This window comes from Aquarana catesbeiana, linkage group LG01, assembly GCF_042186555.1.
Source record: "Aquarana catesbeiana isolate 2022-GZ linkage group LG01, ASM4218655v1, whole genome shotgun sequence".
Lineage (NCBI taxonomy): Eukaryota > Metazoa > Chordata > Amphibia > Anura > Ranidae > Aquarana > Aquarana catesbeiana.
Window position 1 is genome coordinate 190,354,401 of NC_133324.1, and position 144,179 is coordinate 190,498,579.

Below are 144,179 nucleotides of genomic sequence, written 5' to 3' on the forward strand. Positions count from 1 at the left end.
AAATCAAGCTCTTTGGCATCAACTCAACTTGCCATGTTTGGGAGGAGGAGGAGGAATGCTGCCTATGATCCCAAGAACACCACCCCCACCGTCAAACAGAGGTGGAAACATTATGCTTTGGGGGTGTTTTTCTGCTAAGGGGACAGGACAACTTCACCACATCAAAGGAATGATGGAAGGGGCCATGTACCGTCAAATATTGGGTAAAGAACCTCCTTCCTTCCACCAGGACATTGAAAATGGGTCGTGGATGGGCATTCCAGCATGACAATGACCCAAAATACACGGCCATGACAAAGGAGTGGCTCAAGAAGAAGCACAAAAAAAAAATTAAAAATGTCTGTACATACACATCCCTTGAAAGGGTTTTCTGATACATTAACAAACCTTTTAAGAATTCCAACATCCTGATCAACAAATGCATATATGAATACATATAACACACAGGGTGACAAGGTACTCAGTATGGCCACGTTGTTTATTGAGGTCCATTAAATACAGGACAATAATACATTTAAAAGCTTTTCCCATACTGATATTTATCTTTTTTAAGCTCTGGACACTTGATGCCTCTTAAATAAAAATGCTTACCTTCTCTATTGACAACAACAAAAATAGTACAACTACTGAAACACACAATCTTCATATCAAAAAACTGATTTCAAGGCAACAATATTAATAGCTCTCAGCAGCAGCGAGGGCTGAAACTCTGAGCTCGCCAGTGAATGGTCAGCCAGTGTTCCAGACCCCCTTGCCAGAGGAGTGTAGGCCATAGCTTTGTCCCATGTAACACAGAGGCTTATAGGGAACCACTTCACATATCCAGTTAGGTGCTCTTCTTCTCATCACCAAGCAAGTTCACAGTAGCCCGTTTAGCTGTAAAAATAGAAAAAATATATATATATTTTAGCAATTTAAAAAATAAAAAAATAAATAAAAATCATAAAAGTCCAAAGCATGTGTTACTTACACACTTGAAGAATGTTACCCAAACATTTCATATTCCTGATATGTGCCTGCTGTACCATGTACTAGTGTTAAAAAGTAATCGATTTTCTTTGCATTGCTTTATTTGTGTGAAATACCAGGTGTTCCTGCCACGCTAGGCATGAGAGCATATCCTTCCCAGCGTGGTCAGTTTTCAACCAACACTTTTGCTGTTTTGCTGCCCCCACCATCTCCCCTTTGTCCACAGTTACGAAAGCATCTGTCACTACTCCCAGGTAAGAATGGGTGACCCAAGAAGGAACCCACTACCACCTAAAAAGAATCTTATACGCAGCTTCAAGCACAGCTAACCCTTTTTAAGCAGTTACAGCAACAGTTTGTCACTTTGGGTGGAAAGCTTGGTCTACTAAAGAAAGTTGAAAAACAACACTTACTGGCCGGATCATCAGGTGAAAAAGGAGTCGAATGCAACCACCACATCTAAACATTGGTTAGCTGCAATGTATGACATTTTTGTGAGAGGTTTAGTATGGCCTTGTCTTATGGGATGGATCCCTTTCAATGAAGGAAAAACCTACTAAAAGTGTTGTGCTGCAGAAGCATCTTTGTGGCATCCTTCAGTGACACTGGCATCATTAGATCATTCACAGCCAAAAAGAATTCTCAAACTGGGAATTGCGGTTGTGGCCAGGTTTAGCGATGAGGACTCTAGATGAATCTGCGGGATGCTTACAATGAGAGAAAAAGGGAAGCTCTGCATGATTCCTTCCCCCATCCCGAAAACAGACTGAATAGATTCAATCTACTACATTAAGTATGCACAAACACATGTATGTATTTATTTTAAGGTAATGCTGAGGCGAATGCGAATCAACAACAAAGAATAAATAGAAGTCATGCAGAATCCACATAAAATGGAGGACCCTTAATTACTTTACCACATTACCATGAACAATACTCCAAACATAGGGACGTATGCTGAATGGCCTGAGATCAACAAAAGCAGTGAATTTTTTTTTTTTTTTTTTTCCATAAAGCAAAACACATTTGTCGTCTTCTACAGAGGTAAATGACACAAAACTGGGTAACAAATACAAAAAACTGTGTGTGTGTGTGTGTGTATATGTATTGAATACAAATGCATGTCACACTTTTCACATATTTGTAAAAAAAAATTGAAAACCATTTATAATTTTTCTTCAACTTCACAATTATGTGGCACTTTGTGTTGGTCTATCACAGAAAATCCCCAAAAAATACATTTACGTTTTTGGTTGTAACATGACAAAATGTGGAAAATTTCAAGGGGGTATGAATATTTTTTCAAGGCGCTGTATATTAAAGCCTCATGCCCACTGACATTTTTACAGTTGCTTTTAGGAGCGTTTTTCACAGCTTAAAAACACCTCTCCATGTTAGCCTATGGCCTCATGCCCACCAAGGCGTTTAGGAGCTGTAAATGGCATAGGCGTTTTTAAGCTCCAGAAAAAAAACCCAGGACCAGTGCGTTCTGAGGCTCCAGCGCTAGAGCTGTAAAAACGCCAGATTTATACACAGCGCTAAGCCTCGTCCGGTGTTTCTCTGTTCCCTATGGGAGCCCATTGATTTGAATTGAAGTCGCACCAGAAGTTAGATCAACATGATCCGACTTGTGGTGCGACTTGTGTGATGAGAATCTTGAAGGGGAACCCCACCAAAATTTGGCATGAGGTCGCGCCCCTCAAGATCCATACCAGACCCTTATCCGAGCATGCAGCCCGGCAGGTCAGGAAAGGGGGGGGGGGGGCGCACTTTGGAGCAGGGGGGCCCTGAGCCCCCCACCCCAAAGCACCTTGTCCCCATTTTCATGAGGACAAGGGCCACTTCCCGACAACCCTTGCCCGGTAGTTGTCGGGGTCTGCGGACGGGGACTTATCGGAATCTGGAAGCCCCCTTTAACAAGGGGGCCCCCACTCTAGGTGAATGAGTATGGAGTGCTTTGCGGTGGGGGGTGCTTTGGGCTCAGGGCCCCCCTGCACCAAAGCACCAACTCCCCATGTTGAGGGTATGTGGTATGGTATGGTCCAGGAGGGGTGGGAGCTCACTCGCGCGCCCCCCCCCTTCCTGACCTTGCCAGGCTGCGTGCTCAGATAAGGGTCTGGTACTAATTCCAGGGGGGGGGGACTGCACGCTAAATTTTGGCGGGGTTCCCCATTTAAGATTCTCAGCACACAAGTCGCACCGCAAGTCAGATCATCTTGATCCGACTTCTGGTGTGACTTCTATTCAAATCAATGGGCTCCCATAGGGAACCACTGATTTTGAATAGAGACAGAGCAATGCGGCTAAAAGCTAGCGTGGCTAAACGCACATTGACGCCAATGCAAAACGCGGATAAAATTGCGTTTTTAACGCCGCTTTTTTTCCTGGCGTCAGTACTAGCTTTACAGCTCGTTTTTTAAAATGCCCGTGGGCATGAGTCCTAAAATAAACATGTTATACTTACCTGCTCTGTGTAATGGTTTTGCACAGCACAACCTCGATCTGCCTCTTCTCAAATGCCCTGCCAGCTCTCCTGGCTACTCCCCCCGCCTTCCAGTACCCCCCAGCAAGCAGCTTGCTGGGAATGGGGGGTACTTGTGTGGGCTCACTCCTGCATGTGTGCGCGTCTATTGACACACATAATGTGACTCATCACCTCCCCCTGCTCCCTTGTCACTGGATTTTATTGACAGCAGCAGGACAAAATGGCCCCCCGCTGCTCTCACAGAGAGAGAGAGAGAGAGAGAGAGAGAGAGAGAGAGAGAGAGAGAGAGAGAGAGAGAGAGAGAGAGAGAGAGAGAGAGATGATATGGTATTGCTCCCGTGCACAGTGCTGGACCGAGATCGGCTCAGGTAAGTATTTAGGGGGAAATGGTGGGGGGGGGGGGGGGGGGGGGAGCTGCAGCTAAAACATTTGACCTTAATGCACAGAATACATTAAAGTAAAAACCTTTAGCCTTTACAAACCACTTTAATGCCTTCAAAGTCTCTATTAAAAACAACACTATGATTCCTCTGCAGTTTCAAATGTTTATTTGTTTTAGAGTATTGTAAAGGAAAGCTTTTTTTATCCCTTGCAAGGTAGAGCTCTATAGGCGCACACACACACACACACAATCCATTATAAGAGTCTCTTGTAGTGAGGGAGACTAAAGACATACCATCTAGATCTAAAAAAAGAACTTCTATTACCTTCCTTCCCAATTGTGTCTGCAGTCTCGGAAGCCTTGTCTTTAATGTCCTTCACCAGGCGATCCATTTGACCCTCATGTCTGAGGAAGAATGGACGGATAATTTTTTTGTAAAGCAGGTCAGCACCGTTATGTGGGCTGGGAGACATGCACCACAGCAGGAATCCACTCTGTAAACAGGAAACAACACATCATTCATTGCATTTACATCCATAACATCAATGCAATGCAGACAGATCATGGCTGGTGGGAGGGGCTAGTTGGGTGCTGTCATCACAGCATCCTGCCTCAGTACTCCTCTGTAGAGACCCAAGCCCTGAATCAAGCAGTGAACTGGATTTTGGGAGGTGTTATGCAAAAAAAAAAAAAAAAATTAAAAAAAGTTACATTAAAGCCTTGGGGGTTTTTTTGTTTGTTTTTTATTAAATTTATATTTATTTATATTTATATGCTCTGTGCAATTGTTTTGCACAGAGCAGCCCCAGTCTCTTCTTCTGGGGTCCCCCACTGGCGCTCCAGACCCCTGCCCTCAGGGAAGGCCACTTTCTATGAGGGCACCCTTGCATGGTCGCTCTAGAGCCCTGCTGCTGCATCCATTGACACAGACAACAGGACTTGGCCCCGCTCTCAACTCCTGTATCACAGCATTTGATTGACAGCAGCAAGAACCAATGGCTCCTGCTGCTATCAGTCCGCCCAATGAGGGAGACCGCGGCTGCTGCTCTTGTGCACATTGCTGGATCAGATCGGGCTCAGGTAAGAAATATGGGAGGTCTGGGGGGGAGGGGGAGCTGCAGCACAGAAGGTTTTAGAACAATTTTAATGCTTGGATGTCAGTCTGGAGGGTGCATTTGCAAACAGACTGCCCTGGGCAAAACCCACATGTCATGCTGAGCCTCCTCGATTGAGAGAACCAAAATCTAAATTAATGAAAGGAGCAGGTCAGGGACAAGAAGGCTGGGGAGGAACATGTTGGAGTATGCTGGATGTCCTCCAGCCAGAAAACGAGGCAGGCTCTATCTGACTTAGTGCAGCTTCCAACGCACACTTAGAAGCTCATGGTGTGCAGTGAAATCAATCAATGTCAGTACAGGAGAGTGTCCTCTATAATTGTGCAAGACAGAAGGTAATGCTGGATTTCAGCTATAACTGGATTAGATCTGAAAAAAGTATGGCCAAAGCTATTTTGGCCCTACTTCTCCTATGGATCACAGGAGTGCAGAGCGTTCTGCATTCCTGTGACCTGTTTTCAGCAGACAGTGGTCTGCTAAAGTCCATTGTCCACTGACATCACTCAGCTGGTCCAGGTACTGGATCATTTCCAACTTTGATGTCGGGATCCATCCAGAAGCATGGACATGCAGCTGGCTCAGCCTCCAAGCCTGCCACTGGAGAGACTAAGCCAGCTGCTCCAGCACCCTCCACAGCCCGGCGCTCCAGTGAGCGCTGGAGGGGCAGAGCAAGTGACCGACAGTTACAGCTCTCTGCTCAGAGCGGAGGGGAGAACTGAGGGATTAGTGGTGCTTGATTGCTCAGTTCTCAGTGTAGAGACGTTCGGCAACACATGCAGTACCGGATCAATGCTGCATCCATCTAGGGAAATAGACTTTTTTTTTTGAAAACCCAAACTTTTAACAAAAAAAAAATCCACAAGCTGTGTTTATATTTATGGTGACAACCTGCAAGATTCAATTTAAAGAGGACAGCCATATAATTAAGAAACGATAATACTTTGCAAGGATGGGAGCTGCTCATGACCTTTTGGAGGATAACATTGGGGAGTGTGTCAGTGATGGATAACCTTATCTATTGCATTGCCATGTGATGAATGAGATTAGAAACTGGTAGGTACCCAATTCACAGGAGAGAAGGTGGGTTAGATTAGGGTTTGTATTTTAAGTACAGGTTTGCTATAAAGACCTTTAAAGGGCTACTCCAAGCCTTGCTATATTACCAGACTTCTGGCTTTTCTTTCGACAGCCTTTCCTTCAACTTCCTACCCATTTTACCTCTATCTTTCACACATTGCCTAATTCCTTGTTCAACTAGCACACACCTCTTGGGGCCCAATTGCGTTCAACTACAATTAACAAAACCAATGTTCCAAGCTCATATGTTGTTCATAAAATATGTTTCACTATTCGTTTCATTTTACAGTTCCAATTAAAAATAAAAATTAACAATAAATAAAAACACACTGAAAAATCCAAAGTCGCAAAATGCATGGTTCACAAACATTATGTTCAGGCAAGACATGGAAACCACAGAGGTAAAAGAGGAGTTCGGCACATCACGGATCTTGTGGACAGATTACTGGGAGGGGCTGGGGAAGACCCGGCTGTCATGGTGCACGTTGGCACCAATGACAAAGTCAGAGGCAGATGGAGTGTCCTAAAGAACGATTTTAGGGACTTAGGAGCTAAATTGAGGAAAAGGACCTCCAAGGTAGTGTTCTCAGGAATACTACCGGTACATCGAGCCACACCAGAGAGGCAGAGGGAGATTAGGGAAGTAAACTAGTGGCTCAAGAGCTGGTGTAGTAAGGAGAGGTTTGGGTTCCTGGAGGACTGGGCCGACTTCTCAGTCGGTAACCGGTACTATAGAAGGGACGGACTGCACCTAAATGAGGAGGGTGCAGATCTGCTGGGAATGAAGATGGCCAAAAAGTTAGAGGGGTTTTTAAACTAGGCGATGGGGGGGGAGGGTCCAGAGACAGTGATAGCCAGCACGGAAGATATTCCAGAGGGTAGTATTGGGGGCATTAGTGGTAGGTTAACCAAAGCACAAAAACACAAGGTGAGTATAGTAGCAAGTCCAAGTTGCAATCTTGAAACACCCAATACGAGGACAATATGCGACCGGTCTAAACTATGTGGCATGTTCACCAATGCCAGGAGCCTGGCGGACAAGATGGGTGAACTAGAGATACTGTTGTACAAGGAGGATTTGGATTTTGTGGGAATTTCAGAGACCTGGTTCAACAGCTCTCATGATTGGCTGGCAAACATTCAAGGGTATACCCTATACCGCAAGGACAGAGAGGGTAAAAAAGGGGGAGGGGTATGCCTATATCTCAAGAATAATGTACAAGTGAATGTGAGAGATGACATCACTGAGGGGGCTAGGGAGGAGGTTGAATCTTTATGGGTAGAGCTCCAAAGGGATGAAGCTAAGGGGAAAATAATACTGGGAGTATGCTATAGGCCCCCTAACCTGAGGGAGGAAGTGGAGACGGATCTCCTATCACAAATTGGATTAGCAGCAAGGATGGGAAGTGTTATCATAATGGGGGATTTTAATTATCCAGACATAGATTGGGCGGAGGGAACCGCGCATTCATTTAAGGCTCGCCAGTTCCTTAGTGTCTTGCAGGACAATTTTATGGGTCAGATGGTAGACGCACCAACTAGAAATAAAACATTACTAGATCTACTGATTACCAACAATACAGACCTGATAACAGATGTGGAAATACGGGGCAATTTAGGTAACAGTGATCACAGGTCAATTAGTTTCAGTATAAATCACACAAATAGGAGACATGAAGGGAACACAAAGACACTGAATTTCAAAAGAGCCAACTTCCCTAAACTACAAACCTTGCTAAAAGGCATAAATTGGGATAAAATATTAGGAACAAAGAAAACGGAGGAGAGATGGGTTTGCTTTAAGAGCATATTAAATAAGGGCATTAGCCAATGTATCCCATTGGGTAATAAATTTAAAAGAGCGAACAAACATCCTGGATGGCTTAACTCCAATGTAAAAATGCATATAAAAGCAAAGGAGAAGGCCTTCAAAAAATACAAGGTTGAGGGATCATCCACAGCATTCAGAATTTATAAAGAATGCAATAAGAAATGTAAGGGTGCAATTAGGATGGCTAAGATAGAACATGAAAGACACATAGCGGAGGAGAGCAAAAAAAATCCCAAGAAATTCTTTAAGTATGTAAACAGTAAAAAAGGGAGGACAGACCATATTGGCCCCATAAAGAATGAGGAAGGACATCTGGTTACAAAGGATGGGGAGATGGCAAAGGTATTGAATTTATTCTTCTCCTCAGTCTTCACGAGTGAATCGGGGGCTTCAGTAACCAAAACTGCAGTGTTTATCCTCATGACACAACACAGGAAGCACCTACATGGTTAACAGAGGACGGAATTAAAATTAGACTTGAGAAACTTAACATTAATAAATCACCGGGACCAGATGGCTTGCATCCGAGGGTACTTAGGGAACTCAGTCAGGTGATTGCCAGACCGTTGTTCCTAATTTTTACAGTCTATTGACTGGAATAGTACCAGCTGATTGGAGAAAAGCCAATGTAGCACCAATATTTAAAAAGGGCCCAAAAAACATCCCTGGGAATTACAGACCAGTTAGCCTAACATCAATAGTATGTAAACTCTTGGAGGGGATGATAAGGGACTATATACAAGATTTTAGTAATAAGAACGATATCATTAGCAGTAATCAGCATGGATTCATGAAGAATCGTTCTTGCCAAACCAATCTATTAACCTTCTATGAGGAGGTGAGTTGCCATCTAGATAAAGGAAGGCCCGTAGACGTGGTGTATCTGGATTTTGCAAAAGCATTTGACACAGTTCCCCATAAACGTTTACTGTACAAAATAAGGTGCGTTGGCATGGACCATAGGGTGAGTACATGGATTGAAAACTGGCTACAAGGGCGTGTTCAGAGGGTGGTGATAAATGGGGAGTACTCAGAATGGTCAGGGGTGGGTAGTGGGGTTCCCCAGGGTTCTGTGCTGGGACCAATCCTATTTAATTTGTTCATAAACGACCTGGAGGATGGGATAAACCGTTCAATCTCTGTATTTGCAGACGATACTAAGCTAAGCAGGGCAATAACTTATCCGCAGGATGTGGAAATCTTGCAAAAAGACCTGAACAAATTAATGGGGTGGGCGACTACATGGCAAATGAGGTTCAATGTAGAAAAATGTAAAATAATGCATTTGGGTGGCAAAAATATGAATGCAATCTATACACTGGGGGGAGAACCTCTGGGGGAATCTAGGATGGAAAAGGACCTGGGGGTCCTAGTGGATGATAGGCTCAGCAATGGCATGCAATGCCAAGCTGCTGCTAATAAAGCAAACAGAATATTGGCATGCATTAAAAGGGGGATCAACTGCAGAGATAAAACGATAATTCTCCCGCTCTACAAGACTCTGGTCCGCCCACACCTGGAGTATGCTGTCCAGTTCTGGGCACCAGTCCTCAGGAGGGACGTACTGGAAATGGAGCGAGTACAAAGAAGGGCAACAAAGCTAATAAAGGGTCTGGAGGATCTTAGTTATGAGGAAAGGTTGCGAGCACTGAACTTATTCTCTCTGGAGAAGAGACGCTTGAGAGGGGATATGATTTCAATTTACAAATACTGTACTGGTGACCCCACAATAGGGATAAAACTTTTTCGCAGAAGAGAGTTTAATAAGACTCGTGGCCACTCATTACAATTAGAAGAAAAGAGGTTTAACCTTAAACTACGTAGAGGGTTCTTTACTGTAAGAGCGGCAAGGATGTGGAATTCCCTTCCACAGGCGGTGGTCTCAGCGGGGAGCATTGATAGCTTCAAGAAACTATTAGATAATCACCTGAATGACCGCAATATACAGGGATATGTAATGTAATACTGACACATAATCACACATAGGTTGGACTTGATGGACTTGTGTTTTTTTTCAACCTCACCTACTATGTAACTATATAAATATTCAATACTTTGTATTAGCCTTTTTTTTTTTTTTTTTTTTATGAAAAAACAAAAAAATGGTGCCAAGACAGATTTGCATAAATATATAGTTGCTTTACCAGTCACACCCTGGGTTGGCATACAAGTATACATATTTACCAAGGGTTGTGGGAGTGAGCACATGGTTATGAAGTTCTCAAGCATACTGTCTGTTTCAAACCCAGCAATTAGCAAATAAACCTTTTAGAACCGGAACAAGCTGCAAATACAAACAAACGTAAAAACACTCCTCATTTGACAATTCAAATTTCTTAGTTTCCAAGGAGTCATCAGCTGAAAAAGACCTGAATGAAAAGTAAACCACCGATAGTAAATCATGTAAGTACATATGAAGGGGGGGTGCTCATTTCTTGGAATACATGCAGGCTAAACCAGAGCATCCATCCTGCATGTGTGTTCATCAGCAGTTAGAATAGAAATTCTGTTCACCTGACAAATAGAGACCAATATATGAAGAAGGATTCATACTGGTGGGCACAAACTGTACACATCTGCCAATCGCCAGATCTAAGGGCTAAAGACTGGGACAGTGAGGGGGGTTAGACATCACTACCTTCTAAATAGAACAATGAACACAGAGGAGGAAAAACATTGCATAAGTAGAAGGACTGCCTTCAGTGAGTGGTTAGAATTTACACTATACTATGGACCGACTTACCTTGATCATGTAATAAAAGGGAAACCAGGACAGGAAGATATCAGAGAAGAATTCTATAATGCTGAAGACCCCATACACCACCCAATAGGTCAACCACTGTGTGTCGTCATCTTTATTTGGACTCTCGATGGCTTTAATTCTAAAAAGAGAAACATAAATAAAAAGGATTATATTTTTTTTTTTTCCGGTAGTATTTTACTCCAATAGCTCCTGCATTCCTAGTTATTACTGCAACAATTATCTCAGGAACAGATCGCTTATCTTCACTTTATTGCCCAATGTGCTACTGTACAGGCACATGCCGCAATCACCGCCAATAACAACTGCCTTTTTTTTTTTTTAAACAGGATGATAATTATGAAACATTAGGAAATTTACATTTTACCACGTGAACAACTACTATTTATTTTTGGACCTTTTCACATAGGGCACCTTCCATTCCAATCAGCAGGGAATCTATCCGCTGATCGGGGCAGAGTGAGGCAGATGACAGGTCTGTGTCTGCTCATTTTATGCAGAGCGGACACGGACAGACCCCTCCCTGCTCTATGAGCAGTCAGTAGTGAATGAATTCCGCTGCCCCAGCTGCTTCCGATCTGGTCCGCCCAAAACGGAAGAGGACGCAGTTGTCCTCCATTATTTTTATTTTTTCTAGCATGCCTGATCAGATCCGGAGGTAGGCAGGTATAAACAGACACAAGTCCTTTTACACACGCCAGCACATAGAGATGCATTGATCTTCCAATCCGGTCCGCAGAGAAAACGGACAAGCAAACGTGATTGGATCACCTGTGTAAAAGGGCCCTTTAGCTTTTGGAATATACTGTAAAGCAACAAAGAACTGTAGACATTGAGATGGCACAATAAAAAAAAAAAAAAAAAAAAAAATGAAATATGGTGTAGCTCAATTATGAACAAATATGGCTGTGCATCCTGGAATATACAACTCCAGCTTTGATTAAAAGAAAAACAAAAAAAAAAAAAAAAAAAACTTCGGACATAAAGCTTTTTTTTTTTTTTTTTTTAAAATACACTTGTAAACTAGATCATTTTTGGGGGGGGTAATGTTATCAATGTGTTCTGTCTATACTTTTCTGGTGCTATGTCCCTTTAAAATGGCCTGTGCCAGATTCACAAATCCCTTCTGCCCATTTTAAGAACTTTACCAACATTTGCAGCAGATTCAGGTAGTTCTTAATGGCACCCACTTTTACTAAGTGGTGCTATTAATGCACCAAATTAAAAAATAAATTACCTCTAGTTCATAGATAACAAAACTGGAGGGAATTGAGACCTACTTTAAGTTGGCGTACACAGACAGGCAGAGTGCCCGTCTCTGTATGTAGCAGAGTGGCATATTTGCTGCCGCTAACCCATCCCTCCTGAGAACAGGTGACACTGCAGCGAGTGGAGCCTGATGGGGAAGTGAAGACACTAGTTCCCCATCAGGTCCACGCTCTACTGGACAGCAAGCAATGAGCAGATTCTATAGCCAATAGCAGGCTGTCTACTGGATAAGGATCTACCCACTGCCCGTTGTCAATCACAAGGGGAGCAGACCTGATGGGGAACATTTTGTCTGTGAATCCCCATCTCAGGCTCCACTTTCCTCCCTTCAACCCCCCCCCAGATACAAAATTCCCCACTGCTGCACAGTCTATGTGACAGCTGCAGCAGTAGTAGGGAGGAAGTGCATCTGCACTGAGGGGGGAAGTATCTGTACGGACACTTTGACCTTAGTGTGCGTCCACAGGAGGTGCGTGTTCCAAATTCATGGACAAGTACACAAATCTGTAGACTGCATCAACATTTGTCATATGAGGGCACATCAGAATTGTGAAGAGTGTCCTGGACTCTATGAATTCCCCTGTATGAGTCGGCTAGCCCACAACCTACATAAATATTTTATTTAAATCTATAGTAAAAACGGGGCTGTCTAACTCCAGCAATACTGAGATTCCTCTGGTAGAACAAAAATATAAAGGGGAAATATGGGAGGACTGCTTAGATCTCAGCAGGTTAAAAAAAATGCCCTACAGTATATCTGCAGCAGCATAACAAGATTGTATAATGGTTATATGCTGAATCTGCAGTTCCTTCAAGGCAAAAAAAAAACCAAGCCTATCTTATTGGCCGTTTTCCACAGTCCAGATACTCTCAGCATCATCCATCTCTCTGTCCTACAAAGTCCTGGCTACAGCAGGTCATAAAACGTCTTAGGAGGGAGGTTTTTTCCTTTGTAGACTGGGGCTACTCAAATACATTGGGGGACATTTATCAAAACTGAAACAGACAGAATCTGGAGCAGCTGTGCATAGTAACCAATCAGCTTTTATCTTCAGCTTGTTCAGTTAAACTTTGAAAATGAAAGCTAGAAGCCGATTGGTTGCCATGTACAACTGATCCAAAATTCTGGTTGCTCCAGATTTGATCAATTCCCCTCATACTGATCACATGGAATGCAGACCATATTGTGGACCAGACAATGGCACCCAGCAATATACAGAACTTGTCAAGCTGAAATGGGATGTTTTCAGATGTAGGCAAAATACATTTTCCGTACATGAGTGGCCATAAAACATGGCAGTAAGGCCTCAAATAAAATTACTTTGCTGTCTGAAGCATGATCCATTTTTGGATGACGCTTCAGACAACAAACAGGCAGTGAGGAGGCATTGTATCTCTTCCCCATAGCATATTTTAACCCTCTAATTACCAGACAACCACCTGCAACTACAAGCATTGTGGGCAGATGCAGCGCAGCCTCATTCACCTCAATGGGTCACAGGCTGGGGAGGATCCAGGATAACCTGGGCTCAGAGGAAGTGGATCATAAAACTGAGGACATCTAGTGGCAGAGAAAAGTACTCCATGGGAAATCTCTGGGTTTATAGCGAGTACTGCAGCAAACTCTGGTTTTGTTTTATCTTTTAAATTGGCTCTTCATTCTTAACATTCTCTCACTGCATTCTTTTTAGACCATAGGGTACATCAGATGTTTACAAGCACCAGGGTCTTGTGTACTTAACAGCATGTACACTGAAAAAAAAAAAAAGTCGCCCATGTCCTGGCATCTGCAGGGGCTTTAGTACTTAAACTCTGTTCATGTGGCACATTTAGACTACTAACGTTTTTACTAAAGCCAATTATTAGGACAAAAAAAAAAAGAAGAAACCCCCCCCACATACAGTACTTCTAAAGCCCTAGCAGCACAAGGTAACATTTAACACACATTCTTGAGATGCTCATGCACAAATAGTTCAATATAGACAAGTGTCATTTGTGTTTAAAATGAACTCTGACAGGTGTCTAGACAGAGGCTGACACTGCAATCCCCATTCCTTTGTATGCTCCCCTGGTAGGGTTGACACCTTTTCCTCAAGTCAAACCTGAACACCTTAGCGGTGTACAGCAATTTTTTTATAGTATAAACCAGCATTTCACAACTCCAGTCCTCAAGGCGCCCCAACAGGTCATGTTTTCAGGATTTCCCTCAGATGAAAACGGCTATGGTAATTACTAAGGCAGTGAAACTGATCAAATCACCAAAACAAAAAAAAAATAATGGAAAGCCTGAAAACATGACCTTTTGGGGCACCTTGAGGACAGGAGATGAATCTGAACCAGCAGAGCTCCCCTTTTACATCTGAACTCACAAAGTTCCTTTACACTGTAAGGGAGGGGGAACTCTGCAGACTCTGATGTAAGAGAGAACTTTGGGGACTCTGACATAAGAGATGCTCTGGGAACCCCGATTTAAAGGAGAACACTGAGCACTCTGATGTACGGAGAGGACTCTGATGTAAGGGGGAACACTGTGGCCTCTGGTGTAAAGGAGAACTCTGAGAACCCCGATTTACCTTAGTGTACTCACTCAGACAGGAGAGAGAAGGGGTAGAGGGGGAAAAATATAGTCACAGATAGGGACGGATGGTGAGCTCACTCACCCCTTGGCAGTCAGCACCTCTCATCCAGATGTATCTGAGGCTGCTGGGCTTCAAATTTCCCACCCCCACTTTCCTTTTCTGAGGCACAGCACCAGGGATTGGAGTGTGGGCAGACAGTGGAGTAGGAGCGGGGAGGAAGAGGAGCAGATCGAGCCCTCACTCCTCTCCCAGTTGTTTGGGGGGACGACTGTAAGCATTGGCTTTGGGCAGTGTGAAAGAGTGTAACAGACAATCTCTGCAGCCAGCAACCCTGCTGGGAAGCCATAGTCTGGTCTGAAAAATGTGTCCGGGTTTCAGGCAGTCTGAAACCCGGACACATGATTCAAAACCCAAACTGCCCGGGTGAATCCCAGACAGGTGGCAACCCTATCCCCTAAACAGCCATCACCCAAACCTGGGATGGTGCTGAAGGCAGGTACCAACATAATCATTTTCACAGCACTATGGCCCGTCTTCAGGGCTTGTCTGAACATGCCTCTATATATAAAAGGTGCTTACATTAGACATACAAGAGATGGTGGTATAAAAGACTCACCAGGTTTTAAAGTTCTATCGTTTGCTTCTTTTTTGATCTTTTACCAGTCACAGACCACTGGATACCAGAATACACCATAAAGCTGGCCATGCCCTGTACAGATGTTCCTCATGAACTGGCCAAAATATACTCAGGGGACGGCCCTGTCAGCCACCTCCCACCCAATACTACTCAATTGGAGAAAAAAAAAAGCGAAGGAGCTGGGCAGAAAATTGTTGAAAAGCAGCTGCATCTAATCAGATACAACTGCTGTTTGGGTTTTTAAACAACTGGCCGGCTGTCAACATACAATAGGCATAGCAGGCGATTTGTCCATGTATGTGTGCGGATGAAGGAATCTGTTCGTTTTCGTCAATTTTAGCTGCAGGCTGAACGAGAAGAAAAAAAAAAAAAAAAAATCCATCAGTGTATGGCCAGCTTTAATCTATCTGCACAGGCGCCAAAACATTTCTGCAAACCGAAAGCCGTTGTCTTACAGTTTTAATTTGTCCCTGCAGGCTATTGAGTACCGGATATTTAAAAACCGGCGCCTGCATTATTAAACAAACATATTCTGCTTGTGCTGCCAGCGTGAGGAGCCCTTGAAGTAGAAATCACAATTACACAAAATTTAAAAAATAAAAAATAAAAAATTGGCACATTAGCACATTCTGATCCAAGTCATTGCAAGTGGCCTGCGGGAGATTAAATAATATTAGTGCGGTCCTCAAAACAAACAGTTTAGTGCCAGGTTAACAGTGTACCATAGTACTAAGCGGTATGGGCAAATCTGGCATTACTCAGACAACCAACTGACAATACTGGCACACTAACAACCTTGACACTATGCGGGCATTGGTGACAACACACAGGCAACAATTTTTTAATGGCAGTATATGCAGAGACAACAGAAGTTAGGTTTTCATTACAGTTGGGCGGGAGATGGTGGGTGGTGAGGGGAAAACCTAACTGCAGTTACATTAGTTCATTTTTAAGGGCTTGTTTACACCATACATGCACCAGAACTGAAAAACCGACATCAGTTTCCATGCGTGTCAGTTATGTGCCCTATTCACACCAATGTTGATGTCATGTCAGGTTTTTCCCCATGCAGAAAAAAATCTGTACGCGATACCCGTGTTGTGGGGTGAAAAGGGCACACAGAGAACAATGGTTTTATTTGTGCCCTTGCAGAACATGTGCAAAAAAAAAAAAACCTGACGTCTCTGCACCATGGTGTGAACAAAGCCTAATGTTAAAGTGGTTTTACACCCTGTACAACCAATTTTACCTACAGGTAAGCCTATATGAAGGCTTACCTGTAGGTGCTTGAAATATCTCCTAAACCTCCACGGTTTAGGAGATATTTACTAAAATGACGAGCGGCAATGACATTGGCACATGCGCCCTTTAGAAAGGGCGCATCGTGCCGTTTCTAATAGGGGTCAGGCCGTGACTGGCGGCTCCTGCGAGGGAGTGACATCACGTGACCCCGGCCAGTCAAAGAGCCGGAGTTCACGGCCCCGGAAGGAAGTGGCACGAAGATGGAAGCTCCCTGCTCGTGGGAACAACGGTGACAGCGCTGGCTTTGGTGTCAGGAAAGTGACACATAATGGGCTACTATGCATCTAATAGCCCATTATGTTTTACCTTTGCAGGGAAATAAAGAGGAAGTAAAACCCACCAGGGTTTACTTCCTCTTTAAGCTTTGTAAAAACAAGAAAATAAAAAACAAAACAAACACAAAACACTGAATGATTCTCCATTCACATCTTTCTGGCTGCTATTACTGCATGTCAGCAACTCCCCTGCATAAAGCCCAATTTGTGGCAGTTGCCTTTGTGGAGCTTAATCGGACCTTCATTCATTTTTTTCAACTTTCCATCTATTAAATCTTCTGCCCTTGTTTTAACTTGGATAGTAAAATATTTTTTTTCCTGCCAGTAAATACCTTATACAGCCCACTTCTTGTTTCTTGCCTGGTCATTAGTCTAGGCTTATGACATCATGCACAGCTCTCTCATTCTCCTGAGAATTTGCAAAGAAGGGAGGGGGATGAGTCATAATGCAGTGAGAGCTGGAGGTGTGTGTCTGTGTAAATCCAGGAAGTGAAAAAGGCAGAAGCTTCAGCTGCCCAAAGTTAAAATGGCTGCAGCCAAACTCAGTGGAGGGAGATTTCCTACATAGTTACATAGTAGGTGAGGTTGAAAAAAGACACAAGTCCAACCTATGTGTGTGCGATTATATGTCAGTATTACATTGTATATCCGTGTATGTTGTGGTTGTTCAGGTGATTATCTAATAGTTTTTTTAAACTATCAATGCTCCCTGCTGAAACCACCGCCTGTAAAAGGGAATTCCACATCCTTGCCCCTCTTACAGAACCCTCTACGTAGTTTAAGGTTGAAACCTAATTTCTTCCAATTTTAATGCGTGGCCACGTATCTTATTAAACTCCCTTCCGCGGAAAGGTTTTATCCCCATTGTGGGGTCACCAGTACGGTATTTGTAAATTGAAAATCATATTCCCAAGCGTCTCTTCTCCAGAGAGAATAAGTTCAGTGCTCGTAACGTTTCTTCATAACTTATGTCCTCCAGTCCCTTCATTAGCTTTGTTGCCCTTCTCTGTACTTGCTCCATTTCCAGTACATCCTTCCTGAGGAATGGTACCCAGAACTGGACAGCATACTCCAGGTGAGGCCTGACCAGAGTCTTGTAGAGTGGGAGAATTATTGCTTTAGCTCTTGAGTTAATCCCCTTTTTAATGCATGTCAATATTCTGTTTGCTTTGCTTGCAGCAGCTTGGCATTCATTGCATGCCATTGCTGAGCCAGTCATCTACTAGGACCCCCAGGTCCTTTTCCATCTTTGATTTCCCCAGAGGTTCTCCTCCCAGTGTATACATTGCATTCATATTTTTGCCACCCAAATGCATTATTTTACATTTTTCCACATTAAACCTCATTTGCAATGTAGTTGCCCACCCCATTAATTTGTTCAGATCTTCTTGCAAGGTTTCCACATCCTGCGAAGAAGTTTTTGCCCTGCTTAGCTTAGTATTGTCCCCAAATACAGAGATTGAACTGTTTACCCCATCCTCCAGGTCATTTATGAACAAAATCAAATAGGATTGGTCCCAGCAAATAACCCGGGGGGACCCCACTTTCCACCCCTGACCATTCCGAGTACTCCCTATTTATCACTACCCTCTGAATTCCCCCTTGTAGCCAGTTTTCAATCCATGTACTCACCCTATGGCCCATGCCAACGGACCTTACTTTGTACAGTAAATGTTTAACTGTGTCAAATGCTTTTGCAAAATCCAGATACACCATGTCTACGGGCCTTCCTTTATCTAGATGGCAACTCACCTCCTCATAGAAGGTTAATAGATTGGTTTGGCAAGAATGATTCTTCATGAATCCATGCCGATTACTGCTAATGATACCGTTTTCATTACTAAAATACTGTATATAGTCCCTTATCATCCCCTCCAGGAGCTTGCATACTATTGATGTTAGGCCAACTGGTCTGCAATTCTCAGGGATATATTTTGGCCCTTTAAATATTGGTGCTACATTGGCTTTTCTCCAATCAGCTGGTACCATTCCAGTTAGTAGACCGTCAGTAAAAATTAGGAACAATGGTCTGGCAATTACTTGACTGAGTTCCCTAGAGGACCCTCGGGTGCAAGCCATCTGATCCCGGTGACTTATTAATGTTAACTTTTCCAAGTCTATCTCTAAATCTGTCCTTTGTTAGCCATGAGGGTGCTTCCTGTGATGTATCACGAGGATAAACACTGCAGTTTTGGTTACTGAAGGCCAATCACAGTTGATCATCACGTGAACCAGAAAGTGCCGGTAAACAGCTTTTCTCAGCTCACCCTGTCAGAGGGGGGTCTGTGCTGATAATCAGCACACTGATTATCAGCACAGCCCCCCCATCAAAAGGTGCCCATCAGCTGCCAGTGCCCAACACCTGCCAGCCTGTCCCCATAATAAACGCCTGTCAGTGCCCACAACAGCGCCAATCAGTGCCCCATCAGTAATGCCTGTCAGTGCTCCAACAGTAATGCCAATCAGTGCCACTCAGTAATGCCTGTCAGCTCATCAGTGCTGCCTATCCTGTGCCATCTATCAGCGCCATCTATAAGTGCCCGTCAGTTTTCTTATTCTTATTTTAATTGTTGGTCTTTTTTCGTTTACAGCGCAAAAATTAAAAACCGCAGAGATGATCAACCACCACCAAAAAAAGTTTCGGTACATTGTTGCATGATCACGCAATTGTCAAAGTGCGACAGTGCTGAAAGCTAAAAATTGTCCTGGGCAGGAAGGGGGGGGGGGGGGTGAGTGCCTGGTATGGAAGTGTTTAAAGAATTTGGGATTTTTTATTTCTCCTTTGCTAGATGTCTTTCGTGTTTTATCTTAGCCGCCTAATTGTACCCTTACATTTCTTGTCGCATTTTTTGTAATGTCCGAATGCTGAGGATTCCTCAGCCTTGTATTTTGTTTAAGGCCTTCTCCTTTACTTTTAAATGCATTTTTACAATAGAGTTAACTTATCCAGGACTTTTTTGTTCGCTCTTTTAAATTTATTTCCCAATGGGATACACTGGCTCATGCCCTTATTTAATATGCTCTTAAAGCAAACCCATCTCTCCTCCATGTTCTTTGTTCCTAAGATTCCTAAGATTCTATCCCAAATTATATCTTCTAGCAAGGTTCGTAGTTTAGGGAAGTTGGCTCTTTTGAAATTTAATGTCTTTGTATTCCCCTTACGTTTCCTATTTGTGTGATTTGTTTCTAGTTGGTGAGTCTACCATTTGACCCATGAAATTGTCCTGCAAGACATTTAGGAACTGGCAAGCCTTAGACGAATGCCCGGTTCCTTCCGCCCAGTCTATGTCTGGATAATTAAAATCCTTCATTATGATGACACTTCCCATCCTTGCTGCTAATCCAAATTGTGATAGTAGGTCCATCTCCCCCTCCTTCCTCATGTTAGGGAGCCTATAGCATATTCCCAGTATTATTTTCCCCTTAGTTTTAACCCTTTGGAGCTCTACCCATAAGGATTCCACCTCCTCCCTAGCTCCCTTAGTGATGTCATCCCTCACATTCACTTGCACATTATTCTTGATATACAGGCGTACCCCTCCCCCCTTTTTACCCTCTCTATCCCTGTGATAAAGGGAATACCCTTGAATGGTTGCCAGCCAATCATGAGAGCTGTTGAACCAAGTCTCTGAAATTCCCACAAAATCTAAATCCTACTCATACAACAGTATCTCTAGTTCTCCCATCTTGTCCGCCAGGCTCCTGGCATTGGTGAACATGCCACGTAGTTTAGACCGGTCGCATACTGTCCACTTATTAGGTGTTCCAAGACTGCAAAATAGGACTTGTTACTATACTTAATTTGGGTTTATGTGCTTTAGTCAACCTACCACTAACGACCCCAATACTACGCTCTGGAATATGTTCCGTGCTGACTGTCTCTACCTCTGGAGCCTCCCCCCCCGTCGCCTAGCTTAAAAACCCCTCTAACTTTTTGGTCATCTTTACTCCCAGCTGATCTGCACCCTCCTCATTTAGGTACAGTCCATCCCTTCTATAGGACTGGTATTTGCAGAGAGAAAATTGGTCATGGGACTTTGAATGAGGTGTGTCACAAATAAAAAAGTAACAGTGTAAATCGCATAGAAGGGTACATAAGTAAAAATATTTTACTAGCTGAAACATTTCATTATTTCAAGGTACAAAATACAATTGGTATAAGAACAGATCCCAAAAAGACCATTCTAAGCTGACACATGATAAATAACAAAGCTTGATTCATAGCGATAAATACATAATGATGTTTGCACCATAGATACACGATATGTGTTCCTTATGGAAATCGAAAGATTGAGGGCATGATGTGAACGCTACACACGTTTCATGGATTTGTCCACTCGTCAGGAGTACAATGACACAGATGGATAGATCTAAATGAAAAATAGTGTATTGGTAAAAAGTTACGTAGGTTTAGGCAAAAAAATAAAAAAAAAGGGGCAAGGAATCCCATACTCACATGCCAGCTCAGAAAGCCAGCCCAGCTACTGATTAGGGGAAGGGGAGGATGCCGGATACAATGCTAGGTCCGGGGCGGGGGCCCCCCATCCAAAGCAAGGGTGCAGCCAGGGCCGTCTTTTCTTATGGGCATGCTGGGCATTTGCCCGGGGGCCCCAGTTGCCTGGGGGGCCCCACCTGCCCAGCATCCCCAAAAAAGCCCCGGGTCTCGTATTTCTCATTAGGCCCGAGTGTAAACATCCAGTGATTGGTGGGCAAGCTGGGGGCGTGCGGCTGCAGTGAGAGTGGAGCTGTCAAATCTAAGCACTGATGTCGGGGATGGGTGGGGCCCTGCCCATCCCCGACATCAGTGCTTAGATTTCACAGCTCCAGGGGCGTACCAAGCGGAGGGTGCCACACATTGGGGACGGGGGTGTCAGTGGCCGGGTGGCATTTCTATGGGGGTGCGCTCTGCACCCAGGTCAGATGACACTGTCTGACCGAATCCCGAGGGCATCCCTGGCTCTGGCTGCTCTGTTTAGTATTTTTTTTTGTCAGCTGGAACACCCCCAGCACCGTGGCCAAAATAGTATGGTCTGATTACTGTTTTCCCCTGCTAGCTCCACCCACCACTGCTGAGCAGCCGAGCTGAATGTGTCATCATTCAGCGCAGGGGCGGCTGCTGTTACACACTGTGTCCACACTGTCTTCCGGAGTCCGGACCTCCCCAGCTGAAGCTGAGAGCCCGAGAGTGATAGGGGGTGTGTGTGGGTTGTGAGAAGAGGCTGGAGAAGTGTTTGCGTCTGCCCTGCCACCCTGTGCTGGTCTGACAGAGAAGGGGGGTAATTGCTGTGTCCACCACCACCCAGGCATAGGAAGCTGACCTGATAAGGGGGGGGGGGGGGGTTGCAAAATCCAGGCGTGTGCCATGTACAGGTTGCAAAATCCAGGCGAGTGCCATGTACAGGTTGCAAAATCCAGGCATGTGCCATGTACAGGTTGCAAAATCCACGCATGTGCTACGTACAGGTTGCAGAATCCACAACTGTGCTACGCACAGGTTGCAGAATCCACAACTGTGTAACGTACAGGTTGCAGAATCCACACATGTGCTATGTACAGGTTGCAAAATCCAGTTGTTACTTGTTACAGCGCGGCCGCCGAACACAGACACAGCCAGCCCCGTGATACACAGGAGGAGATGCCCGCTGTGTATGTTACCAGGCGATGGTGAGTTTGTATTAACCATTGCAGCCTGAGGCTGCATTTCACGGGCACAGTGAGGCTGCATTTCACGGGCACAGTGAGGCTGCATTTCACGGGCACAGTGAGGCTGCATTTCACGGGCACAGTGAGGCTGCATTTCACGGGCACAGTGAGGCTGCATTTCACGGGCACAGTGAGGCTGCATTTCACGGGCACAGTGAGGCTGCATTTGATGGCCAATCATGCGTGATTGTGTAGAAAGGGCCCCAGTGCACTGTATTGTCCGGGGGCCTATAATGCTCTTAAGATGGCACTGGGTGCAGCAATGGAACGGACCAGATAACCATTAAGTGATAATGTGAGGGGAAGGTGGGAGGACACACCTGATCCACACTGAATCTGAAAGTATAAATGTACACATATAAAAAGTATAATGAGTACATGTGACAAAGTGCTTGTATCTGAAAATGTGTCCTGCCCCAAGTGAATAAATCCCAAGTCCTCCGTTTCCCCTAATCAGTGGCTTGGCCGTCTTTCTGAGCTGGCATGTGAGTATGGGATTCCTCGCCCCTTTTTTTTTTCTAAACCTAGGTAACTTTTTACCAAAACACTATTTTTCATTTAGATCTATATCCAATTGTGGCATTATACTCCCAACGAGTGGACAAATCCACGAAACGTGTGTAGAGTTTACATCATGCACTAAATCTTTCGATTTTCATAAGGAACACTCATCATGTACCTATGGTTGCAAACATCATTATGTATTTATCTCTATGAATTAAGCTTTATTTATTATTCATCATGTGTCAGCTTAGCATGGCCTTTTTGGGATCTGTTCTTATACCAATTGTATTTTATACCTTGAGATAATGAAATGTTTCAGCTTGTGAAAAATATTTTTACTTATGTACCCTTCTATGCAATTTACATTTTCATTTGTGACATGCCTTGTTCAAAGTCCCATGACCAATTTCTCTCTGCAGAGAGAAGTCGGCCCAGTTGTCCAGGAACCCAAACCCCTCCTTACTACACCAACTCCTCAGTCACTTGTTTACTTCCCTAATCTCCCTCTGCCTTTCTGATGTGGCTCGAGGTACCGGTAGTATTTCTGAGACTACTACCTTGGAGGTCCTTTTCCTCAATTAAGCTCCCAAGTCCCTAAAATCGTCCTTTAGGACACTTCATCTGCCTCTGACTGTCAATGGTGCCAACATGCACCATGACAGCCGGGTCTTCCCCCGTCGCTCCCAGTAATCTGTCCACCAGATCCATGATGTGCGGAACCCCAGTGCCCGGTAGACAGCATACATTTCTGCAGCATATTTGGCAAGTACAGAATCACAATATAGAAGATGGATATCTCTGTAACAGCAGCAGCTGCTGCCATAACCGAGGTATCCATCTTTTCAGTGAGCGGTTCTATGAACGATAATGGTGGTCTCTGTGGCGGCTTTGCCCTGAGATCACCGTTATCGGCGGCGGGAGAGGGGCCACCCCCCTCCCGCTGCTCTCCCGCACCCTCCGGCACTTACCGGAGCCGTCGGAATTGGTGGAGGCGATCGGCACCTGTCCGTAGCTGGGTATGGAGACGAGTGAGGGGAAGATACGTCTCCATACCATAGCAGGGTGGAAGCGACGTTAAAAGCCACATTTTTTTTTGCTGTCATTTTTTCAAATTACATTCCTTGTAATAGGAATAAAAGTGACCCAAATTAAAAAAAAAAAAAAAAAAACAAACAGTGTAAAAATAAATAAGCAAGTAAAAAAAAAAATGTTTTTTTTAAAGCGCCCTGTCCCGACAAGCTTGCAGGCAGAAGCGAACACATATGAAAACGGTGGTCAAACCACACATGTGAGGTATCGCCACGATCGTTCGAGTGAGAGCAATAATTCTAGCTCTAGACTCCTCTGTAACTCAAAACATGCAACCTGTAGAATTTTTTAAATGTCGCCTATGGAGATTTTTAAGGGTAAAAGTTTGATGCCGTTCCAGTAGCGGGCGCAATTTTGAAGCGTGACATGGGTATCAATTTACTCGGCGTAACATTATCTTTCACAATACAAAAAAAAAAAATGTGCCAACTTTACTGTTGTCTTATTTTTTTATTCAAAAAAGTGATTTTTTTTTTTTTCCAAAAAAAGTGTGCTTGTAAGACCGCTGCGCAAATACGGTGTGACAAAGTATTGCAATGACCGCCATTTTATTCTCTAAGGTGTTAGAAAAAAAAATGTAATTTTCTAGCAAAAAAAAAAATTGTTTTTAAACATAGAGTCTGAAAAAGAGACTTGGTCTTTAAGTGGTTAAGGATAGCTGATGCGCAGTTCCTTCTGCAGCTCTTACAGTGGTTGTAAACCCACAAATGAAAAAAAAAAAAAAAACCCTGCAAGACAAAGGCATAATGAGCTAGTATGCATAGCATACTAGCTCATTATGAAATGCTCACCTTAGATCAAAGCCCCCGCAGCGGTCCCAGCACACTGCTCTGCCCGGCGACATGTCTCCCGGAGTTATTTCCAGGTATCGCGGGCTCTGGCGCTGTGATTGGCCGGAGCCGCAATGACGTTACTGCCGCGCATGCGCGCAGGAGCCACCAGTAACGGCACATCAGCTCAAGCAACGGCACGAACGAACAAGCCATTGCTTTAGTGCGCATGTGCCGATATCCCCTGATACAGGAGACATCTCCTAAATCGTGCAGGTTTAGGAGATATCCACGGTAGCTACAGGTAAGCCTTATTATAGGCTTACCTGTAAGCAAAAGTGGTATGTAAGGGTTTACAACCACTTTAATGAGTAGGTGCAGCCGTTGGGCCCATTCACTATTATGAAAGGTTACCAGCAGCTGCACCTATTCTCAGCTCTCCCCAGCAAAGCCACCCACCCAGAGACCCGGCCATGCAGCATTAACTTACCTGGCGCCCCTGAGTCCCGTGCTATAGCAAACATGGCAGCCCCGGCATCCATCCAGGTGTGCATTTGCCTGGCTCGTCAATGTACGCTGCTGTGGCTGCTATATTTGCACGGCATCCCCGGTGTCCCCCCATGCGGGCCCAGAGCGCATGCTAAGCTCTCTGGGGGCACATACAGCCTATGGGTTGCAGGTTGGACACCCCTGCTTTAGACGGATCTATACTATCCATATATTAAGATAGATAGATAGATAGATAGATAGATAGATAGATATAGATATCCATCCATTCTTTTTATGTCAGCATTTTTGTTTATGCTTTTGTCACTTTTGATTGGTTTGTGCAACAAATACAAAAAATAAATAAAATAAAACACATATGCGAAAACACATGTGAACTGAAATGCAAACTGCTGAAAACCGAATCCGCATTCATCCTTTTTTTTTTCTTAGCAGAAAAACGTAACTGAACTTATGATGCCTGTGTGAAAGGCCCTAAGGGTCTTTTCCTGCCAGTCATAATTGGGTTTCCACCCAGTGATGATATTCAAGTGCCACCATCCCTCAGATTCTTTCTACCCTCTGATATCAACAAGTACATGATAGTCTCTCATAGCTACAGCAAAGTCTGCGTATATGACGAGACAACACTCAGCCGGCATTCAATTATCTGAGATATAAAATGGTGGTTGTTTGCCATTGCCGACTGTTCTTTTCAGCACTGAAAGCCAATAAGAGCTGAAAATAACGATCATTATGACAAGCACATACATTAGAGTTTAATGATGACCAAGAAAACCTTTGGAAGAACAAACAGAATTCTGTAGGCAAGTACTGACTAGCAACATAATCAAATATACATTAAAAGAGACTAAAGTATATTATTGCTGCAATTTGCCTTAATATCTCCATAATGGAAATACAAAACGCACAAACACTATTAATGTCATGATCTGACAACTTGTCTTACTCTGCTATGACAAGATATAGGACAGGTTTTTTTTTTTTTTTTTTTTTTGTTATGGTATGATTGACATGCATTGTTCAGACACAGCAATCCTAAAAGAATTCAGATTTTTGTCTAGTTTACAGATTAGTATCGACTGGTTGAAAAACGGGTTTCGCACACACAGGAATAAAAATAACCTGGGCCCACCCTAGTTTAAATACAAATTGCTCAAACACAATATAGAATCAGTTTAAATAGATTTTGACAGCTATCAGCTGCTAAAAACAACACGTATAAGCCATATTCAACTAATAAAAAATATATATATGTACACAAATGAACTAAACAACTTTAGGGCATGAATAAAAACTGTGCAATTTTTCCTGCAAATAAAATGGAGATTCAATCGTTTTAAAAACAGCACATTGTGTATCATCCAGTATAGGACTCAAGCTGTCCTCCAAAAGTATACTGCACTGAACAGTTTGAGTTATAAAGACCTATCACCCAGAACGGAAATGTATATCGAAGCTTGAGAAAAGCGGAGCTACAATGCAGGTTCTGGTCTGTTCAGCCAGTCTGGGCAAGCAGAGAAATGCATATATGGGAGCGGTTTTACTAAGGGTGGGAGTTCACATTTGCATCATGTTACACCCTAGATACAAGTGTAACGTGGTGCATAAAGTTGAGGTAGCCTTTTACAAATGGTGCACCAGGTTGCTGACCTCTGCAGAATCTTCTGTGAAAGTAAAGACGCCGCTGTTGTCAATACCCGCAATGCAGAGCTTGGATCCATCTTTCATGATCCAGAAACGAGATTGGCTCTTTCCTATCACCAGGCCTGTTTTTCAGTGCATCCTGAATCTTTAAGGCTTTGTTCACACTAGTGCGATTTCAGATGCGACTTGAGTGGCTTAGAATTGAATTACAATGGAAACCACATTGTTTTCAATGATGCCCATTCACATCAATGCAACTCAGTACAGTGTGATTGGTGCGATTCCAGTACGATTTTTGGCCCCATGGAACATACAACTTTATCAAAGTCGCATCCAAGTAGCACCACAAAAATTGCACTGAAAATCCGATCAAAATCGTATTGCAGCAGTGTGAACCTAGCCTTATACTGAGGATAGGACAAGTGCCTCCTTTGGATTCCTAAACTTAACAGATTTGAGAAAACATCTTGAAATCTTTTGACTGCACTATATAAAACGCACCGAAAATCTGATCAAAGTTGGATCACAGCAGTGTGAACCTAGCCTAAATGGTTTTGAAACCCTAACCATGAACTTCTCGTTTGATCCCTTTTGGTCTGCTAAATATACCATTTAAATAGGTTTTATGTGTGGTCAATAGGTGAAAAGGAATACCTGTTGATCCTACTAGAAATCTAGTCAGCTGACATCTCCCTGTGCTGAACGGTTATTATTTATATTGTTGCCAGCAACAGGAGCCTCTGTCTTCTGTCCATTCATCTGTAGTGCTTAGAAAGGGATTGGAGAATCTGTCTTCAGTCCCTTTGTCTGTCTCGAAGGGGAGATGTCAGGGTTCCGTTTAGACCCCCAACATCTCACCAAAGCCCCCCAAAAAAATATATAAAAAAAATAAAATAAGAATAATTCTAAAAAATAAAAAAAAAAAGTGTAAAAAATAAAATAAACTACTGACACCACTTTCCCCTGCCCAACCAACACTGTCCACTGCCCCCCCCCCCCCCCCCAAAAAAAGCATTGTGGAAAAAAAAAAATTAAAAACAAATTAAATAGTAAAAAAACAATTATTAAAAATAAAATAACTACTGACACCATCCGCTGCCACATACAACCCACCCCCTTCCCCAAAAGCACTGCGAAAAAATATTGAAAACGTGATTTAAAAAATATTTTGCCACGGGGGGAGAGGAGATAGGGGGTTGGTGTTGGTTGCAGGCGCAAAGCGCCACCTCCCTGACATTAGTTTTGGTTAGGTTGGGATGGCTCAAAAACAATGACAAACTCAGAATAGCCGCGTTTTTCAGTGTTTTTAAGCTTTTAGCAGAGTTAGAGCATTTTTACAGCTGAAAAAACTCCTCTTAAAGCCCACTAGTTCTGTTTTTTTTTCCAGTCTGGAAACGCCCCTGCCAAAAACTAGTGGTTCACCGAAATATCGGCTGCCGAAAATTATTGGCCGAAAACAGTGTTTTTGTCATTCGGCCGAATGACAAAAACAGCCGATACCGAAAATGGGGCGTGGTCCGCCCCGGGTGCGGCCCATTGCGGGAGTGTCCCTCCCTCCTGCTCTCCTTGTGTTAGCAGGGGCACTAGTGTGGGCACACCCGCCCAGGGGCGGGCTGACCGTCGCCTGCTTCATCATAGGAACGCCAGCTTCCCTCCCTGCTCAGAAAAACCCTGTCCTCAGCCCGCCCAATCTACCATCCCAGCGTCTGTGTCCGGCTGCAGGTCCTCCCCCGTGGTTGCCTAGCAAGGGGACGCTGTAGGCGGTGAAGTGGTGGGTGAAGGTACTATGGCGTGACGGCGTCCAAGGAGGAGGGAAAAAAAAAAGAGCGTGGGCGGGAAGAAGGAGAAGGTGGCAGAGGAGAGGATCAGAGGGGAGCCCGTCACCGAGGAGAACAAGGAGTTCTACAAACTCCAGATCTGGGACCTCGAGGGCTGCCTGGAGAGGTGATGGTGGAGGGGGCTACAGGTCTCAGCGTGCCCTGACTGGAAGAGGAGCAACAAGTTTAAGGTAGTACTACATCTCCCAGCATGCCATGGCAGAGTAAAAGTAAATGTTTTCATGAAAGTGCATTTTTTTTTTCAACGCACATGAAAGCGCTGCAGTGGTATAATCAAAGCTGATTGGGATCCTTCTGACTATCTCCTGTACCGTGTCCCCAGTCTCTGGCCATCTCCTGTACCGTGTCCCCAGTCTCTGGCCATCTCCTGTACCGTGTCCCCAGTCTCTGGCCATCTCCTGTACCGTGTCCCCAGTCTCTGGCCATCTCCTGTACCGTGTCCCCAGTCTCTGGCCATCTCCTGTACCGTGTCCCCAGTCTCTGGCCATCTCCTGTACCGTGTCCCCAGTCTCTGGCCATCTCCTGTACCGTGTCCCCAGTCTCTGGCCATCTCCTGTACCGTGTCCCCAGTCTCTGGCCATCTCCTGTACCGTGTCCCCAGTCTCTGGCCATCTCCTGTACCGTGTCCCCAGTCTCTGGCCATCTCCTGTACCGTGTCCCCAGTCTCTGGCCATCTCCTGTACCGTGTCCCCAGTCTCTGGCCATCTCCTGTACCGTGTCCCCAGTCTCTGGCCATCTCCTGTACCGTGTCCCCAGTCTCTGGCCATCTCCTGTACCGTGTCCCCAGTCTCTGGCCATCTCCTGTACCGTGTCCCCAGTCTCTGGCCATCTCCTGTACCGTGTCCCCAGTCTCTGGCCATCTCCTGTACCGTGTCCCCAGTCTCTGGCCATCTCCTGTACCGTGTCCCCAGTCTCTGGCCATCTCCTGTACCGTGTCCCCAGTCTCTGGCCATCTCCTGTACCGTGTCCCCAGTCTCTGGCCATCTCCTGTACCGTGTCCCCAGTCTCTGGCCATCTCCTGTACCGTGTCCCCAGTCTCTGGCCATCTCCTGTACCATGTCCCCAGTCTCTAAGCATCTCCTGTACCATGTCCGCAGTCTCTAAGCATCTCCTGTACCATGTCCGCAGTCTCTAAGCATCTCCTGTACCATGTCCGCAGTCTCTAAGCATCTCCTGTACCATGTCCCCAGTCTCTGGCCATCTCCTGTACCATGTCCCCAGTCTCTGGCCATCTCCTGTACCATGTCCCCAGTCTCTGGCCATCTCCTGTACCATGTCCCCAGTCTCTGGCCATCTCCTGTACCATGTCCCCAGTCTCTGGCCATCTCCTGTACCATGTCCCCAGTCTCTGGCCATCTCCTGTACCATGTCCCCAGTCTCTGGCCATCTCCTGTACCATGTCCCCAGTCTCTGGCCATCTCCTGTACCGTGTCCCCAGTCTCTGGCCATCTCCTGTACCATGTCCGCAGTCTCTAACCATCTCCTGTACCATGTCCGCAGTCTCTAAGCATCTCCTGTACCATGTTCGCAGTCTCTGACGATCACCTGCATCATATCTGCTAGAGGTGCACTGCATGGAAATTTTGCTAATACTATTAGCAATGTGTTATATAAAAATGTATAATCATTTTCGGTATCGGTTTTCGGCCTAGTGTATTTTTCATTTTCGGTTTCGGCACCAAAAAACCCATTCGGTGCACACCTACCAAAAAACGCTGAAAAAAGCTTATGTGTGCATGGACACATAGGAGAACGTGCTGGGGAGTTTATTGGCTGCAGAAAAAAAAAACCCTGAAGCCAAAAACAGCAGAAGTAAAAACGTCCAGTGTGCATGAGGCCTAAGAATGCTGGCTGCAGAAGAAGAATAAAAAAAAAAAAAAAAAAAAAAAGGTAAGAGACAGAATTGTAATCATCAAAAGCTGCAGCAATCTCACATACGTAGCATATAGACTGCTGCACTAGTCTGGGAGTAAAGCTGGGCAGTCAGTACAAAGATGGCCAAAACTTTCCTGCCTATTCCAGCTTTTATGTTTACCTTAGCGCTTCGCAAACTGATGGTGCTATATAAATCCTGTATAATATGAGGGTTGTTCAAAAATATTTCACACTTTTTTTACTTTTTCAAAAACAAAAAATTTACATCCCTTTTTTACATTCCTTCACCTTCCTTTGCAACGCATTTTTCCCCAGCACTGTACCAACTTTTTAATGCCATCAGCAAAACTCCTCCCGCCCTTACTGTTTCCAACAAAAATTTAAAAGTGTAGAAACTTTTCGAAGACCCCTCGTAATATTATTATTATAATAATAATAAAAAATAATAATAATGTCCTGAATAAGTGATGTGTACTGCACAATCACACACACACACACACACACACACACACACACACTATAGGGTTAAAACCTGTGGATACATTTAGCTATACAGCAAACCGTACATGAATCACGAGGAAGCCACTACTTGCTGTACATACATGTTATTTGCTCAGAAAAAACACATCTGCGGCATTGAACGAGGAAGAGGAGGGGTTAATGGAGGAGACCGTCATTCTGCGGTATTCAGGCGAAGGATCACATTTCCTCCCCATGCCCACCATTTCCTGATTAGCCAGTGATATGAGTGTGTAAGAAATACACTGACTCACCCTCTTGTTATATGTGTGGCATGTGTCAGGTAAAAAAAAAAAAAAAAAAAAGAGTGAAAAAAAGAAATTTAAAAAAAATAAATAAATAAAAGGAGAAGTCAGACACACCCGCCCGCCTTCCACACAAAGACTGGCTGTGATTTCACATCTTGCTCATAGGCAATAACTATGACTTGTGGAGCAATGATCTTTGCCATTGCCTTCAGGTCATGTTTTAACGCCTATACAAGTAGAAAAGTCACAATGCAGAAAAGAAGCCGTTTCTGTTGTGCACTGAAATAATGGAATTGGTAGGTTTTTTTTTGGTCTTTTTTCTATATAACAAAGCAAGGCATCAAATACAAAATTTCCTTAGGCCCTGTTCACACCGCCGCGCTCTGTATTGCCGCAAAACACGGAACACGTGGATCGCAAGCGCATCACATGTTTTGCTCCATTTCAGAATCATGAGAATGGCTCCCGCTGCTATCAATCTGTCCAATGAGGAGAAAGACAGCAGCTGGAGCCGCTGCACATCGCTGGATCGGGTTCAGATAAAAAAATAAAAGAAGAAGGACAGGGTCTGGCAGGGGGGGGGGGGGGGTTGGGAGCTGCAGCACAGAAGGTTTTTCACCTTAACCACTTCAATACCGGTCACTTTCAACCCTTTCCCGCCCAGGCCATTTTTTATCGCTGTCGCATGTTGAATGAATTGCGCAGGCATGCAACGCTGTACCCAAATAAATTTTTAATCATTTTCTTCACACAAATAGAGCTTACTTTTGGTGGTATTTAATCACTGCTGGGTTTTTTATTTTTTACAAAAAAAAAAAAAAGGGTTTAGTTTGTCAGTAAATGTTGCAAATAAGTAATTTTTCTCCTTCACTGATGAGGTGGCACCAATATGCCACAATGGATAGGTGGCACTGATGAGTGGCCCTGAAAGGCAGCACTGACTGGCATCACTAATTGGCACCGACTGGTGTCACTGATGGGCTTTACTGTAATCAGGGCACTGATGATCAGTGCCCCTATTACCTGTCCGGGTGTCCCCCAGGAGGAGATGCCGCTGATCGTCTCTCCTCGCCACACACTGTCAGCACTGTCAGTGTGAGGCGATGAGAGCAGATTACCAGCACTTCTATGTGACCAGCTGCGATTGGACACAGCCGATCACATGGTTAAAGAGCCGCGTCAACGGCTCTTTACAGAGATCGGGGTCACACAGTGTCCTAGGAACATAGCGTGGCCGCAATCGCAGCCCACCCCTGCAAGAGCTGCCGTTCTGGGGCGACCTCATTTGAAGTCCACCCAAAACGAGAGCCACGCCGCTTCTACGTCATTTGACGGTGGGCGGGCGGTAAGTGGTTAAAGCGAAGTTCCACGCAAAAGTAGGGGGGGTACCTAGTTTGACAAGTAACCCAGCTCCCACTTCCGCTCATGGCGCCGAGCAAAAGAAGTTCTCCTCTCCCCCCTCCCTCCCTGCAATCTTCTGGGACACATCACAGGTCCCAGAAGATTGCCCAGGCATTCAGAACAAGCAGGGCAACTCGCTCAGTGCGCGCCCGGCTGTGAAACTGCAAGCTGTAATAGCTGGGTGCCCACACTTGCAATGCTGGGCGCCGCGGAGAGAAGCGAGGCTTTGGGCGGCTGCATCGCTGAACCGTGGGACAGGTGAATGTAGCTGCTGACTTGAAATGGGTTGAACTCTGCTTTAAAGGTAAAAAAACCTTAAGGCTTTACAACCACTTTAACAATAGCATGCAATGCTAAGCTGAGGTTTCCAAACAGCGCTAAATCGTTTCTTGTATCATCAAAAGGAGGGAGAGGGAGAATTTTGCACCTGCACAAATCATTAGTAAGGCCTCATCTGGAATATGCAGTTCAGTTTTGGGCACCAGTTCTGAAAAAAGGATATCGGGGAACTGGAGAAAGTGCAGAGAAGGGCAACCAAATCGATTAGAGGTATGGAGGAGCTTGGCTGAACTGAAACTATTCTCTTGAGAAGGAGATTAAGATGGGACATGTTCACCATATATATATATATAAATATATCCTGTATGTGGTCCATATAGAGAACTTGGTGTTGGGCTATTCACTTTCAGGCCATTACAGAGGACAAGGGGACACTCTTTATGTCTAGAGGAAAAGTAAATTAAATCTTCACAGTAAGAGCTGTGAAAATGTGGAACGGACTCCCTCAATAGCTGGTTCTGTCTAGCTCAGTAGACTTTTTTTTTTTTTTTTTTTAAACAAGGAGCTGGATGCATTCCTAAATTCACAAAATATAACTAGATATTAATATTTAGAGTTAATAAAGACAAGGATAGTTGCTCCATGGAATAGCCGATTACCTCATGGGGGTTCAGAAAGGAAATTTTTTGTCACCACTGGGGCGAACTGGTTAATGCTTTAGGCCTCAGGCACACTGATTTATTGTAAACGCAGTTTCTCCTGACAGGAGATCTGCGTTAAAAACTCACCTAAGCTGCACTTCTTCAAACCAGTTTAGGGCTCCATGTATATTAGCATCTTTTAAATTTGAGTTTAGGAGCTTCATGGCTTTTTTTTGCCAAAGCTCCTAAACTCAACTCCATAAAATCCTATGCAACAATGTACACATAGGCTTTTAGGCTAGTTTTAGGAGCTGCTGCGGTTAGGGGAGGTTCAACCTCCCTCTCCTGAACGTGGAAGAATTGTGTTCAGAATAGGAAAGTTTTGACCGCCAGCCGCAAAATGTGCATAATTGCTGTAAAACAGTGGTGTGATTTTCCGTGGCCGGCGGTCAAATTAGTTCAAGTGTACGTGAAGCCTTGATGAGTTTAGCAGAGTTTATAAGCATTTGGTGTTTGGGAGTTTATTTCATTAGCCAGAATTTATTTCTGGCCATTGAAATTAATAAATGCTAAGCGTTAAGGCGCGTTTAGCATCTTAAATGCCCGTAAACTCTTGTCTTGAACATTGTTTTTGTGCTTTCAGAGAAATGCCAGTAAACTCTGCTGCCTATAAACTTCAATCAGCTATGTGTACATGGACACAATGGATAACAGAAGAGAGTTCAGGGGCTTCAGAAAAAAAACAAAAAAAAGCCCATTTGCTCCTAAACATCAGTTTAGCAGCTGAAGTGTACATGAGGCCTTATAGGGATTATTTTGCCTTTCTCTAGAATTCAGGGGTCTCCAAACTATGGCCCTCCAGTTGTTCAGGAACTACAGTTCCCGTCATGTCTGTGAATTTCAGAGTTTTTTTACAATGCCTCATGGGGAGTGTAGTTCTGCAACAGCTGGAGGGCCGTAGTTTGGAGATCCCTGCTCTAGATCAACTATGGGTATAAGATTGTGTATATGGATTAGTGTCTTTTTTGCTATGCGACATAACATGTCCAAGTTTACTAAAGTACCACCAGCTATGGGTAACACACAATGCATTCATACTGCAACAAGTGCTGTAAACAATAGGCAATGCTGTAGCCTTTGCCTCGCACAGCACCCACAACTGGTTATAGCAAAGAATAGGAAGCACCAGCGAGACAACAGCTTGGTTGAAGCCTGAGGGATCCTTTGAATGGTTATTGTGATGAAAAAAAAAATGTAAAAAGTATTAATGTACAGCAAAGGAGGCAGGGAAATCCAGGCGGAATCCCCGAGCAATTGTGATCTCACTTGTCAGAAATGTTAATATTACAGCTACAAGTCTTTTTAATAAGATCTGGGCAAAAGTGGCGAGGAAGAGGAATAACCCATAGCAGTGAGTACAGCGAGTGTACTTGTTTTTCCTCTATTGTGCAGTGTAACATCTCAGTATTTACCTCTTAACATCAGTCACAGCCAATTACGAAAACTGACAAGTGAACATCTGTCATCTGTTTGGAAATATTATATGGGTTAGCTGTGCGACCTACATTTAAAGGGGCCACACACAAATAGGTCTCAGCCTGTTTTACCAAACTCTTATGTGATGATCACAAAGCACCTGAACCCACCACACCTCAAGCAACCCCCATTTTTTTGGTTGTATGCTGAAAAAAAAAAAAAAAAAGACTTCAACTTTTAGCTGTCATGTGGCAACTCCACATGCATTTAAGTTTCAGAACTTGCTTCACACTAGCTAACATAAAAAATATATAACCTCTTCTCTTTTATGGCTCATTCACACATGTCCTATACAGCATGTGGAGCAATTTGTTTACTCTTCTGTCCTGAGCCATGTACAGGTAGCCCATTTATATGAAGGGACATCCATCGGCTGTACAGACTCACCTGCAAAACAGAGTTTGACAAGTACACAGACTCCAGCGCAGAGCGTGTGTGTCCAGGTCCATGAACCTGTCCCTACATAGCTGTCAGACTCGGCTGTGTGGGTGAGTCTATATAGCTAATGCATGTCCATTCACTTACATGGGCTGCCTGCACACAGCTCAGCATTAGGACAGAAAAGTAAACAAAGGGCTCTTCACGTTGTATGGGGCTGAGCTCCCGTGTGAATGAGCTCTTCAAAAGAATTAATACAGTGGATATAAAAAGTCTACACAGCCCTGTTAAAATGTCAGGTTTCTGTGATGTAAAAAAAAAAATTACAAAGATAAATCATTTCAGAACGGTTTCCACCTTTAATGTGACCTATAAACTGTACAACTCAGTTGAAAAACTTTAATCTCCTTCTGGTGAAGCCATTCCTTTGTTGATTTGGATGTATGCTTTGGATCGTTGTCATGCTGAAAGATGAAGTTCCTCTTCATGTTCAGCTTTCTAGCAGAAGCCTGAAGGTTTTGTGCCAATATTGACTGGTGTTTGGAACTGTTCATAATACAGGCTGTCCCCGGGTTACAAACAAGATTGGGTCTGTAGGTTTGTTCACTTCAGCCCCGGAAGGATTTACCCCCTTCCTGACCAGAGGACTTTTTCCAATTTAGCACTGCGTCGCTTTAACTGCTAATTGCGCGGTCATGCAATGCTGTACCCAAACAAAATTTGCGTCCTTTTCTTCCCACAAATAGAGCTTTCTTTTGATGGTATTTGATCACCTCTGCCGTTTTTATTTTTTGCTCTATAAACGGAAAAAGACCGAAAATTTTGAAAAAAAAAAATGATATTTTCTACTTTTTGTTATAAAAAAAATCCAATAAACTCAATTTTAGTCACACATTTAGGCCAAAATGTATTCAGCCACATGTCCTTGGTAAAAAAAATGTCAATAAGTGTATATTTATTGGTTTGCGCAAAAGTTATAGCGTCTACAAACTAGGGTACATTTTCTGGAATTTACACAGCTTTTAGTTTATGACTGCCTATGTCATTTCTTGAGGTGCTAAAATGGCAGGGCAGTACAAAACCCCCCCAAATGACCCCATTTTGGAAAGTAGACACCCCAAGGAAATTGCTGAGAGGCATGTTGAACCCATTGAATATTTATTTTTTTTATCCCAAGTGATTGAATAATGACAAAAAAAAAAAAATTACAAAAAGTTATCACTAAATGATATATTGCTCACACAGGCCATGGGCATATGTGGAATTGCACCCCAAAATACATTGAGCTGCTTCTCCTGAGTACGGGGATACCACATGTGTGGGACTTTTTGGGAACCTAGCTGCGTACGGGGCCCCGAAAACCAATCACTGCCTTCAGGATTTCTAAGGGCATAAATTTTTTATTTCACTCCTCACTACCTATCACAGTTTTGAAGGCCATAAAATGCCAAGATAGCACAAACCCCCCAAATGACCCCATTTTGGAAATTAGACACCCCAAGCTATTTGCTGAGAGGCATGTTGAGTCCATGGAATATTTTATTTTTTGACACAAGTTGCGGGAATGTGACAATTTTTTTTTTTTTTGCACAAAGTTGTCACTAAGGCTCCATTCACACTAGCGCGTTTTTTGATGCATTTTGCATTTTGCAGAAATGCATGGGAATTTTTTAACATGGGATCCTATGGAACATGTTCACATCAATGCCTTTTTGTACCTCTGCGTTTTTGGAAAGGGTCAGGGACTTTTTTTCATGCAAAAAGCAGCGTTTTGCATGTAATGGATTTCAATGGACAAGCATCAAAAACGCAAGTGCACCGTTTTTGCAGCGTTTTTGGTGCGTTTTTGCCGTTTTTTTTTGTTTTTTTTTTTAATTTTTATTTTTTGTAATTTTTTTTTAAGACTGTAAAAAAAAATGAAAAAAAAAAAAAAAAAAAAAAAAAAACGCAAATCGCGGCAAAAAACGCGGCAAAAACGCTACAAAAACGCTGCTCAAAAACGTGGCAAGCATGAAAAAAAAACCTCCAAAAACGCTCAAAAGCAACATGCATAGGTGTGAATCGAGCCTAAATGATATATTGCTCACACAGGCATTGGGCATATGTGGAATTGCACCCCAAAATACATTTAGCTGCTTCTCCTGAGTATGGGGATACCACATGTGTGGGACTTTTTAGGAGCCTAGCCGCGTACGGGACCCAGAAATCCAATCACCGCCTTCAGGATTTCTAAGGGTGTAAATTTTTGATTTTACTCCTCACTGCCTATCACAGTTTCGGAGGCCATGGAATGCCCATTTTGGAAAGTAGACACCCCAAGCTATTTGCTGAGAGGCATGGTGAGTATTTTGCAGCTCTCATTTGTTTTTGAAAGTGAAGAAAGACAAGAAAAAAAAATTTTTTTTTTTTTTTTTTTTCAATTTTCAAAACTTTGTGACAAAAAGTGAGGTCTGCAAAATACTCACTATACCGCTCAGCAAATAGCTTGGGGTGTCTACTTTCCAAAATGGGGTCATTTGGGGGGGGGGGGGTTTTGAACTGTCCTGGCATTTTATGCACAACATTTAGAAGCTTATGTCACACATCACCCACTCTTCTAACCACTTGAAGACAAAGCCCTTTCTGACACTTTTTGATTACATGAAAAAAAATTTTTTTGCAAGAAAATTACTTTGAACCCCCAAACATTATATATTTTTTTAAAGCAAATGCCCTACAGATTAAAATGGTGGGTGTTTCATTTTTTTTTTTTTTTTTACACAGTATTTGCGCAGCGATTTTTCAAACGCATTTTTTGGGGAAAAAAAACACACTTTTTTACATTTTAATGCACTAAAAACACACTATATTGCCCAAATGTTTGAGGAGATAAAAAAGATGATCTTAGGCCGAGTACATGGATACCAAACATGACATGCTTTAAAATTGCGCACAAACGTGCAGTGGCAACAAAATTAATACATTTTTAAAAGCCTTTACAGGTTACCACTTTAGATTTACAGAGGAGGTCTACTGCTAAAATTACTGCCCTTGATCTGACTTTCGTGCTGATACCTCACATGCATGGTGCAATTGCTGTTTACATTTGACGCCAGACCGATACTTGCGTTCGCCTTAGCGCGAGAGCAGGGGGGACAGGGGTGCTTTTTTTTTTTTCTTTTTCTTTTTTTTTTTTTGCTTTTTTATCTTATTTTTAAAAACTGTTCCTTTCATTTTTTTATTTTTTTTTAATCATTTTTATTGTTATCTCAGGGAATGTAAATATCCCCTATGATAGCAATAGGTAGTGACAGGTACTCTTTTTTGAAAAAATTGGGGTCTATTAGACCCTAGATTTCTCCTCTACCTTCAAAGCATCTGACCACACCAAGATCGGTGTGATAAAATGCTTCCCCAATTTCCCAATGGCGCTGCAACTAGTGTATGGTAGCGTTCAAAACATTCACCAATGCAAAGACCAGGATTGTCAGGACAGGAGGGACAATAGCCTGTGTCACGTCTATATCCGCGCTTGCTGCAGACACATCTTTTTTTGGGGGGGGGGGGGGGGGTTCGTTGGGTAGGGGTACTTGGGAGGACAAAGAAAATGCCTTTAATGCAGCCGACTGCGTACGGGGCCCCGAAAACCAATCACCGCCTTCAGGATTTCTAAGGGTGTAAATTTTTGATTTCACTCTTCACTGCCTATCACAGTTTCGGAGGCCATGGAATGCCCAGGTGGCACAAAACCCCCCCCAAATGACCCCATTTTGGAAAGTAGACACCCCAAGCTATTTGCTGAGAGGCATGGTGAGTATTTTGCAGCTCTCATTTGTTTTTGAAAATGAAGACAGACAAGAAAAAAAAAATGTTTTTTTCTTTTTTCAATTTTCAAAACTTTGCGACAAAAAGTGAGGTCTGCAAAATACTCACTATACCTTTCAGCAAATAGCTTGGGGTGTCTACTTTCCACGACATCTTTTTTGGGGGGGGGTTCGTTGGGTAGGGGTACTCGGGAGGACATAAAGAAAATGCCTAATTTTAAATTTTTTTTTGTCAGTCATTGTTCAATCACTTGGGACAAAAAAAAAAAAAAAAAAAAATTAATATTCAATGGGCTCAACATGCCTCTCAGCAATTTCCTTGGGGTGTCTACTTTCCAAAATGGGGTCATTTGGGGGGGTTTTGTACTGCCCTGCTATTTTAGCACCTCAAAAAATGACATAGGCAGTCAAACTAAAAGCTGTGTAAATTCCAGAAAATGTACCCTAGTTTGTAGACGCTATAACTTTTGCGCAAACCAATAAATATACGCTTATTGACATTTTTTTTTACCAAAGACATGTGGCCGAATACATTTTGGCCTAAATGTATGACTAAAATTGAGTTTATTGGATTTTTTTATAACAAAAAGTAGAAAATGTCATTTTTTTTCAAAATTTTCGGTCTTTTTCCGTTTATAGCGCAAAAAATAAAAACCGCAGAGGTGATCAAATAACATCAAAAGAAAGCTCTATTTGTGGGAAGAAAAGGACGTCAATTTTGTTTGGGTACAGTATTGCATTACCGCGCAATTAGCAGTTAAAGCGACGCACTGCCAAATTGTAAAAAGTGCTCTGGTCAGGAAGGGGGTAAATCCTTCCGGGGCTGAAGTGGTTAAGTTGAATCTGTTTGTAAGTCGGAACAGGTACATTTATTAAGTGTAGCTCCAGCCAAAAAAACTTTAAGCTTTTTGGATAACATAGGGAAGGGTTAACACCCCTGTAACGTTTGTTTTCCTGTCTGTGCACCTGTTCAGAAGATTTCACCTCACTTATTGCGCCTGTGATAATTGGATTTTGAAAATTTTGGGTTGTTGTAGAAACAATCCTTGGTGATAAAGCATCAGTAGAGACCCCCTTTTCCCCATGAGAACTCTTACAGGAGAAAATTTCCCTTCCTAGGGGTAGATTTCCTCTCACTTCCTGTTGTCTCCCTCCGTTTGTAAGTTGAATGTTTGTAACTAGGGGACCGCCTGTACCCTCTACCTTGACTAAGGCCCCTGTTCCAGCTGAAGAAAAACAGCCCCAAAGCATGATTCTGCCACCACCATGCTTCATGGTGGGTATGGTGTTCTTTTGGTGATGTGCAGTGTTGTTTTTGCGCCTAACATACTCTTTTGGAATTATGGCTAAAAAAGTTCAACCTTGGTTTCCGTGCTTTTGGGAGGATTCAGATGTGTTTTTGCAAAATTTAGCTGGGCTTGGATGTTTTTCTTCATAAGAAAAGGCTTCCTTCTTGCCACTTTACCCCATAGCCCAGACATATGAAAAATACAGGAGACTGTTGTCACATGTTCCATACAGCCAGTACTTGCCAGATATTCCTGCAGGTTCTTTAATTTTGCTGTAGGCCTCTTGTCAGCCTCCCTGACCAGTTTTGGAGGAACGTCCAGCTCTTGGTAATGTCACTGTTGTACCATATTTTCTCTATTTGATGACTGTCTTCACTGTGTTCCATGGAATATCTAATGACTTGGAAATTCTTTTGTACCCTTCTCCTGACTGATACCTTTTAACAATGAGATCCCTCTGTTGCTTTAGAAGCTCTCTGCGGACCATGGCTTTTGCTGTAAGATGTGACTAAGGAAATGTCAGGAAAGACCTACTAGAAAAGCTGAACTTTATTTGGGGTTTATCGGAGGCACTTTAAATTATGGCATGTGTTTACCAAGCCCTACCTAACATGAGTTTGAATGTGATTACCCAATTCTGAACACAGCTATATCCCCAGTTATAAAAGGGTGTGCACACTTATGCAACCACATTATTTTATTTTTACTTACCATCCCCCCTCCCCCCCCAAAAAAAAAAAAAAAAAAAAAAAAAAAAAAGATAGTTTGTTTTTCAATGGAGTTATACAGTTTATAGGTCACATTAAAAGGTGGAAAAAGTTCTTAAATTATTTATCTTTGTCTCATTTTTTTTACATCACAGAAACCTGAAATTTTAACAGGGGCATGTAGACTTTTTATATCCACTGTAAGCTAGCCAAAGAGTATTTTATATTACGAATTGTATTTAAAAAGTGCAATTATATAATCAAACAAAAAGTATACTTAAAGTGATTGTAAAGTCTTGTTTTTTTCCCTATAAAAATAACAAACATGTTATACTTACCTCCTCTGTTACAGTGGATTTGCACAGAGCAGCCCCGATCCTCCTCTTCTCGAGTCCCTCTTTGGCTCTCCTGGCTCCTCCCTCCTGTTCAGTGCCCCCACAGAAAGCAGCTTGCTATAGGGGCACCCGAGACGAGCCACAGCTCCCTGTGCCCAATCAGACATGGAGCCCTGACCTGCCCCTGCCCCCCTCTCTTGCCTGATTGGCCAGCTGGCTTTGATTAACAGCAACGGGAGCCAATGACGTCGCTGCTGTGTCTCAGCCAATCAGGAAGGAGAATCTCAGACGGCTGAGACACTCGTGTACAACGCTGGACAGAGAGGGACCGCAGGTAAGTGTTAGGGAGGCTGCACACAGAAGGCTTTTTAACTTAATGCATAGAATACATTGATAAAAAAAAAAAAAAAACCTTGACTTTACAATCACTTTTACCCTTTTTGGTTCCTCCTTCCTGATATTACCTGAAACAGCTGGATACTTACCGAGTTATTGACAATCCCGCTGTCAGAACAGAATAGCATAGCAAGGGATATTGCCGCACTAACATCACAACCCGCTGGATTGACAAAAGAAAAAAAAAACTGGAGCATGTGTACCCAGCTTAAGACTACCTGCATTCAGAAATAAGATCTGAAAACAGAACTGTTCATTTACACAGAGCTCATTTAGCTTCTTTCACACAAATATACTGGAATAGGCAAAGTTTTATAACCACACTAATCCGAGCGTTGGAAATCTGAACTTGACCAATATAGTGATCATGCTGTGGAGATGATAAAAGACTAAGGTGTCCGTTTATGAAGCAGTGATCAGCGGTGATCCCGAGGATCACCGCTGATCACAGTCCATAAACAGTTTATGAAACAGTGATAATCGGGGGAGAACATGTTTGAACTTGTTCTCCCGCCGATTATCTCTACACACGGAGAATCCTCATTGAATGACACAGTAACGGCCAGTTTATGAAGTGGTGATCTCACCGCTTCACTGGCGATCTGAGTCAGAATTCACACTCCCAGGTTCACCAGCTCAGAGGTGGTGAATCGGGGAGTGAAGAGGAAATCTGGGGGGATCTGAGGGGGAAGGAGGAAGATTTTTAACTTCCTTATGCCTCGTTCAGACCCCCCAACACTGTAAGCATGTCCCCCTGTCATATTTATGTGTATACATATTTATACATATATACATATAATGTGTATATGTATATATATATATATCATGTGTGTGTGTGTATACATGTATATATAGTGTGTGTGTGTGTATACATATGTGTATAATGTAGGGGGACACATTATTTTATTAACATTAATCCACGCCGTTGAGCAGTGATAATTTATCACTGCTTGATAAACTGACATCTGGTGCTGTAATCTCGTAAAGTCTCACGAGATTCCAGTATCAGGAGCCGTTCTCCACTATTTGAAGCATTTGTAGATCACTTCACTCCTCCAAAGGTGAAGCGATCTACACCGCTTCATAAACTGGCACACAGAGGAGAAGATTCTTCACTGTGAATGCCGGAGAACGAAGCAGTGAATAGATTTCACTGCTTCATAAACGGACACCTATGTCTGCCCAAACAGGTGAGTGATTATATTACAGGAATGACAGACACACTATTGTGATCTATGCAAACTTAATGGAAAAAAAGGGAGAGAGATCTGCCACACCTAACTGAAGCACAAAGAATAGCCTTATGCTCCAGGAGGCTAGAAACATGGATGTATTACCACCATCGTGTTCATAGGAAGAATACATGACTGCAACATCTCTTATTTGTACAAAGAAGCATATGGTAAAGTGCATGACTTGGGAAAAATCATAAAATGAGTAAACAGCATTAACCACATGGAAACAGACACATGATCTCAAAATAAATGTTTAAAAAAAAATATGGGAGGAGAGATTAAACTATTTAATAAAACAAATACCCAATATAGACAGACACTGTACTAAGTTGTTTATCATAGACAGATATATCAGTATGGGCATTGCACAACCCAGGAGACATATGTTCTGTCTGTTGCTGGACTCCCTGCCTCTTGTGTACCTTGAGGAACTCTGTAAACATATATGATACGTCTAGACACTCAGTACCATGATTCAGTAAATATATACAGTATGATAGGTCTAAGACACTCAGTACTAGAAGTCAGCACTTTCCTTTGGTCAAGTCAAATCGGAACGTCACTCTCCCAATTAAGAATTATTATTTTTAATCCTCATTCTGCTAGCATTAGTAAATATATAGGAAAGTATAACATTTACTGGTTTTAAACTTTCTTTTTTACATTTCAAAAATGTTAAAGTGTCAAAAATGTCAGTTAGGTGTCCGATCTGTCCGCCACAATGTCACAGTCCCGCAAAAAAAAAAAAAAAAAAAAAAACCAACATCACTGATCACCACCATTACTAGTAAAAAAAAAATAAAAAAATTTATTATAATAACGCCATGAATCATCATTTGTTTTTTTACATTTTTTTTTTATGTTTTATAGCAGAAAGTAAAAATCTTTTTTTTTTTCAAAGTTGTCGCTCTTTTTTGTTTATAGCACAAAAAATAAAAACCCCAGAGATGATCAAATACCACCGAAAGAAAGCTCTATTTGAGGGGAAAAAACAAGGACATCAATTTTGTTTGGGTACAACGTTGCACGACCGCGCAATTGTCAGTTAAAGTGACGCAGTACCGTATTAAAAAAAAAAAGGCCTGGTGTGGAAGTGGGTAAATCCTTCCGTGGCTGAAGTGGTTAAATAGAGTTTTTGGTTTGTTGTGCTCAGAAGCAGTGAAGATCTGCTTTAAGGCAGATACAGGTTTTAAAAGGCTGGTTTCAAAATGACAAAAAGGAAAAAAAATAAAAAAAAAACAAAAAAAAACACAACAACAACCCACCACACAACACCTCGCACACACTTTACTGAATCAAAGAGATTGTAGCATGCTTTGACACCTGTCGGTAGTATAAATCTGATAGGCAACACTTACGAGATATATGCTGGGTAGGCAAATCCAATCAGGTTGCAGAGAAGAGATGCTCCATATCCGAACACTAAGTACACAGCTATGAGGCCAATGATGCCTGTTAGGAAAAAAAAAAAAAACACATCAAACATCATTAAAGCAACAAAAGATGCAGTCATCTGGATACTCACAATGTGAATAACTTTCTTTGGGACAAGCTGCTTAAAACAAATACAAGAATAGATGACTACCACTGTAGGAAATGTAAACTGCAGTTGTTACCAATTACAGCTGGCGTCCGCTCCCAAATGTAAAAAACTCTTTATTGCAGAAACACACACCAAGCTTCATGGCAATAAAGACCAACCAGATTTTAGAATGGTCTTAATTGCCATTTCCCAAGCCTGAAAACCTCACACACACCATGCCATCTTGCTGCTTACCTGCTGCAAGGAACCGAATCATCTTCCAGACGGTTTGGCTAAAGCTCCCAGTCCCTACACAGTGCACGTCAACCCTTCTACTGCCAACTTCACCTCCCTCTCTCCCCTCCTACACATGCAAATGACACGCATTCCCAAACTTACAGCTTCAGCTTTTGTGCTGTAGCCACATATGCTTTTCACTATGTAATCAGAATGGTGTTTTTAGAAGAAACGTACAGATCATTGTATAAAAATCATAAAAAATAAAACCCAGACCTTTCACATCACTTTCTGAAACAAAAAGAGTTTAGAGAAGAATTCAATGCAAAAAAAAATTCTGGGTTATAAATAATGAAAGCGGAACGATACTCGCCTCCACTCCAGCCATGTGGTGCCCCAGAGCTCCCTGCTGGCCCTCAACATCTTCAGGCTCCATTCACAGTTGGCATTTTGCGAATCGCTGCGCTTTTGCCCGAATTCTCAAAATCGCCTTTTCAATGGCACCTTAGCGCAGTGCGGTTTTGGCACGATAATTCATGCAGCAAACTGTTCCTGCTTGTGGGTGACCAGCTTTGCATGTTGTGGTTTCTGCACCGAGTGTTAGGTGCCATTGAAAATGAAAGGCACCCAAACATGCAAATTTCACAATCGCAGTGCGATTTGAGATCGCGGGCAGAATCGCTGCAATTCTGCTCGAGATCTCAGAATGCCAAAATGTGAACGAAGCTTCAGGGTTCAAATTGTCAGCTGCTTTGGTTTGCCGGACCAAGATGACATCCCTCCACACGAGCAGGCGTTTATTAATCTCACCATATGCCGAAATTGTACACTGGGTTGTGCATGCGCAGTTCAGTGTACAGTGCAAACAGGCAGGTAAGAATACATTAATGCAGAAGAAAGATAGGGGGCGATTTACTAAAACTGGTGCACACCGAATGTGGCGCAGCTGTGCATATTAACCAATCAGCTTCTAACTTTGGCTTGTTCAATAAGGCTGGGTTCACCCTGATGCGAATTGGATGCAGTTTCCCCCCCATCTAATTTGTATGTCAGGAGAGTGTGACCGGCTCTCAACACACCTCTTGGACGGCTGCGATCCACATTTGGAAAGGGTCCTGTGCGTCATCTTTGGCTCCGAATCAGGTGCAAATTCAGGCAGAAATTCAGACCCGATTCTCACCTGAATCTGTGAACATGGATGCACCAGACCCCCTGCTGCTTTAACCCGCGGCATGTGTGAACCCTGCCTTAGCCTTTGAAAATAAAACCTACAAGCTGATTGGTAACATTGTACCAGATTCTGTGTGCACCAGTTTTAGTAAATCTCCCCCACAGTATATCACATCTGTATTAACCGCTTACCGACCAGCCGCAGTCATTATACGATGGCAGGTCGGCTCGATCCCACGAATCACCGTAGCTGTACGTCGGTCCCTTTAACAGTTATAGCAGGCACATGTACAGCAGGGGATCTAATGCACGTGGCCGGCAGCAATGACGTCTGCCAGACACCTGCATTGCTCCACAGAGAGCCAGAACGGGGATCTGTCAATGTAAACAAACAGATCCCCGTTCTCTCAGGGTAATAGAGAGTGATAGTCTGTTCCTAGTGATTAGGAACAGCGATCTCTCTGTACTCTCAGTCAGTCCCCTCCCCCCACAGTTGGAAACACCTCTCAGTGAACACATTTAACACTTGATCACCACTAGTGTTAACCCCTTCCCTGCCAGTGTCATTTATATAGTAATCATATAGCACTGATCCCTGTACAAATGTCACTGGTCCCAAAAAAAAAAAAAAAAAAAAAAAAAAAAGTGTCAAAAGTGTTCGATTTGTCCGCCGCAATGTTGCAGATGCTACAACTTTTGCTCAAACCAATCAATATATGCCTATTTTTTGGGGATATTTATTATAGCAAAAAGTAAAAAAAAATATTGTTTTTTTCTCAAAATTGTTGTCTTTTTTTGTTTATAGTGCAAAAAATAAAAAAACGCAGCGGTGATCAAACAGCACCAAAAGAAATCTCTATTTGTGGGAAATAAAGGACGTCGATTTTGTTTGGGTACAGCACCGCACAATTGTCAGTTAAAGTGATGCAGTGCTGTATCGCAAAAAGAGATATATATATATATATATATATATATATACATACACACAAACACATATATACACACACATACATATACACTGCTTTTTTTCAGCGGGAACGTGGTGGAACGCAGTTCTGGCAAAGGGTGCTGGGGTGTGCTGGAGGCTGGGAGATCTATTGTTGATGGGAAGGGTCTATTGTTGTTGGCTACAGGAGGGTCCATTGATGCTGGCTGATGGGGGATTGATCGTTGCTGGCTGCTGGAGGGTCTATTGATGCTGGCTTCTGGGAGATCTGTTGTTGCTGACAGGGGTCTATTGTTGCTGGGGTGGATCTGTTGTTACTAGGGTGGATCTTTTGTTACTGGAGGGTCATTTTGTTACAGGGGGGTCTATTGTTGAAAGAAGAGTGTATATCTTAATGCTTATTAATAAAATCTATACAAATGACTTAGCACCACAAAATGATACTTGGTTCTGTATTATCTAAAAACGTCCGTACTGGAAGGTGGGTAGAGGATGGAACCAAGAGGCAGTGCTCAGAGGTGGATAGGGGGCAAAGACAAGGGGTGACTTGAAAAGGGGATTTCCTGAACCTATTCTCTAAGAAAAAAAAAAGCCCTGTATTATATTATAGTATATACATACACACACACACACACACATATATATAAATATACACGTTTTTTTAAATTGTGGATCTAAACACAGCTGCATTGTTTTCAATGGAGCCATTCACACAGGTGCATAAGTGCATAAACATGCAAAACACTGCATTCAATCTGTAACACAGAATCTAAAAATCTGCGTCTAATGCCGCGTACACACGAGCGGACTTTCTATCCTACTTGGTCCGGCACACTTTCCGACGGACTTTGTCCGCCAGGTGCGCCGGACTTTAAAACGAACGGACTTGCCCACACACGCCGGGATTTTCCGGCGGGCTAAGTCCGCCCGTCTTTCCGACGGACTTTCGCCGGAGTTCCGGCGGACTTTCAGAATGAACGGACTTGCCCACACACGGACAAGTCCGTTCATTTTGAACGTGACTCAGGTGCGACGGGACTAGAAAAGGATGTCAATCTTGCCGCTTTTATCGGCTAGATTGACACCTTGCGAGCCCCGTCGCGGGGCATACCAGGCCCTTAGGTCTGGTATGGATTATAAAGGGGAACCCCGCTACGCCGAAAAAACGGCGTGGGGTCCCCCCTAAAATCCATACCAGACCCCGATCCGAGCACGCAGCCTGGCCGGTCAGGAAAGGGGGTGGGGACGAGCGAGCGCCCCCCCCCCTCCTGAACCGTACCAGGCCGCATGCCCTCAACATGGGGGGTGGGTGCTTTGGGGGAGGGGGGCGCCCTGCGCCCCCCCCCCCCCAAAGCACCTTGTCCCCATGTTGATGAGGACAAGGGCCTCTTCCCGACAACCCTGGCCGTTGGTTGTCGGGGTCTGCGGGCGGGGGCTTATCGGAATCTGGGAGCCCCCTTTAATAAGGGGGCCCCCAGATCCCGGCCCCCCACCCTATGTAAATGAGTATGGGGTACATGGTACCCCTACCCATTTACCTAGGAAAAAAGTGTAAGTAATAAAACACTACACAGGTTTTTAAAATATTTTATTAAACAGCTCCGGGGGGGGGGATCTTCCTCCGGCTTCGGGGGTCTTCTTCCGGCTTCGGGGGTCCCTCCGCTTCATCTTCTCCCGGCGTCCGGTTGGTTCTTCTCCGCTCTCCGGCCTCTTCTCCCGGTGTCGCAGGTCTTCGGCCGGCCCCTCCGCTCTCTTCATGTAGCTCTATTGCGAGCGGAGGTCCGGACTTCTGGGCTTCTTGGCTTCTTGGCTTGGCTTGGCTTCTCTTCTCTTCCCCCAGATGTTGACACGACGCTCTCTCCGGCTGGACTGGTTTCTGAGGGCTGCGTTGTGACTTATATAGGCGGAGACCCCGCCCCCATATGATGTCACAGTCCCTGGGCATGCTGGGACTGTGACGTTTTAGGGGGCGTGGTCGACCACGCCCCCCGACCACGCCCCCTAAAACGTCACAGTCCCAGCATGCCCAGGGACTGTGACATCATATGGGGGCGGGGTCTCCGCCTATATAAGTCACAACGCAGCCCTCAGAAACCAGTCCAGCCGGAGAGAGCGTCGTGTCAACATCTGGGGGAAGAGAAGAGAAGCCAAGCCAAGCCAAGAAGCCAAGAAGTCCGGACCTCCGCTCGCAATAGAGCTACATGAAGAGAGCGGAGGGGCCGGCCGAAGACCTGCGACACCGGGAGAAGAGGCCGGAGAGCGGAGAAGAACCAACCGGACGCCGGGAGAAGATGAAGCGGAGGGACCCCCGAAGCCGGAAGAAGACCCCCGAAGCCGGAGGAAGATCCCCCCCCCGGAGCTGTTTAATAAAATATTTTAAAAACCTGTGTAGTGTTTTATTACTTACACTTTTTTCCTAGGTAAATGGGTAGGGGTACCATGTACCCCATACTCATTTACATAGGGTGGGGGGCCGGGATCTGGGGGCCCCCTTATTAAAGGGGGCTCCCAGATTCCGATAAGCCCCCGCCCGCAGACCCCGACAACCAACGGCCAGGGTTGTCGGGAAGAGGCCCTTGTCCTCATCAACATGGGGACAAGGTGCTTTGGGGGGGGGGGCGCAGGGCGCCCCCCTCCCCCAAAGCACCCACCCCCCATGTTGAGGGCATGCGGCCTGGTACGGTTCAGGAGGGGGGGGGGGCGCTCGCTCGTCCCCACCCCCTTTCCTGACCGGCCAGGCTGCGTGCTCGGATCGGGGTCTGGTATGGATTTTAGGGGGACCCCACGCCGTTTTTTCGGCGTAGCGGGGTTCCCCTTTATAATCCATACCAGACCTAAGGGCCTGGTATGCCCCGCGCTCGCCGCAATAGGAAGATTTGTTTTTCCTATTGCAGCGAGCGCGAGATGCAATACCATCCCCTCGTGTCGCATTTGGTCTGTCGGACCAGCCTACACACGAGCGGGCTTTCCGTCGGACCAGCACACACACGAGCGGACTTTCCGCCCGAAACTGAGTCCGACGGAAAGATTTCAAACATGTTTGAAATCTAGGTCCGGCGGGCTTTTGGGAAGAAGTCCGCCGGAAAAGTCCGCCGCCGCCCACACATGGGCGGATTGTCCGGCACACTCTGGTCCGCCGGACCAAGTATGCCGGAAAGTCCGACTGTGTGTACGCGGCATTAGAGAACACGCACTTACGCGTATAAATGCATGTATATGCATGTAAATTAGGTTTACACAAAGGGGAAAAAAAAAAATCATTATCTACACATACGCATCTTTATGCGTCCTTGCACATATCTGTATGCAAGTATTTTACTTATTACACAGGAACATTTTTTCCTAGAAAACATAAATAAAAATGTTTACAGCTGTGTGAATGAAGCCTAGTTCTCAGGAGGTGTGTGTCCCCTCCCAGGCAGCTGCCTGTTATTCACAATTTACACCATCACTGAACTTTTGTTATATTTCCAGTGCTCTGACAGGAGACTTGATCTCTTGCAAAGCAGCAAGCCAGTTCGCCTGCCTCTCCTTTTCTATCACAGAATGCTTTATATTTGGTAAACTAATGTTTAAAAGTGATGGACAATCTCGAGGCACCCCATTCTAAAATGGAAAGACTATTCTAAGGCCTCATGCACACTGGACGTTAAAATAACATTATAAAGCTGAGGTGACGGTCATCAGGAAGGTTAGCTTGCGTGACAGCAAGACTAAGGCCCCTTTCACACTGGGGCGGTGGGGGCGGCGGCGGTAAAACAGCGCTATTTTTAGAGCTGTTTTACCGTCGTTTTTGCAGCTGTATTCGGCCGCTAGCGGTGCGGTTTTAACCCCCGCTGGCGGCCGAAAAAGGGTTAAACCCGCTCATACAGCGCGGCTACAGCCGCGTATTGTCGCGCTGTCCCATTGATTTCAATGGGAAGGAGCGGTTTAGGAGCGGTGAACACACCGCTCCTTCACCGCTCCAAAGATGCGGCTCGCAGGACTTTTTTTACCGTCCTGCCAGCGCACCGCTTCAGTGTGAAAGCCCTTGGGCTTTCACACTGAACAAACAGCGGAGGCTGTTTAGGGGCGGTTTGCAGGCGGTATTTTTAGCGCAGTAACACCTGCAAACCGCCCCAGTGTGAAAGGGGCCTTAAGGACTGTTTTCCTAGCATTCAGTAGTGTAGACACCACTGGTCCAGAGATGCCACAATCCTTCAGCACCCTGGCTTCAATAGCCATGCCGTCAAATTTAGAGACTGTAAATTGGGGTGGAATATAGGACCTTGAGACAGTAAATCGGGGCGGCGTGGAATCGTCCATGGCCCGTCTATTGCCAGTCTCTGGGAACCAGGGCCTTCTGGGCCAGGCTGGTGCCACCAGAATGACTGGAACACCCTTTCTCCAAATCCTGTGCAACAAATGTGGAAGGAGTGGGATCGGGGGGGGGGGGGGCTGGGAGCATAAACCAGGGATTATTTACTCCATGGAACTACCAGAGCATCTGCTCTGATTGCCAGGGGTTCCCTTGTTCAGGACACAAACTGATGTAGCTTGTTGTTGAATCTGGATGCCAATAGATCGGCATCTAGCCATCCCCAATGCTAGCAAATTTCCTGGAACTCTCTTGGGTGTAGGGACCATTACACCTGTCAGTCCTGCTGGTGGCTGAGATAATTTGCCTATCAGTTCTCTACTACTGGGATATGAACCGCCACATGTCTCTCTGCCCAGGCTAGTATGTGGTTCACCTCCTTCAGAGCTGAACGACTCCTGGTACCACCCTGGTGGTTTATACAGGCCACTGCAGTGGCATTGTCGGACTGAACCCTGATAGGGCAGTCCTGAAGCTCCACCGTCCAGGACCGTAGGGCCAGATGTACTGTCCTCTAATTCAAGATGTTGATGGGCAGGTTCTGTTCTGTCCTTGACCCATCTTCGCCAAGTTGTGAGCCCCTCTAGGATTGCTCCCCAGGCATCTGTGGTCAGTACTCTCCAAGATACCGGGAGAAAGATCTTCCCTTTCGCAGGTTCTGATCCTGCAACCACCAGCTTAGGCTTAAGCACGCCCGAGGAGATAAGAACATGGTATAATCCAGGGCTTGCCCTCTCCTGTTCCAAGCCAACAAGATGTCTTGTTGTATAGGCCTGGAATGGAACTGGGCATAGGGCACTGCCTCAAAGGAGGACACCATCCTTCCTAGAAGATTCATACAGAGCTGAACGGAGGATTGTCTGGTGCCACTAATCTGACGCACCTGATCCTTCAGGGCACAGATCCTTACGGGTGGCAAAAATACCCTTGCCTGGACCGTATCTAGGATCAGACCTAAATATTTCAGACTTTGAGCTGGTCTTAAGGCTGACTTTTCGGTATTTATGACCCAGCGCAAGCTTTCCAAATACCGCACTGTGCAGGCTATGCTCTGTTCTAGAGCCTGTAGTGAGTGATCTCTGAGCAGGAGGTCGTCCAAGTACCCGAGCACCAAGATTCCCTGGGCCCTTAAAAGACCCAATACTGGTGATAGGATCTTTGTGAACACCCGGGGAGCTGTGGCAAGCCGAAGGGCAGAGCTAAAAAATGAAAATGACGTTCCTCTACTGCAAATCGCAGGAACCTCTGATGAGGTTGAAAGATAGGTACGTGTAAATACGTGTTCTTGATAATCAATGGAGGCTAGAAAGTCCCCGAGGCTACTACTGAGCTGACAGATTAATAGATACTGATTCAGGGATCTTAGATCCAAAAATGGGCCTTCTGTCCCCATTTGATTTTTGAACCGTAAACAGGTTTGAATAAAACCCCATGCCCCTTTCGGATACAAGCACTGTACAAGCACTCCTTGATGCACTATATGATGTAGTGCCTGAAACAATAAGGTTTCTCTTTGGAGGATCCGAGGGAACACTGGATCTTAGAAACCTCTGAGGGGGAAACCCCCGTAATTCCAGCTTGTAACCGCGGGATACTGTCCAGGTGACCCACTCATCCTGAACCATTGTTCTCCAGATGGCCGCAAAGTGCAGCATGCTTCCCCCCACCCAATAGAGTGGGGGTGTCCCGTCAAAAGGAGGGCTTGGTGCCGGGTTTAGAAGAGTTTTGGACCCAGGGTTTCTTCTGGCCATGGGGTTTGCCCCTGGCTCTAGCGCCCTGTTGGTGGAGGAACTGCCTTGGCGCTGAGACACCTGAGAAAGTGGGCCCTGAGGTTTTACGCCTGGTCTTTCTCTTCACAGGAAGTAGAGAACTCTTTCCTCCAGAAATTGTTTGGATATATTTGTCCAAATCATCAAACATTCCCCATAAAAAAGGGGAACCCTGTCAAAAACTTCTTACAAGGAAGCTCGGTTGTCCAGTTCTTAAGCCACAAAAGTCTGCGCATGTGTACAGACAGAAGAGCCAAACGAGAAACCTGCTGTATTGAATCCTTCAAGGCATCAACAGCAAAACACAGAGCTCAAGGTATATCTGCTCTGCTTTCAGCAGGATCATCCTCTTGGTTAGGCCCGTCAGGTCGTCTGACCTGATCCTTTAAAGACTGGCAGACTCCAATTGCTCTGATATCTGGCTAAATAGCTGAACTGGCCAAAGAAAAGGAAGCCTTTAATAGTGACTCCAGTTTGTCAACAGGGCCCTTCAAACCCTGTGCGTTATCCACCAGACAAGTTAAGTTCTTGTTTAATGAAAGACTGCCACATCTACAGCTGGCATGCTCCACTTCTTAAATTAACTTTTCCCCCATGGGATATAGAAGGGAAAACCTCTAAGAAGGAAAGAAAATCCTGTCAGGATGTTCCCAATCAGCATAAACCACCAGTTTCAACAGTGGGTTGAAGGGGAAAGCCTGTGCGGCTTGAGGAGGCCTTAGGTACCCCAAACCTCTGCAGGAGGCAACTTAAAGGCAGAACGAACCATCTCGGTAAGAGTCTTGATCAAAAGCCTCTGCGACTGATAGGCAATACCAACTGGACATCTTCTGGCCGAGATTGCTCAGAAGCAGACTCATCAGCCAGGCCCTCCCCAGAATCCTTGCCATTTAGCTCTTCTCAATCCTCAACCCATTCCTGCTCCAAATTAGGAGGCTCAGGGGAGGGGGATCCGTCACGCTTCTTGCCACCCTGTGGGATGGAGGCAATCATGCCAGCAAACCGGTGCTGTAACCTGGCTAGGGCAGAGGATAGTTCATCCTTGGTGATAAAGGATGAAGCAGCAGTGTTGACTGTAGGCACAATACCAGACAGGCGCAACGGCTCGGTAGCAGATATAACACTAAAAGGATAAAACTTGGCTCCTCAGGAGCTATTGATGACAAAGGTGTGCCTTTCCCTGTAGTGTTAACCCCACTCCTCTTTTTTGATGACATTGCAAGCCACAAAAAAGGAGTACCTGGATTTAGTATTTACATACCCCAGAAGGGATACCCCTTAATAGGGCTCACACAATCCTGCTAAGCACCTTAGCCTGCCAACCAACACCTGGTGACTCACATGACCCGGGTAAGGAGAAATGAACCGCTGAAAATGCCTGGTTCAGAGCCTGCTCTGTGTCCCACAGCTGCCCTCTGGAAGCACTGCATGCTTGGCATACACAGCCTAAATAAGCGGGCTGTGCGCCGGGACATACCGCAGATGCGCGGTCCCGGCGAACGGGCACGACCGCATTTGCAAATCTTTGTGTGCCCAGACTAGGCTACGGTGCATGCTCGTCTCCTTGTGCGCACAATGCCAAACAACCGCAAACTCCTGACCACTTTGGCAAACGCACTTGCGCCATGAGAACCCCCCTTGGTCACCACACACACAGGTGTCCAGCCGCTAGCTAGCTTACCCGTCCAGGCGCAGGGCAGCCTTAGAAACCAAGAGCCCAGTTCTCACCCATCATGGTGGGTTCCTGTCACTTGAGTACCTTCAAGGACTGGGTACCCTTTTCATGTTTTAGGGTCCACTCCCTTGGAACCTTACAGCACCCTGTAGGAATCCTGTGATGTCCAGGATTCCACTACGCAGGGTGCAGTGCCCAAAGGCTGCATTACAGGAAAAACCTCGCAAGTACCTTGCTTCTTTGCGAGGCTTGGCTACCATTTATCTAAGCATATAAGCCTGAGTCAAATGGATCCGGTCAATCCCTTGATTCATTTAGGCTGGATTCACACCTATGCATTTTTAGTGCTTTTTGCTCTAAAGAACGTGTTCCATAGCAAACCATGTTAAATGGCCTGTAGTGCAAATCTGCAAAATGCAAAAAAGCACTATAAATGCATGGGTGTGAATCAAGCCTTAAGAACCGTTTTTGGGACTAAAGACCTGGAGCTCAGAGAGCTCGACAAAACATGCCCATCCACCTTGCAGACACTGGTAAAAAAACTTAAGTGCTTCCTGTATGGAAGGGGTTATAAAGGGGACCACTTCCTGTCTAAGACTTTATCTACCAGTGTCCATTCACCTAGAGATGGCGTATAACCCAGTAAGTAATTAATATAATAGCCTAACTCCCGTGATGTACAATAAAGAAATCCTTGTACAAATAAATGCTTTTATGAAGAAAAGGAAATAAATACATCACTGGATATACACATCAGCAGAGTCTCCGGTCTCTCTAGTTATGTGAGTGAGAGGAAGGTCAGAGGATAAACATCCTAATGAGAACATAGGCTGATCATCCACCGCGGATCTTCCTTCCTCATGGTAAAATAGAACAAAAAAATAAAATAAAAATAAACATACATACTCACCTAGATGGCTGCAGCACCAATCCAAGCTGCAGCTGTCCCCTGCTGGCTCTAAGACAGAGAACGGATCATATGACCGCTGATCACTCAGTGAGCAGAGAACGGTGCCTGTTAGTCACTGTGTTCTGATCTCTCCAGTAGTTACTGGAGTGGCTGACCCAGCTGCCGGTCAGGAATCTGGGCAGATCCTGACATTATTGTTGGGATCCCTTCAGAGCCTAGACTGGCTCTGGGACATCAGCAGACTTTAGCCCGCTGTCGGCTGAAACTGGGTCAAAGGAGTGCAGAACTAAATGCATTCTTGTGACCCGCAGGAGACGTATGATCAAATAAAAAAAAATAAAAGGGAGATTTAGCAATACTTCTCCTGTAACGCTCTGTACTACTGAGCTAGACAACATTCACTTGTGACCCAGGTGAAGAGGGGGTGGCCAGGCAAATTAGGCCTTTCTTCCCATGCTGGTTAATTCTAGCTTTACTTAATGTGGATGTAAACCCAATGTCATCCTTTCTAAACTACTGCCATAGGGGTTATCTATAAGGCTATACATGCCTCCTGCATGTATCTTTACCTGTCAAATGTCTCTCCTCTGTCTGTTATGAGAGCTGAAAAAATGCATATTCTGTGGGTGGGTCTGTTGTCTGGAGCTCGGTGGGTGGAGTCGTGATGTCAGTAGACTCCCCGCCCACCTCTACACTCCCCTTGTCAATATGCATTTTCTCCTGTGTATTTCTTACACTGAACTTCTGCTATGATCTCTAACATCCAGTGATAAGACAGGAAAGTAACCACATGACTTCAGCATGCCAAATCATGGTGAGGTGTGGAACAGCCAATCCTTGCAGATCTGCTGAAGAAAGGAGTGGGGGAGGGAATTAAAAAATACTGCATGTCTTAGGCTAATGCACGAGATGTAAATCACCTGTCACTCACAGCAAGGGGGAGGATTTGACAAAGTTTTTCTCTGTTTGTCAAGTTTTATCTCACTGAACAATAAAAGGGGATCGCTCAGAGCTGGATTAACTCTTTGTGGCAAGACTGGGCTCAAATGATAGGAAATCTTATACTCTACATGACATCAAAAAGAAATTTCGGGTGGGTTTACATCCACTTTAAAGCAGAACTTGACAGGCACCCACTCCCACTTATACCGCCCAGTTCTCCTCCCTGCCCACAGACGTCTGGGACAAGTCACAGGCCCTAGAAGGCTGTGAGCCCTTTCACAAAACGCAGCATGGCTCGTGCATGCTGCGCTTGCACGAGCCAAGAAAAAAAAAAATATATATATATATATATATATATATATATATATATATATATATATATATATATATATATTTTTAATAAAATGCTTTTGGAGTAAAAATCTATCTAAAAGATAGTTTACTATTTAAGATACATTAATAATTTAGTTTATTCAGCAAGAAATGGAGCTTAGTTATGTAGCATGAAGCTGTATAGTCTGCAATATTTCCATTTTTGGTAAACTCATTCAATGAATCCAAGCTCTGCAAGCTGAGATAACATTCACTGCATTGATGCATTCCCACAATTTCACAGTAACCATGAGATAAAACAAAGTTTAGGAATATTCCTTGTATGACCATATTGGCACCTTAAAGAACGAGGAAGGACATCTGGTTACAAAGGATGGGGAGATGGCAAAGGTATTGAATTTATTCTTCTCCTCAGTCTTCACGAGTGAATCGGGGGGCTTCAGTAACCAAAACTGCAGTGTTTATCCTCATGACACAACACAGGAAGCACCTCCATGGTTAACAGATGACAGAATTAAAATTAGACTTGAGAAACTTAACATTAATAAATCACCGGGACCAGATGGCTTGCATCCGAGGGTACTTAGGGAACTCAGTCAGGTGATTGCCAGACCGTTGTTCCTAATTTTTACAGACAGTCTATTGACTGGAATGGTACCAGCTGATTGGAGAAAAGCCAATGTAGCACCAATATTTAAAAAGGGCCCAAAAAACATCCCTGGGAATTACAGACCAGTTAGCCTAACATCAATAGTATGTAAAATCTTGGTGGGGATGATAAGGGACTATATACAAGATTTTAGTAATAAGAACGATATCATTAGCAGTAATCAGCATGGATTCATGAAGAATCGTTCTTGCCAAACCAATCTATTAACCTTCTATGAGGAGGTGAGTTGCCATCTAGATAAAGGAAGGCCCGTAGACGTGGTGTATCTGGATTTTGCAAAAGCATTTGACACAGTTCCCCATAAACGTTTACTGTACAAAATAGGGTCCGTTGGCATGGACCATAGGGTGAGTACCTGGATTGAAAACTGGCTACAAGGGCGTGTTCAGAGGGTGGTGATAAATGGGGAGTACTCAGAATGGTCAGGGGTGGGTAGTGGGGTTCCCCAGGGTTCTGTGCTGGGACCAATCCTATTTAATTTGTTTATAAACGATCTGAAGGATGGGATAAACAGTTCAATCTCTGTATTTGCAGACGATATTAAGCTAAGCAGGGCAATAACTTCTCCGCAGGATGTGGAAACCTTGCAAAAAGACCTGAACAAATTAATGGGGTGGGCGACTACATGGCAAATGAGGTTCAATGTAGAAAAATGTAAAATAATGCATTTGGGTGGCAAAAATATGAATGCAATCTATACACTGGGGGGAGAACCTCTGGGGGAATCTAGGATGGAAAAGGACCTGGGGGTCCTAGTAGATGATAGGCTCAGCAATGGCATGCAATGCCAAGCTGCTGCTAATAAGGCAAACAGAATATTGGCATGTATTAAAAGGGGGATCAACTCCAGAGATAAAACGATAATTCTCCCGCTCTACAAGACTCTGGTCCGGCCGCACCTGGAGTATGCTGTCCAGTTCTGGGCACCAGTCCTCAGGAAGGATGTACTGGAAATGGAGCGAGTACAAAGAAGGGCAACAAAGCTAATAAAGGGTCTGGAGGATCTTGGTTATGAGGAAAGGTTGCGAGCGTTGAACTTATTCTCTCTGGAGAAGAGATGCTTGAGAGGGGATATGATTTCAATTTACAAATACTGTACTGGTGACCCCACAATAAGGATAAAACTTTTTCGCAGAAGAGAGTTTAATAAGACTCGGGGCCACTCATTACAATTAGAAGAAAAGAGGTTTAACCTTAAACTACGTAGAGGGTTCTTTACTGTAAGAGCGGTAAGGATGTGGAATTCCCTTCCACAGGCGGTGGTCTCAGCGGGGAGCATTGATAGCTTCAAGAAACTATTAGATAATCACCTGAATGACCGCAACATACAGGGATATACAAGGTAATACTGACACATAATCACACACATAGGTTGGACTTGATGGACGTGTGTCTTTTTTCAACCTCACCTACTATGTAACTATGTAACTATGATTGTTTGAAGAGGAATGCATATGTACCAGGCTCTAATGCCCGGTACACACGATCCGATTATCGGATGAATGATCGTCCGTTTTTTTGTTTTTTTTTTTCATGCTAATCTCACGTCGAATCTGATGAGTTTACTAAAGTCACAAAAATTCCCGTATGACAGCATAAAAATTCGGAAGTGATGTCATGTGTTGTAATGCATTTTCGAACGATTGGTGTACTGATTAAACGAAAATCGTACGATCTTGCATCGTACGGAAAAAATTTCCGTGCATTAACATTCCAATAATCATATGATCGATTCGAATGCGGCATTTTTCGTACGATTTTCGGATCATGTGTACGGGGCTTAAGTGTGAAGAGGAAGGGCAAGCAGTGAAAGTGAAACCTTAGCAGATTATAAACCTTGTGATCTTTCTGTACATAGCTTGAAGTGCTTTATTCCTCCCTTGAGGAGCAAAATGGCAGCAGGCCGTAAAAGAGACCCAGTTTGGGAATGTTTACTAACCTGACAGCTTATTATTCTCAATATTTTTTGCAAATATTGTTTGCAAATATTAAAGATTCCAACTACCAGCAAGAATAAGTCCTTCCATTTAAACAGCATCTGTCATTTCAGATCCAGCGCCTGTTAGCGGGCATCCACTCACCTGCTGCCGCCACGTCCCTCACCTTGTGTCACTGCCGCATCACCAACCGTCCCATTAAAGTGAAAGCGACTGTTGGTGAGTCAACAGCGGGTCAGAGGAGGAGCCGTTGTGGGACAGAAATTACAGTTGCTCTTTAAAAATTATGATTTAAATTTACTGGTGATTTAAATAGACTTGATTTAAATCAAATCCACCCTGGTTAAGATGCCTGTGCCTGGACCCGAAGACCAGTAAAGAAATCGGTTTAGGCGAGGACAGAGCGGGGTCCCTGGACAGATGAGCGTCCATTTCAGGGGTAGGCGACCCCCGGCACTGGTGCCGCAAGCAGCACACAAAGTCTTTTTTGCCGGCACTCGACTCCCTCCCCATCAGCAGAGCAGCGCAGGGAAGTGTCAGTGAGACACCAATGCATTCCAGTTTCAGAATTCCCCACACCGCACCTGCACTGAGGCACTGTCCCCCCACACATTGTAAAAGATGGGAAACATCGGTTCTCTAACTTTGCTGTAGCTGCGATCATCAGCTTTTGCGATGGGGAAGAGATTGGGTGCAGTTCTGCTAGGGGGTGGTGGTCCCCGTTTCAGGAGGAGGAAGACTGCCATTGTCCACTGCTAAAGCCAATCACAGTCCTGCTAGCCCCGTCCACTAAGGATAAGCTCCGGCGTGTTCGCACACCCCACATGCAGAGCCTGTCAGGAAGTCGGCACTACGCTGCGCTAATCACAGGCAGCGAGACATTGTCCCGATCTCTGCAGCCGCGCATCGGGACAATGTCTCACTGCCTGTGATTAGCACAGCGTAGTGGCAACTTCCTGGTGGGCTCTGCACGTGGGGTGTGCTAACACGCCGGAGCTCATCCTTACCGTCCATCTGGAGGAAGATGACTTGATTGGTTGCCACTACCAATCTCAGAAAGAAGGGATTTCACTGTGATGGAGAAAACCACAATCAGGTGACAGTTTGTGGAATTACTGTTGAGCTTCTGGGAAGTTTGCTGAAATTATTCCTGAACCTTTGTGTCACTTACTACTGAACCCCGGCACTCTGTGTCCTTTGAAGCCAGAGCCAGTAATTAAATCATACCCAATTTTTGCTGCGGTACAGAGCACCGCACTTTTTCTCAGCTGCGGGGGCCCAACTTATGATGCTGCACACAGGCCCACTGCTTTCAGAAAATGCCCCTGACCTGAGCTCATCATTGCGCATCCATTCCAGATGCTTGTATGTGACATCACATAGAAGCACGTGGGCTGGATACGAGAGGTGGATCAGCAGGATGAGTGTGCCAGGACAGGTAGATGGGTCTCATCTCTGCTTCCTTTCACCACTCCGCATATCACGCGCATCATAGATAAGAGGGCTCAGCGGCGGGGCAGAAGAGTAGGAGGGGTACAGCGGCAGGGCAGAAGAGAAAGGGGGTTACAGTGGTGAAACAGATTTGCAGGAGGGACAGTGATCTGAGGTGTGAAGGTGCATGAATTGGGGCTGATCTGAGGAGCGAGTGCAGGATGGTAATTTCTTACTTTATCCACTTCAGCCCCGGAAGGATTTACCCCCTTCCTGACCAGTGCGTTTTTTTTTTTTGTGATTCGGCACTACGTCGCTTTAACTGACAATTGCGCGGTCGTGCGACGTGGCTCCCAAACAAAATTGACGTCCTTTTTTTCCCCCCACAAATAGAGCTTTCTTTTGGTGGTATTTGAGCATCTCTGCGGTTTTTATTTTTTGCGCTTTAAATAAAAGTAGAGCGACAATTTTGAAAAAAAAAAGCTATATTTTTTACTATAATAAATATCCCAAAAACATATATAAAAAACTATTTTTTTCCTCAGTTTAGGCCAATACGTATTTTTCTACATATTTTTGGTAAAAAAAATAAAATAAAATCGCAATAAGCGTTCATTGATTGGTTTCCGCAAAAGCTATAGCGTCTACAAAATAGGGAGTAGCTTTATGGCATTTTTATTAATTTTTTTTTTTTTTTTTTACTAGTAATGGCGGCGATCAGCGATTTTTATCTTGACTGCGACATTATGGCAGACACATCGGACAATTTTGACACATTTTTGGGACCACTGGCAAGAATACAGCGATCAATGCTATAAAATTGCATTGATTACTGTAAAAATGTCACTGGCAGTGAAGGGGTTAACCACTAGGGGGTGGGGAAGGGGTTAAGTGTATCCTAGGGAGTGATTCTAACTGTCTGGGGGATGGGCTAGCAGTGACACGACACTGACCACTGCTCCTGATGAGAGGGAGCAGACGATCAGTGTCCTGTCACGAGGCAGAACAGGGAGATGCTGTGTTTACACTGGCATCCCCCCCCCGTTCTTCAGCTCCGTGACAAGATCGCGGGCACCCGGCGGACATAGAGTCCGCGGGTCCCGCGGACACGGTGCTCGCGGCAGGCTATTAGGGGCATGTGGCCATTTTTTTTTCTGCCTCTAAACACCCCTGCAGGTTAGCCTTAGGCCCCTTTCCTACTTGTGCAACTTGTCCTATGACTTGGGACTGCAAAGTCGCATGACAAGTCGTACCCCATGATTTCCAATGAGTACCGTTCATATCTGTGCAACTTCAAAGTAGTGCCTGCACTACTTTGGTCCAGCTTTGATGCGACTTGAGGTCCATAGACCTCAAAATTACACCACAGGCATTGTTTCAAGTCGTACAAATGTGAAAGGGGCCTAAGTGTCCATGCATACACAGACACTTAGAGGCAGAAAAAAAAAAAAAAAAATGCACTGCTAGCGCATCCAGGAGCAGTGGCGCTTTGCCACAAAATATGCCTGTCATGTGCAAATACGTGTTACCGCTAGGCACACGAATGGTAATTTATTTCAATTACCAAATTAAATTATTACTCTGGCCAATTAAATTAACTAACGCCCAAGTGCTTGACGCGTCTAAATGCGTTCTAAGCATTTATGAACGTCAAAGTGTTTTTTATTTCTGCCAGTAGGAAAGGCATCTAGGAAAGTTTGCAAGACATCCAGTATGCATGAGGCCTTAGGCCCGGTTCACACTGGTGCGACCCGAATTTGAGAGCACAAGTCGCATGATATGGTCCGACTTTGCAAAAGGTTCCTGCACTATTTTGGTCCGACTTCTGTCCGATTTCAGCCCATAGAATTGAATGGAAGTCGCATTCAAAGTTTAATCCTCATCTTAATTGATGTGATTTGGATCCGACAATAGAGGAAGATTACACAAGCATTCCATGAAGTCCTGGCAAAGCCATGCGACTCATGTTGGAGAAGTGCGAATCTGAGAATCGTAGTCTGAACAGATAAACTATCCACTTTGTGGTTGCCTTATCTAGCCATGTTCAGTTGAATGGTAGGCAGACCCATGCCAACCTCTAAGGAAAAAAAAAAAACCCACACCATGTTACACTTTAATTGCTTCCGGACTGCCCACCGCACATTTACTGTGGCAAGGCAGCCCAGTTGCGTGAAACAACGTACCTGCGCGTTGTCTCCTTTCCCGGGTCTGGGGCACGCGCCGCCGGCGACCCGCTCCCACTGCGATTGGACGCGATGTCCGCCGGGACCCGCCCGATCATTGACAGGTGAGGCAGAACAGTGGTCTGCATATGTAAACAAGGCAGACTGCCGTTTTAGCACAGAGGAAAATGGAGATCTTGCGTTTCTCCTAAGCAGAATTACGAATATGTTTTCCTCCAGTTAAGCCACTACCCCCCCCCCCCCCCAACACACACACACCGAAAGCACTCCCTAGGAGCACACTTAACCCCTTGATCGCCTCTGATGTTAACCCCTTTACTGCCAGTGTCAATAGTACAGTGAGAGCATTTTTTTTTTTTTGGCACTGATCACTGTATTGGTGTCACTGGTCCCCAAAAAGTGTCACTTTGTGGTGGACAAATCGGACACTATGTTGCAATTCTGCTAAAAAAATTAAATCACTGATCGTCGCTATTACTAGTAAAAATACCAACATCCCATAGTTTGTAGATGCAATAACTTTTGCGCAAAATCAATATACGATTATTGGGATTTTTTTCCAATGTAGCAGAATACATATTGGCCTAAATTGATGAAGAAATTTGATTTAACTTTTTTTTTCGGATATGTATTATAGCAGAAAGTAAAAAACATTGTTTTTTTCAAAATTGTCCCTCTCTTTCGGTTTATAGCGCAAAAAATAAAAACCGCCAAGGTGATCAAATACCACCAAAAGAAAGCTCTATTTGTGGGAAAAAAAAAAAAAAAAAAGGACATCAATTTTATTTGGGTACAGCGTCGCACGACCGTGCGATTGTCAGTTAAAGCGGCGCAGTGCCAGATAGCGAAAAATGGCCTGGTCATGAAGGGGGTAAAACCTTCCGGGGCTGAAGTGGTAAAGGGTAGGGATTTGTAAATTGGCCTATTTTGAAAAGTTTTAGGAAAGTTTGAGTAAATTTCAAACTTTGCTGCAAACCCTATGGACGTCTGAGAGGAGAATCTTCTTATTCAATTGTGGCCATTTTTAGGGCTAAAGCTTCATGTACACTGCAGCTGGTAAAATGGACATTTAGGAGCAGTTGGGCGTTTTTTTTTTCAGCTGCTCCTGAACTCTCCTCTTAGCAGTACATGTACACAGGGTCGTTTATAGTTATTTCTAGGCAGTTGAGTTTAGAAGCGATTTTTGGAAAGCAAAAAAAAAAAAAGAAATAAATGTGCCCAGGACGGATGTTCAGAGGCATTTGAAGCGCCAAATGCCTGTAACAGCCTGTAAATGCAATAACTCACGTTTAGTTTACAGGCAGTTTTAATGGAGATACATTTTTGACCATTTAAAAAAAAAAAGCCTCTAAACGCAAAACGCAGCTAAATGCAGCAAAACGGACGTTTTTAAATGTCGGTTACTATCTGTCAAGTTAAATCGTTCAGGAGAGGTTTTAAAACGTCCCGTGTACATTAAGCCTTATAAGCAAGCTACTGTCAGTTGAAGATCATAGGAAGAGGGGCACATGTAGCAATGCAAAAAATAAAAATACACACACATTTTTTAAATTCCCCATAAGAGCTCCAACACCCCGACAATATGGCTGCTGTAAGCCCACACTTTTAAAGAATGGGGGCTTGGTTACTCCATCATATATGACTTTGCTGACCAGGGCCACTGATTTGTAGTTGTCCCCTTATTTCCATGGGCAAACCTGTAAACTTTTTGCCCACACATTTGCAATTTGGGAAACCCTGGAAAATGCTGTGAACTCATGGTTGTGGCTTTTTACTGCAGAAGAGACATGCTCTCTGTTCTTCAATAATACAAAGTTGACTGCCTGCTCGCAGCCTTCTCCCTAACACCCCTTTCACACTGGGGCGGTTTGCAGGCGCTATTGCGCTAATAATAGCGCCTGCAAACCGACCCGAAACAGCCGCTGCTGTCTCTCCAGTGTGAAAGCCCGAGTCCTGCTAGCAGCATCTTCGGAGCGGGGAAGGAGCGGTGTATACACTGCTCCTTCCCCGCTCCTGCCCATTGAAATCAATGGGACAGCGCAGCTACACCGCCGGCAAAGCGCTTTGCTGTGGTTTTTAACCCTTTCGCGGACGCTAGCGGGGGTAAAACCGCCCCGCTAGCGGCTGAATACCGATGGTAAAGCGCCGCTTACAATAGCAGCGTTTTACCACCGACGCCGCCCCAGAGTGAAAGGGCCCTAATGCGCAGCTCATTGTGCATATCCAGCTGTGCCGGAATCCCCGACTAATGTGCCTGCATTGGATGATTATGTCATCTCCCACCAGCCAATCAATGGAAAATGCAGCACCTGAGGAGAAGAGGAGATCGGCTGGTGAGAGATGTAACCATCGCATGAAGGTTGAGGTAAGTATCTTTGGGGGTTTATGTCCGCTTTAAGAGAATCAGATTGTGTGTGCAACCAACCACTCTCTAAGGTCTATGACCAGCCCCATCTTAGAATGAGGTCTGTGGACCCTAGAGTCCTGGGGCCCAACACGAGGTGTGCAGGCTATTGGGCACCCAAAAAAATGCAGAGCGGCAGCGGGGAGCTGGGTGCTGGAACGTGCTCTGTGTTCCAGGACCCGGCACTGAATGAGAGAGACTGTACTGTGGGTGGAGTTATCTGACAGGAGTTTCAGGGGTGGAGTCAGTACAGGAATCACTGCTTGCAGACAGTGAGGCACCATGGGATATGTAGTCCTTAGAAATGGAAAGCCTGCAAGGAATCCAAGTTGTGGAAATATATAACCAGCAGAACTCATAACATGAAAGGAGATTTTTTTTCAAGTAAGCCTATATTGGATTGTCAAATATAACTATTGTGTGTGTGGCTATTACAATGCTAATATTCTAAAATGAAAAAGCGTATAAAATGACTATCAACCTACTTTAGCAATTTCACTTCTTGCAGCCACAAATTTTTTTTTTCTTTTAACGGTATACAATATAATGACTGTGCCCCAATACAAACACTGAGTAAACCAGACACCATATTGCTCTAATTGGCAATCAAAAATAATAATTTCTTCAACTTCAAATGCAATTAACATCAGAAGAGCTGTGAAAACCTCAATTTTCACCCTTCTCCTAACCATCCTCATGACTCTGCAAGTGAAGATTATCACACTTCCTCATCTCGGTCTCTCTCCCATATCACATGCCTACATCCGTGCTCAAGCTTTGTGAATAAAATCTTTTCAACTCCAAGAAATGTTCTTGCTTAATCATAAAAAAAGTGTTATCTACAGAAGCAGCACGCTGTTCTTTATGCAAGGTTACTCACATAAAATCACAACAAAGACTTTCATTGCTTATAAGCAGAGTTTACTGGTAAATCCATAAAACACAACATCGTACAATGAAACATGTCAGTATGTGTGAACAGGCCATGGAGACGGTTGGAGAGCCCTAATGATGCGTTTGTGGCTGGTACACGTGAACGCCAAACACGCCTTGTGCTTTTAACATGAAGCTGCAAGCTTGTTTAAAAGGGGGTGCTCCGCTTGTTTGCAACCTCCCCCTCCACTGCCACATTTTACATTTTTTTTTTGGGGGGGGGGGTTGACAGGTACCCGCTCCCACTTCCAGCTCAGATCACCGTGACAAACTGAGCCAGACGTTCAGCCCCCGATCGTTACCCCGCAGTCTTCTGGGGCACATCACAGGTCCACAGCCACAAGGATTCGATTCCCGTTTCCCTCCACTAGAGATGCCAGTACCTGCACCCGAAGCCTACTGAAGAATTGGTTCGGGTGGGGGCATCGTGGGATCCCTGGACAGGTAAGTGTCCTTATAATAAAAGTCAGCAGCTGCAGTATCTAACACCCATGGCCCTACAGCTAGCTAATACCTCTGGCTTTAATGTTTGGAATTTATTTATTTTTTTTCGCCACTTCCGGCCCCTTGTCCCCACGGCCAGGTACATAATCTCTGGTTTCCCGTTGACTCCTGGGATATCAGTGTCATCAATCCCAGGAGTCGACATACATCTACCACTTCTGGGAGCATCGCATTATTTCAAAACCGGAAATGATGCGATAGCAGACAGAGTTAGGCGGAGCACTTGCCTCTGCTCTTTCCAGGTCCTTTGTTGTGAACAGGTTGCTATAACAGGACGGGAATTTCCGCCGCTGCTGCCATTGCTTTAGTAAACCAAGGACTGTGCCTGGGGAATGCAACTGGAGCGCATGCAGGGGATTGGGGAGGTGCATGCCGAGTAATCCAGCTGCACTAAAACCCAGAAATCACTAGCGCCGGCTTCAGATTCCCTCACTTAAGATGGCCGCTGGCTGCATTTCAGCAGGGCAAGGAAACCGCAGATTTGGCAAGTAAGCACTTGATGGACTATATCAAATATACAAATTTTAATAAGTGTTTAAACTCCACGTTTTGATGATGGGATGTTTTTATTTAATTTTTCATTAGGAGATTGTAGCTCAGCAGCGCCTCTGTCTTCTCTCCCCACTCTCATAGGAAAGACGGAGAGCCATTGGAGGTCTTTTTGGCAGCTTTAGCTTTGAACAGCTATTTCCCAGCTGCAGGAAGATTTATCCCATAAAATGCTGACTGTAGCTCCACCCCAGACAGAAGCCCAAATTATGGGCATTCCTATGGGGGGAGGTACAGGCAACAATGAAGCCACAGCCCCCTCTCAAATCTACAGCCCTCCTTTCCATGCGTCCTTGTGTCTTCTCGGCTTCGTTTGTACAAATAAAAAGTCTGAGCCCACAACCTCCCGCAGCTCCCCCTTCATTCTGCAGCCATGCCTTCTATCCTACGATTTAAAAAACTGAGCCCTCAACCTCTTGCACCTGCCAGATAGTCCAAGATAGACTAGTGTAGTAGCTGCCAGCTATTGCTGTTGTCGGCTTGTGCTTTTGTGAAGAAGCGGCGCTGCTCCCCAGTCGCTATCACGCACACAACACAAGCTGCCAGCTACTAATGTAGTCATTGCCTTCAATCTAGCTGGCAGTTCCAGGAAATTGCGGACTTGGCTTTTAGAGGAGGGGGGTTTTGGGCTCAGTCTTTTATTTGTACAAATGAAGCTCATGAGGCAGAAAGTCCAGAGAAGGGCAACAAAACTAATAAAGGGTCTGGAGGATATTAGTTATGAGGAAAGGTTACGAGCACTGAACTTATTCTCTCTGGAGAAGAGACGCTTGAGAGGGGATATGATTTCAAAGTACAAATGCCGTACTGGTGACCCCACAATAGGGATAAAACTTTTCCGCAAAAGGGAATTTAATAAGATAGGCGGCCATTCACTAAAAATAGAAGAAAAGCGGGTTAACCTTAAACTGCGTAGAAGGTTCTTTACTGTAAGAGCGGTAAGGATGTGGAATTCTCTTCCATAGACAGTGGTTTCAGCGAACAGCATAGATAATTTTAAAAAACTATTAGATAAGCACCTGAACGACCACAACATACAGGGATATACAATGTAATACTGACATATAATCACACACATAGGTTGGACTTGATGGACTTGTCTTTTTTCAACCTCACCTACTATGTAACTTTTGGCGAGACTTCTTTAAAACTTTTAAATTACCACCAAAACAAGCAACCCACGATAAGCACAGAAGCTAAGGCACCCTTCAAACAAGAAAACTGTGAGTTTAACACATGCTGCTTACCTGTTAAATTCCACTGTTTTATTCTGATATTTGTTTTGCAACACACCTATAGTTGTCATTTTTCCTTTATCTACCAAGCCTGACAAACTCCATCAATCTCATCTCTTAGAATCTGCAGCCCCTCCCACACACATTAAAGCATGAGTAGGAGGTTGCACAGCACAAGGCTGCAGTCCCACCAAGATGCAGTGTGAGTATCCGGCTGCACTGGATTCTTCTAAAGCTTAGTTTAATTAAAGCTAGGTTCACACATGTCCCGCTGCGGTTTTGTTCAAAGTTTTATGTTGCGAGTCAGGTGCAAATTTTTACTTCAATTCTCACCTAAACTGGATCCCCCCCCCCCAAAAAAAAACAACATTAATTTTAAAAAAAAACCAGTCCGGTTCACATCTTATGCAAATTGGATGCGGTTAAAAACGCATCCAATTCGCATATATGTGAACAGATCCTTAAGGACAACTGAACATTTAAAAAAAAAAAAAATAATAATCTATGCTAGCCGACTCTCTTCAAAGTCCTAAGGGGCATCTCCTGAGGGTATAAATAGTGAAGAAGAATGTGCTATCAAGGTAAGTAGCCGAGTTGGATTTCTTAGGGCCCATTTATTTCCTTGAGATACTTGCATTGTGTTAATATAGTCTAATTAAAAGGAATGGGCCAATGTACCCCAAAATTTGTATGCGACCCCCCCCCCCCCTTTTTTTTTTGTAAAACACCACCATGCATTATAGCACACTATAAACGCAGGTGTACTGCCTTAGTTCATTGAGGTGCCATGTCACGTGTGTTACCACAGTAAATCCAGCCTAGGTGTAGAATCCCTGTGAGATCGTTATTGCTGTCTGTGTCCCCCAAAAGTGAGATTCACTATAAACTCTGATTGTACAATCTGCGTTAGAGCTACCATCAACTATGTAGTGCAAATGCATCAATATATTGATAGAGTATGTCCTCCTATTACACAGTTTTGGTATACCTAAGACCACATTCAGAGAGGTGCTGGCGCCTGTAAAGGAGTGCCTTGTTCTGTAGCTTCAGCCGCCAGATGCTGCATGCAGGCAGCCCATTCATGTCTATTGATCTGGATGAGCTACCTGCATGCAGCACCCAACGGCTGAAACTGCCCAAACAAGGTGCTCCTTCATGGACTACGGGTCTCAGGACCTGTCTGAACAAGCCCTAAAAGGACACTGTACAAAGATTATACAATCTAATTGTACAATGTATGGCTGGCCTAGTAATTCCCTCACTTTGGAGGGATCTCTGCTCACCTCCTGCTGTATCTGCAAGACAGAAAGGCAAAAAGAAAATCTCTTCAATGACTTAAATCACAATATTCAGCATATGCGTTTTTTTTAATCATCACTACTTTTAGCTTATGGGCAAAAAAAATATTTAGCATAGGATTTCCTGGCAATACAACTTTCAGACAAGCCTGGCCTGCAAAATCCAGACTACTGAAGACCAAAGACTGACAACTAATCTGCAAACACTGCTCCAAACACAAATGTTCATAAATACTAAACTTTCCAAAGGCTGGCCATTCTGAGAGGATACACAGAGGAGGGGAAATGGATATGGAAGCTGGGTGTCAGTCACTCCAATCTGGGAGCAAGCAGCTACCAGAGCTTCCACCAACACCACAGGCAAGATGGGGAAAAACGTTATTCCCCAGCTGTGTACAGAAAATTCTATGTGCGGGGGCTGGCTCGTTAGATCTGTATAGTTGTTCCTTTGTCACTTTTCCATAATGGCGTTATATGGGATGGAAAAAACAAACTGCATTTTAGACAAAGTTAGAAACACCACAACTATCTATAGAGACAAGGCATCTCAGTAGAAAAAAAAAAAAAGTACAGATCTGAAGGGGGGGGGGGGGGGGGATCTGGTATAGATCTGAAGGGGAGGGGGGGGATCTGGTATAGATCTGAAGGGGAGGGGGGATCTGGTATAGATCTGAAGGGGAGGGGGGGGATCTGGTATAGATCTGAAGGGGAGGGGGGGGATCTGGTATAGATCTGAAGGGGAGGGGGGGGATCTGGTATAGATCTGAAGGGGAGGGGGGGGATCTGGTATAGATCTGAAGGGGAGGGGGGGGATCTGGTATAGATCTGAAGGGGAGGGGGGGATCTGGTATAGATCTGAAGGGGAGGGGGGGGATCTGGTATAGATCTGAAGGGGAGGGGGGGATCTGGTATAGATCTGAAGGGGAGGGGGGGGATCTGGTATAGATCTGAAGGGGAGGGGGGGGATCTGGTATAGATCTGAAGGGGAGGGGGGGGATCTGGTATAGATCTGAAGGGGAGGGGGGGGATCTGGTATAGATCTGAAGGGGAGGGGGGGGATCTGGTATAGATCTGAAGGGGAGGGGGGGGATCTGGTATAGATCTGAAGGGGAGGGGGGGGATCTGGTATAGATCTGAAGGGGAGGGGGGGGATCTGGTATAGATCTGAAGGGGAGGGGGGGGATCTGGTATAGATCTGAAGGGGAGGGGGGGGATCTGGTATAGATCTGAAGGGGAGGGGGGGGATCTGGTATAGATCTGAAGGGGAGGGGGGGGGATCTGGTATAGATCTGAAGGGGAGGGGGGGGGATCTGGTATAGATCTGAAGGGGAGGGGGGGGATCTGGTATAGATCTGAAGGGGAGGGGGGGGATCTGGTATAGATCTGAAGGGGAGGGGGGGGATCTGGTATAGATCTGAAGGGGAGGGGGGGATCTGGTATAGATCTGAAGGGGAGGGGGGGGATCTGGTATAGATCTGAAGGAGGGGGGGGATCTAGTACAGATCTGAAGGAGGGGGGAATCTAGTACAGATCTGAAGGAGGGGGGGGATCTAGTACAGATCTGAAGGAGGGGGGAATCTAGTACAGATCTGAAGGAGGGGGGGATCTAGTACAGATCTGAAGGAGGGGGGGGATCTAGTACAGATCTGAAGGAGGGGGGATCTAGTACAGATCTGAAGGAGGGGGGGATCTAGTACAGATCTGAAGGAGGGGGGGATCTAGTACAGATCTGAAGGAGGGGGGGATCTAGTACAGATCTGAAGGAGGGGGGGATCTAGTACAGATCTGAAGGAGGGGGGATCTAGTACAGATCTGAAGGAGGGGGGGATCTAGTACAGATCTGAAGGAGGGGGGATCTAGTACAGATCTGAAGGAGGGGGGGATCTAGTACAGATCTGAAGGAGGGGGGGGATCTAGTACAGATCTGAAGGAGGGGGGGGGAATCTAGTACAGTTATGTAAAGCACATTTCTATGTAAAAACTGGCATTTTCCAGGCAGTTTGTGGTGACAGCTGTCAGGGCCATGCCTGTAGGTTTGTAGTAAGTGGGATATGTATGGGTATAGCCTTCCAAGCATCAGAGCCTATAAATAGAAGTACTGATAGGGCTGAGTGCCTTGTGCTCTGTGTAGATCAATGTCTTCCTGCTTGTATTGGGTGATCTCCTCCACATCCAGGATTATACATATACAGTATATATGATCAGGGATTGGTGAGGAGATCCTTCATGCAGAGCTCAGGTACCATATGTCAGCAGAGTGCACACAGCAGGTGCAGCTCAGGTGTTCCATGTCACACTTCTCCTCCTCCTCCTCCTCCTCCTGTACAGGGAGATGGTCAGACAACACCTGTCAGGTGAGGACAATTCCCAGGGATGATCTCCTCCTCATGTCCTGTATAGGAGGAGGAGGATAGAGAGGGGTCTGCTCTCTATATAAGCACCATCAGCTGATCTCACCAAGTCATCTCCAGGGCAGGGCAGGGGGGATGGGGTCTCACCTAGGGCTATGTACCGTCGGTTCACCCCTGTCTTGGCCTCGACCTTCTCCAGCAGGTCGGTACACACATTCTTCTGGTGCAGGAACTTCTCGAAGCCGTCCTTCAGTGCTGCAGCCATGTTTTGTATGTGTCCCTGCAGACGGCCAACTCGTCTATGTGTGTGTGTGGATGGCTGGGAGCTGCCTGTCTGAGATGGCTGATGTCAGGGGCGGGGCTTAGATCGGGGCGGACTGTTAGTCACTGCTCAGGCCAAACCACTGAGAGGAGGAGGAGGAGGAGGAGGAGGAGGAGGAGGAGAGCTGGCAGCTGCCAGACGTCTCTGTGTAACTTCTATGAGCGACCAGTGCTGCAACCAACCACACCCAGAGCACACTGCGGAGAGCACAGCGCCGCCGAGGTGTCACTTACCTCAGGGCACAGCCTTCTTCGCTCCATAAACATCACAGGCTCCTTAATTGTATAACAAAGGAGAGGTGTCACCTCAGGACACAAGATCCTCTCATTTATACCAGAAGAGTCACGAATGTAGTACGTACTGTATAAAAAGGAGAGTTGTCAAGGACACACACACTCCTCTAATGTATAAAGAGGATAATTGCCACTTCTGAGTATAGCCTCTCATTTATATAAGGAGGAGAGTTGTCACCTCAAAGCGCACACTCCTCTAATGTATGAAGAGGAGAGTTGTCACCTCAGGGCACAGGCTCCTCTAATGTATGAAGAGGAGAGTTGTCACCTCAGGGCACAGGCTCCTCTAATGTATGAAGAGGAGAATTGCCACTTCAGGGTATATCCTCTCATGTATATAAGGAGCAGTGTTGCCAACCGCAAGTAGATTTATGGGCAGCCAGTAAATTTGAACCCATGAAAGTCCGTTACGGGCACCGGTGCCCGTAAAAACAATGGCCGCGAGCCGACCACGCAACGGCGCATGCGCCGTTCTGAAGCCAGTCGGGCTTGAGAAAGCTCGGCCAGGTGGCGCATGCACAGTAACGTAATTGCGCCGCCTGGTGCCATTTTCAAATCCATTGAGAGAGACCACAGCGGCCAGCCAGGGCGACTCTGTCCTGTCATGCAGTGCATGACTGCACACTCGTCATAGGCGGAGCAGAGGTACCGGAGGAGAGTGAAGCTGTAGGGGGGATATAATATCAGTAGTAAAAGGAGGACGTTACTGGGAGCCAGCCGGGAGAAGTAATATGATGGTGAATAGAGCACATCAGTCTCTGTCCCTGGGCCCTGGCTGCATGGCATATGCAGGGGACAGAGACTGATGTGCTCTATTCACCATCATATTACTTCTCCAGTCCACACCATCAGTGTGCTGTGTCCTCCTCCTGTGCCCCTTTTATCTCTCCACAGGTCAGGGCAGCACTTGTGGAGAGGTGAAAGGGGTACAGGAGGAGGACACAGCACACTGATGATGTGAAGAAGTAATATGATGGTGGGCAGAGGAGGAGGCTACTCTGAGGATGTATCATGCCCACAGCCTCTGTCCACCTCCTGTAGTATGCCCGCAGCCTCTGTCCACCTCCTGTAGTATGCCCGCAGCCTCTGTCCACCTCCTGTAGTATGCCCGCAGCCTCTGTCCACCTCCTGTAGTATGCCCGCAGCCTCTGTCCACCTCCTGTAGTATGCCCGCAGCCTCTTTCCACCTCCTGTAGTATGTCTGCAGCCTCTGTCCGCCTCCTGTATCATGTCCGCAGCCTCTGTCCACCTCCTGAGGTATGTCCGCAGTCTCTTTCCACCTCCTGTAGTATGTCCGCAGGCTCTGTCCACCTCGTGTAGCATGTCCACAGCCTCTGTCCACCTCCTGTAGTATGTCCACAGCCTCTGTCCACCTCCTGTATCATGTCCGCAGCCTCTGTCCACCTCCTGTAGTATGCCCACAGCCTCTGTCCACCTCCTGTAGTATGCCCACAGCCTCTGTCCACCTCCTGTAGTATGCCCGCAGCCTCTGTCCACCTCCTGTAGCATGTCCACAGCCTCTGTCCACCTCCTGTAGTATGTCCGCAGCCTCTGTCCAACTCCTGTATCATGTCCGCAGCCTCTGTCCACCTCCTGTAGTATGCCCGCAGCCTCTGTCCACCTCCTGTAGTATGCCCGCAGCCTCTGTCCACCTCCTGTAGTATGCCCGCAGCCTCTGTCCACCTCCTGTAGTATGCCCGCAGCCTCTGTCCACCTCCTGTAGTATGCCCGCAGCCTCTGTCCACCTCCTGTAGTATGCCCGCAGCCTCTGTCCACCTCCTGTAGTATGCCCGCAGCCTCTGTCCACCTCCTGTAGTATGCCCGCAGCCTCTGTCCACCTCCTGTAGTATGCCCGCAGCCTCTGTCCACCTCCTGTAGTATGTCTGCAGCGTCTGTCCACCTCCTGTAGTATGTCCGCAGCCTCTGTCCACCTCCTGTAGTATGTCCGCAGCCTCTGTCCACCTCCTGTAGTATGTCTGCAGCGTCTGTCCACCTCCTGTAGTATGTCCGCAGCCTCTGTCCACCTCCTGTATCATGTCCGCAGCCTCTGTCCACCTCATTTAGTATGTCTGCAGTCTCTTTTCACCTCCTGTAGTATGTCCGCAGCCTCTGTCCACCTCCTGTAGTATGTCCACAGCCTCTGTCCACCTCCTGTAGTATGTCCGCAGTCTCTTTCCACCTCCTGTAGTATGTCCACAGCCTCTGTCCACCTCCTGTAGTATGTCCACAGTCTCTGTCCACCTCCTGTAGTATGTCTGCAGCCTCTGTCCACCTCCTGTAGTATGTCCGCAGCCTCTGTCCACCTCCTGTATCATGTCAGCAGCCTCTGTCCACCTCCTGTAGTATGTCCACAGCCCCTGTCCACCTCCTGTATCATGTCCGCAGCCTCTGTTCACCTCCTGTAGTATGTCCGCAGCCTCTGTCCCCCTCCTGTAGTATGTCTGCAGCCTTTGTCCACTTCCTGTATCATGTCCGCAGCCTCTGTCCTCCTGTATCATATTCGCAGCCTCTGACCATCTCTTGTCTTTTATCATGTCTGCAGTCTCTGAGGGGATCCTAGAAAGTACAAAATATTTTACAGCGCACACATACAAGAATGACATTTCCTGCAAGGCTAGTTCCTAGAAAGTAGTCAAGAGTGGGAGCGCTGCCGGGATGGGGGTTACGGGAAAAGGACAGACATGTGTGGACTGTGGAGAGGAGACTATAGAATAGCTGGAGCCGTCTGACTAAGCCCTGCAAGGTGCACCTGAGAGGAGGTCAGTGACAGTGCCGCCAGGCCAGTCTGAGGGGGTCACTAATGTAAGGGTGGAGTGAATACAATAATGTAAGAGTGCACTGATATAAAGGTTCCCCCCTATATTAGTAACCCCCCTTACCTTAGTGTATTCACTCTGCGGAAGGTGGTCTCTGGTCACCATCCTGCACACTCTGATGTAAGGGGGAACTCTCTGCTGGCCTGGTTATAGTAACCTGACCTTCATGTAAATTGAGAAATATGTTTTTTGACTTTTGTTTAACTTAAACACATTGCTAATAGCACTAGCTATGTGTTTATAGTTCAAATATTGATATTTTTACTGTTTAGCACTAAAAACAATAATTTCAGGTACTTTTTTACAGTGCCAGTAAAGAATGTGGATCCGCCAGTAAATGTCATGGTTTTTTGTCAGTAAAAAATTGGCGCCGTTTGTAAATTTTGGCGTTCTGCCAGTAACTTTCCTTCAGGGGTTTGGCAACACTGATAAGGAGGAGAATTGTCACCTCAAAGCACACACACCTCGAATAAATGAAGAGGAGAGTTGTCACCTCAGGGTACAGGCTCCTCTAATGTATGAAGGGGAGAGTTGTCACTCAGGGTACAGGCTCCTCTAATGTATGAAGAGGAGAGTAGTTACCTCAGGGTACAGGCTCCTCTAATGTGTGAAGAGGATACAGGCTCCTCTAATGTATGAAGAGGATAAGGTACAGTTTCCTCTAATGTATGAAGAGGAGAGTTGTAACCTCAGGGTACAGGCTCCTCTAATGTATGAAGAGGACAATTGCCACTTCAGGGTATATCCTCTCATGTATATAAGCAGGAGAGTTGTTACCTCAAAGCACACACTCCTCGAATGTATGAAGAGGAGAGTTGTCACCTCAGGGTACAGGCTCCTCTAAAGTATGAAGAGGAGAGTAGTCACCTCATGGTACAAGCTCCTCTAATGTATGAAGAGGACAATTGCCACTTCAGGGTATATCCTCTCATTTATATAAGGAGTAGAGTTGTCACCTCAAAGTGCACACTCCTTGAATGTATGAAGAGGAGAGTTGTCACCTCAGGGTACAGGATCCTCTAATGTATGAAGAGGAGAGTTGTCACCTCTAGGTACAGGCTCCTCTAATTTATGAAGAGGAGAGTAGTTACCTCTGGGTACAGGCTCCTCTAATGTATAAAGAGGATACAGGCTCCTCTAATGTATGAAGAGGATAGGGTACTGTCTCCTCTAATGTATGAAGAGGAGAGTTGTTACCTCAGGGTACAGGCTCCTCTAATGTAGGAAGAGGACAATTGCCACTTCAGGGTATATCCTCTCATTTATATAAGAAGAGTTGTCACCTCAAAGCGCACACTCCTCAAATGTATGAAGAGGAGAGTTGTCACCTCAGGGTACAGGCTCCTCTAAAGTATGAAGAGGAGAGTTGTCACCTCAAGGTACAGGCTCCTCTAATGTATGAAGAGGAGAGTAGTTACCTCAGGGTACAGGCTCCTCTAATGTATGAAGAGGATACAGGCTCCTCTAATGTATGAAGAGGATAGGGTACTGTCTCCTCTAATGTATAAAGAGGAGAGTTGTTACCTCAGGGTACAGGCTCCTCTAATGTATGAAGAGGACAATTGCCACTTCAGGGTCTATCCTCTCATTTATATAAAAAGCACCTCAAAGCACACACTCCTTAAATGTATGAAAAGGAAAGTTGTCACCTCAGGGTACATGCTTCTCTAATGTATGAGGAGGAGAGTTGTCACCTCAGGGTATAGGCTCCTCTAATGTATGAAGAGGAGAGCAGTCACCTCAGGGTACAGGTTCCCCTAATGTATGTGTAGCGCCTGCCCCCGATTTTCCAGGAGCCTGATGGTTACTACCAGATGTAGGGAGGGCTGACATACAGTCTCTCACAAAAGTGAGTACACCCCTCACATTTTTGTAAATATTTTATTATATCTTTCCATGTGACAACACTGAAGAAATGACACTTTTCTACAGTGTAAAGTAGTGAGTGTACAGCTTGTATATCAGTGTAAATTTGCTGTCCCCTCAAAATAACTAAACGCACAGCCATTAATGTCTAAACCACTGGCAACAAGTGAGTACACCCTTAAGTGAAAATGTCCAAATTGGGCCTAAAGTGTCAATATTATGTGTGGCTACCATTATTTTCCAGCACTGTCTTAACCCTCTAGGCATGGAGTTCACCAAAGCTTCACAAGCTGCCACTGGAGTCCTCTTCCACTCCTCCATGACGACATCATGAAACTGGTGGATGTTAGAGACCTTGCGCTCCTCCACCTTCCATTTGAGGATGCCTCACAGATGCTCAATAAGGTTTAGGTCAGGAGACATGCTTGACCAGTCCATCACCTTTACCCTCAGCTTCTTTAGCAAGGTAGTGGTCGTCTTGGAGGTGTGTTTGGGGTAGAGTTGCCAACTCATCCCTTTAAACCCAAACACATATTAATTACACAAGTTCTGTGGCTGATTAAGGTGGCAATTAAACTCACTGTACAACCACATTGGAATGTTGTGTGTGTGTTTGTGTGTGTGTGTGTGTATATGTGTATATGTATGTGTGTATATATATATATATATATATATATATATATATATATATATATATATATATATATATAAATAAATTAGTCTAATTTTGTTGTGTACCCTTTGCTGGGTCGTTTGGGGTGTGGTTGTATTCCATTCATCTATTGTCTGTCTGCCTTGGGAGAAAAGTATATTATGGGATGTATGTCTATGTGGAGGGGGGGGGGGGGGGATTCCTCCAGCAGCCCCTGCCTGTTGATAAGACTGTTTATTGATGAGAAGTCTGAATACACCTGACCTGTGTCTATTGCTTTGGACAGTTTACCCTGCCCTTAATGTAAAGGGAGGGAGAGGGGTTGTTCTTGAGTGTTACCTCGCTGTACATGTGTTTCAATAAACATTCGTTACACTGACTACCTAACTAGAATATCACATTGGCACAATGGGTATGACGTTTTTTTTCAAGTGCACCAACACAAAGTCATCTTTTTTTTTATTTAACTGTCTATTCAAAGATTTTTTCAATTATAACCAATCATATTTTAAAAAAATGACAAACATAGAAATAAACCGATTACAAAGCCAACTTTGCTAAGCATATACAACTGATAAGCCAACATTGACACAAATTTATAGACTAAAAGATAGGAGGTTAATGCACCACCCTAGTGCAAATTCACTTCAAATCAAATAGTAACCTCCAAAATATGTCAGTATGCAACAATTACTGCAATTGTTAATCTATATTACATATACCTTAACTTAATTACTTTAAGATGAGAAACCTTTCTCCTGATCGCATCAATGGGGGTCCGGAGACAAAATCTACTAAAAAAGGAGGGAAAAGGAAAAAGACAGAGAGAGAAAAAAAAAAAAAACTAACTCAAGCTCAAAACCTTCACTGCTTCCACCCCCCCACCCCACCCCTCCTCCCGGAGTTCCCCCATCAGGGGCCGGCCTATCCTTATAGATCCACCCTCCCAACCTAGATGGAAATGCAATCAACATATTGGGGAGTACCCGAAAAGGTAGTCCATGGCCTCCAGGTATCCCTACACTCCTCCTCTCTACCATAGAGAGACGCTGTCATAAATTCCATTGTCTTAATTTTGTCTATCCTAGAGAACCAATGTTTCAGAGAAAGTGTAGTCGTGGACTTCCACAAGTCTGGAATACAAGCCCGGGCAGCATTCAGCATTTACGCTAACAGCGTCTTTCTATAGTGGTGAAGGGGTTGTTCATTTAAATGCAAGAGATAGCCCAAAGGGTCCGAACCAAGGTCAACTAATGTCCATTGTTTAATCATCTTCCCCACGTCCTTCCAAAATGATGTAATTAACGGGCACAGCCAAATAGTTCCACATCTGCTATAGACCTTAAAAAGTGTGCCAATTGAAAGGCAGACCACGGGCTCAAGGGAGGCTGTGTAAGAGTGGAGAGATCCTGCGTAGACATCCAACCCTGTTGGGTAGCAAAATGCATGCATCTAGTTCTAACTATTGCTATCAACCCCCAAAGCTGTTTATTATCAAGCCCGGGCTTGAAATCTGGGTTCTGGATCACTGGTGTTAATGGGGAAGGGTAGGGAGAGAGGCCTTTTGTTGAAAATATAGTAAGCAGTAAGAACTGCAATAGTAGCCCCAATTGTAGGATGCCTCTTCGAACCCCGATAATAATTATGAGCGACCCATGGGAGTGTAGACAAAGCAATCGGTGAGGCATATTGTTCGACTTGTACCCACAGTTTAGTCTGTGAGGAAGTGCACCATGACACCACTATAGACAGATGTAAGGCTCGATAGTAAGAGATCAGGTCAGGCAGACCAATACCCCCCCGTGATTTAGGCAAAACCAACAACGAGTGGAGAAGTCTAGTGACTTCGCTGCTCCAGAGAAATTTAGTTAACAGTGTCTGACACGAGAGAAAAAAAAGCTTGAGGTAATTTAATAGGTATTGCTTGCATTAAATATAAGATCTGAGGAAGCAGTGTCATCTTAAATGCATTACACCTCCCAAGCCACATGAGGGTAAGGGTCTGCCATAGTTGAAAATGTGATTGCATTTTTGATAGTAATGGGCAGAAGTTTGTCCCATATAGTAGGGCCGTATCCAGGGTCAATTTAACCCCCAAGTTTTTCAAAAAGGACTTAACCCATTTGAACCAGTATACTCCTTGTAAGTTAACAATACACTCCTTGGAGAGGAGGATACTCATCGCTTCACATTTAGCATTGTTTATGGAGAAATTAGAAAGATCTTCATACCGAGCTAGACATTGGAGTAAACGTGGTAATGAAACCTCCGGATTTGTAAGAAAAAATGTGGCAATTTTATGCTCCATATTTGAGATCTGAAGTCCACTGATCAGGGGGTCCAATCTAATTTTGCAGAGAAAAGGTTCTAAGGTTAACACAAACATTAATGGAGAAAGAGGACAACCCTGTCTTGTTCCATTAGACAAAGAGAAATACTCTGATCGGACCCCATTAACCAGCACCGCCGCAGTAGGACTAGTATATAATGCCTGAATCCATGACAGCATTCAGATTCCCCCAGGCCAATCTAAGAGTAGATTGAAGAAATTGCCAATACACCCGATCAAATGCCATTTTAGCATCTGTTGATAAAAGGAGAAAGGGCTGGTTCTCTGAGTGTGCAATGTGAATCAAGTCTATCGCCCTTATAGTGTTATCCCTGGCCTCTCTCTTTGGGATAAAACCTGCCTGGTCTGCATGAATAAGGTGAGGAAAGTGTGGCAATAACCTATTCACTAGGATTTTTGAGATTCATTTTAAGTCAACATTTAAAAGTGCTATAGGCTGATAGTTCCCATATTGAGTATTATCTTTATCCTGCTTGGGAATCACAATAATGTGGGCCCTCAAAAAGTCTTCTGTTAGCTGACCATTGGCTGGAATTGAATTGTTAGTGCCTAAGAAGTAAGAAAAGAGAACGTCCTGGAAGGTTTTATAGTATATAAGAGTTAACCTGTTAGGAACGGGGGCCTTCCCTGGTTTAAGGGATTCTACCGCCAAGGCCAATTCTTTATTTGTTATAGGGGCTTCTATCCCAGCAATCACCTCCAACGGTAGTAGGGGCATACCCGATGTTGTCAAGAAGGAAGATATCAAATCTGCCCGAGTGGAGCATTGCTGGGTTTGAGTATTTTGCAGATTATATTGCAGATTATAAAGCCTCTAATAAAATTTTTGAAATTCCTGAGCTAATAGCCGCAGAGTCTGACAACTTGATGCCAGAGTCAGCCGTGATTTGAGTGATATGCAGTTTTGTTTGTGACCCTTACAGTGCCCTAGCTAATAAAACACCCGTTTTTTTTTTCCATACTCATATATAGACTGTTTATATCGACTCAATTTCTCCCTTACTTCTGAATTTGCAATTTGATTATACTGCTGAGGTAGGGAGAATAATTCTTCCTGTGTCTGCTTAGTGTGTTTTTGTGAATGGACTCAAGTTTACTAATCCTCACGGGTAACATCTCAGTTTCCAACCGCCTTAGTTTTTTTATCCTGGCTCCGTGTTTAAGAAAAATTCTTCTTATAATGCATTTATGCGCCTCCCACAATACAGTCAGAGACGTATTAGGTTGGTCATTCTGACTAAGATATTCTTCTAAACCCTGTAGAACCTCAGTCATGGTAGTTGGGTCCTTTAACAATGTATCGTTAAGCCTCCAAGACAGGGTCCTTGTAGCCACTATATTTAAACAAGCTTACCTCAGTAGTTCCGATTACGCCCTTAACTATCAAAAATCTACCTTGCTCATTACTAATGTATGTACCTAGCGACCATGGAACAGACCTTGCTATAAGAATACTGACTCCCTTGGCTTTAGATATCAGGCATGAGCTATGATATACCACTGGGTAGACTCTATTACTTAATTTTGGTATTTTCCCGGCCTGGAAATGTGTTTCCACATCTGACTCCACATTTTGGTCAAGTCTCTCAGTAATCTAGACCTTTTTTTGGGGACATTAAGGCCCTTCACATTAAGGGAGGTTAACCTTACCGTAGTGGACGGTCATCTTTTTGAAGAATCATACTGCCTCTGTATCCCTAATAGGTACAAACTGACATAATTCCTCAGGGTTGTCACCTCAGGGTACAGGCTCCTCGAATATATGCGTAGCTCCTACCCCTGATTTTCCAGGAGCCTGATGGTTACTACCAGAGGTAGGGAGGGCTGACATAATTCCTCATGGTGGAGGTTACTAGGCATGGTGGATGATGAACAAGGAAATAAAGTTGGACGCCAGTCACTTATATACTTAAACAAGAAAGAAGTTTATTTCTCAAACAGGAAAATGCGGGAGAGAGGGAATAAGACACAGGACGCCCTTAGTAATGATCAGCAACAGGCAGATTGGCAGACTCCTTAGAAACAAAATAGGAAAAATAAGGTAGACAGCAGTACAGGAGAAATTCCTTAGGCTGAACCAGCACCTCTGTACTTTGTAGGATAGGCTGTCTCCTCTAGTAACTGAACTTTAGTCACAGCATGATACAGATTCCCTTGGATGAATTCTCTCTTAAAGTCCTCCAATAAATTGCTTCTCACAGCATTCATAGCAGTGAATCTGGCTGAGAAAAGTATGTTTATCCATAACTTGAATTTACTGTAGCTCATGAAACTAATGTCAAAGGCAACAGTGCCACATACTGACAAAAAGGGAGAACCCCTAACTGGAACAGGATTAGGAAAGAAGCCATTTGACCATTAAACACTACAAATTAGCCAGGCTAGCTACCACCCAACACAACTAAATTTACCTGTAGCCCTATTCTAGGATGAGGGTGCTACATATGAAGAGGCGACTGTCACAAAAAATAAAATAAAAATATTTCTGGACACCCGTGGGTTATCTCCTCAAAATTTATTGTAGAAAATGGCATCAAAACACAGCTCTGAAGTAAAAATCCCTCTTCCCTTACATACGATCCCACATCCCCCAAGAAAAAGCACAACCCCCCCCCCCCCCAACCTTCCCACCCATCAAAACATAATGCAACATGTGAGCCCGTTCCCATCCCCCTATCTCCCCTCAGCACATATATTGGACCACTAAGCACCTTCCTCTAATGACCATGCTGGAACCAAAGAACTGTGACAAATCCCCCTAGATGGTACCCCTGATGACTGCACCTAAATCCAAGCCCTTCCCAATAAAGGTTCCAGACAAAGTAATTGCCTGATTACCTAGGCATAGGGCTCTACACCATATCGCCACATTGGGCGCATGCAGTAACCAAATACCAGGTCAGAGAATACTAAGACGGACCAATCTCACTGTATAATGATCACCTCTGTATAGGTGATTCCTTGTGTGAACCAGATCTAATCCCACCTGGATGGATGAAACAAAAGTTCTGATGATTCTGGTATCATATGGAGGTGACCCCACAGATGGAAAGTGCTATATGGTGTCACAAGGAAGCACAGATAAATACATCCGATCAGTAAATGAGTGGGTCCCGACAATTCGTACTCTGTTAGAACTGCCGATATGATAAGTAATGTGTTTGAGTGTACTCACAGATCAGCTTCCTTAATGCCGCGTACACACGACCGGACTTTACAGCATACTTGGTCCTGTGGACCGGAGTCCGTCGGACAATTCGATTGTGTGTTGGCTCCAGCGGACTTTTTTTCCCCAAAAGTTTGACGGACCTAGAAATGAAACATGTTTCAAATCTTTTCGACGGACTCGAGTCCGGTTGAAAAGTTTGCTCGTCTGTATGCTAGTCCGACGGACAAAAACAGACGCTAGGGCAGCTATTGGCTACTGGCTATGAACTTCCTTGTTTTAGTCCGGTCGTACGTCATCATGTACGAATCTGTCGGACTTTGGTTGATCGTGTGTAGGCAAGTCCGTTCATTCGTAAAGTCCGTCGAAAAGTCCGCCGGACAAAGTCTGCCGTAAAGTCCGGTCGTGTGTACACGGCATAAGTGACAGCTGGATGGTTGTAATTGTGGCAGTCCTCCAAAAGGTTGCAATACATAAGGTAGCTGAATAGGAAGGATAGAAGTGGCTATCCCGTGGGTCAGGCAGATAATGCAGGTTAGATGGTAGTCCTGTGTAAGTCCTGCAGGTGCATTGTTCCCATGGTAAGCTCTGAATTGAGCATTATGCTGATTTTTACCTGTGCAATAAATAGCAGGTGCAGATAGTCCGTGACTTCCAGGTAGATATCAACAACCAGCAGTCCACCTCAGGGTACAGGCTCCTCTATTGCATGAAGAGGACAGAGGAGAGTATTCACCTCAGGGCACAGGCTCTTCAATGTATGAAGAAGAGAGCTGTCACCTCAGGGTGCAGGCTCCTCAAATGTATGAAGAGGCGAGTTGTCATCTTAGGGTACAGACTCCTCTAACCTTTTAAAGAGGGGAGTTGTCACTTTGTATTGCAGAAAGATCAAAGGCTCTTTTATTGAATAAAGAGCAGAGGTGTGAGCTCAGGACACAGAATCCTCTAATATATAAAGTGGCGAGTTGTCACCTCAGGGTACTTGGGTTCTTCCAATTTATAAACAGCAGTGTTATCACCTCAGGGCACAGGCTCCTCTAATGTATAAAGAAGAAGCATATATAAAAGAATTTATAAAGTACCTCAGGGTGCAGGCTTTTCTAATGTATCAAGAGCAGAGGTATCACTTACCTCATGAGGAACGTGTGTAAACCGCAGACATACAGTGGCTCAGGCTTGCTTCAGTTAGTGTACTGGAAGATGTAGTTAGTCTGCCTGCCATTAGATGGCTCAGTTATAGTATGGTGAGGGGAAATTTGAAATTAGGTGTTAGCTCCCCTTTTAGAAATGGGTGTAATTATTGCCCATATAAATCATGTGCCCTAGTTAGACAGGGCATTGGAACCAAATACCCCAGACCTGTTAAGATGTAGCCTCATGCAGAGCTGATCTACAGGTCCCTTTGCAGAGCTGAAATCCCAGGCAAGGAGGTACAGGACATGGGAGGATTTGCTGTAGTCGCCCCGTCTCCCCTGACGTTGTTCTGCAGTAGGGTGCATAAGGCCTTGAAGGACTGGACAGAGTCATCTGAGTAATGGTGAAGCCTGGGAATGAGTGCCATCGGGGAGAGAAGAGAATGGTATGCTAAGGCTCCATTCACACTTGTGCAACTTGAAACTTTGGACATCAAAGTCACATGACAAGTCACAGTCCATTCTTTTCAATGTCACTGGTTCAAATTGGTGCGACTTAAAGTTGCAGCGACTTTTAAAAAGTGCCTGCATTACTTTTGATGCAACTTTGATCCAGAGAGTGTAAAGTCCTGGAAATCGTGCGACTGGAGTCGAACATGTGTAAATGGAGTCTTAAGGAAGCACGTTGATCTCCCTGACCCTCCGACCTGTGATTTGGTGATAAAAGCTAAATGTTGTGGACTTGGCTCCACTTCCCTGTATATACTAACTCTATGGTGACCCGGCGGGGGGGGGGGGCATGGCCAGCGTGGCATGTGAGTAGACGCTCCCAGCTTTATCCTGATTCGATCCAGTTTATGGCACCCTACACCACCCGCTTTTGGACACCTCACCCGGGGGAACATCTACTCCACAAACCCGCTGTTATCTACACCCGCATAGCGGTAATGAGGACCCGTGGGAACCGTGGAGATGGCCCGAGGATGGATCACCAAAATGGCGCCGCTCCGGCGTCCACACAGAAGGTGCGAGGCAGGGAGAAAGCAAAGGACGGAATAAGTAAACAATTGAAATACCCTAAAGACTTTCCCGGAGACCACCCTAAAGATATGCGCTATTATGCCCAGAAAATGACAGAGAAATTGGGCATGGCAGGTGTGCAGTCCCTGGACAATGGCACGGAACCTAATGACACTGATATGGAGGAGGGAGGGAGAGATCAGGGAGTGGCCGCCATGTTTGACCAGGCTAATGACTGTAATGATATGATGGAGGAATCTGAGGATCCTGGTGAGGAGGGGGAGAACAACCAACCCTGGCTGCCATCCTGAGAGCAGTGAACAAGTGCACAGCCTCAGCAAACAATCTGCAGGACCGTTTTGGAGGTCTAAAGGAGGATGTTAGCCTGATCAGACAAGACATACAAAAAATAATGGAGAGAACCACAGCAGCAGAGAGCAGGATCAGGGAAATTGAAGACAAGCTTCCCGCTATGCTTAGGGAGTCCCAGTCCACCACATGCCTGGCTAAAGCTACTGACATGTGCGCTGAGGACTTTGAGAACCGCCTAAGGTGCAATAATGTCCATATAGTGGGGTTACCCGAGAAAGTGGAGGGTCGGGACCCCACGCAATTTGTGGAACAGTGGCTGTCAGATGTCTTTCGAAAAGAGGCCTTCACACACCTGTATGCAGTCGAGAGGGCTCACATAGTCCCAGCCAGACCTTTACCACCGGGGCATCCTCCCTGCCCACTTTAATGGCACACGTGTCTCCTTTTACCCGGATTTCTCCGCTGCAGTCCAGAAAAAAAAAATGCCTGCTGAAGTTGCAAGCCTCCTATGCAATGTTCTATCCAGCGAAACTACAAGTCACCTAACGGGGGCAGGCCCACTTCTTTGAACACCCAGCCGAGGCCTCGGCATGGTTGGATGCTAATGAAAATGCGCTCAGACAAGCTCAGAGGCCCATGGCAGAAGAATACCGAAACCCCTGACTGATCCCAAGTGCTTTGTCTTATCTCCCCCTCGGCCGAGGGAATTGCTGGAAACATACAATAATTTACTTTACAAAATGCGAGTTTGGAACTGAGTTTATTCATGATAATGCATCTACAAATGTTTACCTGCGACTTTGTTGCCGCCTTTAGCGGCCCTACTGATGGTTCAGGGGACCTGAAGTCCCTACTGACACCTTGGTGTCCAGGAGTACACAGAGTTTGTGCTCTCATAAGAAACAAGCCCTTGCAGGCGTTTGACCTGATACAAGTAGGAACTGTTTAAGGCACCGTTGTGCGTATGTTATTATGTTGAACAGGTTGGTTCCAGAGCAGAAGGATTTCACCACCATCCATACAGAGTCACAGCACCTGATACTGTATGGCAGAGTCAACAGTCACAATTGAGCAACAGATCTAGGAGACCGGACACAACTCCCCTCCCACATGGGGATATGTTGGAAGAGAGCTATGTTCCCCCTACAAATTATCTATCAGTACCTATCCGATGGCAACAGTGACAGTGCTATCTTGGAACATTTGGAGGCTACATGACCCCTTGAAGCATACCATGGTGTCGTCCTTATTAAGGAAACGTTTACCTGCTATTTGTGCCTTACAGGAGACCCATCTCACAGCAGACTCTGTGGCATGTCTGAACTTTCGTTGGGTGGATAAAGCTTATCATTCCACTCACACCTCGTACTCTAGAGGTGTGAGTGTACTGATTCACAGCTCCATAGATTACGAGGAGATTGGCTCCGAGATTGATGCAGAAGGGAGATATGTTTTTCTGTTATGCAGGTTGTTCTCTCTCAAATGTATTCTTGCTTTTGTCTATGTACCCCCCCCCCCCCCCCCCCATATAATAACCAGGTTTTAAAAGCCCTATTGTATTGGAATACCAGATTAAATGTCCGGAGGTGCCATTATACGCCTTCAGAGATTTTAATTGCTACACAGACCAGATACTGGACAAACATCCGCCGGTGGTCAGGAGGAGAGGGACGAATCGCACTGCCCTTTGGAAATTTATAGAGGAGGTGGGATGGAAGGACCCGTGGCAAGCAAAAAATCCGGGAGTAAAACAATTCTCCGGCTTCTCCAAGAGTTATTCAATGCTGTCACGGATAGATCTATGTCAATGTTCTTTTGTAGCTGAACGATTCCATTTTGGAGGTGTCCTATGCCCTCAGAAGTGTATCAGATCACTCCCCAATGATTGCAACACTAGAGGTACGCCCTCCCTCCACGGTACACAAATCTCCATGGAAGTTAAATGCATTTTAGTTACATCTCTTCCCTTCCCATGAGCAGACGGAATCTCAAATTATAGACTTTTGGCGTGACCGCGCAGATGGGGTAAGTGTGGACACAGCCTGGGAGGCCTTCAAGGCTTTTTTGAGAGGAATCTTTATTAGAGAAATTCAAGCTATCAAGAGAAAGACGAATGCTCAGAGGGAGGGAATGGAACATATGGCGGAGGATTTGTAAGGGAAATTAATTTCTAACTCGACAGATGGTAATAGGGAGGCGTGGCTCTCGGCTCAGGATGCTCTGTACCGAATCACGGCCTCGGTTGCGGAGAGAAAGACGTTTTTTACTAAGGTGGCATTCTATGAGGAAGGTGAACACACTGGATGCCTTTTAGCAACAATAGCTCACTCCCAACAAGTGTCCCCCTCTATCGGGGCATTGCGTACACACTTAGGTGGGGTGACTAACTCCCCAGACCAAATTATGTCAGAACTTGTGAGGTTTTACTCCTCTTTATATGACTCTATACAAACATATTTATTGGAATCTATGAATAACTAGCTGGCTGCTATCCAACTGCCTAGTATGTCTATCTCCTCTAAGGAGATATTAGATGCCCCCCTGGACTACAATTGGTGACCCGTTTGTTCCCCAACTCTAAAGCCCCTGGAGATGACGGTTTACCCATTGAGGTATATAAACAATATGAAGGGCCCATGCTTCCACAACTACTGAAGGTATTCAATGCAGCGAAAGAGAATGGTAACCTCCCACAGCCTATGACTAGGGCTAATATCGTATTGATACTGAAGCCAAATAAGGATCCCTTGACCCGAGTTCATAAAGACCTATTTCCCTTCTACAAAACGACATAAAGATCTTAGCCAAAGTTTTGGCAATGCAGTTGAATAGAGTGATCTCCACTATAATACACTCGGATTAATCCGGGTTTATGCCCCAAAAGTCGACTGCAATAAACTTGCAAAGACTTTTCCTGAACATCTAATCTGTAGCGGACAACACGTGAGACCGAGCGTTGCTATCGCTAGATGCCCACAAGGCGTTTGATAGTATTGAGTGGGAGTTCCTTTGGGCAGTGACTTTTAACTTACATAGAAGCACTAGGCAGGGTTGCCCCTTGTCTCCCCTATTATTTGCCCTGGCCATTGAGCCCTTAGCTGCCCTGATCCGCTCTCAATACCTCAATTCCTCAATACAGGGATTTGACTATGGAGACCTTAACCCTTTCATGACTAAGTCTATTTTTGACATTTGGTGTTTACAAGTTAAAATCCGTATTTTTTGCTAGAAAATTACTTAGAGCCCCCAAACATTATATATATTTTTTTAGCAGAGAATCTAGAGAATAAAATGCTGATTGTTGTAATATTTTATATCACACGGTATTTGTGCAGTGGTGTTTTAAATGCAACTTTTTGGGAAAAGGGACACTTTCATGAATTTAAAAAAAAAACAAACAGTAAAGTTAGCCCATTTTTTTTGTATAATGTGAAAGATGATGTTATGCCGAGTAAATAGATACCAAACATGTCACGCTTTATAATTGCACGCACTCGTGGAATGGCGACAAACTACGGTACCTAAAAATCTCCTTAGGCGACGCTTTAAATTTTTTTTACGGTTACCAGGTTAGAGTTACAGAGGAGGTCTAGTGCTAGAACTATAGCTCTCGCTTTGACAATCGCGGCGATACCTCACATGTGTGATTTTAACACCGTTTACATAAGCGGGCGCGACTTTCGTATGCTTTTTTTTGCTGCGCGAGCTCGTGGGGACGGGGGCGCTTTAAAGAAATTTTTTTTCTTATTTATTTTATTTATTTTTATATTTATAAATTGTGTTTAAAAAATAAAAAATGATCAAAAAAAATGATCACTTTTATTGCTGTCACAAGGAATGCAAACATCCCTCCTTTGCACTTCAAAGTATTCAGATCGCCGTTTTCGGCGATTCTGAATACTGTATATTTTTTTTAAACCGGCGCCATTGGCAGCCGAGTAAACCAGAAGTGACGTCATGATGTCGCTTCCGTGTTCACCATTAGGAGGCTGGAACAAAGCCACTTACGGCTTTGTTCCAGACTGTGACTAGCGGCGGATTGGTGATCGGGCCTTCCGCTACATCAGGAGGCCCGGTAAGAGCGTCGGGAGGCAGCGGGAGGCGGTGGGGGTCCCCTCCCGTTCCTCCGGTATAACAGCCGAGCGGCTTTTAGCCGAATCGGTTCTTATCCCTGGAAAGCCGATCGCTGGCTCTATAAAAACAGTACCGGGATGATGCCCCCAGCTGACCATACAGGATATTCCGGTATCCACATCCTTTCGGTATCTAGGCATACAGATCACTGCATCCCCGTTAGACTATGTCAAACTTAACCTGACCCCTCTGCTTGATCGCTGTCGTGATCGGGTCAAGGTGTGGAGCAGGCTGAAGATGTCCCCAGTAGGAAAGGTGAATCTAATAAAAATGATTCTAATGCCACAACTGCTCTATGTGCTACACAACTCCCCTATGGTCATTCCCTTAAAAAAGTTTAGAATCATAAGCTCAATATTCAGATCACTTATATGGCTTGCTATACCCGCTAGAATCAAACTTGAGCAGCTGCAGCGCTCGAAAGAAGCTGGTGGATTGGCATTGCCCTTTCCCTGGCCGTATTACTTAGCCTCCCAAATGCAACACATTGCATGGGTTGTGTGACCAACACCTGACTTGAAACTCAACTTGCTGGACTCCTCTGCCCAGCCACTCAGTTTCACGACTGGTGGGGGGGTGGCGGACGGCCCGGTAGCCCTACACTACAACAAATCTAACAAACTCTACCCTACATATGCCCTTATGCAGAAGGTTTGGAATAAGGTCAGGATGCTTCAAGGGGTCAATGGGTTTACCAAATATAGTCCCATATGGGATAATCATTACTATCAGGAAATAGTGAAATTACCATATGGCTTGAAATGGAAACAGTATGGGGTGTCCCATATGATTCATATTTTCAGGAACGGAGGTTGAGGTCCTTTTCTGAGCTTAGGGAAGCCTTTCGACTTCCTGTTTCCATGCATTTTTACTACCTGCAAATCCAACATGCAGTTGCTGCTCAGAAAGGGGCGGGTCAATGGTCCTTGGATTCAACGTCAATCTTTAACTATCTGTTTGAGGTTACCACTTACAAGGGGTTTATATCCTGCTGCTATGCCATGCTGCTGAATCTCTTCCTACGGGACGCCCCCTTGAAGGCGGTGTCCCAGTGGGAACAGGATGTGGGAGTATTTGAAGATGAGCAGTGGGAGGAAGCCTTACAGGCGGTCCCCCAGTGCTCCATGAACGTGGCACAGAGGCTATCGCAACTCTATATAATCCTCAGGGTACACTACACGCCGGCTAGGCTGGCCCGTGTGGGGGTCAGAACTGACTCTACCTGTACTAGATGCTGTAGAGATCATGGCGATCTCATACATCTTCTATGGAGATGCCCGAAACTACACTTGTATTGGAAGAAGGTCACTAACACTCTCAACAGGGTTTTCCAGGTCCAGATACCACTAGACTCTAAACATTGCCTGCTAGGGATAATTGATGGCCTCCCAGTGGAGGATATCCCTAGACAGGCTATTGGTCAAGCTTTGTTTCAGGCTCATAAACTGATTCTGAGAAACTGGAAATCCACGGAACCTCCCACATTGCAGGAGTGGATTACTCAAATGGGTGACACCTTCCATTTGGAAAAACTTATCTATCAGCGTAGGGGGACACGAGCAAAGTTTGATAAGCTGTGGGCCTCCTGGCTGGATGTCCCTGGTCTGGCCCCTGTAGATTTGGTGTATGATCGACTATTCTCATAATAGAGGGAATCTTTTGGATCTAGATGTGTAGGTGTTTGATATTTCGTGTTTGTATAGCTCTTCCAGGGGAACCTGAAGGTAATATTTGCTTGTAATGCAAAAGTAGGAGGTGCTCTACATTGATGATCATGTCTACTGGTTGTGCTCTGGAACTGTCGGCTGTATTTCTGTTAAATAAAACCTTTACTGTTTGAGAAAAAAAACTCTGTGGTGATCCCAAAGAGAGGAATAGAGGTATAGAGGGAAGATGACATAAAGACGGGTGCCTGCACTCTGTGTTTGAATTACAATATGCTTAACCCTCCATGTAGCGTTCCCTGCCAAAGATATTGTAATGCCCCGTAGACACGGTCGGACATTGATCGGACATTCCGACAACAAATCCATGGATTTTTTCCGACGGATGTTGGCTCAAACTTGTTTTGCATACACACGGTCGCACAAAGTTGTCGTAATTTTCGATCGCCAAGAACGCGGTCACGTACATCACGTATGACGAGACTATAAAAGGGCAGTTCAGAACCAAGCGTGGCACCCTTTGGGCTCCTTTTGCTAATCTCGTGTTAGTAAAAGTTTGGTGAGCAACGATTTGCGCTTTTTCAGACTCGTGGCTTTCAGATCGTTTTCTGCTGTTCAGTTTGTGCTTGTGGGTTTGTATCTGTTCTTCAGTGCGTGCAGCGAGTACAATTGACTTGTCATCGTGTTCGTGTTCATTTGTTACTGATTTTCAGGTCGCTCTTCACAGGCCTTGCTGTTCTTCAGTGCGTTCTGTTACTTCGTTCTGAGCAGCCGACCGTTTTCTATCCATGTTGCGTATACGTACTCCTCGTAGAGTTCGTGCTGTTCAGGTGCTTGGTGTTGGGGTCCTTACCTTGACACAAGTCCAGTCCATGAACAGGGTGGGGAGGAGTTCATGGACCAAGAATTGGTTGCTCCAGCGTGACCAGTTCTGTCACATGCCTTTGCTCTGTGAGATCCGTGAGAATAATCCTGATGATTTCAGGAACTTTCTCAGGATGATGTACCCCGTATTTCACCGTTTGTTGGCTTTGCTGACCCTCTATATCAGCAGGCAGGATACCTGCATGAGGCAAGCCATCACTCTGGAGCATAAGCTAGTCACCACCCTGCGGTACTTGGTGACGGGGAGAAGCCTGCAGGACCTTAAGTTCTCAACAGGCATCTCCCCCCAGGCTCTGGGGATCATTATCCCCGAGACCTGTTCTGCCATCATCCAGGTCCTGCAGAAGGAGTATATTAAGGTAAGATTTTTTATCCTTTAACATCACATTTTATTGTATTTAATGTTTACTAATGTAATGTATTTCTTTCTTCATTCCCTAATTACCATGATTGTAATATGCTGTGAATGTCCCCTTTGTCCTCATGCATGCTGGATTTTTATGTAATTTTTATTTTTGTCCTTCATACATATTTGCCTTCACTTACCTCCCCAGCATGCTCTCCTGGGCCTATATTCATCTCGTGTAGTCACTTAACAATGTATTTTGTCAGCTCCATAGTAGTGCTTTACCCTAAACAACCCCTAAAATGTAAAAAATTGTGATGTGTGCTTTAAATTCTGGCAGAGTGCCAGAGGTTTTTTTTTGGGGTCACAAAATCATTTGGAACCCTCCCTCCCCCCAACTGCTAACTCAGCTGATACCAATCCTCTATCTGCTGACTTTGCCAAACCCATACACACTATACCCACCTCTTTTGTGGTCAGATTTATGGATGAATTCCCCAAAGCATGTAGTGCAAGGGCCTGCTTGACTACTTTTAAATGGTACTGTTTGAAGTTTTTGGATCCTATTATTATCTTGATAGGTAATAGTAGAATGTAATAATGTGCTAAAATGTGTACAGTGTGTATTTATATCTTTGTATTATGACACTTCTTACCTGTCCAGTGGGCTGCCAATAGTGTAAGTAAGGAGGGGCTGGCCAAAGTAATCCACATTATTTAGGCATTCATCTCTCAATGAAGTGGAGAGGGTTACCTGTCCAAAACATCTCCCCCCCTCGTAAAATTCACAAAATGGCCCATAAATGTAATACTGATGTTGGCCAAGAATGTTTGTGTCTAATCTGCTTTCCATGTTTATGTGAAAAATGATTAATTTTATTTTCTTGTTTGATTCCACAGTTTCCTTCCAACCCACAGGAATGGCAGACTGTGGCCTCCCACTTTGCCCAGTGGTGGGACTTTCCTAACTGCGGAGGGGCAATTGATGGGAAACACGTCCACATCATCCCACCACCCAACTCAGGATCATACTATTACAACTACAAGGGGTTCAATAGTATTGTGATGTTGGCAGTGGTGTTGGCTACTTACGAATTCCTGTATGTGGACGTGGGGAAGAATGGGCGGATGTCAGATGGTGGAGTCATCGCCTAGACGGAGTTCTACAGGTGTCTCCAGAATGGCAGCTTGGACTTGCCACCTCCAGAAGACAATGCGGAAGGACTCCCATTCGTCTTCATTGCGGATGAAGTGTTTGCGCTGGGGGACCATCTTATTCCCTATGAGGACCCTCACCCCAGACCAGAGGGTTATTAATTACCGGCTGGCCAGAGCCAGAAGAGTGGTGGAGAACACATTTGGAATAATGGCCAGCCGGTTCCGCCTATTTCTTACACCCATACATGTGGCGGAGTATAAACTCAATCATATCATCCTGGCGTGCTGTGTTCTCCACAACTTTTTACGGAGAAATTCTGTGAACTATGCTGGCTCAGTTGGGCCTGAATCCGGAATTCAAGTAAATGAACCAACCCTGACGGCGCTTGAAGCTGGCCGTCCTGGCTTGCCCCCCCTGAGTGCCCGTGAGGTCTGTCTAAGATACCTTGAATACTTTGCGGGTAGGGGGGCCATCAATATGCCAGACAATGTCTGAGACATTTTTTAAATAAAAAACAAATTTGAACAACCAAAATATTTGCTGACATTTACTGCTTGTCTTTCTTTTAGCTGACCCTGACATAAATTTGGGGAATCCTGAAAATGGCGTGATTGTGTAACATTAGAAAGCATTGCTGGGTGTTATTTACTAAAGGCAAAGACACTTTGCACTACAAGTGCACTTGAGACTGCACTGAAACTGCGCTTGTAGTGCAAAGTGGATTTGCCCTTAGGAAATAACCCCCATTGTCAAAAATTTGGGGAGCATTGAAAGAAGAATCCACACATTCTTGATGAACAATCTTTTTAATACAAGCACAATCACATGTGCATTTATGAAAGGTTTTTAATACAAACCAACATGTTTGTTGTGTAACAATTTTTGGGGTCACATTAATAAAAGTAGAAATGTCCATTTAAGGTAAAACAGGCATGTTAAAAACCAACAAGAAGTACACAAATCTGGAACTTACAAAGTTCAACTTTGTTATAAATTGAAGGCAATATCAGACATGAGTATTTCTAAACTGTGTTTGAGATTGCGTTCAGATGGGGTGAAGTCACCCCTGGAAAAGCCAAATTTTGAAATTCACAAATGTCAACATGTGCTAGCTGCCATCATGGGGGATCAAGGGACGTGTTTTGTGGGTGCAACCCCCTCCTCTCAGCTACTTTATTATTGAGGAAGGGGTTGCACCCACAAAACGCATACATTGATCTCCCGTGATGGCAGATAGCACATGTTGACACACTGTGTGCATCTTCAAAATTTGGCTTTTCGACACTATGTAAAAAAAGGTGCAACAATTTTTTTGTGGAAAAAATGCAAACTACATTAGGGATTTCGAGGGGTTGTAAACTCTCCCGAAAACATCAATGATGTTCTTCATTTTGTTTTTAACATCATTGATGTTTTTCTGGATGTTTTCCAAGTCCCTATTACACCCCATGATCTTCCCGATCAGGATCTGGGCACTCTCACTGGTGAAATGTCCTTCATCCACAACATCCTGATCACCTAAAAATATGTAAAAAAAAAACACACCATGTATTATAAATATGCCGCCATCCATCTCTTACCTGAGCCTGTGGTCGCAGACACTCACCTGTTGTGGTGACAATTTCCACCACGTCTCCTTCCTCCTCCTCTTCCTGTTGCCTTTGGGGGATTTCCCCTTCTTCCTGAGGTGGGGGGTCTGTGGTCTCCTCGGATAAGTGGTGTCCTCCGAGTCTTTTCTCCCCTATATGAAAAAAAAATAGGTATACTTAACACACAGATATTTGATGGCAGAAATAGGAATATGAAACATTGCTTGGAAGTGGGGTACAATTGTCTCTTTTGGCAGAGTTGCAAGATGAAGAAATATTTTTTTCCTTTGTCAAGCTTGAATACTTACCTGTTTTGTACAAGCTTCACAGATGGAGTCACCCCTATAGTATACACTGGAGCACCTGTGTGGGCCCCTAATAAAAAGGGTGTTCTGGTGTCCCACACTAGTGCTCCAGCATCCAGATGTGTAAACAGCTGCTGAGTGTCCTCTCCTTACACAGAATCTAGTTTGCATTTCACTCTAGTTAACAACCCATCTAGACACCAAAATTATTTGAAGAGAAGTAGGCTAGCAAAAATGTATTCAAATGCATATGTCCAAAACATGGTGTTTTCTATGCCGAACAAACAATGTTTCATACGAACGAATAATGTGCACATGAACATGAAAGTTGCCATTTTAAACTGTACAACAGTTAAGAAAAGCACATGGAGCAGCAGGAACGTTAGAAAAATAAAGAATAGGAACACAGGACAACTACTTACTTTTTTGCAGCACTCTCCTGATCCTTCTGTACTGCTCATGCTCCCTTAATTTGAGGTCCGACCACCGCTTCCTCAGTTGATCTTTCGATCGCCGTACCCCAAAATTCTTCTGCAGACTCTTGACTACTTTCGCCATGATCTTGGCATTTCTGACATTGGGGTTGGGGTAAGGTCCATACTACCCGTCATAGTCGGCCCTCTTCAGTATGTCAACCATCTCCAACAACTCCCCAAAAGACATATTTGAGGCCTTAAATCGTCTCCTCCGGGATCGGGGCGTTTCTGGCTCCGGGCTTTCCTCCTCCTCCTCCTTGTTGTAATTAGCACGCACCTGCTGTGTTTCCGCCATGTGCTCTTCCCGCACTGCGCCGAACGATAAGGGGCGGAGAATAGACTAGAAAGAACGTCAGGGGCGGGCGGAGTTTCACGCATGCGCAGTGTATAGAAAGCGTAACACGCGTGCGTAGTACGTACGATCTGTGAGCGGAGGAAGGAGTATCGGAGGCGCCGATCATGATAACGAAGGTAAGATTTAACATTGGGCCTATACTGCTTCTAGATTGAGGCCTCTATTGGGACAAGATTAGGAGACTTTAGCCTGACATTAGGGTTTGTCTTGTGTTGTGTCTTGCAGAGAAAATGGATATCTTGAAGGATCAGGAGTTTATGAGCATATTCATAGATATGTTCAGGGAGCTGCCTTGTCTATGGCAGGTAAACCACACTGATTATAAGAACCAAATAAAGATAATTTGCTGCAATTTGTGAAGCCGGTGATCCCCACAGCAGACATCACCTATTTGAAGATCCTAATTGGTGCCATGGGGAGCACTTATCTAAGGAAGCACAAGAAGGTCCAGGATTCCCAGAGATCAGGAGCAGCAGATGACATTTATGTCCCCCAGGCTGTGGTACTATGACAGGCTGTATTTTCTGGCAGGTCAGACTGAACCCAGGCCAGCACTCCCCACACTTCCTTCTACGCTTCCTTCCCCCTCAGCTGAGGCTTCTGACGACCAACCTGGGCCTTCCAGGCAGCAACATGTGGAGGAGCCCAGCTTGAGCCAGGTATAGCATTCTTCTAAATATTTCTGGTTATCAAATTAATGATGTAAAATCTAACAAACTGTTAGTTTGGAGTACTAATTTATGATTGTGATTTATGAACCAAAAACTAAAACCATGTCCCTTTTTCATACACAGGGAAGTCTCAGCCAGGAGGTGGCCGGGCCAAGCAGGCTGCCCAATACCCAGGTCCCTCCGCTCCACCTTCAATGAAAAAGTGGCAGGAAGAGGAGTAACCTGGAGGAGGCTGCAATTGGCCCCACACTTCCTTCTACGCTTCCTTCCCCCTCAGCTGAGGCTTCTGACGACCAACCTGGGCCTTCCAGGCAGCAACATGTGGAGGAGCCCAGCTTGAGCCAGGTATAGCATTCTTCTAAATATTTCTGGTTATCAAATTAATGATGTAAAATCTAACAAACTGTTTGTTTGGAGTACTAATTTATGATTGTGATTTATGAACCAAAAACTAAAACCATGTCCCTTTTTCATACACAGGGAAGTCTCAGCCAGGAGGTGGCCGGGCCAAGCAGGCTGCCCAATACCCAGGTCCCTCCGCTCCACCTTCAATGAAAAAGTGGCAGGAAGAGGAGTAACCTGGAGGAGGCTGCAATTGGCCTATTTTGGAAGGCTACTGAGGCCCTCAGAACACCCCACAGTGTGGAAGAGGATTTTGCTGCCATAACAGCCTGCAAAATGCTGCAAATGGAGGAGGGCCAAGGACTCTTATGTGAGTGTGTCATTTTAGAAGCTCTACAGAACGGGTTGAGGGGCCAACTCACATGCGAAAGCCACATTTGTCAGCTCACCCATGGTCCTCCTCCTCCAGGTCCTCCTCCTCCTCCTCCTCCAGGTCCTACTCCTCCTCCTGCCACACCTCCAACACCAGAGACACAGCCGGGAAGGAAGCGTGTAAGGAAGACCAGAGAGTGATGACCTGGGTTCAGTCTGGTCTGGCAAAAGATGCAGGCTCTTGTATGACCACAGCCTGCGGACATACATGTCATCTTCTGCTGTTCATGATCTCTTGGACTTCTGGACCAGACTGTACTCCCTTATATATGGACTCCTCAGGCCACCAATTTTGCAGTAAAATAATTGATGTGTGCCCTGGGGGCCAAAGGCTTCGCCAATTTCTGTTGTTTATCCAGTGTTGCCTTCCTCTTTGTTTGGTTATGAGCCCTTAATAAAGGAATTTTTGTTTCAATTATACTTGCCTATGTGTGTTTTCCTTCAAAAAGGACAGTTTGTTTGTGAGGAGGCAGGTACATTTCAAAAATACAATGTGAAATTAACAAGAGACACCACCAAGCAACCTCCTTGAGATTAAATAATACTCAATAATAATGGTGTTGTGGTAACTTGACACACAAAACACACCCAAAAATATTCTGGTCAAAAAAAAAAAAGGATCAGGCTTGAAAAAAATACAAACCAAAAAATAAAAAATTGATAATTTTTTAGTCAGATGTGACAAATCAAAATATAGTAATGAAATCACGATAAATAATAAAGAAAGAAGTTTGTGAGAAGTCTGTGTGAATATGAGCAGCAAAACTACTTCATTCTTCTAGCAGAGAGTGAAGAAGAGAGTGCTCTGCATTAAACAATTTCAAACATTGCATCGTGAGTGCTATATCCATTGCGAACGCTAATTTTACCAGATCGAGCAGTTCCGTCTCGGAATTTCTTCTGAGCATGCGTGGCACTTTGTGCATCGGAATTGTCCACACACGGTCGGAATTGACGCGATCGTATTTTGTTGTCGGAAAATTTTATAGCCTGCTCTCAAACTTTGTGTGTCGGAAAATCCGATGGAAAAAGTCAGATGGAGCCCACACACAGTTGGAATTTCTGACAACAAGCTCCGATCGCACATTTTCCGTCAGAAAATCCGACCGTGTGTACAGGGCATAAGTATGTCAATGTAATATACCACGGAAAAGTTACAGTAAAGTGCAGAAAAAATGAAGGCCTCAGGCCAGGTGTGTCGTGAATGGGCCTCAGGTCAGGAGACTGACACAAGATGGCGTTGAGTTTAACTCAACAGGTGGTGGTTGTCCTATCTGAGAAGAAATGGGAATTTTTACAGTTGGGTGCCCACACTTGTCCAGTCATAGCCTGTGGGTACAGGCCAAAAAACATTGCTTCCGAATTATATACAACATATTCATTGGCAGTGTAGCAAACTGATATCTGGTTTCCTTCCACCACTAATGGGGGGGGACATTTATTAAAGCAGTTGCGTATCCATTTATGTACGTTTTTGTGTAGAAACCTTAAAGGGATAGTTCACCTTTACCACAAAACTGCCTATTCAGATAAGGGGTGTCTGTAGATAAAAACAAACTAAGTAGCTCTGACTAAAGATTAATGATACCCTTGCTATAGGTGTAGGCCATTTACATACCTTATGAAGCCTGACTGGAATACTCCCAGGATGTTGCTAAGTGAGGCCTAGACACCATTGCTCTCCTCCACCATCACAGGAGTGAGCTCTTTCTCTGATTCAAACCTCCTCACATACTCTTTTTCTCCCCTCATGCAATAGCTCTGAGCTCAGTATTTGAGAACTCACTCCTGTGATGGTGGAGGTGAGCAGTGATGACTAGGCCTCCTGGGAGTACTTAGCAATGTCCTGGGAGTGTTCCAGTCAAGCGTCATAAGTTATGGCCTACACCTGTAGCAAGGGTATCATTGGTGAACTATCCTTTTAACATTCATCACTGGGTCTACTTTGCGAGTAAAACTGTCCATAAATGGCTAAAATTTCAGATGATTCCTTCTGAATGGTCTGAAATATGAGCCATGGGTGGCGCTGCAAGTTCCATAGGGCTCAACAAAAGGCGATTTTAAAATCGACTGAACCAGATGGAAAATTATGCACCGAACAGATGTAGTCATTGTACAGTAACGCCATTGTATTCAGGCAACCTAGGCTGCCAGAAAACAATGGCATCCACACTGTTCAGCATGGAAGGAAGAATCAATTGACTTTCCATCCTTTAATCTGTGTATGGCTACTTCAAAGCAACAGTTTTAGTGTGGCATGATACTGTAGCCAAAGAGGGATGGTCTACCTCTCTTCTCTGTTCCGCCACGACTGTGAGCACTTATTTAGTCTCATGCCATGGACACATAAGGCTTTACAATGTATATTGTGAGCAAATGTCCGGGCCTGGGAAAGAGAGCTGCGGTGTACAGCTGCCAATAGATGATAGCTCTTACTGCTAGTAGAAAGAAGTAAAGAAGGCCTTTCTTTATGGCTGGTAGTGATCAGGGAAGCATTAGAAATAAGGCTACTTGTGGGGTCCAAGGTACTCTAAGTGAAGTAATATAAGTAGGGATCCCTACATAAAAAATACGGATAGAAGACCATTTCCCAGAATTGGTCTTTTCTTTAGCTTTTTTTTCCCCCTCTGTTTTCACCTGGTGACCTGGCCAGTAACACACCTCCTATATTGAGGCACAACTCTGGACAACTCTGGAGGAAATAGCACAGGAGGCACAGCAGAGAGTGGCATTGTCACCACAAAAAGGGCTCTGAGGAAGTGGCTAGTCCTTGAAACGCATTAGCCTATTGGATCTTCATCTTTTCCTACCACATGATATGTTGTAAAGTGAAAATGACGCTGTACTACGTGATGCCCTTGTTACATTTGTCATCTTGTGAGTATAATACTTAACATTTATTACATTATTGAAGCAATGGTTTTACGATAATGCACTAGGTCTGTGAGCCCTCCCCTCTCTGTCTTTTTGTGGTTTCACTTGTTTCAGACTTCCCCAGTCTTAAAGGATATGTAAATTTTTTTTTTTTTTTTTTAAACATATCATAGTTACCTCCTCTGTGCAGTTGGCTTTGCACAGAGTGGCCACGATCCTCCTTCTGGGGTCCCTCAGCGGCGCTCCTGTCTCCTCTTCTTCTCGAGTGCCACGTCGGAGAAGCGCTCTCCCTCGGGACACCCGTGTAGTTGCGCCCCCGTGTCCTCCTGCTGCATCCATTGACACAGACAGCAGTACTCGGCTCCGCCCCCGGCTCCCTTGTCATTGGATTTGATTGACAGCAGCGGGAGCCAATGGCTGTGCTGCTATCATTCTATCCAATCAGGACCAGAGACACCGGCTGGAGCGGGTGTGCTTGTCCCCGGCGCAGGAACGATCGAGCTCGGGTAAGTAAAAGGGGGTGCTCTGGGGGGAGGTTGGAGAACTACAAGAGGTTTTCACCTCAATGCATTGAGGTGAAAAACCGCAAGGGTTTACAACCCCTTTAAGAGGGCAGCATGATGAAATGCATCTATACAAATAGTAAGAAACAAGAAACATTTCCAATGGCAATGATTAAGCACATTATACTGTATGAAACATGTCTGCCTTGGTTGTCTTTTTTCCTGTGGTGTGTCACTTGGATGGATCAATAAAGGACTCATATTCATAATTTTGGAGTGCAGCCATTTCTTTCTTTTTTGCATCTATACAAGCCAGGACTTTAATGTAGCCTACGTACATTGTATGGGTCCACTTTCAAGCGCAGGAGGTTTTTTGTTTGTGTGGATTAGTGGCACTGTCAGCCTGGGGGGGGGGGGGGGGGGGTGGAGGGTAGTGTAGCAGAATCTCTAACCTCTTCAAGTCTATTAAGAACCTTTGAGGCCACAGACCACTGACATCCTTTAATATGTAGTGAGTTGTGAGGCATAGTGGGTGCAAAGATGGTGAAAGTCATTGGGCGCCAGACACTTCTTGGATGCAAAAGAGGTTTTATTTCTTTTGTCCTTTTTATATTTTGCAAGGGAAAGAGGGTTAGGGCCAGGATACCCTTAAGTGGATGCAATTTCAATAGGCAGACTCCGAGACTTCAATAGGAAGGATCTCCTATGGCAACAGTATTTAACAGTGCCTAAAGCAAAGCTCTACAGTTCTGTCAGCTTCACTACAATGTCCACTTCAACCCCTTAAGCTCCTAGTCTCTCACTGGACTCTCTGATTCACTGACTCCGAATCCCGTGAGCTCCTCAAGGCTTTTGCGGTTGTATCTCATGAAGTTTCCCGATTCTCCACCGTGCCCGTTCGGTGAGAATGTTACTCCAGTACTTGTTTCAGTTACTCACTGTGGTCCCTGGACTGCACTGCCCTCTTACTTTTGGATAGGCCTTCACACAGCCTGGCAGCCAGATGCCCCCAGGATAGGCCCAATCTCTGGCCTAGCAGCCCGGGGCAGACGACACACGTCCACCCAGACAGCAGTCCAGGCGGCACAGAGCATAGATCACCTGACTTCACCCGAATATAAAGATTTTCCCAGCAGGCTAAGGGATTCAAAAAACCCCTGCACATTGGCTGAAATATCCCATATACCCATAACTTGACCTTGAAATGTCCTTCTCACACCTAATGCCTGGCCACCTAGTGGCAGAAGAGAAAAGTACAACGAGGCCAAACTTAGGGAGAAATCAATGGATCACTAACAACTATCTACAGTATCTACTCCTGACAAGGAATTTGGTGAGGAGCTCCCTGACTAAACCCCAGGGCGCTACATCAGTGTTAAATGTATTAGCAGATTTAGATACACATCAAAGCCAAACTCCAACTCACACTTTATAATCAATTACAGCAGTTTGAGTAATCTCCCCTGCCAGTATAAAGTAGTTTATCTCATCCATGTACACTGATACATTCTGCTGGAGCGATTGAGCTTGTGAAACCCAACAGATCTGCTGGCTGGATCACCAGATGAAAATAGAAGAAAGAAAGCCTAAGAAAGGAAACTAGTGCAGCCATCTCATCTAATGCCCCGTACACACGGTCGGACTTTGTTCGGACATTCCGACAACAAAATCCTAGGATTTTTTCCGACGGATGTTGGCTCAAACTTGTCTTGCATACACACGGTCACACAAAGTTGTCGGAAAATCCGATCGTTTTAAACGCGGTGACGTAAAACATGTACGTCGGGACTATAAACGGGGCAGTGGCCAATAGCTTTCATCTCTTTATTTATTCTGAGCATGCGTGACACTTTGTCCGTCGGATTTGTGTACACACGATCGGAATTTCCGACAACGGATTTTGTTGTCGGAAAATTGTATCTCCTGCTCTCCAACTTTGTGTGTCGGAAAATCCGATGGAAAATGTCCGATGGATCCCACACACGGTCGGAATTTCCGACAACACGCTCCGATCGGACATTTTCCAGCGGAAAATCCGACCGTGTGTACGGGGCATAAGAATGGGTAAGCTGCAATATAATCCATTTATGCTTTTGGGTTTAATACTGCTTTAAAGGAGATGGGGTGGGAAAAAGAGACTGGACTGCTAACTGAATGGAGAGACTGGAATGCTGGCTGAACGGAGCCCTGCCATAGTTGGCCACAATCGGGTGAGACCTCAGAGACTGTTCATCACATAGGACCTTGCCTCAAAAACAGGAACTTTCTCCTTGGGAAGATTTGAGGTATGGTTAGTCTGATCTCGCCAGGCATCCCAAACTACAGAGCACTCCCACTACTTATAAGGGGAAAAAAGGACTGTCTATGCAGGATTAAACAGGAGAAACCACAGCAACTCCTTCTTTTTTTTTTTTTTTTTTTGTCTGAGGCCTTGAACTGAATCAAAGCACATGTCCAGAGACCCAGAAGAGGGTCTAGTAAGAGACTAAAGACGGCGATACATGGATCGAAATTTAGCTGGTTCAGCAGGGACCGGACAAATTTTAAAACGTGTATGGGGACAGTGGTTGTAGTGGTCAACTTCTGTACAGCCAGCCTGTCAGATAAATGTCAGTATTCTGATAGCAGGTAACCATTTGTCGACCACCCTATAGCAGTTTTACTGCTACAGGGCAGCCGCACTGTGCAGGATCCCAAATATATATGTAATCCTAAACTTCTGGGTATCAGGCGCTAGTGTATGCCGCTGGCAGATTGCTCCTGCTGTGATTCTACACAGCAGAAGCTGATCAGCGAGACCTGATGTCTGCCGGCACCCGCTGATCGTTCTGTACACAGGCAGAATGGCGATCTGCCCATGTAAGCAAGGCAGATTGCCATTCTGTCAGAATGGAAGGCATTGGTCCTATGTTCCTGCAAAGCAGGGAAACAAATATATTCCTTCCTCTAGTAAAAGCACCTCCCCCAGAGTAGTAAAACACTAGCTAGGCACACAGTTAACCCTATGATCGCCCCTGATGTTAAATCCTTCCAGCCAGCATCATTAGTACAGTGCCAGTGCAAATTTTTATGTCACTGGTCCCCAAAAAAGTGTCAGTGTCCAATTTGTCTGCTGCAATACCACAGTCCCGTTATAAGTCGCTGATCGCCGCCATTACTAGTAGAAAAAAACTGCATAAAAATATCCCATAGTTTGTAGATGCTATGACTTTTGCGCAAACCAATCAATAAACATTGTTTTTATTTACGAAAAATATATAGCAGAATACATATTGGCCTAAATTTGATGAAGAAATTTAATTTTTTTTAATATATTTTTTTAAATGGATGTGTTTTATAGCACAAAGTAAAAAATATTGCGTTTTTTCAAAATTGTCTTTTTTGTTTATAGCACATGCATGGGAGTTACGTCATCGTGGTTCGGCCAATCAGACAGCAGGAGGATATGAATCTGGAAGGAAGACCAGGTGAATATGGAAGCCCTGTGACAGCGTGCTGCTGGAGGGCTTTGTTCTACCGTAAGCATTTCATAATTTTCATATGAGATGCATACTACCACATTATGCCATTTACTTGCATGTTGTTTTTTTCTTTTAAGTCTGCGGTTTACTACTGCTTTAATTGGAGGAATAGTGCCTCTGGGTTAATATCAGTGAGCAGAATAGTGCCTCATTGATGGTGTCCCAAGGGCCAGATAAAGGCAAGCAAAGGGCCACATCCAACCCCCAGGCTGCAATTTGGAGACCACTGTTTTAAAGGGACCATAGGTGTGCACAGCCTATTGCATTAGGGTGTGCACCAGAAAGCTCAAACACATATGCGTGTGTGTGCATGTATATATGTACTGACAGTGTCAGAAGAGCAATAGACTGTGTCAGTAGGGCAGAGATTGGTGTCAGTAGGGCAGTGGATGGTGTCAGTATTTTTTATTTTTATCATTTTATTTTTTAATATTTTTTACAATTTTATTTTATTAATTTTTTTTTTACATTTTTTTAGGAGCCCCTTTAGGGGGCTTTGGTGAAATATCAGGGGTCTAAACAGGTGGAATTTGCGCCACACAGGGTCATTAGGGTGTGCCCAGGCATACTTGGCACACCCTGTGCACACGCCTATGAAAGGTACCTACCACCAGAAAATTGTCGTAAATTCTTTACCAAATTTCTCCCTCCCTGTACATAGCCTGTGAGCAAAAAATAAATGTGTTTCAAATAAACATTTAAAACTTGAATAAACACAAGCGCATTGAAGGGGCGTGGCCTGGACATGGCTGAGTGAAGCTGCTTTTTCTCTGGGCTCCCGGTCTCGGCCTCCTATCCCCGACATTTCAACCAGCCACATCGGTATGAAATCTGCTAAAAAATACAGAACGAGAGCAACAACCAAAGGGACCCCCTCCACCCAGAGTCCTGGAGAAATACATCGATATTTCAGGCACTCGCAGGAACTATCCCCCGGAGCCAGAGTATCCCCACGTGAGCCTATACAGAAGGCCTTTGCCAGAAATAACTACTGCCTCAATACGAACCCCTCTGATCCACCCAGCCTGACAACAGGGACACTGGAGACTCCATCACTAAAAAGGATGGCTTCCACACACCCTTCTGATCCGATTCCGTTGGATCAGGACATCCGTGCACTTCTACAGGCCCTCCCCACCAAAACCTACATTGAAACGATGATCCTCCGTCTCGAGGAGACTCACCGTTGGGACATACAGGAGGTACGGGGAGAAGTGTCCGGCTTGGCGGACAGAATCACATCAGGGGAGGCGGCGGTGTCTTCACTGGAAGACAGAGTATCGGCCCTGGAACGGTCCCGAGACCTACACAGAGACACTGCCGTGTCCCTTCAACTGCATCTTGAGGACATTGAGGACCGGAACAACCCGCGGCTCTGAGGAATCCCGGAGTCTGTCAGCCCTGAAAACCTAGGGGAGACGGTTAAAGGGATCTTTTGCACAGTCCTAGATGACACAGACACAGAAATAGAGCTGGATAGAGTTCACAGAACCCTGGGACCGCGACCGACAGATCCGAACAATCCCCGGGATGTGGTTTGCAGACTTCACCGATACCTACAGAAAGAAACCATCTTACGCTGCGCTTGGGAACACGGCTATGTTGATGATAACGGATCGCAGGTCAGAATTCAGACGGATCTTTCCAGAGCCACCCTGAAGCGCCGGGCCATGCTAAGACCCCTCCTTGAGATTGCAAAGCAGAAGGGATTCACCTATCGCTGGGGTTACCCGCGCTCGGTGACATTCCGCAAGGACACATCTGCATTTACCCTACAAGCTACAGCAGACCTCCCGACACTCTTCCGCTACCTGGAAGCGGACCCGGTACCGATCCCGGATTGGCTGCAGACTCTTCCACGCCCGACAGGCAGATCGGGCCCTTCGGCTGCCCGTGGCCCGCTACCGCCTCGCCATCGAGGACGGAGGAGACATCGCTCAGCTTCAGGAGGCGCCCCACGTGAGTAGACCTGGGATATTGAGTCCCTATCCATCCCCCTTCATCTCTAAGCCCCCCGCCCCCCCAAAGCTCCCATGAATATTTATCCTGAACCCCCTTGATCAGGACTGTCCACCCTCCCCCACTCACTATCCTGGACTGGGTACATAGCAACATGCTATAGGGGGTACGCATCCTGCCGCCTCCACTCCCTCCCATTATTTCTACAAATGCAGGAGAGTCCTTATCAGAACGAACATAGACCCGTACTGCAAACACCTGCCATGAGACACACACCACTCCTCCCCAACCCTCTCTACTTAACCGGGTCATTGTCAGGATCTATACCGCTTATAGAGATGAGGGAACATTGCCCATCTTGACTGCTTAGCAGTCACACTACCCAGATTTGGGGAAGTTGGCGGCGACCGAAAAAAGGAAAACCCACACGTGGAACTTTACAAACTCCCCTACAAAAACACTGTGTAAGGACCCAGAGAGATTTGAACAGTCCAGCAGAGGTGAGAACAATGTCCCCAGTTCAAGGACTAACTCCTAGTCTACGGGTTGGGAACTGGTGGGAGGGGGGAGAAAATTACACAGATCCATAGTCCAACACATGGAACTGGGACCTTATTCTGGAGGGATGTGGGAGGGGTCTTGAACTCTCCTAATGGGTGGTATGGGGACTGCTGTTTGAAAAGCTGTATTTACCTTGTTGCGATTATATGACTATTACTGTTTATTCAGCAATTGCTAATTGATTTCTCTCTATAGTACTTAAATATCTCTTGTTAGCCATATTTATCACCAGATTAAAATGGCATACCGATTTGACATGTAAACTTTACATTTGTCGGGGGTGGACTGAGATTCTGGGAGGCCCACTTCCCAGCTGTGTCTATCCACTAACCCACTTAGGACAGCGCTGCATACCCACATTTTTCCCTGGGCAGCGTTCTAGCAGGTTTTCCTCTTGCTCTCTTAGCACCCCCTTACGCTGCACACTCTAGTGCCAGCCTTCTACATCTTCCTACCTTCTGCTCTCTTTACTTTCTTAGGGACTGACCGCCCTAATACTGCCCATTCCCACCTCTTAATCTCTCACCCTTGACTTTCTACCTGACTATTATCCACCCACTACCTCGAGTCTATACCGCTCCCCCCCCCCCCCCCCATTCGCGAACATGGATACCCTAAACATAATCTCCTTAAATGCAAAAGGATTAAATACACCAGAAAAGAGGCGGATGCTTCTCCAGGACATGAGACGTCTAAAAGCAGATATCATCCTGCTACAAGAGACACACTTTAGGGACAATACCATACCAATACTTAAAAACAAATACTACCCCACGGTTTACCACTCCACCAATACACAAGCTAAATCCAGAGGGGTTTCGATCCTAATTTCCGCTGGGATCCCATGGAAATGGTTAGACACTAAAACGGACCCAGAAGGATGATTCTTGCTCCTGAAAGGTCAGATAGGTGACATAAAGGTGACCCATGCAAACCTGTACGCCCCCAATGATCATCAAGACACATTTATGACAAGACAAATAGAACAACTCATGCATTTTACCGAAGGGCAATTAATTATAGGAGGTGACTTGAATACACCTCTAAACCCGACTGAAGACACATCCTCTGGCACATCGACCTCCAGAAGCACACGCAAACGCATATATGCGGCATTACACTCGGCACAACTGATAGACGTCTGGCATCTTTTTCACCCAGGGGAAAGGGACTATACGTTCTTCTCCCGGCCTCATCAGACATACTCCCGTATCGACTATTTTTTAATACCGCATAAAGATTTACAAGCAGTCATTACAACTAAAATAGAATCTATCACATGGTCAGACCACGCCCCGATAATGATGTGCTATGCCATAGCTAAGGCACACACGACGCCATGGCGTTTAAATGAGAGCCTACTGCAAGACCCAGTGGTATGTGCAGATGTGCTAAAGGAGACTGGACAATACTTTAACTCCAACAATACCCCTGACAGTGACGTTGGCCTGGTTTGGGAGGCACATAAAGCCGTAATCCGAGGTGTGCTTATCAAACATGGCTCCAGGTTAAAAAGACAAAGAACAGAGCAACTAGCCACACTTCTCCAGAAATTACAAACACTAGAGACGAAGCATAAAACGACCCCAACTAGGGAAATAGGGACCGAGCTTGACATCACCCGTAAACAGCTTACAGACTTACTGCAATTAAAAGCCAAAGCAGCACTTCAGATTTGCCAGAAAAAAATATATGAATCTGGCAACAAATGCGGGAGGATGTTGGCTCGGTCCCTACAACAACAAAAATTAGCATCTTACATACCGCAGATCACAACCCCTTCCGGGTAGAAAGCGTCCCTACCCAAACAAATAACCGAAGAGTTCAGATCTTATTACAACTCTCTGTACAACCTACACACAACACAACCCACCACAGACAACACATCCGAATACATAACCTCATCATTAATGCCGACCTTACCAGCCGAGACAAGAGAATTACTCGAGGAACCCATTACGTTAGCTGAGCTACAGCTAGCACTTAAATCTGCCAAACAGGGGAAAGCACCGGGACCAGATGGATTGACCACCACCTACTATAAGACCTTCTTACCCTCATTAGGCCAACATCTAATCAAACTATTTAATGATCTTGGCACAGGATCAAAATTTCACCCCACTACACTACAGGCACAGATATCAGTGATTCCGAAAGAGAGTAAAGACCCAACCCAATGTGGCAGCTACCGCCTGATATCCCTTCCGAACACAGATTTAAAACTCTTTACCAAAATCAAGACTACAATATCACCTACCATATCTCATACATCTAGATCAGGTTGGTTTTGTGCCGATGAGAGAGGCTAGAACACAACACCATTAAGGTTCTGAACTTACTTCACATAGCAAATAGAGACAAAAAGCCATGTATTTTCCTTAGTACAGATGCTGAAAAAGCGTTTGATCGAGTACAGTGGCGATTCCTATTCGAAACATTGCGACATATCGGAGTGAGAGAGAAGCTGTTAAATTGGATATCAGCGGCATACTCAAACCCATCAGCCAGAGTCGGGGCTAATGGTGTTGTCTCAGACCCATTCCCAATACTAAACGGAACCAGGCAGGGATGACCACTCTCACCCCTACTCTTTGCTTTATCATTGGAACCTTTCCTCTGCCATGTGAGACTAAACTCAGACATCACAGGAATTAAGGTGCAGAGCTCGCAACACAAAGTGTCTGCATATGCGGATGACTTGCTGTTTTCCATCACAAACCCAACAATATCTCTCCCTAATTTAATGAAAGAGTTTGAGGTTTACGGACAACTCTCTAACCTGAAAATAAATTTCAGCAAATCAGAGGCAATGGGAGTGGGCATACCACAAGTACAACTTATACACTTTAAGAATACCTTCAATCTGAAATGGACAGAAGTAGCCCTGAAATACCTAGGCACTTACATCCCCCCGAGAATATCCCAACTTTTCAAACTCAACTTCCCACCACTACTGAAAACAGTCCAAAAACTACTGCACAGCTGGAACAACGGCCTACATTCCTGGTTTGGCCGTTGTAATATTTTGAAAATGATGATCCTACCCAAATTTTTATACCTCCTACAGGCTTTGCCAATACATATACCCGCAGCTTATTTTAAGCAGGTACATTCCATGTTTCTAACCTTCCTATGGGCAGGGAAAAAACCACGTCTACCAAGGAAGACGCTATCACTCCCAAAACAACACGGAGGACTGGCCATGCCGGAGATCAAAACATATTATCATGCAGTACACTTAAGTAGACTTATCGACTGGTGCCGACACAATGAGACCAAACTATGGCCGCAATTAGAACAAGCACAATCCGAGATACCACTCCATAGGGCCCCATGATGCTGCTCTTCACTCCCTTCACAACTCCGATGCCAACCCCTGTGCGGCAACACTACGAAAGTGTGTGCACGCCTACTAACACAAACATCTCTCTCCACCAAGAACTCACCACTAAGGCCCATAATAGGTAACCCCCAATTTGAACCCGGACTAAAAGATCCTACATTCCACTTGCTGAAAGACACAGGGAAATATCAAGCTTCCCACTTTAGTACAATGGGAAGATGGATGACGCTTGCCGAGCTCTCGGACCCGAATGGCCTATTCCGCCTAGATTTCCTAAGAACCTGACAACTATCTCATTTCCTCAACAGCTTGACCCCTCCGACCGTAAACGATCAACCCCTCACTGCTTTTGAGGAAATATGTACAGAGAGTGGAGTGTTACTACACACGCTATCCCTGACTTATAATATGCTAATCACCCCATTAGAGGACTACCAACACCCCAGCTTTGCCAAATGGGAAAAAGACCTGAATTGTCACTTCACCGCACATAAACGATCACACATCCTCCAATTTATACACAAATCATCCATATGCACCAAATTTCAGGAAACTAACTACAAGATTTTTACACAGTGGTACAGGACCCCAGCACTATTACACAAATTCTTTCCTGGGACACCAGACCTTTGCTGGAGATGCCAACAAGACACAGGCACGTTAATACATATTTTCTGGTCCTGCCCCTGAATTAGGAGCTTTTGGGAGGGAGTCCCCCAGATAGTACAGAAATTCACTGACCGCACTGCTCCTGACGACCCAGCATATTTCCTCCTACACATTACGAATACCCCCGCCCGTATATACAAGATGTCAATTGTACGCCATCTATTTGACGGGGCCAAGGCCTGCATTCCTCTTAACTGGAAATCTCCGCACCCGCCCTCCATTGCCAACTGGCTCAGGAAAATAGATGAAATTAACAAACTGGAAGACCTAATTCTCACAAGCCAAAACAGGAGTGAAACATACTCCAAGACGTGGCAATTATGGAATATGTTTCAGTACTCAGAGGAAGGACAAACCCTTAGAGAAGGAGACTCGAATACCTGAATAGTGCTGGAATTGTTTTTAGAAATCCCTCACATTGAACTGCTAACTAAACACCTGATCCATAGTCTTAGATAGCTAAACTGAGAGATCCATGTTCGTGAATGTTCCCCCCCCCCTCCCCTCTTTCTTCTCCTACCTCTCATAGCTCTAATCCTCTTACCCTGATTTCTGGTCCGTACTTTAAGAACGGACTGCCTTTCCGTTCCTGTTCTGCAAGAAAATGTGAAAATGGAAGGAGACAGGACACACAAAGGGACACCCCACAGATCTTGCACATTCACCCTCACTAGATGGCTACATTATGATAGAGATGCATGTCGGGGGACTGGAATAGCGCTAGAAATGCATCTCACCTCAGGAACCACCACATGTTCTGAGCCTTTGAAATACACAAATCTCAGCTTATGTTCCAGCATAGACTACCCTCATACTATGCACACCAATGTTTCTATATAATGTCTATGTAATTGCTTTTGTTGTAATGTTACGATGACCTGTTTACAGTGATAAATAAAAAATTTTAAAAAAAAAAAGCGCATTGAAATGAAAGGGCCTGCAACATTTTTGTGCTTTTATGCATGTTAAGTAGACCTATGATGGCATGAATAAAATGGGCATAAACAAGAGTTTAAAACACATTACCACATTGATGTATACAGTAATGTTACTGCATGTGTGAAAGAGTGTGCACAGGCAGCAATAGCTATTTTGTAACTTTATTACTAGATAAGAATGTGTTCAAGCGAACACACTGCCGATTTATTTACTTTAATGCAAGTCTATTCAGAGGAAGATGTGATAGGAAAAAAACTCTTTGAAGAGGTATCATTTTATCAGATTCCCCACCATGTGCAAATATTGGCATCTCGCCAACAGCAATTTCTGAACTCGTGCGCCATTGTTCACAGGTTATACAGATTTCAGTACTACTGTTACCTCTATCACATATTCACGTGTCTATTTGGTTCACATTCAAATTTGTCTGACTGGTTTGCAAAGGATATTTAAAACAACATCACATGGCATCTGTGTCTGTAAAAAATTTCCATGATTGTTACCTTTGAAACTTTAGAGAGAAATAGTGACATGACATACTCAAAAAAATGCTGATCCTGAAGTTAATTATTACCCTTTAAAAAATACCTTAATGTGCAGTGTTGGGCATTGTGGCGCTATGCATTGTGAATGGCACGCCAAAGAATTGTACAGCAGTGTACTGCATTACCAAAAAAAGATAATGTTTAGACTTGTATGGGAATGAAAACCCCACCTAAAGGAAAAGTGTGGGAATCAAAAATGATAAGCATTCATAATCACCTCCCTGCTGCAGCATAAGTCTGATGCTGCAGCTGTGCCCTGCTGGCTCTAAGTCTGAGAACTGAACAATCCCAGCTCTCGTTCTTCCTGGAGCAGAGAGTGGTGGCTATCAATCACCACTCTCTGCTCTGCCCCTCCAAGGCTCACTCTGAATCTCGAACTGGTAAGGGGCTGGGAACTGCTGGTTTAGGCTCTCAGCCATAGGCGTGCGCAGGGGGTGTCCTGGATGTGCTTGGGCACACCCTAATCACCCCATGCAATGCAGATTCCCCCTACTGTCTGGTTCTGATTTTTCACTAAAGCTGTCAGAAACCATGAACCAGACCGAGACAGAAGTACAGTAAAATCATCCTTGTTTATTAATAAAAATAGAAAGGTAAATAGAGTAAGCGTAGTCAAAGCATAGCCAGAGTCCAGTAACCGGATCAGGTAGTCACAGATCGGGTAATCAGTCAAGTCAGAGTTCGGTAACCAGATCGGGTAATCAGCCAGGCCAGAAGTCAGGGATCCAAGTAGAGGAACAGCAAGCAGGATAAGGAGCCAGAAGGAATGTCAGCAAAGCCAGTCTTTAAACAGGAACGCAGGAGATGGCTTCTTGTGATGTGACCAAGGCGAAGGCGGGAATGAAGTGAGCTGGAGATCTTTAAGTAGGCGGGACTGACGAGCAGATCCACGACAGCTGGTTAACTGTGGAGAGAGATGAGAGCTGGCAATTAGCCGACAGCTGAGTGGCCAGCTCAGAGAAGGAAGGGCTGAGCCAGCCCTGACAAAAGCCCTACCAACGAAGCTCCCAAAAAAATCATTAAAAAAAAAGAATCGTATTGTAAAAATAATTTAAAAAATAAAATAACTACTGACACTATCCATTGCCTTACTGACACCAATCTGTGCCCTACTGACACAGTCCTCTGCCCTACTGACTCCATCCACTGTCTTGCTGACACCAACCTCTACTCTGACACCATGTGTGTGTGTGTGTATATGTATACATACATACATACATACATATATACATACATACGTGCACCTTTGGGGTGCACACCTATGCTCTCAGCAGTGCACTGAAAGACTGGACCAGCTGCCGGTCAGCCATCAGATTGGAATCCAACATTGCCAGGACTAGGATTGTTCCGATACTAGTATCAGGACCCATACCGTGCATTTGTGCGAGTACTTGCTCCCGATACCTGGAACCGGAAGTCGGCGGGTGGTGAGAGCAGAGATCGGTCTGGCAGCGGTGGAACTAGAGGTAGGCTGGCAGGGGTGCAGGGCGCCACCACAGCAAATTCCATCCAAAACGGTGACCGGAGCCCTCACATTCGGTAAAGGAAGTGACGTTCCCTGTCTCCGGAGGGTAAACATCACAACGCCCATCTTTGTACACCCTGCACTCAGATGCAGTAAAACCAGCAGCGGACATCTTGTTCCACCCAGTCCATATAGTTCGGGCTGGGTGTAACAAGATGTCTGCTGCTGCTTATTGCAGCTGAGTGCAAGGTGTACCAATATTGGCATTGCAGCATACTTACTATAATGAATCATGAGAGACAAGGAAGAATTTTGCAATGCTATATGCCATATAGCATTGCAAAATCCTTCCCCTTTTCTCATCATTCATGTCCTTTTTTATGCAATTGCCAATCAGTGCTGCATTTCAGTGCTCATAAGTGCCGCCTATCAGTGCTCATAAGTGCTGTCTATCAGTGCCATACTCGGTCTTAAAAAAGTGGTATCGGGAAAACCCTAGTCAGGACCCTTCCAGAGCGTGGAGGGGCTCTGTGATGTCAGCGGATGATGGACTTTAGCCCACTGTCAGCTGATTCGGTTGAAAGGACAGCATGTAAAGTACCTTTCTATCCAGCATGTGTATTTTATGGTAATGTATTTAGAGGAAGTACCTTCGTTCATAAGCGGATGATGGACTTTAGCCCACTGTCAGCTGATTCGGTTGAAAGGACAGCATGTAAAGTACCTTTCTATCCAGCATGTGTATTTTATGGTAATGTATTTAGAGGAAGTACCTTCGTTCATAAGCGTGTGTAGTTGTAGCCTCTTGTTTCCTGTTCCATGATAAAGACATGCATCATTATGCACTCTATGAATAATTTGCCTACCCAAATCATTTTTCCATTGTTTTTAGGGGAATATAGGATTTTTATTCAATATGCTTTAAATAAACACCATGCTCCAAGTTTTTTTTTTTTTTTTTTTTTTTTTAATTATAATTATTATAAGCTGAAAATTGGATAAAACTGTTGAAAACCAATGCATTTTTGGTTATTTTACACATACCTTTTTACTTCAGTTTTTAAATAAATTTATTTACACAGTTATTAAACAATAGAGTCCAATTAAAACTAATAAGTGCAGTACTAGAAGAAACTGCTTCAAATTATTTGACATAAATAATTACTCACGTAAATACATCTGGCAATATATATTGGTAGTATCATTCCAATAAAAGGAAGAAAATTGGAGACAATTATAAAAAAAAGGGGGGGGGGGGGGACTGCGGCAGTTTTCTGTACTGAAATTTAATTTAGAGCTGACACTGCACCAGTTTTTATTTCACTCTGAAATAGAAACTGGTGTGGATGGCACAGACAGACCTAAAACAGGTACAGTATATTTGCTAAGTTAAAGTGGTTTTATACCCTAATAAGGCTTACCTGTAGGTAAAATGAATATGTCTTAAACCTGTACGGTTTTGGAGATATTCACTTTGCATGCAGCCCCTGACGTCAGTGGCGTTGCCGGACCTTGCTTCGGCCACTCACAGTGCCAGAGCCACGAACCCAGAAGAAACGCCAAGGTCAAAATGTCAGCTCCCTTGGTGTGGACCGGGTTGCGATACGGGGACCTCATTCTAAGGTATTTCATAATGACTATATGCGGTGCATACTAGCTCATTATGCCTTTGCCTTTAGAGGGTTTTTTTTTTTTCTTTTTCTTTTTTTGACATGTGAGGTTATACAACCGCTTTAATATGTTGTACCCCAAACCACCAGTTTCCTGGTTTAGGAACCTTTTCTTTAATTCCCTGAAAATATGTCTTGCTGCCTAAAGTATGAGATAAAGCAGCAACAAATGAAAGAAGTCAGAGCAGAGAACAGTCAGAACCTCTGTCAAGGTTGGTGTTTTTTTTTGTTTTTTTTTTTTGCTGTACCCACTGGGGAATTTTGTCTTCTATATTTGCCATGGTGACAACTGGTACCAATCCAGAAAGTAATGAAAATTACAACTTTTATGCTTGTAATTGGTGAGGGCATATCTTCCAGTGGGGACACCTATTCTTGTGACAACTGTGTAAGATTTTCCCTAACTTGGGAAAGATTTCCCCTCTGCTGTGTCTTTGGGACAAAAAATGCCCGGCATGTGTTTCCCATTCCTCATTCTATCCAAAATAAAATATATCTGGCCTTATTTTTAAAATAATATTTCAGTGTATGTCCCTTTTTTATGTGAACTGAAAGGGTAATCTGCAAAGGAAGGGCTTCCATCCTAAACTAGTTATTCTTCAAATCAGAATTGTAGCAAACCTTTAAAATGTACTCCATGAAAACTGGGATAGAGATGAATAAGGACTGGTTAGAATTTGTAGCATGTCATCTGAGAAATCTGAGATTTACAGTATATTCGAATTCACCTGTATTATCGCTATGTTAATAAACTGCAGCCAGGATTTCTATGCTTAAAATGTATATGCATAGCTACCTCTTTTCATTTGCTTGTGTGAATTTGAAAGTTCAACTATGGTGTTTTCTAATATCAAAATGTATCTGAATAGATTGCCTAGAAATAATGGTATATTGAAAAAAAATGGAACACCCGTGGTTTTATCCACCTATTTTTGTTCCTTAGCGGTGTTTGTTTTTGTTATATTCCAAATACATGTAATGAAATGAGTAGGCAATTTTTATTTGCTTGAGGACCAAGACTTTAGAATCAATGTTTCTTGAAATAGGATAATATGCAGGGAGTAGCCATTTACATATTCAAATACTAAGGAACGTTGAATGTTTTAATAGAGCCCCCTCAAGTTCCAATAGAAGCATTTTCAACTCGCTCCTAGTAGCTGAAAAGATACCAGGATATAATGTTATATACCAAATAAACGTAGATATTGCTGCTGCATTGTGTTATCTATTGTCACTGGCATTGTGTGAACCAGAGATGAAGAAGACGGAAAAGGAAATCTAGCCATTACTAGAATGACAAATAACTACAGGTGGTCTTAGGAAAGGCTTAATTCATGTCCAGCAAGCTGATATTACAGTATATTCATACTGAAGTCTGTTTAGACCACATTATAGTTGCCAAAGGATCCAGTATTTTCCTACCATGTTTTGAGATATTAGTCAGATCAAGTTATTCACAAGGGAAGTGAAACTGTAGTATCAACGTTCCTTTAACTGGATAGTGTTGTCTATTCTTGCGAATGCCAAACATGTTCTGTAACTAGAGCACCCGATAAAATATTTTGTTGGTTTTGATCTGCATTTCATAATACACACCATCAGGTTTCAATAAAGCATGACATTGAAGTATATATACATACAGGATAACTTACCCTGACAGAAAGGAAAACAATTTCACACCTTTTCACACTGTGGTTGTTGTTTAATGAGAGTAGGTGTGGCTAATATGATGCGAGCTAATGAATAAAATATATATATATATATATTCACTATACTACCAAAAGTATTGGGAAACCTGCGTTTACAATCACATGAACTTTAATGGCATCCCAGCCTTAGTCTGTAGGGTTCAATATTGAAGTGGCCCACCCTTTGTAGCTATAACAGCTTCAACTCTTCTGGGAAGGCTGTCCACAAGGTATAGGAGTGTGTCTATGGAAGCGCATTTGTGAGGTCAGGCACTGATGTTGGACAAGAAGGCCTGACTCGCAGTCTCTGCTCTGATTAATCCCAAAGGTGTTCTATTGGGTTAAGTTCAAGACTCTGTGCATGCCACTCAAATTCCTCCACCCCAAACTTTCCCATCCATGTCTTTATGGACCTTGCTTTGTGCACTGGTGCACAGTCATGTTGGAACAGGAAGGGTCCATCCCTAAATTGTTCCCACAAAGTTGGGAGCATAAAATTGACCAAAATGCATTTGTATGCTGATGCCGTAAGAGCTCCCTTTACTGAAAATGAGGGGCCAAGCCCAACCCCTGAAAAACAACCCCCCATCATAATCCACCTCCACTGAACGATTTGGACAAGTTCGCAAAGCGAGTAAGAGAGCAGCTATTAGTAAAAGCTCAGAAGGGCACAGATGATGTGTGAACATGTCATTCAGGCTTTCACTTAGGTATGTTCTACAACTATTGCCTAATGGAATTCCTTCTGATTTATGGGGCTTTAAAAAGCCAAAATTGAGTGCAGGTGAGGTTTCCTATGCACATGTATTTATCCTTGGCCAAAAAAGATGATACAATCCTCACCTTGAAAGTCAGCCTAATGATAAATGTGGCCTAATTTCACCACCACCATCAAAAAGAAGTTAAGCCAAATGGAGTTAAACCTAATAAAGCTCCAGGATAGAAGGATTATTGGGTTCTTAGTTCAGAACAATTGTTGATGGTATTTTAACGGATACTTATAAAATATAACACCAATTTTTAGAATTTGTAATGCTACATTTTAAAAAAAATATATAAATATTTAACCCTATAACAATATAAATACAGTAAAACCTTGGACTGCGAGCATACTTCGTTCCAGAAACATTCTTGTAATCCAAACATGTATATCAAAACTAATTTCCCCATAAGAAATAATGGAAACTCAAATGATTCATTCCACAACCATTTATTCATAGGTCCTTTAGTTTATAGTCCATATAAAAAGATTATAGCAATATGACCAGGTTGTGTAACCATAAAATGTTCATTCACAAATGGCAGCTCCCACAAGAGGATTAGAAGCAAAATCCAGCAGGAGCTACAGAGTATAAAAGAGAAGAGAGGCGCCTCTAAGTGTAACAATATGTTGCTAAATGTTGTACCTTCATTAAATGTAACCATATTGCTACACTTAGAAGCTCCTCTCTTCTCTTTTATACTCAGTTGTGACATGACGCTACTCGTATATCAAGACATTGCTTGTATATCAAGTCAAAATGTATCATAACATTTTGCTTGTCTTGCAAAACGCTCTCAAACCAAGGTATTACTGTATAATATTTATATTTAAATAAATATAAAACATTCCATAATATAAAAACAATCATCATAAGTTTACGATGATATCAAATGTCCTTTACTAGACATATCAGATTTTTTTTTCTGGTTTTAGCCTTTGTATCACAGTTTTACTCAAATATATCAAAAACTCTATCTCCTCCTTTCCACTTCCTCTTTCCGTAGCGGTACTTCTCTGTCCTTAGACCACTGGCATACTTAATATATCTGGCACCTGATAATTTTTCAACACACAAACAAACAAAAAAGAATAACAAAAAAGAAATAAAGCTCTGTACCAAATTGTGGGTGTGTCCAAATTGCGCTAAAAGGGACTCTTAAAGGGCCATAGTTAAATGAAACCTGAGCCCACTCTCTGCTTACACGGCACATATATGCGGCTGGTTGGTTTACCTATACTCTAAGGCAGTGTTTCTCAACTCCAGTCCTCAAGGCACCCCAACAGGTCATATTTTCAGGCTCTCTATTATTTTGCACAGGTTATTTAATCAGCTTCACTGCCTTAGTAATTACCTCAGCCATTTAATCTGAGGGAAATCCTGAAAACATGAGCTGTTGGGGCACCTTGAGGACTGGAGTTGAGAAACACTCCTCTAAGGAGTGTATAATGCAACAGAGTGACCCTCCACTCAGTACAGACCCTTCCAGTACTGATGCCCCTCAGTACAGACCCCTCCCCCAATTAGGAACCTCCCAAGTACAGACATCCCCACTACAGATGATCCCCAGTATAGACACCCTAGATGAAGTGGCAGTTCAGAGTGAGGGAGATCTTCCCCCTGACCACATCATGTGACTTGAGCCAAAGAGGGGGCCATCCCGTGGCTCTTAACTACTGCTATCAGAGTGGCAGAAGCAGTGCCTAAAATACTAGCACTATACTGCTGCTTTTGCATTTCTAATAGCGTCAGTTGCACTGTGCAGCAAACAAAAATGTTGAGTGGGCGCCCCCCCCTGAGTGCCGGTATCCAGTGCAGAACACACTCTGTACCTCCCCAAGTATGTCACTACCTCAGACCTCTTCTGTACTTTATATAAACCTCTTCTCTTAATAACCTCCCACATTTTCCAATACCATCTCTGTGCTGATGACACCCAAATCTATCTCTCTATTCCTCGCCCCTTCAGTCTCCTCTCGCATTACTAACAAATCACTATGGGAGTCAAACCACTTACTAAATCTAAATCTTTCTAAAACTGAGCTCCTAATGTCCTCTCCTGAGACTTTTACATCAATATCAAATTTACCACTATCAGTCCCTTCTCCCATGCTAGGACATTAGGTGTAATCCTGCACTCTGACCTGTCCATTTTACTCCAAATCCAATCACTCTCCAAATTCTGCAGAGTTCATCTCTGTAACATTTCCAAAATATGCCCCTTCTTAAGCAATGAAAACCACTAAGATACTCATTCTTTAACAATTTATCCCTCACCTCAACTATTGCTATTCCCTACTCATTGACCTACCTTTTACATAGGATATTCCCCCTTCAGTCTATCATGCTGCTGCCAGACTCATCTATCTTACCAACCGCTCAGTGTTGGCCACCCCACTTTGCCAGTCCCTCCACTGACTTCCATTTGCCCAATTAATAAAATTCAAACCACTAACAGCATACAAAGCTGTTCACAAGTATGCCCGAGCTACACCACTAATCTTGTCTCAGAATATCACCCAAACCACCATCCTCTCTGCTCCTTCCAATACCTTTTTCTATCTAGTTCACTCCTCCAGCCATGCTTGTGCAACACCTCCAAGTCTAGTGTTAGGTTAGGTAAATTTGATTCTTGGCTCTCCTGTAATCAGTGGAGCTGCTTACGATTACTCTGACCTGCTCTGAGTTTCACAGGCTGTGGGTTTGGCTGCTTCCCCCTGTTTTCTGGATGGTTCTGTAAAGTGGTGGGCTATTGGAGTCAAATCTACAGTATGAATATTTATGCGGTCCCAGCAAAGCCCCGAGGGAGGGTGTATAGATGGTGGCTTGGGGTGAGCATAAATAGTCTGAAGCCTGGAGGTGCTGGGCTTTTGTCTAAGAGGAGATCCCAGCCTAAGGGCTGCTGCCCTTCTGGGCAGTCCAGTTGAACTTTCCTGCAGCTCATCAAGGTCCCAGCTGGCTAGCTGGGGGGCCTACTCTGCAGAATTCTGCAGGAGCTGACTAAGGGACTTCCTTTGGGATCTGGTCTGAGGATTCACGGAAGAGGGGTCTAGAAGATATTGGAAGGAGGCATCCAATTATTTAAGGATATTAGTGAGTACAGACTGGGGTGTGAGATCCCACTGACTGTATGCTGCTGCTATTCCTCTTGCATCAGAGTCAGCTTTTACTAAAAGGTGGACATTGTTCCTGGTGTCCCTGTGTAACCTGTGTCAGTTGCTGTGTGCCTGGCTGCCTCTGCACTGAATAAGGGTGAATCTGAGCAAAATTCCAGCGGCCCTTGCAGAGGTGGGTGCCACAGTCACTTCAAGGACATCCCTTAAGCCTCTTCTATCCCAGAAAACTCATCTGTTCAAGTAAGCCTATCCTGCCTCCAACTAATAACTGAACTTTCTCCATCACCTCATTCCTCAGTTAATACCTTTTTGTACCAATTGCCCTCCCTCTTTTAGATTGTAAGCTCTCATAAACAGAACTTTCCTAACCCACTTGTATTGAATTGTATTGTGCTGCACAAACTGTTTGCGCTATATACTGTAAATCCTGTATTACAATAATGAGAATTTGTCAGCAGAGTACATATATATTAATTATTAATAATACATGCATTTTTATATGGCGCTATCAACATGTACGTCCGGAGTGTAAGTGACTGTTTCTTATTGTGTTTCAAGGATGACTCCGCTTCTTCAGGATAAACTGTCGAATTGCTTTTTGTCAGAAAGTTATGTGATCAAATGATCAAAGGTTTGATTTAATCTCTCCCTCCCCCTCTACCAATCCTCAGACATATGCCATGAACCCAGTAGGAGTTGTAGGGTGGCCAAAGTAGGAGTGGGAGTGCAACAAAACACAGTGGGGTTGTAGGAAGGCACCATCAAAAATTGTTATATTTTATAAAGTGTCTGGACCATTGTGGAATTGGAGGAGTATCCCATGGGATGGCAACAAAATGCAAGCTGACCCTCTTTTTAATTAAAGGGGTCACTCCCATCTGGTGAGTGTGCATTGGTTAATGGTCTCACAGGGTGCCTGGCTTTGGTGGAGGAAAAAATATTGAATCTATCAGAAGAAAGTCCCTTGGTCTGAAATTGCACATGCATGGAGAGACTGTTTAATATTTATGAACTGATTTACACATTGATGGTTGCACAGAATTTATTTATTGGCACTATATTGCACAGCTTTTTTATTTGGCTGAGGGCCTGGGTATGACTGGTAAAGAACTAGGGCTGGAGGTACTGTCAAAACACCTGGTCTGTAGAAGGATCTACAGGTCCCTCACTGAGGATATGACTTCTGAGACACTGTAAGTAGGACCTGATTTGAGACTTTCATGTGTGACTGCAGGTATGAAGATTTAGTGTAAAGATTGTCCTCCTATTGATTGGAGATCTTGTTTTGGGGTATCCTGTGACCTTAACCCCCTCTCCTGTTTTTTAAGTTCTTCGGCAATAAATTTTAAAAAGATATCCCCTAGATGGAGCCATTATTGTCAGTGTGCAGGGAACTGTGCTTGTGACTGGCAGCCTTCGTACTACTTTGGAAGACCTGGGCATATACCCAGTGGCCCCTACGGGGGTGTAAGTTCGATTTTATTCTACTGGCAAAAGTGGCAGTTACAGGTACCTTTTCCTCAGTGATTGATATTCAAACAAGCACTTGACCAAACTGTCTGCTTTTTAAGCCATTAGAGAAGATTCAAATATCAGGCATCTGGAAGGGCTAAATATAAATATAGCCTGCATGCAGATGATATACTTTTGTTACAAATCCAATCCTAATGGCACTTCTAACTGGATTTGAAATGGTCTTGGGTCTATTCTTACCCAGAATAAATAAGTGGCACTAAAGCCGCGTACACACGGGCGGACTTTTCGACCGGACTGGTCTGATGGACTTTCCGACAGACTTTCAAACAGACTTCCAACTGACTTTTTAACGAACGGACTTGCCTACACATGATCACACCAAAGTCCGACGGATTCGTACGTGATGATGTACACTGGACTAAAATAAGGAAGTTGATAGCCAGTAGCCAATAGCTGTCCTAGCGTCGTTTTTTGTCCGTCGGACTAGCATACAGACGAGCGGATTTCTGGGTCCGGCGGAGTTACGACGTAAAGATTTGAAGCATGTTCCACATCTAAAGTCCGTCAGATTTTCGACTAGAAAAGTCCGCTGAATGTCCGATGTAGACCACACACGATCAGATTGTCCGCCGGACTAGGTCTGTCGGACCAGTCCGGTCGAAAAGTCTGACCGTGTGTACGCTGCATAAGGCTACTAAGTGCACACCACTGTGTCAGCAATTTGATTGTCAGTGCTATTCTATAGTACAACTTGGCTGTCTTTTGGATTGGACTGTATTTGCGCTGTAATTGCCCCAAAGTAGCAAAGGTACTTTTTCCAAAATCGCGTTGTGCTGTGTTGTATTAATGTGAACGGCACCATTAAAAATACCATTAAATACCACTCAAGTCGCATCTGAAATTGCACATACTAATGCCGCGTACACACGATCGGAATTTTGGTCGGAAAAAGCTATGATGGTTTTTCCGACGGGATTCCGCTCAAGCTTGTCTTGCATACACACGGTCACACCAAATTCCGACCATCAAGAACATGGTGACGTACAACACGTACGACGGCACTAGAAAAAGGAAGTTCAATAGCCAGTACGCCACCCTTTGGGCTCCTTCTGCTAATCTCGTGTTTATCTCGTGTTAGTAGAAGTTTGGTGAGAGACGATTCACACTTTTCAGACTCGTGCTTTTCAGATCGTTTTACTGCTGTTCAGTTTGTGCTTGTGGGTTTGTATCTGTTTTTCAGTGCGTGTAGTCAGTTCATATCTGTTTTTCAGTGCGTTCTTGTCCACTTGTTTCTGATTTTCAGCTCGCTCTTCACAGGCCTTGCTGTTCTTCAGTGCGTTCTGTTAGTTCGTTCTGACCAGCCGACCGTTCATGCTATGCGGTGGCTTGTTGTTGGGGTTCTTGCTTTGACCCAAGCCCAGTCCATGAACAGGGTGGGGAGGAGTTCATGTACCAAGAATTGGTTACTCCAGCGTGACCAATTCTCCCACATGCCTTTGCTGCATGAGATCCAGGAGAATAACCCTGATGATTTCAGGAATTTTCTCTGGATGACGGACCCTGTTTTTCACTATTTGTTGGCTTTGCTGTCCCCTTATATTAGCAGGCAGGACACCTGCATGCGGCAAGGCATCACTCCGGAGTAGAGGCTAGTCGCCATGTTGCGGTACTTGGCGATGGGGAGAAGTCTCCAGGACCTCAAGTTCTCTACAGGCATCTCCCCCCAATCTCTGGGGATCATTATCCCAGAGACCTGTTCTGCCATCATTCAGGTCCTGCAGAAGGACTATATTAGGGTTTTCTTCTTTAACATCACATTCTATGTATTTAATGTCCCCTTTGTCCTCATGCATGCTGTAAGCTTTTAATGCTCCTTTTTTGTCCTTCATGCATATTTGCTTTCACTAACCTCCCCAGCATGCTATCCTGGGCCCATACACACCTAGCCTGGAAACTTAACAATGTATTTTGTCAGCTTCCATTGTAGTGCTTTACCCTAAATACCCCCTAAAATGTGTACAAATGTTATTTGTGTCCTTAAATTCAGGCAGAGTGCCAGAGGCTTTTTTTTGGCTCCCAAACTCATTTAGAACCCCCCTAAAATGTTTACAATGGGCAATCAGAGGGGGTAAGGAATCTGATATATGGACCTTATACTTTTGTCTTTAAATACTCCTTAAAATAAATGTTATACTGATGTTGGCCAAGAATGTTTGTGTATAATCAGCTTGCAATATTATGTGCAAAAGTACTAATTTTTTTATGTTTTGACTCCAGTTTCCTTCAACGCCATAGGAATGGCATAGGAATGGCAGACTGTGGCATCCCAGTTTGCCGAGAGGTGGGACTTTCACAACTGCAGAGGGGCAATCGATGGGAAGCATGTCTACATCGTCCCACCACCCCACTATTATATACTATTTTAATCATAAGGGGTTTCATAGTATTGTGTTAATGGCGGTGGTGTCGGCGACATATGAGGTTTTATATGTAGACTTGGGGAAGAATGGGTGGATGTCGGATGGTGGAGTCTTTGCCCAGACCGAGTTCTACCAACGTCTCCAAAGTGGTGGCTTGGGATTGCCACCTGCGGAAGAGAACATCGAAGGACTCCCATTTGTTTTTATCGCTGATGAAGCATTTGGTCTGGGTGATCAGCTGATGAGGCCATTCCCCCAGAGGACCCTGGGAGAAGAGGGTTTTCAATTACCAGCTGACCAGAGCCAGAAGAGCCGTGGAGAATACCTTCGGGATAATGGCCAGCTGGTTCCCCCTATTTCTAATGGCAATAAGAATGGCGGAGTACAAACTTAACCACATTGTTTTATCATGCTGCATACTGCACAACTTTTTAAAGTGAAATGCTCCAAATTATGTTGCCTCAGTTGGGCCTGAGGCTGGACTTCATGAAACGACAATGACGGCCCTGGAAGCTGGCCGTCCTGGCTTGCCCCCCCAAAGCGCCCGTGAAGTGCGTCAAAAATATGTAGATTATTTTACGGTTAGGGGGGCCATTGCTATGCCAGCAAATTTGTAAATATTTTTGAAATTAAAAAAAAATAATTATCTGATAAAATCTTGATTTTGATTTACTGCTTGTGTTTCTTTTAGCTGTCTCCTAGGTTTTCCTAGTGCATTTGTAGTGTAGTGTTTTTTCCATTATTTAAATAACACCCATTGTCACTGTAAACACCAACTTAATACAAAAAACTGGTATAGAGCATTGAAAGAAGAAACCACACATTGTTGAGTATAAAACCTTTTACTCCGTGCACATTCACATGTGCATTGTAAAACTTATTATTTTTTTTTTAAATCTTGTTTTTTTAAAGTTTTACCTTAACATTTATATAAAAGTACATACACAGGCATGTTTCCAAACATAACATACACAACTCTGGAACTTACAAAGTTCAACAATGAAAAAAATTAAGGCAATATCAGACATTATAGTGTCAAAACTGTGTTGATATTGCCTTCATCAGATGGGGTGATGTCACCCCTGTAAAAGCCAAATTTAGAAAATGCACACAAATTGTGAGTCAAAATGGGGATTTCCTTTCTGATCCCATGCCTAATGTCAACATGTGCTATCTCCCATCATGGGGGGATCAATAAACGTGTTTTGGGGGTGCAACCCCTTCCTCTCACCTACTAGAGTTGCAAGGAAGGGGTTGCACCCACAAAACGCGTACCTTGATATCCCCTGATGGCAGATAGCACATATTGACACACTGTGGGCATCTTCTAAATTTGGCTTTTAAACTGTATTAAAACTTTAGTTAAATTTTCTTTAAACAACAAAAAAAGTGTAATATTTTTTGGATTTAGATTCTCCCTAATACATCAATCATGTTCTTCATTCTTTGTTCAATCTCCTTGTTTTTTTCCTTTATGAAGTCTAAATCCTGACTACAAAACATTATGTCCTGGATTAGCCTTTGTGCACTGTCACTGGTGAAATGAGTAGATTGTTCTTCCACAACATGCACATCACCTAAAATAAAAAAACACACCATGTATTATAAATATGAAGGCATACATCTATTACCTGAATCTGTGGTGTCAGACACTGACCTGTTATGGTGACAATTTCAACCACTTCTTCCACCTCTAATCCCTACACATCCTGAGGTTGTGGTGTCCCCTGCTCCCCTTCTTCCTAAGGTGGGGGGTTCCTGGTGTCCTGAGATGTCCCGAGTCTTTTCTCCCCTATGAGAATGAAACAAAAGGTATACTTAGAGCACAGATATTTGTGGCCAGAAATATGAATGTGAAACATTGCTTGGAAGTGTGGTACAATTGTCTGTTAGGGCAGAGTTCCAAGTTGAAGACATGATTTATTCCCTTAACAAAGCTGCAATACTTACCATTTTTGGACAAGTTTCACACATGTAGACACCCCTAGTATCCACTGGAGCACCTGTGTGGGACACCCTAAAAAGTATCTTTTGGTGTCCCACACTAGTGTTCCTGAGTCCAGATGTGTAAACAGCTGTTGAGTGTCCTCTCCTTCGATTACACTGAATCAAGTTTTGCAATTCATTCTAGTTACAAACATATCTAGACAACAATGTCCTAAACTTCTTTTAATGCAAATTAGCATGACCAAATGTAGTTAACCCTGTATCTGCCAAAAACATCGTATTTAGTTGGCAAACGAACGATGTGTACTGCGACCGATTACTGTGCCCATGAACATGAAAGTAGCCATTTTTAACTTTACAACAGTAAAGAAAAGCACATGGAGCAACATGCAAGTAATAATAATAATAATAATAATAATAATAGGAATATCGTAAAAAATACTGCGCTATCCCATAAGTGGAAATGATCCCCACATGTGTGTGATGAAAAGACAAATATCTCAAACCAAAAATTGAAATGTAAAATGCTGCTGCAACCTTAGATGTGAAACAACCTCCACCTTACTAGCTATACAATTTAAAGGCTGCGCTGCTAGTGCAAATACATGATCATATTAACTGAAAATACCATAATTATGAATGAACACAAGTGAATTGTTTCATAACAAAAAAAAAAAAAAAAAAAAAATGCACATAAATCGCATGCAAAAAAAAAGAATCGCATGCAAAAAAAATGAGTGGAACATTCAGTAAACAAAAACGATTAAGTAGAGTCCATTTAGTCATAGATTGAAATGAACTGTAGGTCTTGTGGGTGTAGAAAATGGTTGGATAGAGGGAGAAAGACACCCTTCCTTCAAGTGATATAAAGATTATCTCCGTAGGGAGCGTGATGTTAAAATAGAGAGAAGATCCTCCACCTCAAGTATGGTAAGCCCCTTACCAGATCCAAAGATCTCCTGTCACAGAGATCATGCACACATGTGGCTGTGTCCCCCAGCCACTGGGTCTCTGTCAGTGCGCAGATCGGAAGCCACCTCTCCAGGAAATCAATCCAAACGTGATTTATCCGCTCACAGACCATGGATAAATAGGAAAGAAATGCTCCATAGCGTAATACAGTTAAAATCCACTTTAATTTATAAAAGAAAAGCACTTACAATTTGTGCAGTAAAGATCGCTTATAAAAACATGTAGCGCCGGCCGGCTTCAGCTGCTGCCCGTTTCTTCCGGGTTCAGCGTGGTATGGTGGTGACGTCAGCACGCCGCTCCTCCCTACGCCGTTTCGACAAATCTGTCGTCTTCCTGGGGAACCACCATACCACGCTGAACCCGGAAGAAACGGGCAGCAGCTGAAGCCGGCCGGAAACAATTCACTTGTGTTCATTCATAATTATGGTATTTTCAGTTAATATGATCATGTATTTGCACTAGCAGCGCAGCCTTTAAATTGTATAAATAATAATAGGAACACTCGACAAATACTTACTTTTTAGAAGCACTCTATTGATTCTTCTGTACTGATCCTGCTCCCTCAATTTCAGGTCTGACCAGCATTTCCTCAATTGCTCCTTGGATTGTCGTACCCCAAAATTCCTGTGCAGACTCTTCACAACTTTAGTGATGATCTTGGCCTTTCTCACATTTGGGTTTAGGTAAGGTCCATACTTCCCATCATAGTCGGCCCTCTTCAAGATGTCCACCATCTCCACCATCTCTACAAAGGACATATTTGAGGCCTTATATCTTCTCCTCCGTGATCGGGACGTTTCTGGCTCTAGGCTTTCCTCCTCGTTACTGCTATTATCACGCACCTGCTGTGTCTCATGTGCTCTCCCACTGTGCCAAAAGAGAAGGGGCGGGGAAAATTCTAGAAATAACATCAGGGGCGGGCAACGTGGGTGGAGTTTCAAGCATGAGCAGTGTACAGCATATAAAACTAACACGCGTGTGTCGTACGTATGATCTGTGTGCGGAGGAAGAAGGACCAAAAACGCCAAACGTTATAACGAAGGTAACATTTTAGCTTGGGACATCATTGGCCTATACTGATTCTAGATTGAGGCCTATATTGGGATAAGATTAGGAGAGCTTAGCCTGATATTAGTGTTTTGATCTTGTGTTTTGTCTTTCAGCAAATATGAAACAATTCAAAGACCCTGAATCCATGGGCCAGTTCATTGACAGATGCAGGGATATGAGAAATTTGTGGGAGGTTAAAAACCCCTTATATGGAAATAAACCAGCTAGGAAGGCATCGCTGGAGAAACTGCTGCAATTTGTGAAGACGCAGGTCCCCGACGCAGACATCGAGTTTGTGGAGAGGAAAATTGGTAGCTTGAGAAGCATGTATAGGAAGGAGCTTAATAAGGTCCAGGCTTCCATGAAATCAGGAGCAGCAGCAGAGGATGTGTATGTACCCAGTCTGTGGTACTACAACAGGATGCGGTTTCTGGAAGACCAGATTGAAGCCAGGGAATCACTTGGAGGGAAGGCTGCAAGGAAGACATGAAAGTGATGGCCTGGGTTCAGTCTGGTCTGACAGAAGATGCAGGCTGTTGTAGTACCACAGCCTGGGGACATATATGTCATCTGCTGCTGTTCCTGATCACTGGGAGTCCTGGACCAGATTGTGCTCCCTATTATATGGACTTCTCAGGCTACCAATTTTTATTTACAAAGAGTTGATGTGTGCCTTGGGGTACAAAGGCTTTGCAAATTCAAGCAATTTCTCCAGCGTTGCCTTCCTCATTATTTTGTTATGAGCCAGAGTAAATGGAGATTTTTTAATATGAAAATACTTGCCTATGTGTTTTTCTTCAAAAAGGGCAGTTTGTTTGTGAGTGAGCAGGTACATTTCAAGAATACAATGTCAAATTAACAAGGGACACCAACCAACCTCATTGAGCTTTAAAAATACAAGATAATAATGTTGTGGAAACTTGACACACAAAAAAAAAAAAAATTATGGAGATCGCTAGAAAATAATTGAAAAGTAATAAAAAAAAACAGGAGATCTTGATTAAAAACTTGTCATAACTCTGTGTGAATATCAGCAGCAAAACAAATTCGTTATTCAAGCATTATAAAGAACAAAAGAATACGCTGCATTAAAAGATCCAATAATTTGCAGCGTGACAAATGTGCTATCTCCATCACGAACGCTAGTTTTACCAGACCGAGCGCTTCCGTCTCGTACTTGATTCTGAGCATGCGTGATTTTTGCGCGTCCGAATTGCATACAGACAATCGCATTTTCGGATAGGAACTTTTTCCGACCGAAAAATAGAGAACCTGCTCTCAATCTTTTGCTGGCTGGAATTCTGCAATGGAGCATACACATGGTCGCATTTTCCAACGAAATGCTCACATCGGTCTTTTGCTGGCGGCATTTCCGATCGTTTGTACGCGGCATTAGACTTTTAACTTCTCAAAAACAACTTTTCATATAAGGCCTCATGCACACAGGACATTTTTTACAGCTGCTTTTAGCAGTGTCAGACTTTTTTTTTTTTTTTTGCAGCTTAAAAACACCTCTCCGTGTTATTCTATGTGTCCATGCACACACAGGCATTTAGCAGCTTAAAGGGCCAGCGTGTTCTGAGGACAGGTGTTACAGCTGTAAATACGTTTGACACTGGTTAAAACTGCTAAATGCGGCTTAACGCTGGATACAGTCATGTGACAGATCGTGATCCGACTTGCAGTGCGGCTTGTGCGCTGAGGCTCTTGAAGGGGAACTCTTGCTGAAATTAAAAAAAATAAACTGGTGTGGGGTTCCTCCCCAAGACCATACCAGACCCGTATCCGAGCACGCAGGTCAGGGAAGGGGGGGGGACGAGCGAATGCCCCCCCTCCTCCTGGACCATACCAGGCCACATGCCCTCAACATGGGGAGGTGGGTGCTTTAGGGTGGGGGGCCTGTGCCTCCCCACCCCAAAGTACCTTGTCCCCATGTTGATGGGGACAAGGGCCTCTTCCCGACAACCCTGGCTGTTGTTTGTCGTGGTCTGTGGGCGGGGGGCTTATCGGAAATCTGGAAGTCCACTTTAACAAGGGGGCTCCCAGAATCCGGCCCTCCCACCCTATGTAAATGAGTATAGGGTACATTGTACCCCTACCCATTCACCTAAAAAAAGCGTCAAAAATAAAAACAGTACACAGGTTTTTGACAAACTAATTTATTGAAGCAGCTCTGGCGTCTCTTCTCCTTCCGATTTCTTCTCTCTCCGGCAATGTCTTCTTCCACTGCTGGTTTTCCCCTCTCCACTGTCTTCTCCTTCTGCCGGTTCTCCTCTCTCCACTGTCTTCTCCCTCTGCCAGGTCTCCTCTCCGCTGTCTTCTCCCTCTGCCGGTTGTCCTCTCTCCACTTTCTTCTCCCTCTGCCGGTTCTCCTCTCTCTCCGCTGTCTTCTCCCTCTGCCGATTCTCCTCTCTCCTCTGTCTTCCCCCTCTGCCGGTTCTCCTCTCTCTGCTTTCTCCTCTCTCTGCTGCCTTCTCCCTCTGCCAGTTCTTCTCTCTGATGTCTTCTCCCTCTTTGCCGATTCTCCTCTCTCTGCTGTCTGCTCCCACTGCCGGTTCTCCTTTCTCTGCTGTCTTCTCCCTCTGCTGGTTCTCCTCTCTCTGCTGTCTTCTCCCTCTGTTCATCCTCCAATTTTCTTTAGACGCTCTCTCGCGCTGTAAGGCTAGGGCCGTCGTGTGCCATTACTTATATAGCCATGGGGTGGGGCCACATGGTGAGGTCATCCAGAGGCCCCACCCTCTTGTGACATCACAAGGGGGTGTGCCTTCAGATAACGTCACCAGGTGGCCCCGCCCCATGGCTGTATAAGTGATGGCACACAGCTGCCCTAGCCTTACAGCGAGAGAGAGTGTCGAACACCCACCCACCCGCCCCCATGTTGAGGGCATGTGGCCTGGTATGGTCCAGGAGGGGGGATGCTCACTCGTGCCCCCCCCTTTCCTAACCTGCTTGGCTGCATGCTCAGATAAGGTATATGGAAAATACCGCGCTCTAAACAAAAAACTAAAAGTAAGCTGCAACCAAAATGTGAGATACACACATGAAGACAAATAAAAAGGAAAATAGCTGCGCTAGGTAGTGTACAGTGAATATATGATGACAAAAATTCTAATGAAATAAAATGAAAGCTAATATATAATAATATAATAAATAACATAAAAATCTATCCCAATATGAATATCAAAGATAAACGTGAAGAAACAATAACAATGAGAACATCTAGAACTCAATGATAAATAACAAATAGTCCATAAATCACACAAATGTGCATAGAAGAGTGAATAAATGGAAACTTGAAAGTAATGTGTGATCCTCCACCACCAGTTGTGCACCGGACACCAAATGAAATGCAAGCTTACCAGAAGGCAAGCTAATTGAGCTTGCGGCTATATACCCAGCCAGAGCCTTTAACCAGGGGATTCTGGGGCGACAGCTCCAAGATGGTCAGTACAGTAGAGGAGAGATAAGCAGCCGATGGCAGGATTGGCACGATCGTACAAAGTTCACAAAGTAAATTCAGATGTCACCCAGAAAATGAAAAGAGGGGGCTTTTTCTTCTCACACTGATTTCTCAATGGGAAGGTCTCTACTCATCATAGGCACCTGTTGACTCCTCTGCAGGTATCATTAGAGCAAGTTTAATCTTGTTGAGCCAGCCATCCATCCATCCATACTCAGCCTGGCCAGCCACCGCTCCATCCATACTCAGCCAGCCATCCATACTCAGCTAGCGATCCATCCATCCATGCTTGGCCAGCCATCCATCCATCCATGCTCAGCTATCCATCCATCCATCCATGCTCAGCCAGCCATCCATACTCAGCAATACTCATCCATGCTCAGCCATCCATCCCTAATCAGCAATACTCATCCATGCTCATCCATCCATCTATACTCATCCATCCATCCATGCTCAGCCATCCCATCCACTCCCATCCATACTCAGCCATACTCACGATCTGCATACCGTATCTGTGGTACCGATCTATATACCGTATCTGTGGTGCTGATCTATATACCGTATCTCTGGTGCTGATCTATATACCGTATCTGTGGTGGTGAGCTATATACCGTATCTGTGGTGGTGAACTTTATACCGTATCTGTGATGCTAAGCTGTATACTCTGTTCTGTGATGCTGAGCTGTATACTCCTGACACTATGGGTGGAAGCAAGTGGTATACAGGGGACGGAGTGGGTGGATTCTATAAGGGGTGGGGCTTATGGAAATTGGGAATGGTCAAAAAGGTAGGGCGGGGTCTGGCGCCCCCCCATCCTAAAACTTCACCAGCCGCCACTGATCCTTACCCACTTATAAGTGCAATTTGGCCACACTTACCATGCAGTGCAGCATGTGTAGGTGCTTCTGTGCCCCAAATCTCAGTAAAGTTCCCAGGTATGTGCATATACAGTAGTAAATATAGCCATGTAATGTTAGAAAGAATTATTTTATGCTGATCAGTGCTCCAGCTCATCAAAGCGCTAGCAGAACAGGGTATTTTAACTGTTGCTGTTGCATATTAGTTTAAAGGACAGAGAGATTTTCTACTATACTATAGCCTGACTGCATTACAGTAATTACTCCATAAAGCAAACTTCAATAGGTCTTTAACCACTTTAGCCCCGGACCATTTGGCTGGCAAAAGACCAGAGCACTTTTTGCGATACGGCACTACGTCGCTTTAACTGACAATTGCGCGGTTGTGCGACGTGGCTCCCAAACAAAATTGCCGTCCTTTTTTTCCCACAAATAGAGCTTTCTTTTGGTGGTATTTGATCACCTCTGCAGTTTTTATTTTTTGCGCTATAAACAAAAAAAGAGTGACAATTTTGAAAAAAACTCACTATTTTTTACTTTTTCCTATAATAAATATCCCCAAAAAATATATAAAAAACCTTTTTTTCCCTCAGTTTAGGCCGATACCTATTCTTCTACATATTTTTGGTTAAAAAAATTCCAATAAGTGTTTATTGATTGGTTTGCGCAAAAGTTATAACGTCTACAAAATAGAGGATAGTTTTATGGCATTTTTATTAGTATTTTTTTTTTTACTAGTAATGGTGGCGATCAGCATTTTTTATCATGACTGCAACATTATGGCGGACAGATCGGACACTTTTGGTGCTTTAGGACCATTCACAGCGATCAGTGCGATTAAAAATGCATTGATTACTATGTAAATGTGACTGGCAGTGAAGGGGTTAACCAGGAGGGGGCGCTGTATGGGGTAAAGGGTGTCCTAGGGAGTGATTCTAACTGTGGGGGGGTGGGCTATGTGTGACACGACACTGGTCACCGCTCCCGATTACAGGGAGCGGTGATCAGTGTCAGTGTCACTAGGCAGAACTGAGAAATGCTTGTTTACATCAGCATTTCCCCGTTCTTCCTCTCTGTGAGACAATCGCGAGTATCCCCACAGACATCGAGTCCGCGGGACCCGTGATCACACTCACGGAGTTCGCGGTGTGCGCGCCGCCGACAGTGCGCACGCGCCCACAAGCTGCATCTTAAAGGGCAACATACAGGTACGTTATTATGCCTTACGTGCCCTTCTGCCGACGAATATCGGCGTGAGCCGGTCGGCAGTCGGTTAAGAATATTCATATAGTCACACATTGGCAGTATTATGGCTGCTTATTAAAGGGATTCTTTTACTTTAAAATTCTTTTATTCCTTTTAAAACTCTGTCATGTACAGTGGAGATAGAGTTGAAGAGGGGACTTCTCTTGCACCTCGTGTCCAACACCCCCTGATTTTGGTAACGGGATGTGAGGACAGAGAAGGGCTGAGGGCCACCGCTGTCGGGACAGATGTGAGCAAGAGGTGACTGTGAATGAGGCAAGAACCACATGCAGGACCATGGTAGCACCTGATCAGCAGACAGGGACAAAGCCAGGATACAAGCCAAATGTTATCAACAGCTGGGCAGAGAGGTACCGAATCAGAAGGCAGGGACAGCATAAGAATACATGCCAAGGTCGGCATAGCTTGACAGTGAGGTACATGAACTTAAGGCAGAGGCGTCAGGATATAGGCCGAGGTCAGCTAACAGCTGGGCAGCAAGATACAAATTCAGGAGGAAGGATGTAGGGTCTACAACACAAGCCATGGTCACAACAAGCAGAGACGGGTTAAATGTGGACGGGTTATAGATGGGAAGGCAGATGTAACAGCTCAGGTCACAGGTAAATCAGGAACTAGCTGAAGATCACTATCAAGCTAATAGAGGCCATTTAGTACCAATAGCAGTGCCAAGCGTGCACATGCATATTTCCCAACTGTCCCTGATTTGCAGGGACTGTCCCTGATTCGGAGTCATGTCCCTCTGTCTCTGATTCCCCCTTATTTGTCCCTCATTTTGGTCTGATCTATATAGTTGTATATAAAATTCACTTTTTATCTTTCAAAAAGTGTTTCCCAGTGCTAAAGATTTCATCTAATTTCTAAATTGCTGCATTTGTACATTTTAAAAGCCAGTATAAAGGAATAGTAGTGGTAAAAAAAAGCCCTTGTGGATTTAATTAACCTTTTTTTTTGGTTATTTCTCCTTTAAGGGGGTGTGGCAGAGGGCATGTCCTATGCCTACATACATTTGCCAGTAGGTGTCCCTCATTCCCATCTCAAAATGTTGGGGGTATGCACATGCATGCTAAAGCATGTCTGGTAGTGACCATATGCTTAGAATGTGCATGCACTGGTCGTCTTATTCTGGACCTTCCTTAAAGTGGTGGTTGTAAACCTATATATATATATATATATATCTATATACACACACATATACACACATACACACACACACACACACACAAAATATCTCACAAAAGTGAGTACACCCCTCACATTTTCACATTTTCGTCAATATTTTATTATATCTTTTCATGTGACAACACTGAAGAAATGACACTTTACTACAATGTAAAGTAGTGAGTGTACAGCTTGTATAACTGTAAATTTGCTGTCCCCTCAAAATACCTCAACACACAGCAATTAATGTCTAAACCGCTGGCAACAAAAGTGAGTACACCCCTAAGTGAAAATGTCCAAATTGGGCCCAAAGTATCAATATTTTGTGTGACCACCATTATTTCCCAGCACTGCATGTCTCCAGACCTAAACCTGAGTGCATCATCTTTAGAAGAGGCTCCCTTCTGGGACGACAGCCATGCAGACAAATTTGATGCAGTGTGCGGCGTATGGTCTGAGCACTGACAGGTTGACCCCCCACCCCTTCAACTTCTGCAGCAATGCTGGCAGCACTCATGCTTCTATTTTCCACAGACAACTTCTAGATATGACACTGAACATGTGCACTCAACTTCTTTGGTCAACCATGGCAAGGCTTGTTCTGAGTGGAACCTGTCTTGTTAAACCGCTGTATGGTCTTGGCCACCTTGCTGCAGCTCAGTTTCACAGTCTTGGCAATCTTCTTATAGCCTAGGCCATCTTTATGTAGAGCAATAATTTTCTTTTCAGATCCTCAGTTCTTTACCATGAGGTGCCATGTTGAACTTCCAGTGACCAGTATGAGAGAGTGAGAGCGATAACACCAAATTTAACACACCTGCTCCCCATTCACACCTGAGATCTTGTAACACTAACGAGTCACATGACCCCAGGGAGGGAAAATGGCTAATTGGGCCCAATTTGGACATTTTCACTTAGGGGTGTACTCGCTTTTGTTGCCAGCGGTTTAGACATTAATGGTTGTGTGAGTTATTTTGAGGGGACAGCTAATTTACACTGTTATACAAGCTGTACACTCACTACTTTACATTGTAACAAAGTGTCATTTCTTAAGTGTCACATGAAAAGATATAATAAAATATTTACAAAAAAGTGAGGGGTGTACTCACTTTTGTGCGATACTGTACATAGTGAAGTGACTGGCCTCAGGTGATACACAGATGAAACAAATTACCCTGCATAAGTTGTGCCTCTTTATCTACAGCCATCTTTCCCTTACATTCATTTGAAGTGCCGAATTTACTCAGGATCTCTCAGCTCTGAAAAGCAGGGGATGGAGAGCAGAAGTTACATCAGTAAGGAGAGCTCTGAGAGCTGATTGGAGGGAAGGGGCACACCCACTTCATGCAACTCACAGGAACATAACTGAGATTGTCAATCACAAGCTGTACCCTCCCAGTCACCATTTCCTCTTGGTATCAGGAAAACTCATCAAATGTGATTCATGCTGATAGCAGAGGAAAGTGGCAGCGGACAGAAATTACATTTAGTGCTCTGGATTGAGACAAGTACACTATAGAGGCATATACTTTGTTCATCATACTTTAAATGTCTGAGGTTTATAACGACTTTACTATTCCCCCCCCCCCACACACACACACACATTTTTCTCCTCCCAATATCACACTTTCAGAAAATAAAACAAGGATTCCTGATGAAATCATAATTTTCTTTAACCAGACAGTATATTCTCTTAGGCCCTGTTCACAGCTGAGCGTACTGGAATCACAGGCGGAATCGTGCGATTTTTGCCTGCTATTCCAGAATTGCAGCAAAACACAGCACACGTTTGCGATGCCATTATTTCTTAATGACACCCCAAATGTGGTGCGACTTTGCTGTGATTGTAGAGCAACAAAACACTCTAAAATTGCGGTGAAAATCGCAACGCCAAACGCTCCTGGCTCTTTGCCAAGATTTGGTACATGAGCTTCTTTGGACCATTCTTGGAGTGGAGCGAGGCCCATTCAAATGAAAGGTGCTGCTCCAAAACATACCACAAAAATGCTAACAAAAAAAAACGCTGTGCAGCAGCTGTCACTGCACTACGCACTACCAGAGCCTAAAACAATGGTATATTTGCTTATACTTAAAATATTTAGAGTAGCAGGCATGTTGTAATGCAATTTCTCCTTTTGGCCACAAGAGAGATGCTGACTGGTCCTTCCAGAAAACAGAGAGAGAACACTGGGGAAAAAAAGGAGAGTTTCAGGAAGTGCTAAGGGAAGAGAAGACAGGGAAGTACTGAGGTAAAAGAGAGATTGCTGACGGGAGACAGAGGAGATTGCTTAAAAGAGGGAGATACCAAGGCTCAAAAAAGTCCTTTGCTGTGACACAGTGACACTTAACAGTGAGGAGAGGAGATGTGTGTGATGGTAAGGAACTGAGATGCCAGAGTGAGGAGAGAGACACACACTGACACCAGGGACTGTGTGCCCCAACAGAGGAGGAGGGATAACCTGAAGCCCATATAAAAGAGTCTGTGAGGAGAATAAGGAGAGCAGTCTGAGGAGAGAGAGAGTGTGTGGTGAGGTGCCGAGACTGAGGCGACAGAGAGAGAGAGAGAGAGACTCTGGTAGCATCAGAGGGGGAGAAAGCCAAGCTTTTCCAGAGACTGCCAGGAGAGTGTTGCCTGGAGACGGAGGAGTGAGGATGCCTGAGGGGACCTAGGAGCAGAGACAGCCACGTGGTCCACTATTTAGTCCAGGGACCCTACTCAGCAGCCCAGCACCACTCAGCTCAGCAGAGACGACCCACGCCTTTCAGGGATCGAGATACCCATCTGGGTATTGGGTCGGCCGCTGCCTGTTCACCTTGTAAATTTCGCTACCAGTCATCTCGATCGGCCATCAGCAAGAGCTCCAGTGCCTTACAACATCGCTAGGAGCATCAGGAGCCTGAACCAGCACCTGGGACTATTGTGTCATCGCACAGAGGACTAGTGAGCAGGTGTAAATCCAACATCCTTCTTGACACCATACTGACACTGCATGCAGACACCAATTTCCCTTTTTAGTGTTACGGGATGCTTGTTTGAAGCTGCCATCTCTAGTAGTTTGCCCTTTTAAATCTCTACCTAACCGAACATTCTAGAGTATTACTGCTCCATGCAAGCTTGTTTAAACCTTCTCTTAAAACAAGGGCCCTACCGTTTGCTAGCAGAAGACACTAGTATTCTTAACCTCAGGACCTGCAACATTACAGAACTGTGCTTACTGTACTTGTGTAACCCTTTTCTTTTCGTTGTGTGTGGCCCCAAAAGGAGCTGAGATGTTGAGAAGTCTTCTCTCCTCCCTCTCAGCACCTGTGTTAAGGGCATATAGATTATTGCCCTTTCTATACCTGCAGTTGCTAAATATTGAAGGTTGTCTTTTCTAATGTATTAGTTATTTGTAGCAAGGTTTAACAGTGCTGTAAGTTTCCATATGCTTTAAACCATGCTAATGTATTCAACTTGTTTATCATTACTGGGTGTGTCTCTATTTTTGGTGATAATCCACAGCCAGGATAACGGTATTTACCACATGTGTCCTTAAATGTGTTTGCAGTAATTTTATTTAACCAGGTGTGTCAGAGGGGCTGAGTTCATTCTTGGAGTTGAGGCGTAGATCAGAGAATCCAAATTCACCAAGCGCCTCCTTCGGGGGTGGCGCTACACGAGTATGAAAACATACTTTAGAATATACAGTATATTCATATTACTGAAATTTTATTAGTTGTTTTGGCACCTTACCTACTACTCCACCTCTTTTCCATTACTGTAAATGTAAATTGTGTGGCAATTTTGTGCAAATAGAGAGTTTACAAAAATTATCTTTGTTCTTTAAATCTGCTTTCGGGCTATATCACACCAGATGAATGTGATTTGGCATGTTTTCCTGGTTTTGTTTTACATGCCGTGTGACAATTTGTATTTATTTCAGCATAAAGGCATAGAACAACAATAGCCAGAGTCAACAAAAAGCACATTAATTATTCATTGTAGTTTCAGAAATCCCACACTCTGCTCAATCCTGTTAGGTTGCTATAGTGATTATGTGCCTTTCTCACGTCTCTTAATTGAAGCTGATAACACTTTGTTTTCATTAGTGCAATTAAACAAATTATAATTACTTTGTCCACAAATTTAGCTTGGCGCACATACTGTACATGTGCTTTACACAAGTCACATGTGATGTGTTGCATGACATTCTGAATATCAAGACATAAATAACTAGGCAAAATGACATATTACGCTTAATAAAAAACACTTTTAGGACCATGTCGATAGGCTTTGGGCATGTGTATCAGTAAGATATAACTGCGATATCCAGGAGGTGTAGCTTTACAGTCACACGGGGTAGAGAAGCTCCTCATCTCCAAAAATATAGATCGAATCCTATCCTCCTTATACACTCAGATTCTGACTGAGGAGCAGATTGGAGAAACAGGGCTATATGATAAATGGAAGAGGGACGTTCCAGACCTGGCTCCCGATGATTGGGAGGAAGGTCTGCAACAATATATCCCCCTTATGATCTCTGCAAGGGATAGATTTATTCAGCTCAAATTTATTCATAGAACATATTGCACGCCACAGAGATTGTCTAGAATATACCCGACACAAACGGATAGATGTCCGAAATGTACGAGGGAGCTAGGTACCTTTATCCATGTAGTCTGGGAGTGTCCGGCTATACAAAAATTTTGGACAGAGGTGGTCGAAGTTATTAATACAGTGGGTAATCTAAACATACAAAGGAACCCGATTATACTATTGCTTGGGGTGTGTGACAATCTTATACCTAATGTGCACAAAAGACTGTTTGTTTTTTACGCCTCATTCTATGCCAGGAAGGCTATTCTCCTAAGGTGGAAGCAACCTGATCCCCCCACAGTAACCCAATGGAAGGATATGATAAACTCCATTTTACCACTTTACAAACTTACATATATCAACCATAAATGCCCCAAGAAGTTCTCTAAGATTTGGGGAGCCTGGTCCAAACAATAGCGATGATCTTTTTGTAATCTGTGGAACACATGTTATCCTTCTCCCTGGTACGCCCCCCCCCCCCCTCCCACCTCTGTCTTTCCCCCCCCTCCCTCTTCCTGACCCCCCCCTTCCTCTCCCTTTACTTTTCCTTTTTCTTTCCTTATCCCCCCCCCCCCCCCCCCGCTAAATCATAGATCCGTCAGAATTTAATAAGGGAATACTCTGAAAGCTAATTAAGATAAAGACTGTCTGAGACACTAAAAATACGGTAGAAGTTAATATGGAGAATACTGTATAACTGATTGAATATGTTTTTTCTCTCCTTATGTGATTGTATACAAAGCATTAATAGAAATGTAAGACTTATAGAACGATCTGAGATTGTGTGACTTGGAAATATTCAACTGTTTAGATATGTATTTTGACATATGCAGCAACATTATGTTCTTTGTAAATATGTTTGTATCTTTGAATTATCTCCGATAGGAGACAAATAAAAACTTTTCTGATAAAAAAAGATATAACTGCGATAGATAATCAGTGCCAGCTTTTTTCCAAGTCGTCCTGATAATATTCACTCCATTAGTGATATATTGTCCCATAGGGACATGTATTCAATAACTGCTTTAGATCCACGCTATAGCCGAATGATGGCTACAGCGCGGATCTGCTTTGCCTGGAGTACGTCCATTGACGTCCTCCCCTTTCCTCGCTCCCCGCGTGCTCTCGTGAGCGCGCATCGGAGAAAATCTGTGTTGGCCGTGTCCCTTGGACACAGCCAATCACAGATCGCTGTAAATGGCCAATCACAGCGGCCGTTTACAGCGAGATTGGCGTGGTCAATGAGAGATGATCTCAAATGTAAACATATGAGATCATTTCTCATTGCCGGATCTCCCTCCTCACACAGAGACCGAGTGTGAGAAGGGAGAGCTTCTGTGCAGAATTGTGAGTGATTCCTGGTCATTTGACAGTAAAAAAAAAAAGTGCCCAATCAGCACCATGGTGCCAATCATCATCTATAGCTAGTGCCCATCTGTGCCCATCAGTGCCATCAGTGATCAGTGCCCGTCTGTGCCGCCTCATCAGTGCACATCTGTGCCACCTCATCAGTGCCCATCTGTGCCGCCTCATCAGTTCACATCTGTGCAATCAATCAGTGCACATCTGTGCCGCCTCATCAGTGCCCATGTGTGCCTCATCAGTGCCCATGTGTGCCATCTCATCAGTGCATATCTGTGCCGCCTCATTAGTGCACATCTGTGCAATCAATCAGTGCACATCTGTGCCGCCTCATCAGTGCCCATCTGTGCCGCCTCATCAGTGCACATCTGTGCCATCAATCAGTGCACATCTGTGCTCATCAGTGCCGCCTCATCAGTGCCCAACAGTGCAGGCTTAGCACACACCTGTGCAGTCTCATCACCACCAGCAACCATGTCCTAAAGATGCTTTTCTGCCGAGGAGACATACCAAATACTTTCCACGGCTGACGTGAACAACGAGGAGCTCTCTTTTTCAGATTCCCTTTCAAATTCAGATTCTGAGTCTGACCTAAATTATGAGCCAGTCCTCAGTAGTGGAACGCTAACAGACTCAGAGGAGGAAGATATTCTGCCCGCCAAATGAAGGCGTTCTGGTGAGGAGGCAGTGGCATCCACCAGCATCACAGTGCCATCCACCAGCACCCCAGTACCTCGGCAAGAAAGGCCAAGTACCAGTGGGGTGTCACCTCAGCCCCAAAGGGTTAGCACCCATGCCAGCCTTCCCTATGCCCTTCAGAACCGCTTGTGGTTTCCTCCTAATTCAGGAGAAGCTAACGTTCCCCCTTTCACTGCCCAGTCAGGAGTCCAGATGGACACAGAGAATTTTTCCCCAATCAATTTTTTTAATTTAATTCTTATGGAGGATATGTTAGCGTCAATTGTGGCCCAGTGCAACCTGTATGCACAGCA

At 44.4% G+C, this 144,179-nt stretch overlaps 1 protein-coding gene across 2 annotated transcripts; it reads right to left on the bottom strand.

The window, feature by feature from the left end:
• Positions 1 to 460: 460 nt before the first annotated feature.
• On the bottom strand, positions 461 to 73,106 carry REEP5 (receptor accessory protein 5). 2 transcript variants are annotated; one of them, XM_073624621.1, is made up of 5 exons: positions 72,886 to 73,106; positions 44,741 to 44,834; positions 10,603 to 10,741; positions 4,162 to 4,330; positions 461 to 876 (listed from the first exon to the last, which is right to left on the bottom strand). In XM_073624621.1, the coding sequence occupies exons 1-5, from the start codon at positions 73,001 to 73,003 to the stop codon at positions 827 to 829; spliced, it is 570 nt and encodes a 189-aa protein (XP_073480722.1). In that variant the 5' UTR covers positions 73,004 to 73,106; the 3' UTR covers positions 461 to 826. The 2 variants fall into 2 exon arrangements, with proteins under 2 accessions (XP_073480722.1, XP_073480723.1); XM_073624622.1 differs by lacking the exon at positions 72,886 to 73,106 and adding an exon at positions 45,160 to 45,282.
• Positions 73,107 to 144,179: the final 71,073 nt, after the last annotated feature.

Excerpts from the sequence above, each read along its gene's own strand:
- REEP5 (XM_073624621.1), bottom strand. The coding sequence starts at position 73,003 with ATGGCTGCAGCACTGAAGGACGGCTTCGAGAAGTTCCTGCACCAGAAG. Across the intron at positions 10,742-44,740 it reads GCCTACCCAGCATATATCTC|AATTAAAGCCATCGAGAGTC; the intron begins GTAAGTGTTGCC and ends TTCTCTTTTTAG. Across the intron at positions 4,331-10,602 it reads CCTTTTATTACATGATCAAG|AGTGGATTCCTGCTGTGGTG; the intron begins GTAAGTCGGTCC and ends TCCTGTTTACAG.